Source organism: Pavona decussata, unplaced genomic scaffold (assembly GCF_977016875.1).
Source record: "Pavona decussata unplaced genomic scaffold, jaPavDecu1.1 SCAFFOLD_114, whole genome shotgun sequence".
Classification (NCBI taxonomy): domain Eukaryota; kingdom Metazoa; phylum Cnidaria; class Anthozoa; order Scleractinia; family Agariciidae; genus Pavona; species Pavona decussata.
The window spans coordinates 4147647-4285165 of record NW_028145528.1 but is presented as its reverse complement, the minus strand read 5'-3'; the positions used below and the strand labels follow the sequence as shown (position 1 = coordinate 4285165).

The following is a 137519-nucleotide window of genomic DNA, read 5'->3' as shown; positions in this document are numbered from 1 at the left end:
TTTGGGGCTATGGACACTGTTTAGCAACTTTATACCAAGCACCATTATTTATTTAGGTTTAATTTCATACACTGCACCTAAAAGTGAAAAAAATTTACGAGCTCCAACTTAAACTCAAACTCAAACTCAAACTCTCCCATGTAATCAATTGCCGTTAGCCAGCTCCCAGCACCAATTATTTCTTGTTTTTTGATCTGATAAGGCTAAAACCGATCTCGGTGGCCCTATATCCTATGGAGACGAAATTTATTTCAGGCTTCTGACGTGTGACAACGTATGACAATTACGGATAGACAGTAGAAAATTTCACGGGTACCACAATTAAAGCACGTTTGGCCCTTTGTTTTGCCTCACCTCATCTAAACGTTCACTGATGTTTGTGTGCAGGCTGACAGTCAACTGGATTTGTAGGTAAGACACCATGAAGACACTAAACGGCATACAGCTGTTCACAGGACTGGCAGGGATGTGTCTCAAAAATGAAGACGACGGCACTGTCTGAAATGTCCTGAAAATTCTGGTCAAAATTACAATTTGTAAAAAGGCAATTGTAGTAGTGAAACTACTAGAAACAGATTAAATTAATTCCCTGTTTTACTTATACTGCTTTTGTTGTCCTATATTTAACTGACGGAGACTATATATAAGGGTTACATGCAGGTTTGAATCCTGCCCCAGTTTTTCCAGTCGGAACTGCTAACCTCAGTGTAATTTCTAAGCACGCTGAACCTGTTTGCACAAGCTCGGTTTGAATCCATCAAGACCACAAACACTGTTAAATTTCAACACAACACTGTAAGTAGAAAGGTAAATTAGACCCACAAAGGTCAACTTGGTTTGAATCTCATTTGATTGAAGCCACGAAACTTGGTCTAGACTTTTCATCTTGTTAAACTATCTTACTTGTATCCGCCAGAACACAAATGGACGAAATGTGAACCAGTTACCATGATGATCACTTGGGAGTCAATCCAGTCTGATTGAGGCTTCACGGATCTTTCTCAAGCTGTCGTTTTACCTGCTTTCAGTTCAATGTCAAACGTAGCACAGCACAATTAGTAGAAAAAACGAACCACTACTAGAGGTCATTTGGGTTTGAATCCCACTCGACTGAAACCACAGCAATTGTTCTGAGCTTCCGAGCTGCGTTAAATGTCCAACATAAAATAATAACAAATTCAGGTGAATAAGTGATTCAGTACCACTGACTGAGGTCACTGACTGGGTTTGAATCCCATTATTAAGATACTGGTCGGTTTTTCTGACCTGCTTCAAATATCTCAGTTCAATAGCATTAACACGATTTATCAGTACCACAGAAGTCAATTGGGCTTGAACCCATTATACTGAAGCTACAGAAAATGATTTGAGCTTTCAAGCCAAACTCTTCTAATATCTTGCATGAAACACTGAACGTTATCACAGATCATTGGGTTGGAATCCATTAAGCCAGCTGGTTGTGGTCTTGAGATAACAGCTTCTTAGAGTTTTTATACAAAATACCAAGCAGTTGTTGAGGATACAAACTGGTTCGCAACACTGAGCCGGTCATTGGGCTTACATACACTAGGTTGCACGACTCATTATTATAGTAACGCCAGTCATCCATTCCGGTATAATGATCGAGTGTGAACACCACAAGTTTCAGTGCTTATGCCATACTCACGGTTCTGTGTACATGCTCCAAAGCCATCTGAGTAGCGATGAGCCTTCGGTTGATAACAAAAAAGTAAGCAAACATTCGTCGTACGGAATAGGAACTGAAAGAGTACAGAGTATCATTTGTTAAAACGACGATAAAAAATAAAGTGTGAATTCTCCGCCTTAGGTGACACGGTGGCATGTTGGCACGCATGGAAGACCTTCACCATTGGAGAGCTGTTACGTCTCAACTGTATTCTCTCGATGGAGGAACTCGAGGATCCTTCTGATCGCTGTTAGTGGACTTCATGCGTCTTGATTTCGCCTTCCAAAAAAAGTCACGCCGGATGGAGAAGAGAAAAAGGAAAATTCTCTGGCCGTCTTCCGAAGCTTCCATAGCTCAGTTGCAGCGTGTATGTCATGCTCAGCAAACTGCCAAAGACTGGCCAATTCTCCGCCTTACTGCAATCAGAAGTAAGGGTGGTGGTACGCATGGAAGACCTTCAAATGTGGACAGCAGGGACGTCTTGATCGCAATCTCCAGTCGGATTTCGCATTCCAAAAAAACCGTCACGACGGGTGGAGAAGAAAAAAGGAAATTGTAGACGTCTTGGGAAGCTTCACGAAGTGCAGACGAATCCGAAGTGCTTTGAAGTCTTCAAAATCCAGATGATTTGAATTTTCGACCTGAAACTAAAACGTTAGTTGCCTAATAAACCACACAAGGACACGAATTTAAACACGCATCCAGTCTTTTCTTTGTTTATTAGAGTTTTATTTTAAGACATAAAGCGCCATGTTATGGCTTTTACATTCATGCTACTTTTACTTAGAAACGTCGCAAATCAAAGTGCATCCATTGAATGTTGTAGCTGTTGTCGCCGAAAAAGATGTTGACTCTTTTGAAGAAAAAAAAATCGCCGTTTGTTTCCATAAACCGAATCAAATGCATCCATTGAATGTTGTAGCTGTTGTCGCCGAAAAAGACGTTGACTCTTTTGAAGAAAAAAAACTCGCCGTTTGTTTCCTGAAACCGAATGAAATGCATCCATTGAATGTTGTAGCTGTTGTCGCCGAAAAAGACATTGATTCTTTTGAAGAAAAAAAAATCGTCGTTTGTTTCCTGAAACCGAATAATTTGGTTAGTATTGTTCCTGAAAAAAAATAGCTGCGTTAGTACTGTTTAGTTTAGTAGCCGCAGTTTAAGAATAAAGACACAAGAGGCAGAATAAGGAGACAAGACACAGTATTTTTAGTTTTATTTCCCTAAGTGTATTAATTATATAATTATAAGAAAAAAATCGTCGTTTGTTTTCTGAAACCGAATCATGTGGTTAGTATTGTTCCTGAAATGAAATAGCTACGTTAGTACTGTCTAGTTAAGTAGTCGCCGGTTTAAAAATAAAGACACAAGACGCAGAATAAAGACACAAGACACAGTTTTTTAGTTTTATTTTCCTAAGTGTATTAATAACATAATTTAATTAACTTAATTAAGCCACAGGACCTAAATGAAATATAAGACGGGTGCGCACCTACATGAAAAATTTAGCGTCCAGTAAAACCAAAGAGTGCTCCTGTGCACGTAAAACGTGACACCTCGAGTAAATGGAACACTCCAGGGCCCCTGGACGTTACGCGGTGATCAGCTGCGGCCTGGTATAGTTGATACCAAGCTTGTGCGTGCAGCACAACAACTGTGCGCGAAGCCGAAAACCGAATTGAAGCGGAATCGTGACGAAAAGCCGAAAAATATGCCGAAGGCCGAATGAGAGCGAAAGTTCAAATCGAAATCCGGACCGATCTTTTATGGAAGATAACATCATTTCCAACCGATGCTTTCTACGACGATGCGTTTCGGGAGAACTGGTTAGTAACACGGACGATTCTTTTAGCAGTGATTGGGAACTGGTGTTATCTTCCAGCGTGATACAGCTTCGTGGCTGTATCACATGGTTAACCCACGTACCTCATATGCCAGGGTATAGCGCCTCTTTCTCCATACTAGAGATCCTCCATGATGATAGTGTTGCGATTTCCTGTCGTACTTGGAACGAAGGTGGGCGATGTTAGGCTTGAATGAACGACAAGTCTTACCTGGGACGGGTGCCGGCCGGCCAATAGCACGTTCTCACGGCGATGTTATTCGAATACAACTACTGGTGTCCAATTTATGTGGTTTGAAGTTGACTAAGGCCTTACCCCTCTTAGGCTGTGCAAATACGAAGGAAAACAGCGCTAAATCCTAATCGACTTATTGAAGTAATTTTCGGGTTAGAGATGAAATTGCAGTGGTCGTATCCAAATTACGTCATCGCGAAAACGCACTATTTGATATCACTTACAAAACAGCGGATTTAACATGCGTTGCTGGGAGGTAGCTTCAGTGAAGCGCCAAGCGAAAGATTGTAATCCTCCTAAAAACATTGATTAGCGCCAATACTATGAGAATCTTTTTAGTTCCCTTGAATGTAGTTTTACTCGCAAATTCTTGTGCCCCAATCTTGAACTTTGTCCTGCAACGCAAAGTTAAAACAGCTGTGATTAAGCTGAAATTATTACTGCTATGTGCTATCTGCAATGTCTACACTCCTCTTCCTAATTCGAGAAACAAACCATTTGCACAAGAAGGTAGTTTGATTACAGCTACTATAACCACTTCAGAATGGATGCGAGTACCTCTTTTTCATTTCCAGCAAAACAGTCATTGCTAGGCCAAAGGAAAATGTAATGCAGTGCGTGGCAGTCAAATACGTTCATAGTGCAAAAGATTGATATTACCTTCTTCGGGTTCGGATCACTGGCACATTATCTTCTTCCATCGCCGTCTTGGCAACTACCTCGTCTACTTTCACTGACTACCTTAGATACCTAAGCTTACCGTTGGCGCAAGATAATCTTTGGTCTTCTTTCTTCGACCGGCCGGCACCAAAGTAGTGCCAATACAGTGCCAATGTAGTACCAGTGCTGGACCAGTGAAGTCTTTGAGGGACGTTTCGCACTAAACCAGTCTCCATAGGTTGTTAAGACTACATACGCCTACGATTTGTAGACGATCTAAGCTCTCTCGCCCACAAGGTGCAATGTAGGCTTTTCTCGTTTGCAAAGAAGACTCCTCCCACAAGGCAAGATCAACAAAGAAACAGATATACGTGAATTCGCTTATGACGAATTGGCTTTCGTATTCGTCTCATTGTCCACGCTGTCATAGCAAGAAGAACCTTCTAAATACCTGTCACTTTATAATCCTGAAACTAGTGTGCTATCTAGACCTTTGTTAACTGTTGGGCTGCCTATGGTGCGGCTCCAGGTGCTGTGGTGATTCTCCGTCGTAGATTAGTCTCGAAGACTAAGTATGTAAACGATCTAAAGTAAGGTCTGTGCATTGTCCCATAATGCCCCACTAACTATTGTAACCCCATTCAGACCGGAGAAATGCAGGTGGGGGCGCATCCAATAGGTAAAAAACAAAAAAAACAAAAACAACAACAACAACAACAACAACAACAACAACTAAAACACTCAACAAGCAAAAAGCCGGTCTGAATAGTGTTATGAAGTCACGAGTTTCCTGAGATCTGATCTACGCTCACAAATTTGGCGCTAGGCTACCGTCTTTGTTCGTTATCTCCTGCGTGAACTTTCCTGCGTCCAATATCGATAATTTTCTTCGCAATTTCGAGGCGCCCTTGAAAGATAACTTGATAGCCGTCCAAAACTGCGAGCCTGGCTAACTATCTACCTGTAACTAGAGAAAACCATTAAACTTGTAAGGAGTGGCCAAATAAGGTCTCCCTACAACAGGTGAATGGCCTTGCGTCTCCAGTTTACTAAATTCTGCTTTTTAATTAAGTCTGATTGAACCTTACGATGAAAAGTCTTACTTTTCACAGCGCTTGGACTGTCAAGTGAAACGTGATAGATCAATTGAATTTCGCGCGACTAAGCGGGAGAACGCCACGGAGACGACGATCACGATGGCGAGGTGTTTCCGGAAATAGTCGACGTCGAAGCCGATGAACTCGAAGAAAAATTTGCCGATCGAAAAAACATCGAAAAAAATTACGACTGAATGAAATCCGGTAATTAGCCGAACAACCTGCCCACAGGGGAGGGGGTGGGGGAAAAAGCCAACCAAACCCAGGGGACCCACTAATTAATCTAATTACAGTTAAGTTAAATAAGCCGAATAAGAAGTCCGTGGACTTCTGGCCGAACGTGTGTGCATAAGTGTGTTTTGTAAGGTTCATCCAGAGCTCCTATTTAACCCCCATTCCCAACCCACAAGGAAAAGACTGACCAATGGGCTCCTGCCCATATTGAAGATGTTTTCTTTGCCTTGATTGGTTGAGGTGAGGCCGAAGGTAGTCTGAAGTGACTTGACGAACGACTGGCCAATGGGGAACTACGGTTTTGAAACTGGAACCTGGGTGTGGCGGCTGTGGGTCTGCAGCTGGCTATTGGGTTTACTGTGGTACCGTACTGAATGTGACCATTTGCGTGCAATGGGTTTGGAGCTGATCGTAAGCGTAAAGGTCATTGGGTGTGCTGTGACGCTGGATGCATTGGAGCCACTGATATTCAGGATATTTCGCTGTAATGTCGGAGCGGCAATGTAGTTTGTTTTGACATCAATTCAGGAGAAAACTAGAAATTAAGAGGAAAACATAATTTCAATATATCGTTACCACAACATCACCAAAGTGTCAACAGAAAATCCAAACCATTGTCCAGTTTATCTATTTAGGGTACCTTTATTTTGAAAATAAGATTTGAGAGTCATGAGTCTGCGCCTGCATTCACTTGCTATTCTTAAAACGTTTGGATAGGGTCCTATATTATTAATTATCATTATTATCGTTGTTTTCCAAGAAATAGAGGTGCCTGTTTTATCACATTTTGATACATTCTCAATACATTTTCAGTGAGCTAATGAGTCAGTAAGGAAGGTGGACAATGTCAAATGCCTCTGTTAAATTTGGGGACATACATATCCAAGAATTATATCAAACATTTTCTTAAACTTGGACGAATAAAGCCATTGAAACACGTCCTTTCATATCATTTCTGGATCAACGAAAACCTGATTTGATAATTTTCTTTTCGGAAAGGTTTCCACCCAGCCCCATACCTATACATTGATTATACATTCAACTAATCTTATTTATGCTATTCCCCAGCAATCACGAGTAGAGTTCAAGTCATTGAATGTACCTATAATTTATGCATGGGGCTCTGCAGGAATCTTGCCCCAGTTTGAGGTGCGTCTCTTCAACTTGTTCATTTTTATTTGCTTTATGTGCGAGGCACATGCACGGACACATGGGCCCAGTTGTTCAAAGTCCGATTAAACTAATCCTAGATTAACCTGAACTTTGATTCGAATTTAATTATTAACCAATAAAGATTTTTCGAAAAGATTTTCGTCCTTCAGTTTTGACTTAGCCTTTTCATTGTCTTAAGCTTAATATTTGCTCTCTAAGACATTTTTAACGAGCGAAATGAAAACCTCGGTTAACTTTTGATCGGGGATTAGCGTTAATCGGCTTTCGAACAACCGGACCATGGAGTTCAAAGCCAGTTTCAATACTTCCGCCTATATTTCGATTGCCTAGTTTAGAAGATGCTTTTATTAAATGTTAAAACGGACCGAGAGTAAAGTGATCTTTGTGGAATGAGACTCAGTCGAGCTTCACATGTCAACCAAGAATTGAAAAGAAAGAGGATAACAAATCTACAACCTAGACTGCAGAAATAAAAGTTCAGAAGCCTGATACTTGCGTCATCAAATATCGCGAAAACTGTACCCACCAGAGTTTTATTAGCCAAGTTCAAGGGATATTTTATGAATTTTAAGGCCCTCGGTAATAACAAACATTAATCATGACAGTAGGGACCTTAAGCAGAGACGACGACGACGCCGACAAGACGAAACTTAAAAAAATTACCTTCGCGTCTTCTGAATAAATTCGCGATGATTTATACTCTCTCAGTTTGTGCAATGTGGCCGAACTATCGAGGAGCTGACGTCGTAGAGGCACCTTTAAAGTTCAGAAAGAGAAAGGAAAATTAATCATCATGCGTTCACGTTCTCCATAAAACCTTAAATTTGGTCATTTCAAGTTGTTGTTTTGCAGAGGACGGCAAAGAAATGTACCAAGTTGTATAACGCACGTGCAGAGCCAGTGTTCTGCTAATTAAAACTATTGTTTTCTGACGTTCTCGTTGACGTCGTCGTCGTCGTCGCTGCTTAAGGTCCCTAGTATCATGGTCATGGACGTCGTCGCCGTCATCACCACCACCACCACCATCATCATCATCATCATCATCATCATCGTCATCATCATCATCATCATCATCGTCATCGTCATCGTCATCGTCATCGTCATCGTCATCGTCATCATCATCATCATCATCATCATCATCATCATCATCATCACCATCATCACCATCATCATCATCATAGAAATGAAAGTCAAAAGGACTACTGCAAGGACTGATCAAACAAAGTGAAAAGGCTAGAGTATACGATGTTTGGACTGGCCAGCACCAGTCTTCATCAGGTTTATCAGGACAACTCACGAATTCAAAGAATGTATATGATGTAAAACATTAACATACCTACAACATATATATTCTGTGAATTCGTGAGTTGTCCTAATAAACCTTATGAAGACTGGTGTTGGCCAGTCCAAATATCGTATACTCAAACCTTTTCACGTTATATGATCAGTCCTTGCAGTAGTCCTTTTGACTTTCATTTCTGTGTTTATCGATTTGTTTGATCACGACCCTATATGATCCAACGTTGAGCAAGATTGATCATTCACGGTTTTTTGAACCTTAATTTTCATCATCATCATCATCATCATCATCACGGTGAGGTTTTCAAATGAGTGTAGTAAAACCACAACCAAAGTACTCTGGCCATTCATAGCAGACGTAAACAGTGCAGAACCAATTAGAACTGGAAACAAATACATACAACAGGCGCCAAGCGCGGGAAAACGCCTGTTAGCAAGTAACGGTTGGTTTTGGTTTTGTCTCTCTTTGGTTGAGAGAGCGGCGCGAGTTTTGCTAACCGATGAGAGCGAGTATTAAAACAAAACCAAAACAAACGCGAATTACTTTCAATTGAAAATAGCCCTAAAAGAGGGCAGAAGTGTTGTAATTAACGGTGGGCTGATACCAGTTTTTTTCTTTTAGCATTTTTTTAAACCGATAGCAATACCGATATTGTGACGTCATCATTAAAGACGTTTCTGTGTTGTTATCACCTACACTCTAAAACCATCCTTCATAGTCTGTAAACATCAAACAAAAAACACACAGCCCCAGCAACAGTGTTTTAACTTTAATTTTGTGATACTTCCGGCTTGCGTTGAAGCTCAGTGCAACAGCACATACACAAACGGAAAAATATTGATTTTCGGCACTAAAATACCCTTAAAATATTCTATGAGGAGTCAAGTGAGCAGTATCGAAAGGGATCGAAACAGCCGATATTTCTTGCAAGTATCGATATTTTTAAAGGAAACCTCAGTATTTAAGGAGGCTCGCAGGAGCTTTTCTGGACTTAGGGTGGAAGTTACAATTATAATCTCGCATTGAAGATAAACATCCATCTTCATACTACATCATCATTTCAACATATGATCAAAGTTAATTTTTTCATTGGTTTCCAAGAAACAACTATTACCATAGCAACGGTAGCGCATAGCCTCTCTTTTTGAACATTGTCGATTATCTCGAAATCTAGTCAGACACTTTATGCAAAACTTTGGGGATTTAGACTATTCAATGTAGACAACTTGCAGGCGAAATTAGAAAAAAATATGTTAGAGAGCTTTCAAGTAAATAATGAATCAATTTTAACGGAGTGATTTTGTTTATTCCCCCATTTTTTACTAATATCTCTGGTAAAATAAAACTTGACACTTTCTCTTTTCTGTTAAAATGTCTTTCCTCATAGAGACACATTCTAAATGTATATTGAGCTTCATGGGTGGCTCTGATTTTAAGATAGTTATGTTTGAAAACAGTTAAAATGTAGCGCTGATCAGTGAAAAAATTCCTACTTTGCATAAATCGAGAAATCTTAAAAATGCCCCTGCAGATTTTTCTGTTGCTGCAAATTGCAAGCGGTTAGCGAAAGAGTTCTTTTCGATATTTGCGCAAGTTTTAGGCTCAAGAACCGAAACCGGTGTTAGATAAGAAGGCTGAATGTTCGTCAACTGTCAGTCGTTATTCGCTTTCTCCGAACAAGAGTTTTATTTTGTTTGTGCGGGTCTATTTCACTGCTATTCACGTGTTTTGAATAGTTATGATAACGTGAAGTCGTGCAAAACGTAACATTTTCACAAATATATGATCCTGCTTCTCAAGTCTTCTATTAAGGCCAATGTTTGGCTCTCAATTTCATCCCTTTGACACTGTTTCTCTACCTCTATGTACATGCAGTCACTGTTTGAAACGGGCGAAGTTTTGGCATCTTCTCTCCTCAATATCTCGATTTCTGTGACGCGGCTGTTACAATTTGCGCATGTATTTATTGAATCTATAGCAAACAAGACAATAACATGAAAAACGTTTTCGAAATCCTTTCCTAAATTGACGAAGGTTGAACGTTTGAACTTTCGAAAAATTTTGGATTGCTTGACATAAAGAACAAAAGAAATTAAGCAACAATTTGAACACTGAAACTGTTGAAGCGTGCAAGTACAGAACTATATACATCAATCTCGCTTCTTCGTTACAAAATAAATTGTTAAAAATATTTTAATTTCCATTTTTTATCTTACGAAATCGTGAAAGTGTCCTTTCACAAGTAGCCAAGTTTTTGAAGTAGTACACAGCAGCTGTACACAGTTTTGCTTCTGATCTTCACACGAACCGACAAGTGAAAAGCAAATTTGATGGACTAATCTATCAAAGGGCGGAAAAAGCTAAGTGTTTGTTTCTCGCGGTGCACCTTTCTCAATAAAACGCCATTTATTCACCTATTTTTTTTTATGTATTTTTAGTTACCGCACTGCACTTGCGTTTAACTTTCACCATTTCAATTTTAAAATGAAGTTATCGTTTTGATATCCACGAAAATTTCCAGGCGAATTCCCTATAACAAATCAGCTCAAATTAAACTTGGGCAAGATTTCCGTACAGCCCCATTCATTAATTATGAATACATTTTGCGACTCAACTATATTTGTGTTCGGTCTTTGTCTAAGAGGGCTAGTATGACATTGATGCATGTATAATTAACGTATGGGGCTGTGCGGAAATCTTTCCCAATTTTTGTGAGGACGTAAAGCAATGAAAACAAACATAATTTGCATTTTGGGTGTGGAACTAGAACAAGACTTACTTTTAAATTTCTCTAGCTACTGTTGTTGTTCGCAAGTGCCGACCTGACAACGTGCCCTGAACTTTTTCCTCTTGTTCTTGAAATTTGTGCAAAAAAATAAACAAGTAAGCTTAAATTTCAATGTACAATGGTTTACATTAAACCTTGCAATGAAAAACTGAAGTGAACAAACAGGCCGGAGAGAGTTACAAATTCACATCAGAAGCAAATCTGATGACATTTCTCTGACATGCCTGCATGTGTGAAAGAATATGCTGAAACGATGCATAATGTTTAAACGTGAAAACTGCAACTAACCTGCTACCGTCCTCTACACTAGTCTTCAAATGTACTGCTGAATTCACGGTGCTTTACTGCTATTTCCGTCGATATTCCGGCGAACGAATGTGGATGTGTTTATGTTCACTGCAGCCCGAATTGTGTGGCAAAAAAGTCAAATTTAAATAAATTTGAACCAGTTTCAACGACGAATTTGGAAAGCGCGCCACTCCATCCCACGTGCTCCATACTCTTTTCTAATTGGCTCATTGCATTGATTACTAGTAGCAACGCACGACATATCGCAACGCACTGCAATGGCTTTGCACGAACTGCAAATCACTTATTCACTGAAATCAGCGCCCTTTTTAGAAAAAATGTTCATTTGAATTAAAAAACTGATTCGAGTTATCGCTTCTTGGACGAACAGTTCCTGCAAAGTGTCTCGCAAAAAAATTTTGGAACAAATTCCAGGAACAAAATGCTTAGTGCAACATTTCCTGCAGACGATTTTTACCGCAGTTTTTTTATCGTTGCCACAAACAGGTGAAAGACAACTGAGTTAACATAACAGCGCAATTGAAATTGGGCCAGACCCCTTTCTACATAATACCGAAAACTACACAATGTTTGTCAGCAAAAATTTAATTTTTCTTGACTTTGAACGCTAAGTTTGGAAACGTAATAATATTATTATGCACTCATCGGACAAGTTTACACTAGCCATTTCCGTTTTGTTGGTTTCGTCAGTAATGTAAAAGATAAGTTAGTGCCCCTTTAAAATAATTTTTATACGATTTCGCGTAGCCTTATGAACCTTGTACTGTCGACATTCTTGATTCTTAACTACACACTTGACGATTTAACACGCTGATCGCGGCGAATTTGATCGCAAGTGATTTTCTCCACCGATTGATGCGGACACACCTGGCGATTTTTTTCGCCGATCGCGGCGAAGTGGCACTTCAACATTGTTCCCGAGCTCCATCGAGGGGAGTTTTGAAAAGTCATGTGACAAAATCGCCCAACCTGATTGGTTCACTTTACTGGCGATTCGCAGCGATGATCGTAGAAAATCGCGGGAACGGGCACACTTGGCGAATCTGACACGCCAGATACCGGCGATTTGATCGCGGCGATCGGCGAAAATCGCAATCGCTGCACCGCGAACACCTGGCAATTTTCGTCTGACGTGCCAGATATCGGCGATTTTAAACGCCGATCGAGCGATCGCGGAAACCGCGATCGCTGCACCGCTGCATCGCCGCGATCGGTATATAATCGCTTAATTTTTTTGAAGAAGAACGCCTATCCAGAACATCTGTTATCTCAGAGAGAACACATTTGCATTTAAATGTCGATGAGATTCCATACGCAGCATTTATTCAGTCCAAATCTAGGGGCTTCCTTAAAACTGTAAGAACTGGCTGTCAGAGACTTCGATTGAGATTCAGAACATAGCAACCTCACCCAGAACCGTTACTAGGCAATGCATTAAGTATTTTTAATCATGCATTGACATTTCAGAGATGTCCATTCGGTTTTGGTTATAAATCCAGAGTTTTTCTCTAAACTAAACTGTGCATTGCTTCTAAAGTTTGCACATTATAATAGTCTGTGTTGATGTTTTTTTGTTCCATGTTTACTTCTGAAAGCCGCCTTGACTAGCCGGATCGCTACCAACGGGTTTCAAGTGTTGTCCGAATGATTTGAATAAAGTTGTTGTTTTAAAACTGCAAAAATTGGTAGAGATTTCAACCGAGAATTTTGAACAACCATCCAGACCTTCTACCAAGTCATAACAACAGATAGTTGTATCAACACTGCTGATTCTTGCGTTGACAATCAAGGAGCCCCTAATACATTTTCTTTTTCTAACAATTCCAGGGGTCTTGCCTTTAGCTTTTGAATTAGTTGAGATTTCAATTGCGAATTTGAAACCCCCATCAATACCCTCTAGCTAGGCCATGGCAATAGAAAGTTGTATTAAAAATACTACCAATTGTTGCATTAGTAAATTCAGCAGTCTCAAGTTTTCTTATTCTGACAAATCCTGGGGGCTTCCCTATAACTGCCGAATTAGTTGAGATTTCAACTGTTATTGAAAAACGTCTTCCAGATTCTCTGCTGGCTCATAACACCAGATACGTTTGTTAATCGATAATCGTGAATTGACAATTCAACAGTCTTTAATACATTTTATTTTTCTGACAAATCCAGGGCGCTTCCCTGTAACTTCCGAGTTAGTTAAGGTTTTAACTACATGGAAATCGAGAAATCCCCTCCAGACTAGGCCACAACAACAAATAGCTGTATTAATACTAATAATCGTTCAATGTCCATTGAGCAGTCTATTGAGTCTTTTTTTTTTGCCAAATCCAGGGAACGTCCCTATAACAGCATGGGAAGTCTTGTCGAATGATTAGATTTTGAAAGTTTTTAGCATTTTATCGTTCATATCCCAGTCTTTCATGTTTTTACTATTGCCATTCGATGAGTCGATGGTGCGAAGCTTCACCTTCAGATTTAAAAAAGAGCGTTTCAGAATATTTAGAAAGAAAGCAAGAAAGGAAAAAAAGAATTCATAGTGTAGGAAGAAGAAATTGAGAAACACTAAGATTTTTGAGTAATTAATAATTAATGATTGAGGTCAATAGTCATTCGAGGACTGATATGCCGCTGGAAGCCTGCAGTGCTCTCGTACAGTGACGGTCCAAATCAGTGGTAACCTGGTGTGTTAAATCTCCTTTATTTCTTTTATACCTGCCGCGAGTTCACAAAAATTCAACCAGAATTCCCCCTCAATATTAAATTTTCCATTTTGGTGGTGGTAAATCTGTTTAGTTTTCGTGATAACCTGGGAGGCTTCTTCAATTACGGGGGCAACCAGCTTGCTGTTTTCTGTATTCCACGATTATCTTCGGATTTAGAAGGGTTATTTGTGCAATTTATATCAGTTTGAATTATTTGGCTAAATTTTTAAGTCGAAGAAAAATTTTGGTGAACAGATCCACTATCCCCCGCATTTATGAGCTGTTGGTTATCCGAAAATCCTAGCTGGTGTCATTTCGCTCTCTTAACAATATTTCTCGTCACTTCGAAAGCAAAACGAATTACATTTCCACTTTACTGAAGTTTTAGGTGCGAAGACACGAAAGAAAACGCTACTTCTTATCACAATTCAATACGAATTTAATTCTCAGGCGATTAATAAACCTTTGTCTGTCCCTGAAAACTGAAAATTTGGTTGGCGTCGCAAGTGTCCACAGGCTACGCCGGCGACAGCTGGAACATCGGAGAAAATATTTTTAAGAGCTGATTAAATGTATTACGATAAAAGCTGCTTCTGCGTCTTGGGCAACAGAAACTACAAATGCAAATTTTCACGTCATATTGGTTCAGTGACCTTTTCGAATGATCGGCGTCGCCCACGAAAAGAAAAAGGTCGCTCTTGTAAGGCACCCCATCAATACCCCCTAACAGCTCCTCCAGCAAATCGTTTCAAATGCAAATGAAGCAAGACTGCTCTTTCTTTGTAACTGCTACTGTGGCTAACATCGCCGCGAGAGAGAGAGCCACTTAGACTAATGACATTGTTCTGTTTCAGCCGCGAAATTATTGAAGATTTGACAGGCACTTAATATGAATCTGACTTTCTTGGAAGTACGCCTGACTTCGAAAAGAGCGTTTTGAATATATCAGTTGTGCTGATAACTAGCTTGCGGTTTACTGAAATACCCATTAACAACTGTTACTCCCACCTGGAAATGTTTTTAAATTTGATTACAGTTTGGACATACAGATGCGCCTTAAAATGGTGGTTGTTTACAAGATTTTTAATTAAAGTTTGGCTTATCAACGCCTTTTCAGAATCACATCAATAATAAATTTTGACACTAATGTGCCTTCTCGTTTAAAAGACATCAACAGCTTCTCGAAAAAATCTCACAACATTTACAAATGTTTACATTAATAAATCGTAAGTGCGGTCACGTCCTCTATAGGACCGCCTTTCGCCACAGAAATATGTTTCGCTCAAAGGAGACGGTCACCTCGGTATTTAGCAAGATAAATGATCAAATCCAAATAAACTTGGCGCAACAAAACGTACTGTTTAATTCTAACCACAGAGTTTACACAGTTATTTCGGAAGATATTTAATATTTAAAAGCTCAGAAAAAGTTGCTTTGTCCTACGAATATCATTACCCGTTTGTTGTGGTGATAATAATGTCATCTGGTGGTCTTGGGCTCATTGAATATTAAATCGCAGATAGCTTTTGTTGTGGCTCCCGATATGTCTGGCGCTGAGACTATTGGCATAAATTTATAGTCTTTTGCTAAAAGAATGACATAAGGCAATTATTGGGTGACTTGGATTTAAAATAACCATGAGACGACAAGTTTTATTCAACAGTCTGTGGTCGATTCCATGTGGATAGCGGCGGAAATGAATTGTCAAATAAAACTGCGTTTCGGATAAAGAGCACAATGACAGGATTATTTTCAAGTCATCGGAGTTGAAGGTAATATAAATTTTCACCTTATTAATGCAGAGATTTTATTTTGTGCACAATGTCTAATGTTTTTAAGGCAAGGTTGTCGATGCCTCTTCGAAACAGTGTTTTGACAGTTGAAAAAGGCGACACCAATCTGGTCGATGAAGCTCAAATCGTTGCTGATAAAAACAACATTACGATAATTTTTTAATAACAAATGACATAATTTCAATCCGAATGGTAACTTTTGTAAGAATTATCAGAATGAGAGGAAGTTTGCACTCAGAACTGTGGGAAAAAATCAAATGTGTAATTCATTTGAGGTCGAACGGCGCGTGACGGCCAGTTGTAGCAGACAATTTGAGTACAAGCTGCGCAATGACTTTGTAATCCTTGTTTTTAGGTCGTTCAAATCACCTGCCGGTGCTTTGTGTTCAAATTTCTTATCTCAGGCAAAAACAACTATTTAATTCCGGTCTTAGCAAAGGAATACATCTAAGTGTTATGGCGGAAATGTTTTCAGATGTGGTAAGCGGAGGCGTTGCTTACTGTTATTAAATACTTTTAACGTGTCTTCTGTTAATAAAACCACCTTCACCGCAAGAAGAAATGAGCCAAAAATAATAAGCTAACGGCTACGACCGAAATAATGTTGCAAACGCGCGTTTTTTTTTTATTTTGGTCGTTTTTAATGCGACTCTATACCACAATGTATTTGGTTTAGCAACAGAGTTGATAACTGATGGTAAATTGGCCATCGAGTGCTGACGTCTCGAGCGTTAGCCCTTCGTCAGAGCGAATCATTCGTTTCTACTCCCCACCGACCCAATACCGCAGTTTCCTTTAGAAACTCACCCCCTTATGCCACAACATATTTATTACTATCCTGGCGTACGCTTCTTTAAGCTCCCAAAGAGCTTTCGGAACCAAAAAGTACTGACTTTTTCGGTTGTTTTGGGTACATACTAACTCTTTGCGTTTCTTAACCTTGGAAAACCCTCTTGTCCATTAAAGTAATTAAAAGAATAAAAAAAAAAAAACAAATCTCTTTATCAGAGATCGAATTGGAATTTAGAAGTGTTGGTTTTCGGGGATTTCTTCACCCTCGCGCGACATGCAAACCTGACAAAACGCTATCACATAAGCTATGTTTTATTTTCGGTTTTCTCTTCATCTCCTTACTGATAAGATAAATTGGTAATTTGCGTTGTATTTTTTGAATGGAAGTGGCACGAATGCCCTCCTCCTTTATTCGATAGTTAATTATGTATAACGAACTCGGGGAATTGCATTTCAGTTCGAAATCCCTTTTGCATTGAAAAACAGCTTTTTTCATATCACTTTTGTACTGGAAGATAATTGACCAAATCTTTAATGACCGCGAATGCAGTAATTTGGTCAGAAATAAATAAATGTCTCTTTTTCGCAGTTGACCTGGCTGCCATCATTCCTGTCCGAAGAGTACGAAAGTTTGCCGGACAAATTTGATATGGACCAATGACCAAACATGGTTGTTACAATCTATTTCGCTTTCGCTGTCCTCTCAGCCGTCATCTGTGTGACAAGTGTGCTATTCAACGGTTTGGTATGCTTGGTCTTTTACAAGAAAAAACGGCTGTTAAACGCTCCAAATATTTTTATCGCCAGCGTGGCGCTCAGCGATTTTTTATACTCAGTGACATGTTTGCCCCTCCTGGTCATCACAAACGCACACGGAAAATGGATTTTCGGGGTCAGTGGTTGCAAGGCAACGGCGTTCATCGCTACCTGGAGTGGTTTGACTTCTTTGATGAATCTGGCCGTCGCCTCGTATGAAAGATATGCTGCGTTGGTTTTCCTTTACAAGAAGAATCGGACTTTTTCAAGAAGGAAAGCAGTTTGTTTGTCAGTGATCATGTGGCTGTACGCTTTGTTCTGGAGTGTGATGCCATTGTGCGGCTGGTCAGGTTTTGAGCTGGAAGGAATCGGTACGAGTTGTTCAGTGAGATGGAAGTCACACGACAAGATGGATTTATCGTACAACATTTGTTTGATATTGGCTTGTTATATACTGCCAGTCAGTGTTATGATCAGCTCTTACTACAGGTGTTGCCTCGAAATTATCAAAAGTACAAGGAGAGCAAAAAGAACGTGGGGTAAAAGATCTTCTTTCACTAGAAAAACACTTGAAATGGAACGAAAGATGGTTTTTTTGTTTGTTGTGATGACCGTTGCTTTTCTTGTGGCCTGGACACCATACGCTGTTGTGTCACTCATATCCATGATCGCGGGTTCTGGCGCCATCAGTGACGTCACAGCATCGATCCCAGCATACATTGCGAAGACGTCGACTTGTTACAATCCTATAATTTATGTTTTCCTATACAAGAAACTGCGGCAGCAGGTTAAGTTCGCGATGCGAAGTGAAACTCGCAGTAGTAGCTCTCGTAGACAGACGTCTATTGATTCCACAATGGGGCTTTATCCTGAAATAAAGAGACTACGTTACACCATTGAGAGGAGACGAAGCACAAGTTGCTAACACATGTCCGAGCATAGAAAAACGAACAAGCGTTGGTAAAAAGTTTGACTCCATAATGCAAATCTCTTGAAACACAACATACCAAGGCAACGTCTTACCCACTTTAGAAAATTATGAGGAATCTAGCTGTGATTTAAAAGAAACCAGCGGTGCGAAAGACGATCTCATGGAAAGGCTTTGGTCGGGACAGTTAGGTGATTAATACTTAGAACAAGTGTCACCTGCCTTTTGGGCAAATCTTGAAAGAAAGAAATAATAAATAATTATAACCACAGAAAACAAAGACACAATGCCGACTAGTTCTCACATATACTTCACTTTAAAGAAAAATTGAAACTTTTTTTATTAGATCGGAATTGAAAATGATGTAGTAAATTCATAGACTCACAAAAACGTATCATCTTTGTGTTCTCAAAATAAAAACCTTATCCTCAATGGACTTATCTTATCTGACCGCGGTTAATAACTAATTAAAATAGTAATAAACGGCAAATACCGTTGAGCTAATCTCGTACCCAGATCTTCTCCAAAGAGAGAGGCATCTGGGTTCGAGATTAGCCATGGAAACGATAGACCTCTTTCACAAAGGGCGGCCGTTTTCTTATATTCTTTTATATGTATGTTAATTAGCCCTACTAACCCAGACCTCTCAACCTCAAAACACCGAAAAATCTGGAGACTGAGGTAAAAAAAATCTGAAGATTGATCGACCGGCAGACAAAACCAAGTAAATACAGGTGGTAATCGAAAGAAAGTGCAATTTTCGCCATTTTGAAAATCTGAGTGACCAAAATGCGAGAGACTGGTAATGAAAACCTAATTTGGCACATGTCTTCTTTGTATGGTCATGGACTTTAATCGTGGACTGTGTTTCCAGCAAACAGACGGATGAACTTAGGGTTGTTTACTAACTTAATGATTTGCACAGAATTGGTGCAAGAATTTCACCTATTATAAGCAAGCCAAAAATGAAATTATAGAAAAAAATTGTATCCTTTCAGCTTGTGACTGTTTATAGTGATATCTTTGTGTCTCGTCGTGGGACCGTGAGACTGAACTGAAAACCGCGAGTGTCAAGGCAAAATCGTTAGACTTAAGAGGTCTGCTAACCTCATTTTAAAGTAATAATTCTATTGAATTTTGCACATGCAAACGAGGCTAGTAAGACGACTAATAATCACAAAAATAAAACAATAATTAAACGGCCGCCATTTATGAAAAAGGTCTATACCGCGATGGTTATGCTACCGACAGTCTATAGTTTTCCAAAATTTTGGATTCTGCATAAAAAGTCAACTCGTTTTGTTTTTTGGTGTGTGTTTTTCTTTACCAAGGAATTAGCGAGATCAGGAGTAAATATATTGGTCTATCTATTTTACACAGGTTAATCGTTTTTGTTAACTTTAGCCACACCTAAATTTAATAGGAGTAATAGGATGCCAGATCCCAAAGGCAGTTGTTGGATACATGTTCAACAAATAAATAAAGTAGTAAATAAAAAATAAAAACAAATAATAAATAAATAAATTCCGAATATAAGCTCAACAGAGTGGAAACCCAAAAGGCCTCCGATAATACGTTTCCCTCTCTGTCCCCTTACTTTCTCTTGAGTCAAGAGAAAATAAGGGGACAGAGTAGGATACTGGGGATGTTCGCTGGGATATGTGAATTTCACTTAATCTATTTTTAGACGTCTTCTAAACGGAAGTCGGTTTCCCCAGCCGTCCGCAAACGATCAGTGTGATGTTATAGGAAGTCATCGGAACGTGCCAACGTCGCATTGTATAATGGTGGGTGTTGAATATTCAGTATGACTTTCCTAAGTGGCATTTACAGGCGTCTAGATACGTTTGTGGACGTCTCGGGAACCAGACTTCCGCTTTCACTATGTCTAAAAATAGCTTATGTGAAATTCCCATATGCCAAGGGCTGTACTGGGGGTTTCCCTCTCTGTCCTCTTATTTTCTCTTGTCTGAATAGAACTCCCAGGGGGTTTATATACGGGAATTGTGCTCAAATACAAAATAAACCATAGATTTCACACGTTAGATTTCTATGAACTCTGAGCTATCGTATGAGGTACAGTGTAAACTACGATATAACTTATTAGCTGGTATGACTTTTATGGTATTCACGGTATTCCATTTTCAATAAAATTTATTGATGTTGTGCTTGACTTTGGCATGTTCAGAGGCCGTTACGTTGTCACGAATTTCTATTTAACGCGCCGATATTCTCATTTGAACATTGAAAAATTGCCGACCCAAATTTCCCTCCATTTATTAGCGCAGCCGATTTAAAAACGCAAATTTCGTTCCTATGACAAGCCGCTCAGAATATAAGCCCCCTCCGTATATAGGTCTTCTCTGATAAGCCCCTCAAAAACGTCCTTTGAAAAATGTAATTTGTAAGTATTAACCAACTGCTTTCCTTAAGTGGAAGGTGTGTGCCTGGGACATACAGGCGCTTTTCACTTTCTTTAATTTTTTTTTCGTTGTTGTTAACTTGCAATTGGTTTGATGAATTTAACTGCATTTAACCAACTGCCTCGCTTAAGTGGAAGGTTGGTATCTGTGGCCAGCTAGCCCGTGGATAGAATATCGCCCCATGGCTGGCAAATCCCCGCAAACCAGCTATGAGGTCCAACTCCAGGCCAAGGGACTCTCCGAGCTGAACGCAAGCTCAGATCGGAAAGAAGAACGCATGACAGGAGGAAACCATGATCATGATGAGCCCAAAAGTCCCGAGGCAACCGGACTAGTAAATAGAGAAAAAAAAAATATACCTGATAAGTATGCTGGCTTGACGCATTCACGATGTTGCCACTAGGAGTACATTCTGCTAAGCGTCGCTGGACGCGAAGCTGTGGCCTTTAAAATGGTCAGGAATTCTCGCCGATGAGAAAAGAAACTGGAGACTGGAGGGCAATCCAATGTGAGTGGCGAGGTGGAGGGGGGAGGGGGGAGTTCATCTGAATGGAGGAACAGGGTGGCCTCGGGTAGTATGAAGCGTTATTAGGGTCATTATTCAATTGCAAATCCTGTTATGATGCTCTATTGAATTATGTTATGGCATTCTGCATTACATTTTCGGTTCTCAAATTAATCTCCTGCAAGCTGCTAAATTATGCTCTGATATTCTGCATTATGTTTTCGACATTCGAATTATGATTTGACCTTTTTGATAATGCCTTGTCATTTTGCATTATATTCTGCAAGCTGCTAAATTATGTTTTGGTATTTTGCATTATGCTTTCGATATTCCAATTATGTTTTGAAATTTGACACAGTGTCTTGTCATTTTGCATTATATTCTTGATATTTGAATTATGTTTTGACATTTTACACCATGTCTTGTCATTTTCCATTACATTTTCGACTTTCGAATTATGTTCGGCTGTTGGACTGGTGCCTAGCAGCGGGAAAACTACGAGGAACCCTGGGACGAGTAAACAACCTTTTCAACATGACGACCCAGTCAATATCTAGCAAACTAAGCAAATGTGTGAGAGACCTCATCCTTTTGGTGGAACAAGGCAATTTTTGTGAGGATGATGTAGCACAATTTCGCCTTGATTGGTTGTATAGTGCAGTTGTTCGTTACGTTGACCACATTCCATCTGGAGAGGCAGTTATGAACCGCCTTCACCAAGTTGCAGTTCTGCTAGCGACGAATAAGGATGATTGTCGCAACTCGAGTGTTCCAATTCAAGCAGAGGTTATGCTCACTGGTCAACGGGGAAGACCTCGCTATTCTATTTCAAAGGATAAACTCGAGTTTCTTTTAGATATGAAGTTTACGTCCGTGGAAATTGCCTCGATGCTCTGTGTAAGTGAAAGTACGGTGAAACGGAGAATGCGTGAATATGAATCCTAAGTATGTCAGACAGAGGTATTCAGACTTTTCTGATAACGATCTAGATCTAATTGTCGAGAGGTTAATGAGAGAATTCCCTAACAGTGGGTACAAGAGGATGACTGGCCTGTTGCACAATGCTGGTTATAGAATTCAACAAAACCGCATCAGGGAGAGCATGAGAAGAGTTAATCCTGACGGTGTACTACTTAGAGCGCTTGAGCTACGAGCTGTACGCCGAAGGCGGTATCAAGTTCCTGGCCCTCTTGCCCTTTGGCACATAGATGGGAATCATAAATTGATAAGGTACAGCACCGTTTGTTGCATATTCTGAAGTCAGAACACCCTTGGAGTGTCTAGAAAACACAGACCTAATGATAGTACAAGCCTACTACTTTTAACTCCTACTGTTAACTACAAGCAGGATTTCTCATTTTAGTTAATTAAGTTAGATACTCGGCATTCCAGGTATGGTTTAGTGTAATTGTGAGTCGTATTTTTTAAGAGACTCTTTAGATATGTATTTATCATTATAAATATGGTTATGTTCTTTATACTTCATATGTAACAAAACCGTGATGAATTTTTACCGTGTTAAAATAAAGATTTGAGATTTCTTTTTTCGATTTTAATAAGTCTGTTTGCAGGATTTATTCCCTCAGGAAGTTTACATTAGAAAGAGAAGCAATGGCACAAGTTTCTTTGAGTTTCTCATAAATTCGAGTGGTTGTCAAGTAGGAATCCAAACATAATAATATTCATCTTGTCTCTCCTCAGAACATATCCCAGCACTGGGTGGAGATGTTCCAGTTTTAAATCTTTTGCTGAAGTTCACAACTACGCATCTTCATGTAACAAAACCCTGATGAATTTTTACCGTGTTAAAATAAAGATTTGAGATTTCTTTTTTCGATTTTAATAAGTCTGTTTGCAGGATTTATTCCCTCAGGAGGGGTTGGTTACACCCTTATAAGGGCTAAAAAAAATAGGGGGATGTATGGCAAGTCAGGGAATGTTTTTTCAGGATTTTTGTCTTCAACATAATAATTGATTTTATCACTTTGTCTTGAACAGTGTAGTCAGGGTATAGCTTTGGGTTCAATAAATTATTCTAAACAAGCCGGTATCAAAATCGGACAACAAAAGTTGTTTGATTTTTGTCTTAAACATCGTCAGGGTAATTCTCTTTTCCAAGTAGGGTAAGTATCTGTCCAATAAACGAAGAACCCCACTCCCAACCAATCCACCCCCTACTTTTTCCCACATTAAAAAGATTTTGATACACAGATACACAGCTATAAGGTTTTTAAGCCTGATTGTGAATGTTGTACTCAATTGTAGTTATTTTAAAATATTTTTAGCATGCAGATGGAGATTTGTCATCCACGGGGGTATTGATGGGTTCTCAAGGATGATTGTTTACTTGAGATGCAGCACAAACAATTTTTCAAGTACAGTTCATGACTATTTTCTCACTGCCGTTGGCAGTTTTGGTTTACCTTCGAGAGTAAGGTCAGACAAGGGTGGTGAGAATGTAGAAGTTGCACGCTATATGCTGAGTCACCCTCTCAGGGGGCCTAATAGAGGAAGTCACATCGCTGGCCGCAGCGTTCACAACCAGAGAATCGAACGTCTCTGGAGAGACCTGTTCTCTGGTTGTCTCCACATCTTTTATCACCTCTTCTATGACATGGAACAATGTGGAATGCTTGATCCCTCTAATGAGCTTCACTTGTTTGTCCTTCACTTTGCCTATGTTCCAAGAATTAACAGGAACCTGCAAATATTTGCTGGGGGACATAACAGGGCCCCCCTATCTACAGAGCGGGGAAAGTCTCCTTGGCAGTTGTGGATCTCTGGTACTGTTACCGCTTCAAACAGAGGAATTGATGATTTCTGGAATCAGGTGGGTTGCGTTTTGTCAGGATTGTGGTATACTTTCATTTAAAGTAGTGATGCTTGTATTGAAAGTGATGAGCCAAATACTGCTACAATAGTCTGCAACAAGCATGGTAGCCTAGAATAAACATTTGTTCTACATCCCAAACGCATTACCTATACCCACTTTTGACTTGTATATGTTAACATGTCCAGTTACACAGGGAGAAGGAGAGGGAGAGGGGGTCAAAAGGTTATTTTAGTAGATCTATTAGAACACCAATTAATGTTTGTGGATTCAATGAGCTGGTATATTTAATTACCTCGTCATGGTATATTTATTGACTTCTTTATCTATTAAAGGGGGATTACTATGGCGTTGATTGGGATGGTCCTGCACCACTCAACCCAACCGATGATCAAGAAGCAGTGGAAGTTCCTATCACAAGTAATCCTCTTCAGGCAGCTGATTATGAATCACTCAAAACTTTGATTGATCCATTGCGTGATAGTGAAGAGTACGGAGTAGACATATACCTTGAAGCACTGTCTTTCGTACATACAAAAACAGCAAACTATTGATAACTAGGTTAGGTTTTCAATGTCTCTTGTCTTAGGCCTAAAACAAAAAGGATGGCCCAATATACTTCAGGAGTGAACAGGTCTGTCTCTGTACACCTAGATTTTGAACTTTCAATTTTAAGTGCACCTAACCCAAAATATAAATAAAATTTCAACTTTGTACAGCTGTAGCCATCTGTCACAAGATGCACAAGGTGGTGAGGATCATGGCCCTTTTCTTGACTTGACAGCATGAATGCAAAGAAATTCTGCTCAAATCACGAAGATATTCACACACCCTTTGTGTACCAAGTGTACATTAAATGATGCTTTCTTCTTCTTTGGAAAAAAAGTACTTTAAGGCTAAATGGTTTTGGAATAGCTGTTGCAATAGGTAGCAGCCGGAAAATATTTTGGGTGAAGTGCGCTTGAAGTTGCTATGAACAGAACTTGAACTTTTTGTCTGGCATATGCCCTCTTGGCTTCCTCCCAAGGAAAATAACTAACACAACAACAAACTATTAGATAATAGTTTCAATAAACTAGACACCAGCAGCAAAGGGGCAAGAAGCATGGCACAGCGAAGTTAACATGGCTTTGCTGAATTCCTCTGTATTGCTGTGTATTGTTGGCAGTAACAAAATATTGAAACAAGCCTTTGCATCTGGTAAGCTCGCTTTAGGCTGCAAAAATTCTACAGAAATTTTTCTCTTGAGACCAGTTGGTGGAACATGAAGATGCGTAGTTGTGAACTTCAGCAAAAGATTTAAAACTGGAACATCTCCACCCAGTGCTGGGATATGTTCTGAGGAGAGACAAGATGAATATTATTATGTTTGGATTCCTACTTGACAACCACTCGAATTTATGAGAAACTCAAAGAAACTTGTGCCATTGCTTCTCTTTCTAATGTAAACTTCCTGAGGGAATAAATCCTGCAAACAGACTTATTAAAATCGAAAAAAGAAATCTCAAATCTTTATTTTAACACGGTAAAAATTCATCACGGTTTTGTTACATATGAAGTATAAAGAACATAACCATATTTATAATGATAAATACATATCTAAAGAGTCTCTTAAAAAATACGACTCACAATTACACTAAACCATACCTGGAATGCCGAGTATCTAACTTAATTAACTAAAATGAGAAATCCTGCTTGTAGTTAACAGTAGGAGTTAAAAGTAGTAGGCTTGTACTATCATTAGGTCTGTGTTTTCTAGACACTCCAAGGGTGTTCTGACTTCAGAATATGCAACAAACGGTGCTGTACCTTATCAATTTATGATTCCCATCTATGTGCCAAAGGGCAAGAGGGCCAGGAACTTGATACCGCCTTCGGCGTACAGCTCGTAGCTCAAGCGCTCTAAGTAGTACACCGTCAGGATTAACTCTTCTCATGCTCTCCCTGATGCGGTTTTGTTGAATTCTATAACCAGCATTGTGCAACAGGCCAGTCATCCTCTTGTACCCACTGTTAGGGAATTCTCTCATTAACCTCTCGACAATTAGATCTAGATCGTTATCAGAAAAGTCTGAATACCTCTGTCTGACATACTTAGGATTCATATTCACGCATTCTCCGTTTCACCGTACTTTCACTTACACAGAGCATCGAGGCAATTTCCACGGACGTAAACTTCATATCTAAAAGAAACTCGAGTTTATCCTTTGAAATAGAATAGCGAGGTCTTCCCCGTTGACCAGTGAGCATAACCTCTGCTTGAATTGGAACACTCGAGTTGCGACAATCATCCTTATTCGTCGCTAGCAGAACTGCAACTTGGTGAAGGCGGTTCATAACTGCCTCTCCAGATGGAATGTGGTCAACGTAACGAACAACTGCACTATACAACCAATCAAGGCGAAATTGTGCTACATCATCCTCACAAAAATTGCCTTGTTCCACCAAAAGGATGAGGTCTCTCACACATTTGCTTAGTTTGCTAGATATTGACTGGGTCGTCATGTTGAAAAGGTTGTTTACTCGTCCCAGGGTTCCTCGTAGTTTTCCCGCTGCTAGGCACCAGTCCAACAGCCGAACATAATTCGAAAGTCGAAAATGTAATGGAAAATGACAAGACATGGTGTAAAATGTCAAAACATAATTCAAATATCAAGAATATAATGCAAAATGACAAGACACTGTGTCAAATTTCAAAACATAATTGGAATATCGAAAGCATAATGCAAAATACCAAAACATAATTTAGCAGCTTGCAGAATATAATGCAAAATGACAAGGCATTATCAAAAAGGTCAAATCATAATTCGAATGTCGAAAACATAATGCAGAATATCAGAGCATAATTTAGCAGCTTGCAGGAGATTAATTTGAGAACCGAAAATGTAATGCAGAATGCCATAACATAATTCAATAGAGCATCATAACAGGATTTGCAATTGAATAATGACCCTAATAACGCTTCATAGGGTAGAACCTCGGAGATGCAAGCAGCTTGGCAGTGCTTTTCACAATTGCTATTTTCAGGTTCACACACAAAAACTACGAAAGAAAATTCCAAGACTTTTAATCCAATTCTATGATAAGAAGACTGGTGGAAGACAATGAGAGAAACCCCACTGGCTAAACGTTTTTATGCTTGACACAAAGTTTCCTAAATTTCTTTACTTTTCAACCATCAGCTCAATTCAATATTGGACTGACAGTCTGAAATTCCATGACTGTTTCAAGATTTTTCCAAGCCCGGAATGTGCTATCTATTGTTTGCTTTGACCACTCGCAATCTTCTGTGGCTTATAGTTAGTACCGCTTTGGGAAATATAATGGCAATGTTCATCATGTCACACTCGTAGGGCAACGCGAAAATCTGAGCAGTACCTAAAGGGAATCGAACCCAAGCCCTTTCGAATGTTCACCGGTCGGATGCTCTAAACTGAAAACTTCTGGAAGCTGGTCAGAGTGTTCGATACTTATTGGCAATCAACTTTTGTTATCAAATACGCCAAAATGTTGCTAAATGTTTGTCACTAGACCATTTTACAGTTGTTGCTGTGTTACCTGGCTTATGGCGGGAAGCGAGGCTGCCGGTGACCTTGTTTTGATACAAATCTCTTTACTTTTCTTATGCAAATGCAGGCTAGTTTGCATCACAACAACACAATTTACATGATAAAAACAGCGAGGTCTTTATCAATACAAGGTCACCGGCAGCCTCACTACCATTAATAGGCCTGGTCACTGAGTAAGCAACTGTAAAATGGCCTATTATACTCAGATTTTCTATAAACAATACCAAGCCATATCTTTGACGTGAATTAATTAACTTTGCAAAACGTACTCGGCGAAAAGATGGTACTCGTTATTTCTTTCTTCCTTCCTTTTTTTCTTTCTTTCTTTCTTTCTTTCTTTCTTTCTTTCTTTCTTTCTTTCTTTCTTTCTTTCTTTCTTTCTTTCTTTCGTTCTTTCTTTCTTTCTTTCTTTCTTTCTTTCTTTTAAAAAGGACAATCTTGTCACGTGACCAGATACAAAATTACCAATATTTTCAAACCAAAGCCAGTTTCTGAGGTGAAAATTTTTCGTTGCCAAAGCTATCACAACCGTTCATCTTAAGACAAAAAGAAGATCACGTGAACTTTTAATGCAAGTGACCTATTGCTACAAATTCCCTTCGTGAGTTCAAAACTTAGCATCTTTCTTTAGTCACCAACGATTTACAGTTTGATTTGATGTTTATTTTACAATAAAAATTCGCAGCCTAAAGTTACACCGTCAAAAACAACAATTTGAGAACAGCTTCAGTTCCCAGAAGAGCTATAAGTTGCCGGGCGAACTCAACTGAAAGTCAGGTTGTCACCAGGACAACATAGGGACGAGATCATTGACCACTGTGAAGGTGGAGCCCACTTGTCGTTTGGTCAGCAGTAAGGCCTTGGAGCTGATCAAAAGAAAGCGGGCACACAGGACGACATTGAGCTTTGAGCTTGAATGGTCAGAAAACGTAGACGAATGCTCAGTTCCTTCAGTATCCACGTTGGTCACCGACAGTTTTGCTGACATCAATTTCGCTTTGTTACTGTGTTTTCTGCAATTTTCTTGCACACATGTGAACGCATCAGTTATAGTAATAAAATATAGGAGGAAAAGGAAAAGTAGGTTCCGTTGAATGCTTGAATTTTACCGCCGTGTGCAGCACACTATCATGCCGATGCCAAAGGCATTTCCCGCGCGTGATCCACGAGATTCTTCTTTACCAACGACTGCTCCTCGAAAGCATACGAGAAAGTCTCTCCTATTTCTTGGAACGCAAAACCTCTGCTTAAATTTTTTCCCTCCAAAAATGAGATTGTGCCTTGAGCTAAAAAATGGTCGCTCAAACTGGCTGATCAAAGTACATAAGACAGCAAGTTTTTTAGTAATCCATTTTCCGGCACAAAAGCTCATTCAATTCTCGGTGATAAGCGCAAAGTTTTGGAGAACATCTTAACGTTGAAAGGAAGTTCTTACTGTTGAGAACAGATTCGCAGACTACACACTTCATTTGATCCTGATTTACAGACGTGGAAGGCCCTGTTGCAGTCGCAGCATCCTTTCGTATGGCTTTCTTCTTTGCGCTTGTTTCACTTGTCGACTGGTTGTTCCAAGACTTTGCTTGAGGTTTCAGCACCATAGTAGACAAACGTTTCCTTCGCTGCCGTGCCTCGCGAGTATTTTGAGACCTCTCCTGTATCGCTTCACCAGCTGGTGCACATATCTTGGGTTGCCTGTTGCTTTGTCCTGTGCAATCTGTCTGAGTTCCGTGGCTCTCCGTTTGAGTTTCAGCCTCTCGCGTGGGAACAGTTACCTACAATGCAGATATAACTGCGCATCAGTTAAGTTTGGATGAAAAGAGCGAGTAACTATAAAAGCCACAACGGTCGAGCCGATCAGTTAGTGGTCCATCAAGACCGTGTTTAAAGTTTTCGTTAGAAATTTGCGTTCCGCCCAAAATTAAACAATCGTAAATCGTAATTCTCGGAAAAATTAAAACCAGGAAACACATAAACAGGCGGACTAGCCTAAAACATAGATATGCAATTTTATCAAGACCGTGTTTAAAGTTTTCGTTAGAAATTTGCGTTCCGCCCAAAATTAAACAATCGTAAATCGTAATTCTCGGAAAAATTAAAACCAGGAAACACATAAACAGGTGGGCTAGCCTTAAACATAGATATGCAATTATATCGTTTGTCTCGCGATTTTGGCCTTTCGTGTAATCGCTAGGGTTTGATTGCGCTACTGCTGGTCTTCATCAGGTGATGGTGTCGACTGGCTTAACGCTTTGTGTCATTACAAGTGGCACCGTGGTTGTTGGTGCATTTTGATCCTCGCTGTGATGTTTAAGGTTGTCAAAAACTATAACGTGGTACCTTTACGGAGCACAGCACTGAAATACCATCACATCCATTACCATATACCTGACCTTCCTTGCATCGCTTCATCTGTTGGTTTACCTACCTTAGTGTGCCTGTTTCTCTGTTCTGTGCAGACCGTCTGAGTCTCACGGATGTCGTCAGTTTGGGTTTCAGCCTCTTTAGCCTCCCGAGTAGGAGAAGGAGCCTACGATGTAGAGATACCCAAGAATTGGTCAAGTTTGAATGAGAACAAAATACGCAAAATACAAAGTGCACTCGAATAACTATATCAGATGTAAAACGCCCGAAGGATTGATCCGTTATTGGTGGTTCATTAAGATCTTGTTCAAGGGTGTCGTTATCATTTTACATTCCATTCACACTAAAACAAATATGAATTCCAGCAAATGAAACGAGAAAACTTTTTAAAAGGTTATGCTTTCTTGAAAGGGGAAATAGCCTGAAAAAAACCATTCGAGTTAAAATAGAAGGCTGACCCCTAGAGAAAAAGGTCTAACGCCCGACGTCAAAATTACTTAACTGCTTGTTGCAAGAAAACAAAAAAATAAAAAAAACAAAAACAAAAACAAACAAACAAACAATAAAAAAACAAAAGAACAACAAAACAACCCCTCACCCCAACACACACAAATTCGTTGGCCATTTTCACGAAAGCTATCCGAAACCTTTAAAAAACATGTCAACACGGAACAAAGCACTGAAATACCATTAGTTTACAATCACTATTTTACTTTTACCTGGATAAAGACGTCTTGCTTATCAACCTGATTACAAGATTCCAGTTCTAGGTCTTCAAATATGTGATCAGACCTTTTTTCTTCTCCCATAAAAAACACACAGAAAACAAAGTTTCGTGTTATGGCCCACTTAAACAATACATGAGAAAATATTTTTGTCATGATAGGAATTGGATCCAATTGCCGCCATGTTGGTGGTAACAACAAAAGAAAATTTGCTCACATAGTTTGCATAAAAATGGAAGTTAACTCCCAGAGGAGAAAAATCTTATTGTTCTATACCACCAACATGGCCGCCATGACGTCACATGCAATCAACCTATTGCGAAAATAAATTTCTCTAACCTGTTCCAGACGGTCATATAGTGTGAACGGCACGAAGAAAAATGCTCAGCATGCAAGCGAGAATATATGATAATTATGAGGAAGACTTGGCCTAATTATACCTTGCATGTGCATACATTCAGAGAGCACACGCGATATCAAGTCACGTGACTTCAAGCTTAGCGCGAGTTTCGATTTCGAGCCGGGTCCCTTTGCATCTGTGTGGCTCCGTAAAATTCTGGTATCCCATTACTAGAAACCACGACTCATGGAGCAGAGCACAATAAGATGACCCAAAACAGGACCGATGCCGAACTCTTAGCCCTCGAGGATGACAAGAAGACCTTTAATGTCAACGGGACGACCTCTGATGTTGATCTCTTCATTACTGCAGATGTTAAGGTAGAATCTCAATCTAACTTCAACTTACAGGTAATTCTCGTTAATTATTCAATTTTCTTCGCCCCTTTTCTCACTTTTTGAACGACTGCAACAGGCTAAAACTTCCCCAAAGACACGTCTGCCTTCCAAAGCGGAGACGCAAACATCCTCATGGACTGTTAGGGGGGCCTGGTTTGAGGCTGTTTGAGACTGTTAGCTTGGAGATTCAAGCTGATTTTATCGTCGAACAGAATCCATTTGAAACGCAAAGTTCCTACTAGTAACAAGCTCCCCTCGAAACAAGCCCTTCCCGGAATTAAGCCCATAAAAAGTTCTTTAATTAAGCCTGGGCTTAACTTCGAAATTTCATATGTGGAGTTTTACCGCTGCTTACGACCAAGTGGTATCTTATTTTAGATGTACAGAAAGACTATACCTTGATAGTTTCCAGTGATACAATGAAGGACAAATATGGCGACTCTCCTGAATTCTTCAGACTAGGGAAAAAAGGAGGAGTTTACTGTTAACAACGATGAGCCTATTCTGGATACTATGCGGTTCACCTAAAACAGCAACTGACCCGTTAACTGCCATTCAGCATTCATAGCTTGTGCTTCATTAGAGATTGACCAGTTATTTAGAAGGATAGATGCCCATGTAACCATTTGTGGAGGGTTGGAGGGCGGTCAGTCTTGGACACGCCTGTCAGACCTTAAGGACGGTACCTCGTATCACAAAGGTATTTTTGCGCTGTTTATGGTGAAGCGTTAAAGGGAAAGTATCACGCAAATTTGCTGTCATTTCAAAACCCAAAATGTTTGTCTGTCAGGTAGAAACAAAGACATAAATGTCAAGTTTGTTATGAATTATCCCCCAGTGCAATAAAACTGTCGATTAGTGCTTCTGCTCAGAGACAGAGTAAGTCGGCACGGATTGAAACTTGAAAAATGTTAGGCTAATGTTTTTCAAGTTCTCGCATTTTTGTTTCCAAAATGCGCTAGAACAGATCACGAGTTGTTCCTTTCAAGAATTGAGTTGATTTCTTTCCTCTCGTCATTGTAGAATTATTTAGCAGTTGATTGACGGTCTTATTTCGCCATTTTTAACAAAATATACCAAAAACTCCATGATACTTAAAAGCAGATCTAAGCAAGGGTTATTGGAATCCAAAAACAAAATTGGGGGTGACCGTGCATTTTCAGGGATAATGAAGTAACAATAATTCCAAAAAGCGTTAAAACACGTAACAATGTATTACATGTTTTCAGAATTGAAGCTTAATTATGTGTGAAAAATGCTTAGTTATCCCCATTTTTTTTTTATTTCAATAGGCCTTGTTAAGATCTTTTTTCCCGCATCGCCATAAACCGCCCCAAAATACCTTTGAATTAGTAGACATCCTCCCTAAGAAATTAAAGCTTCTCGGACCATCCTGAGATGCGCACATCCTGTGCGCAGTAGCAAAACAAGGCACCGTCCTTAACTTTGACAAGAATCTTTGCGCCACATCGTCCCTCTCTCTTATGAGGGACCAGTATCCCACTTTTGAGACCTTACTCCTCTTTTACGAAAGAAGGCAAAACTTATTCGAAATTATTATACACATTTCTTGATTTAACAATGAATTAGTGGCGAACTGAAAAATTAACGCGCAAGCTGCTTAAGTCGCTTACATAACTGCGATGGTCTCTCATTTATTTTTGATATTGTTTTCATTTTTTGTGGTCTTCTCATGTTATTTTCTATTGCGTCTATTCCGCACTGCCGTACTCTGCAACAAACTACGTTCTACCAAAGTGCACAAAGGGTTACCGAAGAAGCTTTAGCGAATACTTTAGCGAATAAAAATGTAGGTAATGTAATATACCCAGTTTACCTAGTTGGTCTATGTTACAAAAAAACAAAAACAAAACAAAAACAAAACAAAACAATTTTAGATTCTTTGGTCTTCCAGGTGACTTGAGTGCTTTAATTTTACTCTACCTTTCACACACCTCTACATATTTCAAATTTAGTCGAGTACCTGCACGTGAGTAAGCAGTTCAACCAACAGCCCAACACCCCCTCTCTGCCTCAGCTGCTGTTTGTTCCGTTCTGAAAACAAAAGTTTCAGTACAACTCTAAAAAGTGTTCTATCCAAGGTTCGGACATTTGAATAATCAAATTCATACACATGTGGGCACCACCATAATAAGGGCGTTACGTCACGTTATGTCGGCATTGAAGCGGCTTGACTGTATTGTTAAGGACGGTGCCTACTAATACCGAAGTATTTTTGCGCGGCTTATTACTACGCGGGAAAAGCAGATCTTAGCAAGCGCTATATGAACCCAAAAAGAAAATTGGGGGTAACCACGCATTTTTTCAGAGATAAATAAGCAACAATTATTCTAAAAAGCAGTAAAATACAAAGCAATGTATGGCAAATTGAAGTTTTATTATCACTGAAAAATGCATGGTTGCCCTCAATTGTCTTTTTGGATACCAAAAGCACTTGCTAAGTTCTTCTTTCTCCTCATTGTTTTAAACCGCGCAAAAATATCACTGTATAAGTATTAGTAGGCACCACCCATGGGAAACCCGAGTATCTCGAGATGCGCAGAACGCATGCGCAGTAACAAAAGTAGGCGCCGTCGTTAATGCGGTGCACATGCAGTTTAACCTGGATTTATCTCTAAGGTAGCGTTTACACGAACGCGGTTTCATTTGTAACCGCATCGCTTTCGATGCGGTTACACCTTCTGTTTACACGACGCCGGTCGAGACCGTTACCGAAACCGGGTCGATTTAAAAACGCTGACAAAGTGGAGCGTTTTCAAAACGATACGGTTTCATCTGTCGTGTAAACGGCAAAACCGCATCTACTTGAATACGGTTTCTACTTTGGCGCGAAATTTCACTTGGCCGCGAAAATTCAAAATAGTGAACCTCCGCCGTTTTACTGACTTTGTACTCGTTAGTTACTTTCAAACTTTCAACAGGAGTTCTACTTCGTCATCAGTCCAAAATGGCGACGTAATAATCGAACCCAGATCCCCTTCCTCAATAATGAATGCCTGGGAACGAGATCGGCATAACGTAATCACTTGAAAACGGTGAGATTGGCACCGTGTAGACGCTTTGAAACCGTACCGTATCGTTTTCGATGTGGTTTCAAGGGCATGAAACCGTGACGATTTGAAACCGCGTTCACGTAAATGCTGCCTAAGGAACAGGGCAACACTTTTGATAGCCTGCGTGGCAGGCGCTAGAAAGGGGACGGGAAAAGGGGAATTGGGCGCGCGCACGCGCACGTAAGACTCACGAGGGGACACGCAGGCTACACTTTTGATGGTTCGTGAGAAGTGGCTCTTATGGGGCGATTTAAATTGAAAAAGTGCTACAATATCCTGTGATCAGGGGACATTTTAGCAGAGCCCTTTATTTAGTCTTAAGGGGATTACAGGCTTAACTTCTGACTGAATCACTTTTATCGAAAAGGTCGATCCTCAAAAAGTGTGCAGGTGGAAGTCTTGTTAGAGGTACTTTGTAGGTTTCGTGTTTTCTGCAGAAATAATATCCAAGCAACAAAGTTTAATGTTTAACACGCGTACTTTTATTCTGTATATATTTATACGAGGGCCACTAGTTTTTCAGTGATCACTGTTGTGTGCTACCCTCTATAAATAAAGTTAATTATTTACTATTTATAAAGCAACACGAAAATGAAGTCTGATCGCTAGTTCAAATTTCATATACAACTGTAAGATTCCAAAAATAATATCCCATAAAAGCGGTGAGCACCAATTAACGATGACATTTCAAATGGTTCCTGGCTTTGTTCTTTTCAGCTGATTAGTTGCGCACATAACTAAGACGGTCTTCCACACATTACAATATTTATTACAATAGAGCGACCCATATACCTTACATATTTCAGACGCAAAAATAACTGTAGCAAAAGGTCACACTATCGGTGTCTTTTGCCAAAGCCTCACAAAGCTGAAATCTCACATGACTGCTTACCACACTGGTCGACACAGATAGAAAGTGCTAAGATACATTTGGTCTTGAACTGTCTGGCAACTGCACAGCTCACACCTGAACTTTGACTCATGTCCAGACACTTAATCAGTAAAGACACGAGCCCAAGGTCTGCTGCACTCTCCTGGCAGATTCCTGAAAGTGTTGAACAACAAAATTTGTGGAACAGTTGAAATAAAATAAGGAAAAACGAAGAGAGCTAAGCGCTATGATGAGAAAGACGCCTCTAAGCCTGTCTTCAAACACCTTTTTACATCTCTCACTACGTGCGGTGTGATTGGTCAATTTTGCGGGCGTATTTCACTGTACGGCCCACTAAATTTGAAAGTTTCCTTTCCCACGCACCCGATTAACCTCAGAGATATAAATACATATCTTACTAACCTAGTTTCTCAGTCCGTAATGTAAGTTTTCTCCCGTTGATTTATGGCCAGCGGGCTTCACGCTTGGCCATAAATCAACGGGGAAAAACTCGGTCCGTAACTTACACCACGGACCTCGAACTCGGTTAGTAAGAGGTATTTAATCTTTCCGGCTATTCTTCTTTAACATGGTTCTTCATGATCTTTCTCTTTGCCAAGCCAATGTTAACTAAAATTCCCAAAATTTCAGAACGGAAATTGAATTCGTCTTTCAAATTGGTGTTTTGGCTCATTGACACTTCTTTTTAACTGATTTATCTATTCATATCTATTCCAGTGCTGTGCTTCCTCTGATAGCAAACCTCCCTACTCCCCTATATAAAAGACTAAAAACCCAACCTCCGGGCAATCTGATGAAATGATAATAGGTGTGAAGAATGGCAAGGACTTTACAGTCATTATAGAGAGGTATTTTTTACAGTTCTGTTGCCAATTCTCCACTCTAGAAAGTGTGTGTGACTGGTTAGAGATGTAGGAAATAGACTGGTCGAAAACAATCATCTGAATAACCTACAAATATTATAATAACACGAGTCTAGTGATTTTTAAAAGCCAGGTGTAACACAATAAGCTTTACATCATCCTTTGGATAAGCCCAAAAACATTATTGATTTTAAAATTTTGAGTTTCTGAAATTACATTACAAACCTTCTTGCAGGACTTGACCTTACTTTGGCCACAACATAAGAGAGGCCATTTGCTTTGAAGTCCAACTAAAACTAAAGTGTAATTTATGGAAAAATCTCCAGTTTGCACATGACCGAGGTTTGACTTTGTGAAAGGACTGGTGATCCTCAACAGATTGATTATTTACAAACAGACAATTTGGTGTAATTCATAATGGTAATAGGACTGAGTGGAGTCCAATTCGGTCTGTAATCATACGAGTGATTAATAAAATCAGCTGGAGCGGGAGTGTGATTTGTTTAATCACGAATTTGATTACAGAAAAAATTGGACGACACAAAGTCCTGTACCAATTAATCATAACTCTAACAAAATTTGAGGAAAAAAAAGCCAACAGTTTAACTTTTCGGTGAATAAATAGAGGACAACAGTTGAGTTAAGTTTCGAGATCGATTTAATCACAGCGTGCGTAAGTGATGTGTACTTTCCAACAATTACACCAGCCATGACATGTACACTGTCCTATTAATGCTCAAATCATATTGGCTGCTGATAGCCAATCAGATTCAAGAATTTTGCTATAGTTATGATTAAGTGTTTTATAGCCTACCATGCCCAGCTGTAGCAGATCCGATGGCATTAATAACATGCTCAATAAAGGACAAGTGTTCCTCAGTAACCTGCTTGCCATCAACATGCTGTTTCAAAACATTAATTAATGCGCGCAGGCCTCCCAGGAGTCGCACCTTGGACTGGCACTCATCTGAATTTGTACAAACACGGATTTTGAATCAACAAAAAAAAAAAACAACAACAACAACAAACAATAAATATTATGAAACTTTTATCTTTATTAATCTAATTTAACAAGAAAAGAAAGAATGAATTGCAAAATTGAAAAACTGTATCCGTCTCCTACCATTTCCAGAAACAATGGCTCCAAGGAGAGTGGTTGCTGGCAAAATGATATTCTTCTGTTTTGCTGCTAGCTGCAGCATATTCACTATCATAGGGAGAAGTCGACAACAGATTCGCTGATTTTGAGCTGTGAGTGCAAAAAAGGACATGAGTGAATGCTATTTCAACAGTGCAGGTCTTTAAAAAAAAAAAAAAAAAAGAATGTAAATTTATGTGAGCAAAGGAAAATTAGTGGAAAATGCTTGAGACCTATCAGTTTCCAAATTGGGTTATTCCAGAAAAAATCCTCACCTCCCCGACGGATGGGATTCTGGAAATTCTCACCGGAGGGGGGGTCAAAGACTCTGGAAATCCAGGTGGGAGGGGGGGTTGAACCTTAAAAAAGTCTTCTGCAGGAGTCATTTCGACCGACAGTTCACGCGTTTTGAACGTTTAGTTCGGTGACACTTCAGCGCTCTCAGACCCTGAAAATAATAGAAATATCTTGTTTACATATTTCTCATCTAATTTCTCATCTAACCTAAGTTCCTTCGCAGGTCCTTTTATAGCAGAAAACGCGAACAACAAGATAGTAAAGAACGAGCCATCGCAACATTGTTGCAACGAAGAGTTTGAAACGCCTGACACATTTCTACTCGTACCAGACCCAGCGCGCCACCGTTGTGTAATTTCACGTCCGCCATTGCATTCTTAGCGCAGATTCCACTGCGTCAGGCAGAAGAATTTTTTACTTGTGCAAGCAAGGATGCAGAGCTATCAGCTGAAGAAGATAATTCCAAATAATTTTGGTCCAAACATTCCCTCTTCGTCGAAAATACTCGAGAGGAACTTGTAGCCATCTGTACCTCGAAAAAACTTTTGGAAACGGAAGTTATTGCAAAAGCAACAGTATATTTCGAAGGAGAAAGTTCTTGGATGGGTTCCTGCAACATATACAGTGGTAACCTCTCTGAAGTCCCATCGTCCGTGGCACAGTTGAACAAGCAGCCAGCGCGTTTTTGGTTGTTGTCCATTGGGCACAAAGGATGAACTCGTTCGCTTTTTCGCATTGTTGCTCCTTTCTTTTTTTAGTTCCGCGCGATAGAATTTTTAATATTAGCCGAAGCTTTAGAAATTAAAAAAGAACATCTTCTAGACGTGATTGTGCATATTTAATAAGCCTAATATTTTTTTCCCGGAAATCCAGGCGGGAGGGGGGGTCTTTTGTTTTGGAAATCCAGACAGGAGGGGGGGTCTTGTGCTTATGGAAATCCAGGTGAGAGGGGGGGTTAAAAAACGACCCCATCCGTCGGGGGTGTGTGGATTTTTTCTGGAAATAACCCATTAGAGTATATTATGTTTTGCCTTTTGCTTTATAGAAATATTCTAACATCTTAAAAATAACGCAAAAAAAATACAGGCATTTTTCTTTAGGAATTTGGGAAATTTTAAAAGAGAGAGATATGCTATTCCTCCAAATCTAATGGGTTGTAGAATCAAGGCCCCAATCACACATGTTACAGGTTGCAAATAATATTGGGGGCCATATGGCAAATATAGACCCAAATAATTTCATCACTTTACTTACCATTTTGGGGATTTTGAAGCAGTGATTGTAACGCTGTCACCACAGCATTCCATAACTGAATACAATCTTCATCCATATTATTAAACCACTTTTCATCAGAATTATTAATGGAAGAAGGCATCTTGTACATTGGAAGACAGCTCCTAGCAACAAGATGAACAGGACTGATTGATTGTACTGTGTATTATGCTATATTTATTGCTTTAGAAGTTCTTTAATAATAATCATTAGTTAGCCTGTGAACAGTCTCCCAAGTGGCAGATAGGGTGAAGAGAAAAATTCTCTCCCCAAGTGAGATCAGGACGCACTCTCTGTGCCCCATACCCCACTTGGGAGCTAATCATTTAACTCTACAGATTCTGTGTTGGGTTATACTTATTCAATTAACCTTCAACTGCAGTTCACACAGTCATGTTACAAATTCATCTGATACTGAGGGTACTTACTTAAATAGGTCACACAAGCTGTGTAAACACTTTGTTTCTCTTGCAAAATTTTGTCCCTCACCTGGTGATATTGAACAAGAACAATGCAAAAGTCAATGTTTTTTTAGGTCACCCTTGTGGTTTGTGAATGGATGATCTTCTCCCATTTTTTTTAGTAAGGTATGTAATTGCTGAGATTTATAAATAGTAATGAGTATGCGTCATGTCAAGCTTGCTAAATTTATGCAAGTAACTGTATTCACTTTGTCATACAAGTGAAAACTTAAGATAAATTTTTGAGTCCTCAAAACGTCACACAATTTAGAAGTTCCATCTACCAAGCTTATTTAAAGTGCCCCTAACCCTTCAATTTGTTTTCTTTTGGTAGATTTCCATATCTTTCAAGAACTCATTTTCGAAAACATTTTTGAGAAATTTTGAATCCTTTTTTTCTCGAGCGCTAGAAGTGAAGACAGTCTTGTCGATATTTTCACCTATCGTTCGCATTAGTCCCCCACTCAGCCAAATATGGAGCGTGACGTAAGAAAAGGACATCGTGCAAAAATATCTGAAGATTCGCGGTAATGCTTCAATTTTAAACAGAGAAAATGGTTGAAAAATGTGTGGTTTTTGGATGCAGCAACTCTCAAAATGTAGAGAAAGGAATCAGCATGCATAAGATTCTTTTTGAATCCTTCTCAATCCTTCTGGTGTCCTTTTCTCATGTCACAGCTAAGAAAGTGTCAAATATCAGATGCTTCTCATTGGCTCGTTCCTAATGAGCCCACGAGACAAAAACTTTGTCCAGCAGGGCTTAAAGCGCGCAAAAATTTACAAATTTCAGTAACTTTTAGTGCTCGTAAAAAAAAAGTTTCAATATTTCTAAACATTTTTTTTTGAAAATGAGTTCTTCACAGATATGGAAATCTACCAAAAGAAAACAAATTGAAGGGTTAGGGGCACTTTAAGGAGACTCATGATGGGACATGTGCCCATGTACTGAACAAGTGAGGCAGGTCTGTACAAAAATTAAAAGCAATGTAAATTTGACACATGTTAAGCCTCAAGCCATTTTTCATGTTTTGCAATGTAATGTAATGACAGTGTAGAATTTTATTCGTAATACTAAGACACATCAAGCTCTTTTTGAACATGTCTCGATGTCTTACAGTTATCAGCACAAATTGTCAGCAGAAGGAAAGCTGATGTTGTAGCAGAACTGTTCTTAGCTTGTAAGTTAGATCGCAGTGTGTGAAACACACTCTTCTTCGTCAGGGCTCTCTGAGAAATATCTGCAAACAAAATCACAAATCATCAAATTGGAAAAAAGTGGTATCTCAACTGAAATCTGCTTTCGTAGAAGTTTAAATTTAAACAAAATCTTTAACTAGATCAAATATTAAGTTTTTATCCTTAGAAGTTAATTTAATAAACTTCACTTTTGGCAACAAAAGATGCCCTCCCTTTGCAAACACACTCTCAAATGTACTGGGTACCAGTTGTCATAGAATTACCCCAGCTGATTTACAACACAATGTTTTCATGTTTTGAAGACAGTTTGATAGGTCTCACATCATTACATTGGTTGACAAAAGAATTATAAAATTCACTTATTTATTAGTTGAGTCCTACATGAATTCACACCCAATGAGATGCCCATGACAAACTTCAATTGCAATAAATACATATATAACAGTTTAATTATAATAACTAATAATTAAATTTGTAATAAATGACAGATAGGAGACCTACCAAAACGGTCTTCAAAACCTAAAAATTAACATGTGTTCTTCCACTTCTTACTTGCTTTATCTTGGCTATTTGATATAAAGCTCCTTGGAACTGAATGACTGAATTTGATCAACATGTTTATTTACCATTTCCTTCTGTAGCCATGGCCAAAGTATACAAAGCTGCCTGTGATAAAGAAGAACTCTTTGTGGTTTTGGAAAGGCTGAGTACATATTCCAGACCATGTGTGGAGCAGAAATAGTCCTGAGCTCTTCCTAAACAAGAGTAAAATATTAAGAGCAGCTGCCTGTAAGAATCGAGAACTGCATTTCAGCGACCACTTGGTCGAATTTCTGATATTTCGTCTGAAGATACCCTTGGATTAACTATTTTCGAAAATCATATTTTAAAGTTCCAAGGTATTTTATTTTTTGAGAAAATTGCAAGAGTTTGAAATGCGGCCTAGGTGCGGTCACGGGCCGATGAAAACCGCGAAAATTTAGGTCAAAGGACGAAGCCCCGTTCACGGTGTAAAATAACCCAATGAACTTGAAACTTTACACAAACCTAGACCAACCATCTCGCAAGAGAATTAATACAACAAACATGCCAAACTCGCTGGCTGCTTTCTAAAGCATGCAGATTTGTGTACGCTACTCAAAATGACCTTGAAACTAATGCTTATTTTCATTGAAATAAAAGTGTTTCTGGTATGTCATTTGCTCTAAATTAAATCTCATATATCGAAAGACGAAGAAAAGAACTTTATTTGTACCAAGTTTCAAGCTCTGATTCAAACTCTTTCCCACTCAAGGAAGATCGAATATGCGTGCGATACTTGCGGCTCGCAATATTCACGTCACGAATTATGAGATCAGAACCGATTCACAAACACTTGGCATCTGGAGCCCGTGAATGTTTCCAAACATCACATATTGGGCCCTAAAACTAATTAGACGGACTGAAGACAGCCATTCAATGTTTTTCGATCTTTCCTACTCTGCTCTAAAATAATATAGTTATTCCGCTCAATTAGCCTACGAAACATGTGCAACAAATTTGCATACCATTTCGATGTCGCAGGAAAAAGTAGTGCAAATCATACTTTACAGCTCCTTTATATTCTTAAATGAAGAAGTCGATCAGTGAAATGGAGAAAAGCGAGTGACTTTGTTCCTGTCGTGTTGTTTTGAGTGTTCGTGTTCAGCAGCGACGGCTCAAATCAATAAGCCAGTGTGACACTGACCAACTGTAGCTCGATATTCCCTTCAGTGATGTGGGTAACGCGCACATGATCCTGGCCAGGCACTTGTGCGTTCAGGGCGCTTTTAGAAAAGTGGTGCCTACGACTACCCTGGTGATGATGACCTTGACGAGCTTAAGGACTGTTCAAGAGATCTGAGAGCCCACCTTTCCAGCCTTTGTTTTATCCGCGAAAAAAATCGACGTTCAAGTATTAGTGTCAGTTTTTGTTTTGTTTTTTTTTCCTTACAGTAATGCAGATACCGGAACGTGGATTTTTTTTTCGAAAAAACTCTATCCATAACCACCATCCCCACAACTAATAATATAGAATTTGAGGTTATCAGAGTAGTCTGAGGGTATCAACTTTGAGGGTATCAGAGTAGTGAATTCCCCACCGACCAACGCGACCTCCCCCACCCCCATCCCCTCTGGCGATAAGCGTCAATTGTGGTTATTGTTTACTTTCCCAAACCGGTTTTATCGCTGTTCCTGCCGGTTTCTCTCAATTTTCGAGAAGACAGGAATCTTGCCAGCCATGGTCTGTCTGGTGATGGCCACGAAAACTAACTTATTGCTAGTGCAAGCGGGTGAGGGCCGTTACTACCTTATTACTAGCACGTGCGGGTGAGGGCCGTATTTCGCCTAGTCATTTTCCAATTTCAGATTTCATGCCATTATTTTTTTCACAGAGTTGAAAGAAACTGGCAGGAACAGCGAGAAAACGGTCTAGGAAAGTAAACAATAACCACAATATTATTGACGCTTGTAGCTAGGGGGAAGGGGGGAGGCTCACTACTATGCTCTCAAATATACAGATTTCACACTTTTAATTGTAAGGATGGCGGTTATGGATGTTTCTTTCTTTCTTTTTTTTTTCGCGAAAAAATCGAGGTTCCAGGGTATGTATAATAATTTATTGAAGTTAAAAAACGAAATTACACTAATACTTGAATTTTTTTTCGCGAAAAAAAAAAATCAAAGCTGGCAAGATGGGCTCTCGCATCTGCTGTACAGTCTATTAGCTTGACAAGGTTTTCATCACCAGGGTAGTCGTAGCTTGGCCCACAATCAGTACTTTTCACTATTTACAGTTCATAAAAGCGCCCTAGCTTTTACGCGCAGGATTCCATACCGAAATGCCTGGCCAGGATCACGTGCGCGTTACCCACATCACCGAAGGGAATATCAAGTTACAGTTGATCAGTGTCACACTGGTTTATTGATTTGAGCCGTCGCTGCTAACGAACACTCAAAACAACACGACAGGAACAAAATCACACGCTTTTCTCCAGTTTACTGATCGACTACTTCATTTAAGAATATAAAGGAGCTGTAAAGTATGATTTGCACTACTTTTTCCTGCGACATCGAAATGGTATGCAAATTTGTTGCACATGTTTCGTAGGCTAATTGAGCGGAATAACCATTATTTTAGAGCAGAGTAGGAAAGAAATCTCGGATCGAAAAACATTGAATGGCTGTCTTCAGTCGGTATGATTAGTTTTAGGGCCCAATATGTGATGTTTGGAAGCATTCACGGGCTCCAGATGTCAAGTGTTTGTGAATCGGTTCTGATCTCATAATTCGTGACGTGAATTGCGAGCCGCAAGTATCGCACGCATATTCGATCTTCCTTGAGCGGGAAAGAGTTTGAATCAGAGCTTGAAACTTGGTACAAATAAAGTTCTTTTCTTCGTCTTTCGATATATGAGATTTAATTTAGAGCGAATGACATACCAGAAACACTTTTATTTCAATGAAAATAGGCATTAGTTTCAAGGCCATTTTGAGTAGCGTACACAAATCTGCATGCTTTAGAAAGCAGCCAGCGAATTTGGCATGTTTGTTGTATTAATTCTCTTCTGAGATGGTTGGTCTAGGTTTGTGTAAAGTTTCAAGTTCATTGGGTTATTTTACACCGTGAACGGGGCTTCGTCCTTTGACCTAAATTTTCGCGGTTTTCATCGGCCCGTGACCGCACCTAGGCCGCATTTCAAACTCTTGCAATTTTCTCAAAAAATAAAATACCTTGGAACTTTAAAATATGATTTTCGAAAATAGTTAATCCAAGGGTATCTTCAGACGAAATATCAGAAATTCGACCAAGTGGTCGCTGAAATGCAGTGCTCGATTCTTACAGGCAGCCGCTCTTAAATAGTCATTGATATGTGAAAACTACTGCAACTGTGATGCTAACCACAAAAATTTATACTTTGAATTCCTTCATTGTATTTGTTTCTTACAAAAATAAAATTCAGTATGAATTTGGGGACTAAACTGCAGTTGCTGAACAGTAAACGAATTATCAAATTTACAGTCTTCCTAAAGATGGCAAATTACGTAAGTTTAACTTATTATGCCGGCAGTAAATTAGCGATTAACTTGAAAAACCCCATTCAAAACTGCAAATTAAGCCTCTCTTAAACGCCTAACATCTTCCACACCCTCCTCACGCTATCTAAGTGGCAAGCTACTTTTAAGAGGAAGAAAAAACAGACTAAAAAGGTAAGACTAACTAAAAAGGTAAGCATAACTTACTATTCTGAGAGAGAACCTCGCCCAAAGCTCTCAAAGCCTGTTGCTGTTGGGAAGGGTCGTCTTCTTGATAGCGCAGCGACTCTTGCAAGAGCTTCACATCTTCAACCTCCTTCTCCAGTTCGGATTGACCGGAAACGTTCATTTTAAGCAAACAAATTTTCCCCAGCTGTTGGCCCTCAGGTTAAGTTCAGAGTGCTGTATGTTCATAAGGAAAGCGATTTCTTGAAAGGAAAGGATCAATTTCAATTCAAGGAGGAAAAGCGCCGAGAGCACTCCCCTTTGAATTGCCAATATATTAAAAAGAAAAATAGATTGCTTACCCCGTCTAGAACACCAAAAAATACATTGAGAAGAGAAGCTAATAGTTAAAACTTCAGGTTAGTAAACGTTTGTGCAAACTCAACATGGATACCCATCGATGTTTCATTAGGAGCGCTCCATTATCAATACCAGTCTCCCGCGAAAAGTTTCACAGGACAACCAATGCTTGCATTTGCACTAAGGTACCTATGGCAAAATAAACAGATACTCCTCAACCGCAAGTCAAAAACTGAGGATGCCTGGAAAACTGATTTTCAGAATTGATGACTTCCGCAATTCCACACAATATCGCGTACATTAGGTCAAAGTTGGTTTCCCACTCAGAACTGTTTTCGACAGAATTCAGAATAACTTTCTGAGTACCGTATTTACTCGAATAAACGCTGCGGCGCTTATTTAATTTTTCGTGTCTCCTGTGCGGCGCTTATTCGAGGGCGGCGCTTATTAGAAGGCTCATACCACAAAGCCAAAACATTTCCTTGCTGCAACAGTTACAGGGCAGAGAAACAGGGAGGTTGGGCTTGTCGTACCGGCGAAGTTTACAGCCTTCACCCAAGAACTGAAGAACGCGAACATTTTGAAGAGAGAACTGAATGAAAGAGCATCAAGATATACTCACTTCGAACTAAAAAACACCACTATTGATGAAAATAAATTCCCATTCCTGGCTTAGAACCGCATTGCAGCGATTACAGTGTATTTCTATCATCTTATGGAAATACACCAATAAGCGCCGCACCGGAGCTGCGGCGCTTTAACCATTCCCCTCCATGTGCGACGCTTAATCGAGGGCGGCGCTTATTCGAGTAAATACGGTAAACGAAAACGAACGAATTGACCGATGCCACACAGCAAACTACAGTCGTTGACAGTGCATGTTACAATGGACTCCGTTACGGCGACCTTCAGCATTTCGACTACGAGTTAAAAATACGTTCATGTAGTCCTTATTCCTCCGTGGTGAACAATAGGGAAAGAGGCACTAAACACAAATACTCGCTTGGAAATCGTACTTTTTTCTAAAACTAGTCCTCCTAGTGCTGCTTTCGGGGCTGCGCCTGGTTTTGGTTTAGGGACCGTTCATTTTTTATGAGCATGGGGGGGGGGGGGGCTGGTGGGATTTGGTTAATTGCCACTACGAAACTGTATGACCCCCCCTAGAATGCAATTTTTTTCCACATGCCCCCCCCCCCAAGCAGAAACTATTTTTTTCTGATGATCCCCCCCCCTCCCGCCCAACCAGAAACAAATCATACTCCTAACTTTAGCAAAACGCTTATGTACTGTTTATATCAAAGATAAACGTAATTGTTACTGTGATTTCTTTACAGTACTATTATAAAGTTACCGTTCTCTGCTTAGGTAAAGATTTCTCTTGTTAAAAAAAAAAAAAAAAACGTTTTATAGATAGCAACACGTTTACGGCAACGGCAAACCATAAATTTCCATTTAGATTCTTAGAGGAACTATAAAAATAATCAAGCAAATGTTTAACGTGTAATTACTCCCCTTCGAGGAAGAAACAATACACGTACAGATCTGACTAACAAAATACGGATCAAAGCATACCAATCTACGATTACGAGTCATATTAAACAGAAAAGAAAACGGGGGACACGCAGATATCAGGCGCGTAGGTAAGGGTTAGATAGGGATGTTTGTTGAGCGCTGGAGGCGCTCTTACTAGGGGTGTCCGGGGGCATGCTCCCCCGGAAATTTTTGAAAATCTAGGTTCCAAGAAACCTCATTTCCTGCATTTTGAGACCCATTTTAGGCAAATCACAAATTTGTTTTACAGCAGCTTTTTAAGCTATATACATCATTTCTGCGGCATAATTGTCTCAACTTAAACAAGAAAGTTCAATGTACATTCCGCGCCCTGTCAAGTTCTGATAGCTATTTGACATACACCAAGCTGGTAAACTGCATCATTCTCGGGTGTAGGCCTTCAAACAAATTGACTATCTCGTCAAGATTGACGGGCATATCATATTTGATATACATAAGAACCAGGGCGGACGTTCTATTCTCTCGCATGGTACACCTCATGTAGTTGTTCAACCTCCTTATTGTGCTTTTTCTTCCGCCATTATTGATCTTCAAAGGGGGTTCGTTCGAACCCCCCCTCTTACACGCCTGGATATTAAAGTACTGCTATTAAAAATGATAGTTACAAGCTTTTCTGAAGATGGCCTACGGCTCAGGTTTACCGTCAACGGAAGTCACAACAACAGTTCTATTACTAAAAACTAATCTGGATGTTCACACTAGGCATACTACTGAGTCTACTGATACTCCTGGGTTCAAATAATTTACTAATCAACAGTCTTTATAAAAGTGAGTACTATTAAACAGAACATTAAACAATCTATTGATATAGTTCTGAGTACAACCACTTAATAGAAAACTACTCCCCCACGGATGATTCAATAGTGAGACTGTTACGTTTTTATATTAATTTGAACTTGTACAAACATAGGTGTCTACTTCAGTTTATATTCATTATTGCTTTTCCAACAGATATGCTTCATTTCCTCAGTTGTTGTTAATATGAAATGCAGATTTCGACCTCAGTATGTAAAACAAATTAAAAGTGGTTAGGAAAATCGTACTAAATAAAATTGAAATAATATTCAATTTCTTCATCTGTTTTTGTGTTGAGCCACTTTCAATTTTCCCTACTAGCCAATTATTGCTGGTGACCCCCCCCCCCTCTTTCACTCAATTTTTTTTGGTAGGCCCCCCCCCTTTAGTGCCATTTTTTTCTCGTGGCCCCCCCCCCCCCCCCAAATCCCACCAGCCCCCCCATGCTCATAAAAAATGAACGGTCCCTTATTTGGTTAAAGTGTCGCAAAACAATTTCCAACCGTTTTCACTTTGAAGGGGTGATTATTTGTTTGTAACTTTCGATATGTCTTTTATCGATTGAATAAACGTCATCATCATCATCATCATCATCATCACCATTTGGTACCAAGCAATTTGTTCCATCGTTTCAGCCAAGATCAGCACCATTTGGAAACGTGGACCAATTAAAAACGATGCTTTCTCAAGAAAACAAAAAACCAACGACAACAAGAACAACCATGTTACCAACTAAATAAATGAATAATGGACAGAACAGCTCTTTCCAAAGGCAACTGCCTTAGGTTGATCCCTGTTTAAAGATGAAAAGAGGAAATTGGTAGGGCCTCAGATGATTTTTCACGATTTATTCTAGTAAAAACTAGGCAAAGTAAGCAAGCTTTTTTTTTTAAAAAAAAAAAAAAACATTAACTAAAGCAAGACATTACTAAGCCACATACCATTTGTTAAATGTCACGTCACTAAAAATGGATCTACATTTAAGAAGCGCTCGGGATTTAAAACAAAAAAGATCAGACAGTCTACAGGAACAATCAAGTATTTCTGTTGTGATCAGAAAATAAAAGAAACCTTACAGGTACATAAAATGGGATTAAATAGCTCTCTTCAAGTAATTAGCTGTCTCTGTTTTCAACCTTAGTTGCAAATTAATATTTGAGTCCAGTTTTTCCAAGAAACGACAAAACGTGAGAAATTAAAAATACACGAAGTGTTTCTTGCTTACAAATAACAGCGGCGCTCAAATTGTTCCTGAGGATTTAAAATATACAACTGCTATTCAATTGGTTCTTCCTAGACTACTGTCCTCTGTCAGTTTTTGCGCAGTCCGCCTTATCAATTCGTTTCTCGTCCATTCTTGTTTTCAACTTGTTTGCTTGGGCTCTTTCGTCGCGCGTTGAACGTCGACCGTGGTTTCTGATTCGCTGGAGCTCTCTGACGTCACTTAGTCACTAGGCAACTCTATTCTCTTTTGGGGACGTTGTTTGGTTCGTATTCGTTCGACTCAGTTTGTTCGTTTCATCTGAATAGGCGAGAAAAACGCTTTGAGGCTTTCCAGACAGCGTCTTGGTTTGGGGAACTGGAAAGTAAAAACAGAAGCAAATAGTGAGAGTGAATTGCTTCCCTTTCAACTAAATTCGCGTTTAATTTGGTTATGCTTTACTGTAATCTATCTCATAAACAAAAAGCAATCATAATGTCGTGTCCGCATGCGTTTTCCTTCAAATTCTGATTGGCTCATTGTGTCGTTCCACTTGGCCAGTATGATAACAGAGCACTCCCAAACTATTGCTGCGAGAATCCTTGCTGTGCACTAATGTAAATTATAAGGATTGGCATGGGAATTCAATAAGGGTATTTTGGATTCTGGAATATAGTGGAAAATACAATAAGGGTCATTTCTTGTGAATGCGAGGAGTTCGTAGCAATTGCAACCAGTGTTAGTTTCACAGTATTTTACACAAAGAAAAAAAAAAACAGTGAACGTAAAACTTGTTGGAATCGCTCGAAAGCGGTCCAACACACTAAGTATTCACAAGAAATGAGCTACCGAGGCAATTTAAACCATTTTAGTGTTCCAAGCTGTTTTGACCCGCTCGCATTGTCAAGCCAAACACACTTAAAACGAACAAGCCCTCTTCCCCCAGGACTTACCCCTCTCCTCCACCACTACCAAAACTTCCCAAGGGTGCTCCCCCGGGGTTCTATAAAAGAAGGTACTCACCTAATCAGCGCTTGATGAAACTCTTGTAGTTGCTGAGGAGTTGCTATCACACTGCCGGGCACAGTGTGGGTTTGTATGGTCTGCAGCGACACTTCTATCCATTTGGAAGTCTCCTGTATGCCAAGACATATGAGAAAGTAGGGAATGAATTACTCAGATAGAGCACTTTTCAATTGAGTGTCGAAAGTAATTTCGCGTTTGCTTTGGCGGTTTTGCTTTTCTGCGCTCTATGATTGGTTTGTAAAGTTCGCACTACTTTCTCAACCAATGGGAAGCCAAACCAAAACCAATCGTTCCTCGCTCGCAAGCATTTTCCCGCGCTTTGCACCGGTTACATGTATTCGCTTCGAATTCTGATTGATCCATTGTGATGTTTACGTCTGTTGTGATTGGCCAGAGTAATTACCTTGGTTTTGGTTTAACGAGACTAAATCGAAAATTGCTCTAACAGATGGAGTATATGGAATTGTATAACAATTTGACGGGAGTTTTCGTTAAACAACGCGAACGAGGAAATGATTCAGCGAGATAAGTACATCTGGTAAACCCCTGAACGACCGCTTATTTGCAAACTTTCAGTGCACGGTTTAATGTGACGTATGAGACAAAATATGACTTCAACGACTTCATCATTAATCAGCAGTCATCATCGTTATCGTCGTCGTCGTCGTCGACGTTATTACTAATCAGCATCAAAGACTTTATAAACTTAGCAATTTGAAGCTGGATCTTCGTGTAGATCGGGATCAGCAATGGACTAAATAAAACAACTTGAAAGATGCAAGAACAACTAACCTTCATCAGGGGCTAGGAAAGCTAAGTGAAAATGCAAACAAACGGTTACAATTTATCTGACTTTGTTATAAATATTGTAACCGTTTGTTTCCATTATCACTTAAAGGGGAAGTATCATGGGGTTTTGATATCTTCAATCACCTGCCAAATAATTCTAGAATGACGAGACGAACAAAATCAACTCAATTCTTGAAAGAAACAACTCGTGATCTCTTCTAGCGCATTTTGGAAACAAAAATGCGAGAACTTGAAAAACATTAGCCTAATATTTTTCAAGTTTCAATCCAAATCGGCCTACTCTGTCTCTGGCCAGAGGCGCTAATCGACAGTTTTATTGCACTGGGGTGATAATTTTTAACAAACTTGACAATTATTTCGTTGTTTCTGCTGACAGTCAAACATTTTTGGGTTTTGAAATGACAGCAAATTTTCGTGATACTTCCCCTTTTCTAGCCCCTGATGAAGGTTACTTTTGTCTAACCAAAATATTGGGCAATGTGTTATTAAAATACTAGCCGTTCCATCAGCCTTGCATCTTTCAAACAATCAACATCAGCATTGTTACGAAGACCGAAAAGAAAAACAAAAGAAAGCAAGAAAATAAGGAGCCAAATCTTCAAAGTACAGTCATTAAAACACTACCTCTCTGCAGAATGTGATAAATTCCCACAGCACTTCAGCTACATCCAACACCATGTACGATGGAAGCGCTCCTGCGCATGCCTGTATAAGAGCTGGAAACGGAAAGATTAAACACCAACGATGAAGAATTCGCGCCCACAAAATGGAAACATGGCAAGGAAAGAGCATGAAAGAATGAGATTTTTTTTTACCGGCGACTATGTTCTGACCATGGACAGCTAGGATTTGTTGCACAAGTGAAAGCCTCTCCGCACCATCGTCCTGCGACTAGGAAAAAAAATAATAATTCGTGTACCGCCACATTTTGCTTAAACTTGTCTCGGGGCGGGGTGGGGAGGGGGAGGGGGGTTGTAGAAGTTCAACGTGGTGGTTTGACAGTCGATAATCAGCATCTGTATAAGTTCCTTTCTGCATTCATTTCCACGGCTACATTTACATAAAACGAAAGCATTTGAACTGTAATTCTTTGTTACTTCGACGACTACCCAACGTTGGCTTTGCACATGAACTTTAGTTAATCTAATCGAAGGCTCATGTGAGCCAACTCGTGAATGCAGATGACACATCAGTAATTGAAATTAAGACGGCTACGGACACTACCTTGAAAGCTAAAAGAAATTATATCTTTGCCCGATCATGTAGCGAGAAATAACCATTCTTGTACCATAAAAATGATTGTAAACTTATTCCCTACTCATTGAATAAGGTTATTCTGATGCGCCGATTAAAAAATTTTCACGTGTTTTTTTATTCAAAGTTCATGCCGACACTTCACTAATTGAATTTAAGACACCGCACTTTGTGGAAAAACGAAAAAACTAATAACTTTGCTTAGATTTAACGAAAAAAATTTCCATTCTTGCACTAAAATGATTGTCAAATTATTCTCTACAGATTGAATAAGATTATTCTGATGCGTCGTGAAAAAACTTTTTCGTTTTTTTCCACTAATTGAATTTAAAACTCATTCACTGCGCATGCCCGAAAGTTGACAACCGAACCAACCAATCAACCAAGTAAAACCCCACCAACGCTATAACTCGTTCATTGCGCATGCGCGCATTCGCGAGTTAAAAATGAAGTACGTGGGAAATTCCCGGCCTCACTAAAACAGAAAGTTCTTGATAATAGATCATTTCCTTTTTCGAATCTTTACAGACAATAATACCACTGCACGAATTAACTGAACAATCAGGGCCCAGTTGCTTGAAAGCCGATCAACGTTAATCCACAATTAAAAGTTGACCGAGGTCTTCATCGCGCTCGTTAAAAATGGTTTAAAGGCTGATTTTAAGCTAATGGTAAAGAAACATTAACCCAGGATTAGCTTAATCGGGTTTTGAATACCTCGGCCCTACTCCATTCACTGGACGCTTAAGATGAAGTCAGCTAGCCACCCAGCCAACATTTTAATCAAAAAGTGCGGTAAATGACGAAGACAAAGTAAAGACCAATTTACCTCCACCGATTAGTAGTTTAGTCGCATGGGCCAAATTACACTTTACATTTTTTTTTTCGGACGATTTCTTTTGCTGTTATTTGATAATAACATGGTTAAAAATGCCAACTGGCAGGAGGCAGACCAGCTGGCTATTCAGTTACAAACGCGGCCGAGGGGTTGAACTCGGGGCTACCGAGAAACAACTCCATCTAGTGGTCAGAGCGGGACTTCAACTTGGAACCTCCGGATTTCAAGCCCGGCGCCCTCACCAATCGACCACGCTACCTGTTAGCACAGCGTTTCTTTTTGACAAGTCGTTCGCGTCTCTGTTATTTCGCATAGTTGCTTTGTTTAACTACGCGAAATACCAGAGACGCGAACGACAACACACATGCCAGAAAGGAACGATCTGCTGGCAGGGTAGTTCAGTTTGTTGGTGTAAAGCGGTGTGAAAAATATCTGTAGCATTGCCACAGAGTTTTATACATAAGGCCGATTTTGGTCCGCTTACACATTTTCTTTGTCAAATTGGGCCAAATCGTTCTGCCGATCAATGGGTACGTTTAAATTAGCCTTAGCAAAACAAATCAAACCTTTAAGTTCTCCGTGACACAACTGATGAGACATTTAAGGAACTTCATCACAGATAAGTTGGCGTCTCTGTGTTCAAGAGTACTGGCAACTACAGCACAGTGTACGGCTGGGATGGCGACCTCACACTTGAGAAAAGGGACTGGGAATTTCTGAAGACATCTAAAACGAATGGAGACAGAACACATTAACAATGGGTCGTCAAGGGAACTGGTCATAACGAGTTTGTTCGATGAGTACCCACCTTGCCTGGGGTAGGGGCTACCTATCCCATGAACATTACCGACGAAATTTACTGAATTGTATGAATAATCTTGTCTCAAGGTCTACAAATGTTGAAGAATTGAAGCTTTCGACTGTTTCTCACAGTCTTCATCAGCAAATACTGTCTTTAGTGCGTCACGTGACTTATATGCATTTAGTCACGTGACAACAAGTGATTGTTGATCCAAGGTTAAGAATGAGCATTCACAGTAAAATTTTATTGGCTTTAAAATTTGAGTTGATACAGGAATATTCAGCTAGCAAGAGTCAACATTGGTTAGGGTAGGAATGGGAGGGGGGGCAGAGACCACCATCTATTTTGTGGTTTGGTGGGTCCTGTTCGAGTAAAGTAGTTTTTTTGAACAGTTCCCTAATTACCGGTTCACGATGAAGACAAGGGTTGATTGTGACGATAATGACGATAAAGATGACAATGGTAGTAGTGTTAATGATGATGATGGTGTTAACGATATTCATGAACAAGGTTATGATGATTGCGGTGCTGACAGTGAGTAGAAATGATCATGGCACTTTGCATCTAATTATAGGGCTGAGATGAGACGCCCAAAATAATAATAAAAAAACCTCTATCGTGAGATGATGATCATCGCACGCACCCAACGTCCTAAGAGTTTCTGTTACGGACGAGTCTGATCACCCGAGCCACGTGAAAGCCAAACCACAAGCAGGCAGCACCTTTTCCTCAGTTACTCGAGGAACTTCAGGGCTGGTTTGGCTGGGAGTCCAACTCACACCGTCCGTCCACTCTACGGACTCACTGGCTTACTATTAGCCGAGCTAAAAATGTAGCAAGGGCTTAAAACAGCTTTACTCACCTGCTGCAGAGTCTAAACAAATCATCTATGGTGTCTGGATGCTCAATCATTCCTTTTTCTCGACTTAACAGCTGAAATGCTGGCCCAGAAAGAGCCTGAAACAAACAAAACCCAAGGAGATTTGGAACAAGAGAAGTACGAACATAAGGATTTATTACAAGTGTGTCGCTAGGGTTTCTGATTATACAAACGATGTCGTTCGTGTTTTTTTCCCGATGATGTCATAATTGAATAAAATTTAGTTTAAAAAGGGTACAGTGGAACCTCCACAACAATCATTTTCGGATATAATTAACAGATCGTTGAAGAAAGGTCCTGTTATGGGGAGGTTAAGAGTATCTAAGGCGCAAATGGCTCAGATTTTCGAATGAGCATAATGGGAGCAGACTTTTAATCACTTGTTGAAGAATATCTGTAAATACTGCGGTCGAACCTTAAATATTTCCGCTATTCTCCTCGTTTCACTGAAGGAGCCTCTACGGAGGAAATGGCGTCTCAATCGCCGATCCTTTCACTCAAATACTCGTGTATAACCTTCCCCGTAACGACCACCTCTCTTCAATGGCAAGATAGCCGCTTGAACAGCCTCGACAGTGCTTCAGTTTGTGATTTGAAAAAGCAAGAACACTCTTCCATGACCAATAACCTCTACTTTAGAGCGGTTTCCAATTCGGTGTCGTAAAACCAAAACCAAAGTAATTACTCTGACCAATCGCAACAGACGTAAACAACAACAACAACAACAACACAATGAACCAATCAGAATTCGAAGCAAATACGTGTAACCGGCGTCAAGCGCGGGAAAACGCGTGCGGCGAAAACACTATTGGTTTTGGTTTGAATTCCTATTGGTTGAGAAAGTGGCGCGAGTTTTGTTAACCAATCACAGAACGTAGTGATGCGAAACCAAAGCAATCGCGAAATTACTTTCGACACTCAATTGAAAACCGCTCTATGCCGTGTTATGAAGTTCAACATACCATTGTCATGCTAATTAATCCAGGTACACACCCCGTGTCTTCACCATACTCATCCACTAATATACTGCCCAGGTACAGAAAGCACGAGTGGGGATTGGTACCGTATACATTCACCATCTGTTGAGGGCACAAAGGTAGCGTTAATATTTCTTTTCTTAGTCTGCCAATACTGACCAACATTGATACCATATATTTGGATGTTGGGTATACAGCTGATCCGGCGTAACTCGATTATACCCTATTGGAAGACAGTCCGTCCCTAATTTCGATTTGGGTAATATGTGGATCACGGAGTTTGAAGGTCTTCGCTAGTAAAATTCATTGGTATTTTGGTTGTTTGGTGTTGGGAAATACTGAAAGAGTGTTTGGAGAAAACGAAAAACAGAAGCGTTACTTGGCCTCGTAGTCTAAGAGTAAGACACACTGCAGACCTTACATTGTTTAATTACTTGAAGAAGGTAGAAGCACTTTGTGGCCTGTAGTTACATAAAGCTGGTATCAACATCTCATAAAACCTGTTCTTATTCCAAATCTGTTCCACTTTACCTGTGACACCAGTGGGGAGAGCAAGTTTATTGCTGCTTTGCCAAGGCAGCGAATAGCAAATCTAATGCACCTGCAAAATAAAGCAAATGGGGTGAAGTAACACTTTGACTGACTGCAAGACCAAACCACTCCAATAGAAGTAATTGCACGAAAAGCAAAACACTCATAGATCGGATATAGCTTTCCTACCTGCAACATCTTTCAATGATCTTCAAGTCGGCCCGATATTTATCACATATACTGGAGAGAAGAGGCCAAACCTAAAACACCATAGATGTCGTTTCATGTACGGTCACAATTCAATTTATGACATAAAGAATTTAATTAGTGGATAAACGCCCATGATAAAAGGGCACAGTGAAAAGTCTATTCAAATACTAAACAGTGAATGAGCCTTCTTGATTCTAAATCAAGCGCCGGATAACTGGTAAAAATCGCATTAAACAACGATACACTTTGCTCTGAGAGGTGAATGGCGTAACAGTAGAACAAAGATCACTCCATTGACGGGGTGAAATGGAACGAACATATATGAATTAAGACTAAAAGTTTCAATCTTGTAATTAAACTTAGGAAAGAACAATATTTGTTTAAACTTCGAATCCGTTATTTGTTTTATTTTAAGAAACTGTACATTGGAATATAAGTACGAGTATGCATTTTTTAATTGAACCCAGGGCGCATGCTTATCACGTGTCAAGAAACTCGTTCCCAGAGCCTCTTCTCAAATAATGAGGAACAGGAACGAGTACGGGCGCTGGGAACAAGAGTGGTTTGAAATGGAATGCCTCAAACGGTCCATAGTCAGTTGCCATGCAACGATGAGCTCTCTGGAACTTTCTCAACATGTGTTCATGCATTTCTGGTTGAATGGGTATCTGGAAATGTTGGTTTTTGAAGAGAGGGAAAACCGGAGAACCTGGAGAAAAATATCTTGGAGCGACAACGTGAACCAAGAACAGATTCAACCCACGTATAATACCAGTACCGAGAACTAATCCCAGGCCACATCGGTGGGAGGCGAGTGCTCCCACAAAGAAGTAGTAATAATTAATAGGGTCTTCAGGTTTTAGGAAAAGAAAAAGAAGTTTTTCAAAGAGTAGATAAACTCACCTCCTCCACGACTGTAAGAGCAGGGTGAACCTTGCCATTGTCTACTTTAGGGTTTAAATATCTGCAACAGAGTGACATCAGTTGAGCTGCTAGCTTAATGGTCGCTCAACGCAGTTTTAAGCGTTCTTTTTTTAAAACAAGGGCCGGATTCTTAAAACCGAACTTAGGATTAGATATACCTTAAGTATTGTTTAAATGAAGAAAGGGAAAACCGGAGTACCCGGAGAAAAATCTCTCGGAGTGACAACAACAACCAAGAACTGATTCAACCCACGTATAACACCAGTACCAGCAATGCAAGACCTGTTATTCCATCTTTTAATAAAAGAGGATGATTATGTTGGCATTCCTACTCTTATCTCTGAGTTTTCAAAACTGAAAGTTACAACATGATCGTAATTAAATCAATCTATTTACAGTATAGCAATTTATATTTCTTTTCTTCATATGTTCACTTCTTTTCTTTTCTTTCTTCTTTTCAATGTTTGTATGGCTCACTGACAAATTGTATAAAGATTTCTGTAAACTGTAATTAATTCTTGTAAATTAGTCTTCTCACTACCCGCCTAGATTAGCTTTAGCTACTTGCGGGTTAGTGTTGTCTTTGTCTTTGAATTTTATGTTAAACATTTTTGAATAAACTTAACTTAAACTTAAACTTATGCAATTAAAAATACATCTGAACCTAGGGCGGCCTAATAAATCCAGTCCCAAAGTAGTCACTCTAGATACTAGTCTTGAATGCATTTCAATTAATTCAAAGAATGATAAATAGCAAAATGGTGCAGCGTAAAAAATGGTTATAAAATGAATTCACCCTCTCTTACCTAAATGTTGCTGCCAGTCTGTCTAGCCAGAGAGTGGGGTCTGGGTAAGAGTTCACAGGCGCTGACAAAATCTTGAAGGAAAAAAAAAAGAACAACAAAATCACCAAGCGGTAACCAAATGGCCACTGATGCAACTTGGAGGGTTGCATTTTCCAATTTTAACCATTTTATTTCCACAATAAAACTCGTAGTGCTATACAAACGGCTTCGGTAAACACAAAGTTTTGCAGCTCATACCGGAACGAAGGCGTAGCTGTATCAGGTAAACATGTCTTTATGTAGCAGTAGGCAGGAAGAGAGAATAGAGCCATAGAAAAAATAAGTGATAAGAGCAACGCTGCTAATAATCATGAATCGGAAGGGACCTTACAAAAGGACGACGGCAAATTCAACACGACGTCAGTTAGAAATAAATATTCACGTTTATCTGATCTACTTTGTGATTATTACAACCTGTTCAACGTGCACAATGTGGCCGAATTTTTCAGGTAGTAGGTAACGGCTTTCACGTCTAGAAAGAAAAACATTGACCGTTGCGTGCCCACGTTCTCGTTTTTCGGTTAAAACTTTAAATTGGTCGTTTCACGTCGTCGTCTTGCAGAGAACGTCAAAGTAATGTATTATTTTTTTAACGCACGCGCAGGGTCATGGTTTTGCTTATAAAATCTTTTGTGTTTCGACGTTCTCGTTGCCGTGGCCGTCGCTTTTTCGTAAGGTCCCTAATAACTTCATCTCGACGTACCTGTTTAAGCGACGTTACATGTATCCCACATATAGAATGCAAGCCTTCAGAGAGCTTGTCAGTACTAATTCCTTCTAAGACTTTACAAACTCCTAAAACAAACCAGAATGAAAACTTGTGAGCTGCATTTTATTCTGAAGTGCGTCATTGCGCGATTACTGCAGATAAAAATATATTTGCGCATAGAGCGGTTTCCAATAGAGTGTCGTAAAACCAAAACCAAAGTAATTACTCAGGCCAATCGCAACAGATGTGAACAACACAACGAGGCAATCCGAATTCGAAGCAAATGCATGTAACTTGCGTCAAGCGCGGGAAAACGCGTGCGGCCAAAATGCAAAACCAAAGCAAACGCGAAATTGCTTTCGACAGTCAAGTAAAAACCGCTCTAAAATCTGCACAATCGCGTCAAACACGGTTCATTTTTCCTAAAATTAAGCCGCTTAATAAGTAAACTCCGTAATATGGACACTTTTTCTGGTCCCCAAGGTGTCCGTATTAACGGGGTTTGACTGTATTACGAAGAGGTATGACATTTGAATACTCTGCAACCATGGCCATATTTGAAATTGTATCTCCATACACACCTGAACAAGCTACGCAACTAATTAATCCTGTCCTGTCCTATACTGTTCCAATTATTATTCTTGAGCATGGTCAGAACATCTTTTGAGTGAGAGGCGCTTGCAATGTGTGTTTCATTACCCAACTGGGATTCACAGGGACAATGTCACGGGCATTTTGCAGGTGTTTTGTCAAAATTATTTTAAAATTGTGAATATGTAGCCTTCCCCATGAGCAAAATCCCTTAATGACACCTAGAGGAAAGGAAGATTTCTAGTGAAATCTTGAAGAAAGAACATCCCTTAATTCAGCGAGTTTTCCATGGTACAACGGCAGAACTGGAAAACGTTGGTCCAACTTTTTCAAGTTACAATCTATTTCTGAATCAATCGTGACTATCCGTAACCAAAAACACTAATAGTTAGTTTCAGTAAACTGGTATAGTAAACCCGTAACAAACTCAACTATTAGATTTACGTTTCCATGGATGCAAGTGTGACTTTGGCTTTTCAAATTTCAATGTTTTATTAATAATAGAGAGATTTAAAACTACCCATACGGAAAACGGCAGAAATGACCACGTGACCACGTCTACCCCATATTTGCCGCTCCCTGTTTTCAGTTTCTCAGTAAAATTGAGTAGTTTTGCTTTGGCATCAAAGGTCAGAATTATTCTGCACTATTCTCATCTATGTACCACTTTTTTGACGTAAACGGGATTCTAACTCTCTCTATCAGCTGATAGAGCCTTTAATATAGCTGGTAAGCAACCAGTCTAAACAACTTGACTTCGTCTTCTTGAAGTTCCAATCAAACCCTGAATCACTGATGTAGAGCTGATCTTTCCCAAACAAAAGTAGCTACTGCAATTTGCACTGTAATAATTCAAAACTAACTCGTTTTTTTGGTACACATCAAAACACAGCTAACCTTTCAGCAGTCCAATGTAGGAGTCATGGGAGATTGACAGAGAATCTGCTGCAACCACCACCTGAGGTACATAAACAGAAATTGAGTTATATTTACCGTGGAAGGTTGTTCCAAAGTTCATTACATGTAAAGCAGTTGGTGGTTAGGAAGACAGAGTGAAAGATGGAACTTCTTACTGATTGTTTATTGCGATTAAGTGGAATAGGTAATTTAAAATGTTATTTTCAGTTTAGAATATTACAACTAGCAAAGCAGTGCAAAATACTTTGACACTTAAACAAAGTTGTTATATGTATTTTTTTTACTTGAAAATCTTTGTAGTGGAGAACAGTTTGTCAAAGTATACTTTACAGAATTAGTTTCGCTATAAAGCTTATACGTCAAATAAATGAATAAATACATTAATTAATTAATTAATTAATTAATTAATTAATTAATTAAGCGATCAATAAGAGGAGTAGCTTTTGCAATACTGGCTTGCTATTTTTATAGCGTTTTCACTGCACAGTCAGGAAGAGTAAACGCGGACTCTTGTTGGCACTTGTTTATTTCCTCTCTAAAGTACTAGTTGTCGTATTACACTACTACAGTTACTATTAATATCATCATTATGAAATAAAGTTGTTGTTACTTAGTAAATAAACCCCTTCAGGCGGCTGGTATGTCGGCTGATAATATCCGCGGCTGAGAGATTGTCCGAAAAATGAATATTTGGCCGAGAAGCGAAGCTTCGAGGGCAAATGTGAAATTTTGAGGACAATCTCTCAGCCAAGGACATTATCAGCCGACATACCAGCAAGCCAGAAAGGAGTTTATTTATTTTATAACCCTCCCATTAATTTTTATATCGTGCGAAAACCGCATGTTTGGTTGACATTTTTGTACTTTGAGGAACGGCATTTACGACCAGCTTTTTGCTGTAAACATGACCGGATATCTACAAAACGAGTTTGATTTTCTTCCATGTAAAATAATAAAGATGAAAAGGTGAAACTCTTGAACTGTCAGAGCTGGCTTTTTTCCGATGGCTTTGTTTCTTTTCAATGGAAATAATAGGAGGGCAAATATCGACGCAGGCGGGGGTTATTGCGTGATAACCGTCCTGTGAATTTGCACCACGTGACGTAAAGTAGCCAATAAAATCGCGCGAAAATTGATGGGTGGGTTATAAAAATAAATAAATACCGTGTAGCACGAAAATTTTGCGGCTTGGCGATTTTTTGTGGTTTACGGGAACAAATTTTTGCGGTTCGAGATGACTGAAATTTCTGCTGGGAACTAATTTTTGCGATGCTCTGTTCAAGCAACAGAACATTTAAGTAGAAGAAACCTTAATATTTTCAACTTTCATTGTACGGTATGTTGAGTCACAGTTCACTCTACTTATATATTAGAGAAATATCACTGTAATACCTTACTGTGCAAAGGGACTGAAAAACAACAAAACCAAACAAAAAAGCCTTCCCCTACCATGCACAACAAAACACTGTTTCATTAATACGGTTTAAAAATACAGACTAGATACAGACTACCATATGTATCTAAGCTCTGGTTGCTTTTTTCCAGTGGAAAATCATGTTAATGTTCTTGTTCAAGTCCAATGTATATCGCCCCTGCCCCCCGTGACAAGTCTGTTAAAAGCGGGGTTTTTAATTTGACTGAAGGGAGTTAATTTTTGCAGCGTTTTATTTTGCGGGGTTGTTTTGTGCGGGAACTAATTTTTGCGGATCGAGGTCAATCTGCAAAATCCGCAAAAATTAGAGCCCGCAAAATTTTCATGATACACGGTAAATAAATTTGAAACAAAAGCCAGCAAACATTTCTTGCCATAAAACGCACGTCATGGATTTCTTTACCTGAGCCAACAGATCAAAATAATTTGTCATCTGTGAAAAGCAGGACATACAAAGGCTTTCAATGGCCGATGCTGAAACTGACGATAGCTTGGGATCTTGGATATAAGCCAGCAAAAATTGAAGGACGGGGTCTAAAAAGAAAACAAAAACCAAAATAAGACAGTTGTGGCTTAGCGCAAGACAGTAGCGAAAGACAGTATAAAAGTATTAATGTTTAAGGGTTAAACATCAATATTTTTCGCAACCACAGGAAAACCAAGCGCCTATTCTTTTGTAACCTGGTTAGCAAGCGTTTCCAGCGATTCAAAGGGAAGTCTCTTGTTTTCTGGCTGTGCGAGAATAGGGCGAGTGCAAGCGATGAAGATAGGAGGAGGAAAGGGGAGGAGAGAGAAAAAAAAACTTTCTTCCGCCCCCCCCCCCCCCCCCCCATCCCAACTTCCTCTTTTTGCGCTTGTCCTATTCTCGCGCGGCCAGAAAACCGGAAACTAGCTTTTGATCACTGGAAAGCTTGCTACGCAGGCTAATATATTCTTTTAAGGCCATTCTGGCTAATCTCATACTGGTTAAGGAATAACAGAATAGACAGAAAATCAGTTCCCAAAAAGAGTGCATTTCCGCCTATTCCCATCAACCATCAAGATCTTCCCAAAAGAACGCAACCTATTCTGAGTAAACTGTATTCTGTTCGTTCTACCATAAGGGGTAGAATGAAAGGAATTTATCCCGAAAACAGACAGGATTGGTCTCAAAAGAACATAAATACTATTTTTTCCGGAACAGCTATAAAAGAATGCGCCCCAAGCAAACATACAGTCGGACCTCTATTAAGCGGCCACCATGGGGACTTTGAAAACTGGCCGCTTAATAGAGGTTGGCCGTTGGATAGAGGTATCGACTACAGCACTTTACTGACAAAATAATAATTCGGGACTTTGGAAAGTGGCCGCTTAATGGAAGGTGGCCGCTTAATAGAGGTCCGACTGTATATCAGTTTGCTGTTTGCTCTTGACGCACAAGGAAAAGCATTGAAGCTTCCTCATGTCAACATTGTTTGTTCAAGTGATACAATGTACTTACCAAGGTACTGTGGGTGCTTCTCTATCCACTCTGCCAGTTCACCAACAAGTTTAATACTGCTGTGTCTGACAGCAGCATGGCAGCTTGACGGCAAGTTAAGCATCACCGGTAGGAAATGACCAACTACTTCAGAATTACTATAAAAAGGATAGTAATATATGCTCTGGTATTCAGTGTGAATGGAACACAGTAGCCTGCGTGGCTGGTGGTTTTGTTGCGGTTTGACGGATTCTCGTGGCTTCCGCTCGTTTTCGTGGCTCCGCCGTGATCTACCAAAGCACAGCGAAACTACTAGCTACGCAGGCTACGAACACAGAGAAAGCCCCTGCTGTGGGACTAGTTTCTAGTGTGACAAAAAGCTGCATTCTGTGCATGTGTGTGGACACTATTCCAAGAAATTCTGGCCATGATGGTGTAAGTTGTTGGTAGAGGCATACTTTATAAGCCACGAATTTTCATATTCCTCTCCTTTCTTTAGTTAAGTAAAATATTGGCAATGGCTACTACAGTGATTTTAACAAACTGAACAGACTCAATTCCCATCCCCTGTGGACTAAGGCACCAAAGGGTTTTTCCTGCAATAGCTTATTATCTAATATTCAACTAGAAGGGATAGGTACTGTGTTTGTTGGGCCTCTCACTGGAGACTTTCCAGCTTAATGAAAAGTATTGGCCGTTGCTAAACAAATAAACCAACTTATACAGTTAACAGATATAATCTGAGAGACACATTAGTTATTGGCCAAACAAACTTACAGTGCCACATTCCTTGCAACTGTTGACATGACAAACAAGATTGCTTCTGATGTCTCCCACGGTATCTTGTCACCTTGTTGAACTAAACTGTTGTACATCTGACAAAGAGAATATTGGAAGTCAGTGGTAAATCCACATCCGTCGCTAAGGAGAGGGGGCTTGGGCACACACAGTCATAGTCACATCTTTCAATACTTTTCTCTGTGCCCCCACCCCCACCCCCTACAATGTACAAAACGACACTTACCAACCACAAAACGGTGTTTGACCCAGCATTGAGAAGAGGAGAGGGCCATTGCGACCTTCCATGGGAAAACGTACACTAACGATAATCCGTTAAACGTTAGAAAACTAACAGGTAGCTAACGGCTTTCAAGTCGTTCTGACGTTTGGCTCTTACGTTCTAACGCTTTCTACTAACTTTCTAACGCTTTAGACTGATGTTCTAACGTCAGCCCTGCCGGGGCGCTTGGGACTAACGCTCTAATGGCTCATAAGTTATTGCTAATGGATCACCAGAGCGTTTGAACGGTTTCATATTCCGTTCTAGCTAACGGATCGCTTAATCCATAAAGTGGTTGTTCGAAAACTTTAACGTATGCCGGAAAAGTGTTAAACGATTTTATGTACCCATTACAAAATATTCTTTGCTACGGTTACAACTTTAACAAGCATTTAGCGGAGAGCGTATGGCGATAAGCAGTCCACTGTGCACGCGCACATCAATTTAAACCAACGGAACAAGAATTCTCAAAGCCACATTAAGAGTTTAACTGGAAAGGAACAACTAGAATACACCTGTGCATAACATTATTATACACAAGTGTATTCTGATCTTTAGCCAAGAGTTCCAAGTAAATGTGGCAAGTACTGGATTTGAAAATTACTTCCTCATTTAGCCTCTCCTTTTGATTCACCACTGCAAAGCGATAAACCCTTTTCCTGGCTACAAATCTTGACACAAGAAATGTGTATGCACATTTTCATATACTGAGTACTATACATAATTTGTTCCTCCTGATTGATATCAACCAGTACTTTCCAGAACTGATTTTTTTCCATATTGAGAAATCAATCTAAAAAACTTGTTTCCTTACTCAGAAGTTTGTCGGGAGAGTTGTCCTACCTGACCAAAACAATTTCCTGATCCTACAACAAACACGCAATCCTTGATGAGATCTGCTACTCTGAGACGAAATTCCCCAAACTCATCTGAGTCGTCTGGAATGCCCTGCTGTAGATGAGCAACAACAGAACAACAACATTATTTCCACGCGCAAAATATAAGACCGTAAAACACGGTAGTGTAGTTTGCCTGGTTTACAACAGAGCGAATATGGACAGATCAAAGACATTTCACTCGCTTTCTGTGTTGTTTACGTCATTCACACGTGCCATATACTGATGGAGAGATACTACTAATGCCGGGTGTATTTCAACACTCTTACCAGAAAAGAGAAGCCAAAATAACAAAATCTTTTTTGTAGTGGAATAATAAATCTCTTACTCGATGATTTTGCATATAATACGCGGGGATATTTAACGAGTAAAAAACAAGGAATGAGGTATTTATATATGACATATTTATATTCTACTACTGCTTCATTTTACGATACAAGGACAGAAGAGAACTGCAAAATATAACAGCATAATATTACACTGTATGATCCTGTATTACTGACACTTTTAGTTATCAACTCTGTTGATAAACCAAACATTCGTTTCTGGTAAATAATTATTTTGTTCCTTCATCAGCAGGACAAACATGCATGTCCTTCCATGTACATCCTTCTGATAATTCTTGATAATTCTTGATAATACACATTACAAAACTAGCTGAGTTTCTGTCTGTCATCTTGTCCCCTCTCTCCCCCTCTCCCCCACTCCCCCGTCCCCTCCAAAAAAAAAAAAAAAAAAAAAAAAAAAAAAAAAAAAAAAAGAGCTCTGAAGTGATGGCATCACAAAAAAGTGATGTGAAAGTTGTGAAATTACGGGATTTGAAGAAATATTTTAAAAGAGCATGATGACAAATGCCCACTTGCAGAAAATAAACACTAACATGTTGCTGCAAAAATCCCTAAATAACTTACTGCGTCACTTTCCAGCCGACAATGGACACAGAGTGCTTCAATTAGAGTTTCAAAGTATGGTCTAAAAAGAGCTGTTTTAGCTTCATCTTCTGTCTTGAACAGAGCCTCTGATAAGCGATACCAAAAGTTGAAGGTTACCTCTGCAACCTGATGAAGTCAATGACAGTACATTTAGAACTCAGCTTTGAGAATAACAATATATGGGTGGACTACGACTGCAATTCCCTGTCTGACTCACATGTAGGTGACTTTTGATGTCATTTTAACTTTTGCAATAGTATTGTGATAGCTAGTTTAAATATCATTGTAATGCTGTGTCGATGTTAGTGATACCATTGAGACGTTATTGTGATAGTGTTACATTTTTGGTTTCACTCAATGTAAGAATGAAATCTATCGTCCAGAGCCACTACTTGTCCCTTCTTTGAATGCAGATAGGGCCCTGGCAATAAACTACATGATTGTACTATCAAACAAACATAGAGGAAAAGTTGTATTTTACTTTAAATGCTCCTGGTTTCACAGCAATGAACAACACTGGGAGTAAGAGATGTATTTTTCAAAAGAGATTATTTGACAACAATAATATTAAAACCAGTCATACAGAGAACTGTGATAGTGGTCAACAGTTGAAATTGCAATTGATGCACTGCTACTAGAACTCTCACTATTGAAATAAATAGATAGTTTGATGTACTGTTGCACCCGGGCTGGGTACAACCTATGTGTACATGTATAATTCATCTAATTACCTCATACTGATGGTGTTTAACACAAGTGAGGATAATGCTAAGTGTTCTTAAGTCTCCAAGACCCTGCAAGATGGAAAAATAAAAACATGAAATTCAACAAAATGAATTATTGACTGATTAGTTTGTTGAAGGAGAGGAGACAGAGAAGGAAAGAGGGAGGAAATGAATGAAAAATCCCAACATTTGAATGTACAGTACATGTAAACTTACTTTTCCAGGTGAGTCAACAATCACTTGCAAATATGATTCTCCCAGTTCAGTGAAAATTCTGCACAAATTCAGGGCCCTGATTAAATAAAACAATAAAATCAACAAATGGTTTCTAACTAGTAAAAGTTCTTGGTTCTTACATGTAAAACTAAGGCAATTTGCAGGAATTTTATCGGGTACAGAAATCATGCCAACATGTTCAATGCTATGCTCTATTTTCAGTGTTGGCTAGCGGTGAACCAGTACAGACTGCTAACTAACATTCAGGGGTAAACCTACAATAGCCAACTTTAAAGAAAATGTGAGAGGACTCCAGGGAGGATTGTTGGCTTGAAACGCTTCCTCACCAAGTTTTAGAATAAATGCTAGTTAGAAATGTTGAGGTGAAACAGCAGGCTTTTGAAAGCTACAAAATTTAAAGTGACTACAAACTCTTAACATTTTATCAAATGCATACACAATCCATGCAAGTTAAAATTAATCCTTTCAATCATTGTTCTCTTTCAACACATACTGTACTGTAGTCAAATAACTTTCAATCAAAAGGCCACAAAGAGAAATCATTAATGTAATGCATCTTGTACCTGTCAAAGTCCTCACTATTTATAGCTTTCTCATAAGCCGGAGGCAGCATCATGACGTATTTAAACAGTCCTTCAGCTAACACCTGCTGCTTGTCAAGGTTCTAAACACAAAACGAAAGAATCAAAAAACCAAATAAAACCAACAAATTGGACTTCAAGAAAAAAAAGGTCACTTCTCTTCAAGAAAGGTTTGCAATTTACCAAGACCTTAAACAGGATGAAGATTTTAGGAGGAAGTGCTGTGAACACAGTCAAGGTGCAGGGTGCTAACTTTCTTGCTTTAAGGTTGTCTAATAAATTAAATTTTTTCCTGTCTTGGTTTAAACAGCAAGCTGTTATTTTGTGTGGCAGGTGAGTATGCACATTTTAATGACATTACCTAATTGAAAATCTTGTGTAACATGCATATTTATTGGCCATTTTGAGGGTGAGCAAGGACTGGGTCACTCAAGTTGCAAATTTTATCAAATTGATAAATTGACCACCACAAGAAAGATTAGTCATTTTGACCAAGTTTAGTGCTGTTTAGTTGAATAGCAAGCACGTTTTGGGACCTTGAAACATGGTTCAAAATCCATCCGAAAAGTCTGGTAAATCTGAGCTAAAACAACAGTGACAAACAATCTGAAAATCACTTTAGTTTGCAGGGTTTGAGCCAGGCCGCGCCATTGTGCCAATCCCGCACTGCAATTGAAATTGTCCCTTAAAAAAACGGCTAAAGGGACAATTTGTCCCCTTCAAAATTTAGGGAAAAAACTCGAAAGGAAGCAGACACAAAGGTATCCCAGAAATTGCAAGCTAAACAGAACATGGGAAGTATATTTTATCACATGTTGTCCATTCAAAGTTCATTCTCAAGTCCCGTTTCACAACAAAAAGCTTTTTCGCTCCAAATCGAAGCCAGACTGAATCAGGGAAAAATGATACAGAAGAAGAACAGTGAATTAATCAGGAAGAAACGGATGAGGAGCAAAGGAAACCGAAACAATCACGAACTTTCCAGAAAACTTGGTTCCGAGATCACACATGGTTGCGCTATGAGAAGGAGGCAATGTTCTGCTATTTTTGTTGGAAATCTAAGAAGACAAACCCCTTTGCATCGGCAGAAGGGTGTACAAATTTTAGAACCTCAACTCTGCAAAGACATAAAGACTGTAAAGAACATGAAGATGCTGTTAATGAAGAAGCTATGAGGGATACGTTCAGCAACTCACAGGCCCGTGTTCTTAGAGAACAATCGCAAGCCATTCTCACAGCAATGAGAGCCGTCTACTGGCTGCCCAAAGAGGACATAGCCACAGTCAAGTATGACTCACTACTCAATTTTCTGGATGAAGTTGGCCTCCAAAGTGTTAAGAATCTTCCAGTGGGAGGAAATGCTACCTATCGTTCTCATCAAAGTGCGGAAGGTATGCAAGATGCTATTGCTACTGTTCTGAAGTCTAACACATTGACAAACTAGGGTTAGGGACTTTGACTTTTCTACAGCCCTTGATGTTTGGGCTAGAACCAACAGAAGAATTAGTACATGTACGTCTACCAGTAATTAAGAAAGGAATTGAAGTTTACAAGGGGATGCCAAGACGAGATTCTGCTGTGAAATGTTTTGAAGTATAAAGCATAGTCATTGATCCTCTGTTTAAATATGACGAGAAAAAAAAGTCTTGACACCAATAATAACTTTTCTTGTTTGTATTGATCAGTGTTCTAGTATTACAAGGATCAGCTAAAAAAATGTTTTTGTTGGCTTGCCTGTATCAATGTAAAAAAATGTTGAATAAAAATTAATGTCTGTCCCCCTAAAAATAAAAATATCCTTCAAAATTTTAGCCAAGGGGACAAATTGTCCCCCAGTGATCAAATCCTAGCTCAAACCCTGGTTTGGTTATGCCCCAATCCCTTAAATTCATTTATAAAAATATATTACATTCTAATTCAGCAACAGGATGAATGCAGATGACTTAGTTCATAGCTTGATCTACATGTACATGTATAAATAAGAAAACAATTTTATACACACCTCAGATGTATAAAGAGCATTGCAAACAAAATCAGCAGCTACTTCATGTAACATGTCACTGCAATCTAGCTCATGCTGCAAAAAAAAAAACAACAACAAAAAAACAAAACAAGAAACATTCTTCTTAGTAACTGCCTTGTACTTCTAACATGGGCACTAATTACTTCATGTCACAAATATTATTGTTGAGCACAATTGCAGGAAGCAATTCAATTTAATTTGAGTAACAGTACAAGTGCAATAAAAATTACTCTAAAATTAATATTAAATAATAATATAATTTGCTCACCAAAGTATTGAATGTCGCTTGAAGCAGCTCACTTTGGACAAATTCAGCAGGTTGAAAGGCACTAAGAGTCACCCAGCTACCAGCACAGCGGAACATCTACAGACAAAGAACCGTGATCAATGGACTGAAGTGACACCTAGATAACGTTGCACTCAAGCCTTAGTGATCCACACTGCAGGAGCTTAACCTGTTTTTTCTGTGGCATGAAGCAACTAAGAGTATTGGATTTTCCCCCTGGATGGGATGCTAGTCCATTGTAGGGTTACCCCCAGCAGTATGTCACCAGTACCCATTTATACACCTGGGTGAAGAGTGACAATGTGGAGCAAAGATTCTTGTCTTAGGACACAACACAGAAATGCAGAAACCAACATAGCCTTCAACCACTGCATGAAGCTCTGATCTTCCGATTGTCTTAAGTATCTAAAGTGCTACATGCTAACCACTGCACCTCCACGAAATGATAGCTAAGAACGCCAAACAAGACTTGATTCAGACTGATGATTTGACATCTTATAGCCTGGCTTACATGTGTAACATGCAGGCCTTTAGCTAGAAATGGAAAATTGACGTCCGAAAGGCACATCCCCAATAAACTATTTTGATAAGTTGGCAAGTTTTCAACAAACCTCAGGACTCTGGACTCTGGGAGTGGCGGCAATTGAGCCTACACAAAGTCAGTGTGACAGGTACCTGGGCAATTCTGGGGTTGTCAGAAATGGAGGGGTCTATCTGGGGACTGGCTGACACAGTAGAGCATTTTGCATATTCCAGGCCTCATATATTTCATCTAGAGCAGTTGGTTAACATTGATTTTATAAAAGAGGATTATTGACATCCACTTACCCTGATTTTCACATTCGAATCACCTGAAAATTGGCTGACACAAGCTGTCTGTATAAAACAAAGTATATTGAACTTTAGTTAACAATATTGGGTTTGACTGTGCAACTGGCTTGTATGAACATCAACAAACAACACAATCAGCACCTGACGGCTATAATTTTCATTGGAGAAAGTAAGGTAGGCACATGTAAGCTAAACGTTACTTAGGTTGGCTGGTCCATTCAGCCACTAGACTGAATTTACCCAGAAGGGCTCCGGTAAAACCATAATCTATAGAAAACATAAAAATATAGAAAATGCCACGTATGTTTGCCACTAATTATGTTTTTTGAATGCTGAAAAAACACCACTGCTTAACAACTATTTTAAAAGTTGAACTTATTTTGACATGTGCACGTGGTAGATATTATTTTTTAACCTTTCTCCTCAAAATTACTGTCACTGGTATTATTGAATTTGAGGTGGTTGAACACAGTTTAGTAGTACCTATGTCTCATTTGCAGTTACTTTCAAACTGTACATGTCTGAGTGTTCAAAATTAGCAATTGAGTGCATGATGACATGCACTATCAGCTTTCTCCTCAGAGCGCATGAAAAAATTGTATTCAGCCACCTTGAATATACATGTATTATGCAAAAATTGCATTATAATACATGTAGAGTAATTATTACTCTGTCCAGGTTTTCTACTTGGGTAAAGTTGGAATTTCACTGGACAGTTTGCTTGGCCATTGTTTTGTGACAAACAACTGGTCACAGAACAATGGCCAAGCACAATTTACAATGCTCCTACTTTAGAATACTTTACAACTTACAATACTGCTAGAAACCTTGTCGGTAAATCAAATCATTATGGAATACAAGAAGTCTGTGGATGATACATACAAGGAGCTTGAGAACTATGCCAGCTGATGCACGAAGTTCAGTGACCACCTCCTCTCTTCTGTTGGCACCTACTCTAAGATGATGACTTCCGACCTGTCAAGAAACCACAACATTACTGGTCAGCATTATTATGGGTTTGATGTTTGGCAATACTACCCGGCGTGTGACCCAGATACAGCTGTACTACCAGCTTTGCAGGTCTCCAAGATAACATTTTTCAAAGTGACCTTGTGATCAAAGGTCACCAGATATGAAATTTTGGTCAGTAATATTGAAAATACAAAATTTTTAATTTTCTTGGTGACACATTGTTTGGACATGAAATGGAAACCTGCTGACTACTCTGAGCTGGATAAAGTCAAGATTGCCATCCCACAGCTAATCCACTATTGTGTAGTTCCAGAAAATATCCATACCCCCACCACGGAGGGAATTTCACATAGGACCCCCCCACCCCCCAGGATTTTCCATTTTCGAGGTATTTTTTTGACCCCCCACCCCTTCGGAAATTCCTCAATACAGAATACACCCCCACCCTCCTCTGGAAAAGTTTTATTTCAGAAGAACGCCTCAAAAATCAGTTTGATGTGAACATTTTAGAAAATATATCAAGAACTGCCTACACGAGGAGAAAATATGCGTTATCGAAGAGCGCGCGCGCTGTTCAATTTCACCGGTAGAGTTTGCCAAAAAGCTCTTGATACTGAAATAATTGTTACCTGTGGTCATTGACATCAAACTTTACCATTCGCTTCGCTGAAGATTTTAAATCTAAATTGTTGGAATAAGTCCGGCAATGCAAAAATGTGTTTTCATTTAATTTGCATATGTCATGTTTACGTTCCTATGCAAATTTGCAAGAGATCAAAAGGATTATCGCTTTAGTTCTACTCAATCAATATTTCTCATGGTAATCAATCAGTCTAGTTATTTTACTAGATAATTTTCCTATTGAATCAGAATAGCTTGGACAAAATAAGCATTAGCCGGGCAGGAAGACAAATTGACCTTTCAGATCGTAACTTGAAACCGCAGATGAAATGGAGCCGCAAAACGAAATTAGCATGTTCACGTTCTTATGCAAATTTTGTGTGAGATCAATAACGCATTAAAAGAATGTTGAATTGGCTCTATTTTGCTGAATTTTGGCATAGAAATTAAGTTAATAGTTTTGGACTTTGAGTTGAAATACTTTGGACAAAATAAGTTTTAACACGGGTCAGTTTTGACAAACTGATAAATTGACCCCGGGAATTGACCTTTGCCGGTACCTTTATACAAAAATAACAAACGAAATATTTCAATGTTTTATGTAAAATTGGGGCTTTTACTTTATAGCCATACAAAAGTTTACCTTTTAAACATTGGTACAAATTCAATTGTAGCCAGTGAACAATATTTTTCTACGCAAGAAAGTTTCACAAACAATTAACTGAGTCACGCAACGCAGACAAAGATTTCTTGTCTCAGTTGGAGCACTTCGCTTACAAAGGCTTATCAGAGAAAGGAAACATGTTTTTCATGTCACAAGGGTTTCTTTAAAACAGTTAAACAAAGTTACGTCTTCAAGAAAGATCTACGAAGTTGCTAAGTTGGTAAGTTACAATTTTGAACAATTATGCCTGACGTGAACGTGAAGTTGACCCTCTGTAAACTTATCCAACCATTCACCCCTCCTCCCCTCTGGAATATCCTGGGCCATTGACCCCCCCACCCCTCTGGAATTTCCAATTCCCTCCGTGGTGGGGGTATGGATATTTTCTGGAACTACACATTGTGAAAAAATTATGCCTTTGCTGGATTACAAAGGAAATTGATGCTAAATTGATTACAAAGGAAATTGATGGTACACAGTGTCAAACTTTTGTCTTAGCACTACACCAAGTCACAACTAGACCACCAGCAAAATTGTTGTCCTTTGCAATCATTTCAGTGGCCATTTTTTCCTACTTGCCACAGCAACCAAAACGGTCAGAGCTAGGACCACTGAAGTGACTTTGCTTGTTTGCTTGATTGTATGTAGCAAGTTTACATGCTACACTGTATGTGCCAGCATACCTCTTCAGGAAGAACAGTTAAAATCTCTAGAAGAATTGGTAATCGTTCTACTGTTGTGCCCAATCTAAATAAAAATAGAGTAAAAACAAGTCAGATCTGTTCAATAATAATAATAATAATAATAATAATAATAATAATAATAATAATAATAATAATAATAATAATAATAACAGTCATTATGATAATTTAATAATGATGGTGCTGCCGATAAGAATGATGATGATGATGATATCAAATCTCCAAAAAAATGGAAATAACAGTCTGTTGTTTTATGTTGTAGATATTAGCCACAGACTGTCTAATCTGCTTTCCCTCGGTTAAAATGTTTGGTGTAATGGCTTTTAATAATTTGATGCCCAGGACATGAACATGACCAGTTTCAAACTGCCACTGACTGTAATATTACATGACTGTACATTGGAACATTTGGCAAGTTGCAAAACAAGAAAATTCTGTTTGGGTCTGAAAAATGCAAACTTAGTCATGAAAGTTTTATTAACTACTTATCACATAAGTTGTACAGATTAATTAATATGAAGGAAATTTAGGATTAAACTCATTGCCAAAAGATGAGCTTGGGGAAGGTGCCTAAGAGAAAGGTGGTGCCAGACGAGAAACGATCAAAGAACAGAGCATACAGGTGTCCATGGCAATCCTGAGAGTGACAACCACCCAGGCACCGTCACGCTGATAGAATCAGTGGAGATACTTACCAACCCACATACTTACCATGACCAACAGAAGGGAGGGGAGGGGGAGGGAGCAAAAGCATGCCACAAGGAGATTCAACGCTCAAAGCAACTGCACGTCCTATTATGCAACACACGTCAGCCCTGCAGAACCCTGTATGGACCCCAAATGCACATGGCTGCTCAAACGCCCTTGACCAGCATTGGCTTGAGTCTAACTTGGCCTAAATTACATTTAGTCACATTTAAGTAGACATACATAATACCTCTGAGAAAGATCACTGACTACTTCCTTCCACTGCGGCATTTGAACAGCAAGATCAGCAAGAGTGAGACACAACTGTAGACAAGATAGCAGAAAATTAAGCAACTGATAAAACCTTACACTGACAAAATAATTTAACTTCCTCTTTAGACGTGGTAGATAACATGGTCAAATGGTTAGCCCAACACACTATTGACCTCAAGGGTGAGGGAACAGTGCAGGGGGTGGGGGGAGTAAAGGGGGTGAGAACTGGAAAGGAATGGGGCAGAGCAGAGACCAGAGATAAAAAAAAAAAAACAGCATTTGTGAGGGGGTGACTAAAAGGAGAAGTACAAAAAATTTGCAACATTGCTTGACCAGGGCTGCCAGGAACCTCTCCCTGCTCTGTGGAGTAACCTCATCAACCTCGTCAAACAAGGCTGCACATCAGTAATCATATCACATTGCTAAAGGGCCTCAAAAGCCCTGACAAATTTTCTTTTTAATTGTTGGTTTTGAAGAATAACTTCTTCAATTAATAAAAAAATAAGGCTACTTATATTAAGTTTGCGTACCTGTGTAACAATTGCATGGGAGGCTCCATGAAGGGTGAACAGATGGTCCAGCAGAGAGTCTTTAAGCGACTGCAACAATAACAATGGAATAATAGAAATAAAGAAGCTTTCAACTGAAAACCAAAGCATTTTTTTTTGGCCAATCACAACAGATGTAAACAGCACAATCAGCTAATCAGAACTCGAGGCAAATGTATGTAACCTGAATCAAGCGCCGGAAAATGCATGTGACCAAGCACAATTGGTTTTGGTTTGGCTTCCCATTGGTTGAGAAAATTGTGCGAACTTTGCCAACCAATCAGAGTCTAGTAAAGCAAAACCAAAGCAAACGCCAAATTGCTTTTGACACTCATTGAAAATGGCTCTAACACCAAAATTAAATAGCAATCGTGCTGACCAGCCACAACAGATGCAAACAGTGCAACAAACCAATCAGAATTTGAAGCAAATGGGATGGGAAAATACAACTGAACAAGTCACTATTGGTTTTGCTTTTGCTTCTCACTGGTTGAGAAAGTGACACAATATTTGCTAACAAGTGAAAGCATAGAGTAGAGCAAAACCAAAGCAAATTTTATGCAAACTACTTTGGACCCTCAATTGAAAACTGCTCTAATAATACAATGTATTACTGTACAAGTATTATTACCAATAGGTTACATGTAACTGAAACATTTTAATTTTAAACATGGCAGATTCACCGGACAAGACAAAAAGTACATGGTGGGTACAGATACTTAATATATAAATGACTGTGTATAAACAATAAAATAGTTATTGAACTGCTGGATGCTGCAATAATTTCCCTTTTTTTAAAATATTTATTTAAGGACAGCATCTTCTTTTGCTTCTACGCATATGATCTGCACATCTTGGGATGGTCTGAGAAGCTCTGATTTCTTAATGTGGGAAAAAAATACCTTAGAAAGGGCTTTTGAAATGCAGAAAGAAAATTAGGGATAACCACACATGTATTTTGAAAGATGGAAAACAAAAATTCCATAAATTGTCATGTATTATTTTAAAAGCTTTTCAGAATTATTGTTGCTTCGTTATCTCAGAAAAATACATGGTTACCCCCAATTTACTTTTTGAATTTCAATAGCCCTTGCTAAGATCCATTTTTCCCACATATGTAATTATGTATAGTTATAAACTGCACAAAAATACCTCTGTGTTAGAAGGCACCATCCTTAAAATAAGTGATAAATGGTTTAAAAAATAAATAAATACTGTAATTTCTCAAAAATTATTGTACTGTCTATTAAATCTGACAATCACTTTATCTAACCTGATACTGTGCTGGTTGTAGTTCATGAAAGTAATATTGGACCTAAAGACAAGTTAAAATATTAATGTCATCAAACTGGAACTTTCACAAGTAACACAGCTAGGCTTAGTTTTTTAACCTAGCAATTTATTGTAAGGCAAATTTGTTCAATAATTGACTTGACCACAATGGAAGACAGGTTTATATGTGTAACACATTTTCCAAAATTTGCTCTGTTTTCTTATAATGCACTTTTTACATGTATGTTAATTCATAATTTCGAGGAATTGTGATATTCACCTTTGTCCGCATGGTCTGTGCACCAAAGTAACTTGTTTCAACATTGACATTTAACCTCAAAAGCTGGTCTGCTATTTCCCAAGCATACACCTACAAAGGATAAAAGTTTACAGACTCAGACGGAATTTAAAAAATTGCTCCCCTTTAAGAAAAGGGGAGCGGGGGGGGGGGGGGGTAGGGTAGGGAAGGTGCAGTGGTGAGAGCACTCTCCTCCCTCGCCTGTTCCTGGTGTTCAGATAGTGGGAAGCTGCAGAAAGAAATTGTCATGATAATGGACAATAAAAGCAAGGAGTCTTTTCTCCTTTTCTCCTACTTGCAAAAGTTTAACAATTGCACCACTTAGTGGAGGTTGGGTGCCTGGAATGTCCAAGGGCTTCCACTTTTGGCAACCAGCCCCTAGACTGAATAACGCCCCCATGGCTGACACAACACTGCAACCCAGCCATGAGCCCCCACGCACAAGAGACAAAAACAGGCACCCGTCACACTGAAAAATCAGTGGAAAGAAAGAAAAAAAAAAGGGGGGGGGGGGGGTAAGGGAGGGGGGGGGAGCTAGATGACGACTGCTCTTGGCCACGCTGGCTGAAAGAACTCCACGCACTGCCGGACCTGCGCCACACTAGTCAAACGCCACACTGTTGTGCATGCACTTCCAAACTGACCTCTGACCGTGGGTACTGTTGGCACTCTTTGTTGTTAACTCCTTTAAATTGCATTTAAATACAGTTTCCTTGTTGTTATTATTCACACACATCAATTGTGATTTTCTTCCTGCTGCTCCCCACCATTCAAAGTCTGGAGCAGGTCTCCCAGCCATGTGTTCTGGGATCGATTCCTGGGGCCCGTTTCTCAAAAGACCCAGTAACTTACCAGGCCCGATAAGTATATTTTAAAATGTTTTTTTTTCTTCGCCGATTACACAATGATTACAGACATGGTACTTCGCCAATGTTTTCATAGAATTATAAGATTATAAAATTCAGCATTCAAAGCTAGCAAAAATTGACCTCTGTTAAGAAACATTTGTTACCAAATTACTTAACGGGCCCGGTAAGTTACCAGGTCTTTCGAGAGACGGGCCCTTGGTCTCACATTGTTTGTGTATACAAAGAAATGTACAGCAAACAGTGAGTGGTAGCTCATGTAAGTCAAAATCGTAAAATTCAAACTTCAATCTAAAGTTCCTCAACTCTGAAGCATATCTTTACAAAATTTCACATTGTTTTAAATGGTTTTCTTTTGATGCTACGTTTAAAAATGTCATGCTGATTGTGATATTGTGCTATTGTCCAAACATTTGCAATATTAAATATTTTTTAAAAAAGACAATATATTGAGATACATGACACACATTGTATTAAACAGTTTTTACAAAACTATGAAGTGTGTGATCTCAAATGGCATGACCATTTTCAACTTTCCTTAGGTAAATCAAGTTGAGAATATATTGTAGCAAAATTTAAGATGGAGAAGTGTCACTGTACTGCGACTGTACCGGCAACGCAAAGGTCATGGGTTCAAATCCTGTTCAAGCCTGAATTTTTTCAAGCTTTCTTTTCACAACTACTTAAAGTGCCCATATTGGAATTTTTTTTATTTTCTTATCTGAATCTAAACATCACCCTAAGAACTTCAGTGAAAAAATTTTTCGATTTGCATAAAACGCGAATTTTTTATGAATTTTATAAGACGTTCAAATTTGCCGCCATTTTGGCCCACCATTCGCATTAGTCTTCTCTAGGTTTAGCAAGAGCTGTGACGTAGATTCAGGAACACGTGACTTCAGCCTTTCTCTGGATCTCACTGAAAACAAGTCGCAGCATTTCTGCACGTTTCTCGAAAATGTCGGAAAGATGTGTTGCAGCGAGATGTGGAAGCATCAAAGACGAAGCGAATGGAATAAGCATGCACAGGATTCCGTTCTTTGGCACCAAATGCCCGCAAAGACTGAGAAGGCGAAAGAAATGGATCGATTTTATGCTGGAGCAGAGGAAGATGTGGACGCGCGCCTGGAAAGACCTCGTCCTTGTGCTCGATGCACTTCAATGACGAGGATTTCACAAGGTTGATGAATTCAGGTTTAAACTTAAAACGTGAACTGAAGTAGGATGACATCGCATTTGTGTTTATCCTTTAAAACAGCTAAGCGAAAGGAAGACGAAGACCAAGAGCCACCTTCGAAGAGGAGCAGGGAAAAGCGAATGGTAAGCTTTCGATACTGAATATTCACACCCGCTTGTGACATTCTAAGCGTTGTAGCCTTCTGAGGTTTATAGGTTGACCTCACTGTTAACTCAGTCGCAAGTTTTATAAAATATGGCGTAATTGTTTTGGTATTTATTCTCATAGATCGTGAGATCCGCGAAGTTTCGCTGAGAGCACTGATGTAAATAGATCGATGCGAGAACAGTTGCACTCGGCGAACACAGAAAACATTGTAAACCACGATGTAGGTAAGGTAGATAAACTGCAGCAAGAATTCAACGAGCTCAAACAAATATTGTACACACATGTGTTGCAGAATTCTGCAAACAATAAAAATGTTGAAAAGTACAACAGCGTTATCTCTGAAAACCCAACCACCACAAAGGGAGTTCAAAATAAAAAAAGGGCACAAAACAAATAACAAGCGCAAAGAGCGCAGAAAAAAATTGGCTAAAAAACGGATTGAGACACAAAGAGAAAAACACGAGAAATTTATGAAGAATTTTTCAAACAAACAACTTAGCGACAGCCTGTTAGCGTTATTTCTAAAGGGCTCAAATTTGTCCCGACACCGGTGACAGACACGAATTACATTAGACGCCAAGACTTCGAACATTTCGCAAGACGTATGCGCCTAAAAGATACAATGGATTTGGTAAACTGTGGGACAGTGACAAAGAGGAAATTAACCTGTTCATTGGACAAGCTAACAACTTCCATCCTACAATTAAATTTACGGCCGAAATTTCAGAGAACGAGACAAGCTATTATTATCACAGTTCAACACGTGTCCTTCCTGTAGTTCCGCGAGAACAATGTCGCTAGTCAGCGCTTCCAAATTGCCTTCGTGTTCCTTGCAGCAGTAGCACTCGCTGATATTTGCTAGCAGATCACGGCTACGGTTACCACAAGTAAATCTACATGGAAAATAATTCGTTCGAATGTATGTGAGTACTTGGCCATAGTTTTGACAGATGATAATGAAGAGCGCGTATGCAAAATGCAAGGTGAGAAATTTACCATCCACTAATACGCACTCTATTTTTCAAGCGTTTCGTTAAATCTTCTTCGAGTCATCGCTTCTCCTCTTGTTCCTTGCGATATCTTTTTAGCCATTCTTCGTCTGCTATCGACTCGTCCGCGTACGGTTCGAGTGTATCATCATCTTCACTCGTATTACTTGTTTCGTGGACGCCATCTATCGCCTCGACTTCGACGCTTTCAAATTTGTCCTAGCTGCTTTCTTCAACGGTTTGCTCACTTTCCGTGTCAGATAAGTTTTCTGCCATGGAATATACTTATTTGGAGCTATGTTTTCCTTCCTACCGGTGAATCTGACGATTTTCTTTCTGCCGCGAATGTACTTTACTGAAGGTCAAGTGAGTGCATAGACTCGAGAGTTCCTGAATGTACGTCACAGACCATGTCACGTGGCCTTATTGTGAGCCCGCGGCATTCTCATCAGCAGGGCGGGTGGACCGCAATAAAATAAGATTTTAAAGATTTGTAAAATTCATAAAAAAATTCGCGTTTCATGCAAATCGAAAAATTTTTTTCGCGGACGTTCTTCTCGTGATGTAAAGATTCAGACGAGAAAATAAAAAAAATTCCGTTATGGGCACTTTAAGTTGCGTAAATAATGGTGACGGTCTTTCTTCTATTTAAGCAACTTAAGCAGTTGCGAAAAGAAATTCTAAAAAAAATAGGCTTGAACCGAATTCAAACCCCTGACCTTTGTGATGCGGGTGCAGTGCTCTACCAACTGAACTATCAAGCCAACTGGGAGCTGGTCATATTGTGAGTTCGTAATACACCCACGAAGGATGAATAAATGAATATGAATATATTAGGAACACACAATATTACCAGCTACCAGTTGACTTAATAGCTCAGTTGGTAGAGCCCTACACCGGCATCACAGAGGTCATGGGTTTGAATCCTGTTCAAGCTGGATTTAATTCAGGCTTTCTTTTGCAACTACTTAAGTAGCATAAATAACTGTGATGGTCTTTCTTCTATTTAATCTTTCATCTATAGTTCAAATATTTATGTTTCATATCATTCATATTCAATTAGCTTAGCTGTGTAAATAACTGCAAGGATCTTTACTTTTATATTAAAATAATTGCATTGCATGTAGATTTGGTTACTTCAAGCCACCCTCACTTGAGCTTAATATACAACACTAGTATGTGCACTGTAGCTTCTTATATCACAGCTTTTCTCCTTGGTGTCCAATCTTAAGAGTGACTGTTTAAAAATGACCCAACTGGTGAAAGCAATCATGCTTTATGAGGAAAGAAAGTTAAGGAATGTAAGGAAGGTCCCAGTTTTCCTTTGCCAAGCTCATTCTTTTTAACAATATTGACCTGTTCATAGGTTAGCAAAATGTACACATGACTTTGTGTTGAGGAAACATAACTTTAATTTGTCATTCCCTTAGAAATTCAACTAAAATAACCCAAGGACGAGAAAATGTGAAATGTAAGAAGCACTGTGTGAACTGATCAGTAACTACAGAACGTGAAAGAGACATATGGTTTGAATCAATTTAAACCTCAGCCATTTTAGAACAAGCTGATAAGACTGGACACTATCTGCTGTGGGACAAGGTTAAGTTTATTGACTCCAACCCACACGAGTAGGACTAAAGGGGCCATTCAAGCAAGACTTTATCTTGATAACATGAACAGGGAAAATTGAACAACAGCCAGTTGGTACAGTAGTAGACCACTGATGGAACAGTGTCTCGTCTGAACAATGAGGACCACCTAATCATTAATGACTAAAGCAAGGACTGAAATGCACCAATCACTAAGAACCAGGATATTACTTATAATGACACACAGCCATTCAACATCATCACCTGATGAAGACCAGCAGTATAGCAGACGAGACATGGCGATCCACCTCAAAGCGACTCACTCACAAGACAATTAACTAAGCCATTAATAACAAGTGTTTGGTTTTGTCAACAGCTCGTTGATAAAACCATTCATTTCCACTCCCTATCGACGCAGCACCACAGTTTCTTTAGAAACCGTAAGAGGTCAGCCATTATTAAGGCATTTTCTCAAATGAGTGCAATTATTGTTAAAAAAAACTTAACATTTGCTATCTGACTACGTGTTATCTTAGCGAAAAATTTTCAAAGCATTTTACACCATGATGCAATGTTAGCTTAAGCTAAGAAAGTGAGCATAACTTTCTAGCATAGCTAAAGCCGGCTCAATAAGCATGTGAATGGTTTGAATGAATATACTCATGAATACTATGGCAACTCCACGTTTTAAAACGAATTTTCATTGATTTTACTGAGAATAAAATTTAACGCAAAAGACTCATAACGACAGAAGACTAACGAGCACTCAAACGTTTATAATTCAACAAACTCGCGACCAAAAGGCACGATCTTTGCAAGCCACTCCAAAATTATACTCACCGACCGCTGGAGTTCTTGAAGCCATTCTGAGGCGTTTTCTTTGCCACCCGGATTTGAATCATCGTACAAGGCATTTATTACCGTTCGGACTTGATCTACTGATGGTCTGTTCATTGCGGTTCCGTTCGCTTCCATTTCTTCACGAGTTCCTGTATCATCTAGCCGCCATTTTGAGAAGTTCGAAGAATGGCGCTTCTCACTGCACTGAAAAAGACTGGGGCATAAGCGCCCCTGGTAAATTGCAACAGCGGCTGCAAACAGGTCATGTCATAAGACATGTAGTGTCCCCTATAATGTTGATAACAGAGTTTACAAAACCTGTATAAATCCAGGTAAAAGAATGAAATTGTCACCTTACCTTTTTAATTTAGCTACTTTCCAGAAGAAAGGATTATTTCTTCGTCACTTGTTAAAGTCAGAGTTTTTACCTCCAAAGACATTTCAGTTACTACTACATGACCAGGTTGGTGAAGTGTGGCGCCAAACTCGCGCATTTCAGTCCAAAGCATCATGCCGTCTAACGTGGAAATCAAAGCAAGAGTTAAAGATTTTGAGGCACTCAAGAAAAAGGCAAAAGGACTTAGCGATTCTGAAGGTAATGTATTCTGGTGTCAGGAGCGATTTCACAATACGGATCATTTACATGTAAAGAAGATATAAGGATGCTTGATCATTGAACGGACATCGTACGTTTCATCATCATAGTTGGCCATGGTACAAATGATCAGTATCGATCAAAGCCAGTGAGCTGATTGTCATCTACGAAAATTATTAAGAGCTCTATAAATTATAATTAATTGCTTTAAAAATCGGTAGCGAGTTATGTTTAAAACCCGGACCTGCGCTCGTGCTAGCACCAAAAAGTAAGCTGAAATCACTTTCATGAATGGCCCAAATTCTATTCAACAGAAATAGAAAGGAAGAAATGTGCTAGTTGTGTACCTTTTCTGTTTAGGCTGCATGATTTGACACAAAAGTTAAGGTGACCCATATGCATATAAATGCAAGATCAAAGAAAACAAGAGAATTCAGGTTCCCCCCCCCCCCCCCCCCAAACCCCACCCAACTCCTCCAGGAACTAGAGTGAAGTTAGCATTTGGGTCTATTTTGAAGGTAAGTGATCTAGGAAGCTAAACCTAAAGACCTTTATGGATCCCCTTGTTTAGTGATGATCTAAGTTTTTTTTTTTGTAATTGCTTCATTTTTTATCTTTTTATTTCTATAAATACATATTAATTGATACTTAATTTTTTTGTAGGAGAGGTTATTGAACAAAAGGATGTATTCTTTAATGTACCACAAGGAAGGCTGAAGGTATTTAGATGTAATTTTTAACTGTTGATCAAAATTGTTAGCTTCTCAGTGAAACAGCTTTATAGTATTATCAGTTTCAGTCAGTTTTATAGCTGAAATGTCTAGTGAAGGACGAAATGAAGAAACAGCCATGACAGAATTGTAGCCTTATTTCAGCTGACTGTTGACTATTTGACGTTCAGTATTTTTTTTTTCGATTATGATGCTGTGGAATGTGGGACACAATGCAGAGCATTTAGCATTTTGCTCAAAACCTGAATACACAACTAAGTTTCTCTGTGCCAAAATAGAGCTCATCTGGAGCAATATAGATTTTAATCCAAAAAAGTCATTACTGATAGCCTTGTGTAAAACCCTTGAATTGTTACCAGTATTGTGAACACAATGATACAATCAATATCATTTTCTACCTTAACCTTACTGAATTATTGGAAGTTTATCTACTGTAAAGAAACTTGTCCTTGCATATGTGTTTTAGTATTCTTTTTTCACATATAATTTATTGTAATCAGTTAGTGTGATGCCTGACTGGCTTTACTACTCAATAACCAGGCATAACTAATCGATGATCAATGACGTCAATTGGTAATCAATGATAAATCGATGGGTAATCAGTTGATTAGTCATTGATTATTGGCGATGATCAATGAGTAAATATCGATGAGTAATCGGAGCCCAAAAATTTTGTGATGTTATTGATTACTCGTCAATGACCCATCGATTACTCATCGACTATTATACTGCCTGACCCTGCTTTATTTAGACACAGCAGAACTTAGCCAAGAAGCACTGCGCTTTTTGCGAGTGAAAAAAATTCCCATCGTGCAGTTTGCTACCCACGTGTTGGAAAGGTCCCAGGGTAGAGGATCTGAAATTCTCAACAAACCTAAGAAGTTTGAACAATTGTCGGAGGAGGGAAGAGAGCCGTACCAAAGAATAATGAACTGACTACAGCAAGAAGATCCCATAACAGATCTGAGAGGAAAGATCAAAGGTACATGAATCACTTACGAATACGTGTAGGGTAATTAAATCGATTCGCAAGAACTATTTCCATTGCACAATCCTTATGCATTGTGTACTCTCATTATTTCACTTTTGTCTTTCCTGGAAATGTTTTTACCAGATGTTTATTAATCAGCTTTGCATGTCAATAGATAAATACATGTTTGCCTAAATTAATCTAATTTTATTTTGTTTTTGCTTTACAGGAAAAAGAAAACGAGCGGCTTCATCAACCACAAATTCTGAAACAAAATTTTCCCATTTACAAAAAATGGCCCTTGAGGCCCTGTATAAAGAGAGCAGATATCCATCTCAAGGTGTGATAGAAGAATTTGCCAAGTTGATAAACGACAACGAGATACGGGGGAACAAAATACAATGAAGGCCTTCTGAAGCTTAATTCACATGTACTGTAAGCTGGATGGAATAAAGCTGGAAACACCTGTTTACATTTAATAAGTTGTTTTTATTTTGCTCTTATAATCGCCCAACACGGTCGTCAGCCACGAGATGATATCGATGAATAATGAATAAAATCAATGACTAATCAATGCAATCAATGACTAATCGATGCAATCGATGACTAATCGATAACCAAAAATTTTGTGGCCTATCGATTAGTCATCGATTACTCATTGATCATCGGCAATAATTGATGACTTATCAACTGATTGCCTATCAATTACCTATTGATTACTCATTGATTTCATCAATTAGTTATCCCTGGATCAATAAAGATGATACTGATGATGACGATGAAGATGATGACAAAATTACTTCCAAAATTCTTTCTTCCAGTTACGATTCCTTCAAAACCGTCCATCTCAGCTTATTTTCTATGAGAGGGATGACAAGAGTGGTCCAAAGATGTCAGACTACCATATTGCTACAACTGAAAAACCAGATGATTTAGCAAATGTGCTTTCACGTTCACTGGGCACAAAAGGTAATTACACATACATTGTTGGGTGGAGACATTTTTTTCTTTTTTAAACAATTCTCTTATAGCTATAATAGTTATTGTGGTCAGTTGAAAACAGGTGTGGCAGATGGTCTTTAAAACATAATACACCTGTAATTATTGTGATTGTGCATCTTACAAAATTTTAGTCAAATTTCAGTAGTCTTTCAGTCTCAACTTTTTGCGTGAGGCTGTCCTGATTTCTTTTGCAAGACTAAGGAAGTCTGTGGCTTGTACAGAAAATGCTAGTCTTGCCTTAACTTGAAGTTCTTGTTTCATATTGTTAAAGGTATTGTCAAGAAAAAACGTCTTCTGTATCTTGTGGGTCAGACCCGAGTGCACTGTGATGAGGTTGATGGCTTGGGACATTTCATGGAATTAGAGGTTTGTTTTAATGCAGAGTTAGATAAATATACAATGGGTGATTAAAACGTTTGTAGCATTTTCAGAAAATCTCTGTAAGATGGTTTAGGAACGGCTCACCCACTTGAGAGTCAAGTTACACTTTATGATGGCTTGAATGAACAAAAAGAAGCAAGAAGCTTTTCCATCAAGCCATGTATTTACATAATCAGACTTGCAGGCACTACAAGCTGACTAACGAGTTCACTATAAGTAGTTTAATACAAAATAATATCTTATAACAATTTATTAATATCTATTTCTAATTTACCTGTAAATAGATTACTCAAGTGTGACGTCACAGATATTTGAATTTTTGAAATTATGGGATTTATTAAGGTGTTTGGAAAGAGCACAATGAAAAATGCCTACTAGCCAAATATCAAAATCTTATTGCAATTTGGAGATGAGAGAAAGAGCTGAGGCAGTGTTATAAGGATTTGTATGGAGTCATCAGAGTATGACAGTACCAATATCTCATCCCCAAATTGCAATAAAATGTTGATTTTTGGCAAGTAGGCATTTTTCATCATGCTCTTTCAGAATATCTCAGCAAAAGTGATCAGCTGGTCACTAATGGGGCTTACAGAATTAACTTGGTCTGCTAGGTTGTGATGAAAGAAAACCAGAGTGCAACTGAAGGCGAAGAGATTGCAAAAGACTTGATGTCAAAGCTAGGAGTTGAAGAAGCAGATCTCATCAAGGGGGCATACATAGACTTGCTTTCTTCACAAAAAGAATGAATAAGTTGGCACTCACTGGCGTTGGTAGGATAAATAAATTAATAGGTAGAGCATTCTTCATAGAAATTGTTTTAAAACATTGGTATGCACAAAACAGAAAGTACACCTTGTGCCTCCTGAGATGAGTTAAGAAAAACCTTAGCAGGTTCATTAACAAACCCAGCCAGCTCTCAAGGATGGTGCAGCTTTAAAATAAACTCAAATATTTGCATTCTGTTTAAATTTCGGCCAAGGATAAGAAATCTTTCAGATGGTGAAATTCCACTGGTAGTTGGCTGTTAGTAAAATACCTGTGCTTCATAATCAAACTGCAAGGAGTGTCCAAGACTGCATAGGAAAGAGATTTTGCTGCATTGTGCAAGGCATACAAACAATAATTATTATTGAGTACAGCAATGCCAATGTGAAAAAAGTAACAGGGTTGTGTAAAATAGCCGCTGCAGTCAGATGCATCATTTGCGTATTTCCCTAGTCAGTAAGTTTATGAAAAAGAAGGAAGGAAGAAAAACTTATTAAATTAAACAAACCATTGTATTCTTCAAACGTGATATGTTACACCTAGACATGGATTCTGTCCAATTAAGATGAGACTGTGGCTAATCATTAGTGTTCTCAGCTGGCAGGCTGAAGTCTGTTAAAAACAGTGTACGGTGCCTGTCATTTCTTAGCCCGCATAAACGTTTATAACGAGCACACAGTTATAAAAGAAAGCAAAAAATGTCTTTAACGCCTTCCCGTTTCTCTTTAATTGTTAATTTTATGTATGACCCTGTCAAAAGGTACTGTCACGTCACTAAAGCAGCCCTTCTGATTCTTAACAATTATCCTGCGAAATCGGGCGCAATGTCGCCTGATACTTGGCCGAGTTGGTTAAAATCAGGGGATCTTCCGCAATTTTTAAGCAGGAGAATTGTTTTATTATTCATCACATTGATAACAAAGTACAGTTTTATTGAAGAAAAGCTGGAGGTCTTCCAAGGTCGTTACTTTGCGTTTTTTCTCCCCCCCCCCCCCCCCCCACACACACGAAATTATGAAAATGATATTAGGGCAGTCGGTGTCACAATGTGCTGAATAATAAAAATGTATGCTCGAAGTTGTTCCGATTTTTTCTGTTACACTTGATCTAACTTCTCCCTGATGTCCTGATACAACCTGTTTAAAACGATCTTTTGAACAAAAGAGTAGAGCGACATTTTCATCGAGCCTCTCCAGTTTGATTGAATATTTGTAAGCACAAAAAAAAAAACAACAACAACAACAACAAAAACCAAAAAAACAGGCATCGTAGGCTCCTCGCAGGGAGGAAAGATTGCGTGACGAGCCAAAAGAGCATCTGTGAGGGAGGCCGAGTCAATCGCTTTCCTACTCACGAAAAAGTTTTGGCATTCACCCAATCCTAATTTTGAACGTGGAAAATCCAAACAGGACATAAATAATGTCATAAAACTGGAAGGAAAAAACCTTCTGACTGCTAAGAATACCAAGTGCACTTTTTTGCCGGAGGCTTTTTGTATGCAAGTTGTGAAATTCGCAAAAAGAGGTATAAAATTTTCAAGCCTTGACAAAATTCCGCATTTCAAAGAAAACTTGGAGAAATCATTAGTTAAGTACGCCGTGCAATTTTCGAATCTTTTCAACTCTTTTTCCCCCCAACCTTCCCTACTATTCCCGGGAAAAGAACAATCTGTTAAGGTGCCTAGCAACGGGACAGGGCATCACGCCTGCATAGCAACAACACAACACGAGCACAAAATGGCCGCTCGGACCTAATCACAGATTGGTAAAGTTTCTCAGCAAAACAATTTCACATTTTCAGTTATTTTTTACGGAGATCGTTGGCATACGATGGCAAAGGTTGTCATCGCTCCCGCAGTCCATAATTTTTCGGATCTTCGACCATCTTCGCGTGCGCTAACAATCACACCGAGACCAGCTTCTCGAAAATCAAATGTAGCATTTGATCGCGCGCCTTCGCGAAACAATTCCCGCGGAGGGAGCGATGTTGTTGTTTCCCCGCGTGGATCAAAAGGTTTTTCGTCGAGTATTTTGATCATTTCTCCCGGAAGGCGCAGTTCTGGTCTAAGTTTAGGTAAGTGACTTCCTGACATCTCTCTGTTACATTTTTTGCTCTTTTGATTCCTGATTGTACCAATTGAATATATTGTTTTTATTCGATTTTGTAATGATTTAAGCTTAACTATCCATTTTAATCAACTTTAAAACTCTTATTTTTGTTTCTTCCAAATGGTTCTTTCTCCTTGTGAATCATTTCGAATAACAGATTAGAATTTCAATTTAAAATATTAGAACAGCGAAATTTGATTTATACTTTGCTCGCGCGCAAGAGAAGAAAGCAGGTTACGTCGCTTGGAATCGAGCGCGCGCTTATCAGATTCGTAATTTTGTGTTTTCCTCTTTGTAAACGTGATTTAATGTAATAGCACGGGTAATATGCAATAATCGTGCTCGTGCCGGTCAAACATGTCTGCTCTTTTCACGTCAACCTTGGCTTTATTGAATGTTGCAGGATCGCCTAAATCTCCTGACGCGAATCTGAGCTTCATCGAAATAGAATCACGACTGAGAGAGAAGATAAGAGTCAACGCTGCCGAGTTACGTCAGGTACGCTATTTTCAATTGATAAGCTTGAAGCAATTGCTTCAGGAATCAGTTGTTTGGAAGGGGTACTTTTATCTTTATAGGCTAGGGCTCCAGGTGGGGCGTGGGGAGGATGACCGTCTTCCAAAAATTAACCTTCTCGATGCAAATATTAAATAAATCTGTTCAAATAACTTTGGGGCTCATTCTCTGTGGCATTTTACTGGCATTTATTTAAAATGCAACATTAGTATTTGCTTCAATAAATTTCTGAATGATGAGTTTCTTCAAGGGGGTGTTGATTATTAAATAATGATTCTCTTTAATTTTCGAAATACTAAACGAGTCTATATGATAAACCCCCTCATAAACTCAGTAATCAACAGAGATTGCCTCTCTTTTTAAAAACAAGTTGGCTGTCCTTAACATGCTGTCTCAAAAGGCAAATTATGTAACATCGACCAGGACAGTGAAAGAAAAGTTACAGAATACACTGTACATGTTACATATAATAAGTAAATTAAAAAAAATAAAAGATTAAGTTCGCTTTTCTCTACCACTCACAATTTTTCTTTGTGAGATACATGTAAGGTGTAAAGAGGGAGACGTTTGTCAATAACTCGTCTTGCAATACTGTATTGCACATTTGCAAATTGCCGTTACAAGTTACCTTTAATGTGCAACAGCAACTTATGATGGATCAATTAACTCTGCAGTGTATGATAAAGTGCTAAAGCAAACCCTTGAATTTCCCAGTCAACGTTAGCCCTAGTAAGTAAACAGGAGTTTACACGAGGCAACAATCCTGATCACTGATCATTTATTTATTTTCCATATTGGAAAATAAATAACTAAATAAATCCACCTTGTATCATCTCGCATTTCCTTACTAGGGCTAATGCCAAGTGAGAAATTCATGGGTTCCCTTTAGCACTTTAACATACACTACAGAGTTAATTCTCTGATTCATCATTTGCGTCCTTAGTGCTAGCAGCACAGCATTCATTCAACAGCAGCTTAGTTGGTTTCACATACAATTTGTCTTTTTTTTTTGCCAGGCTTTCCAAACATTTGATGCTGAGAAGACTCACACCATTACTCAAAGTGAATTTAAAAGAGCTCTAGAGTCCTTTTGTATTCCACTCACAGAAGACCAGTTTGAACAACTCTTAAGAAAGGTAAAATAATTAAATTAATATATAATTTTAGACCACCCTCTCAACTGCAGGTATATCAATATCTGCCCCAAGGAAGGTCATTAGAAGTCCCAAGGGGAGTGGTATCAAAAATCAAAATTTTTAAAGGAAAGCATGTAGTTGGACTTCCAATAATGTCAGGGGGGGGGGGGGGTGAGGGGTGGGGGTTGAAGAGGGGAAGGGGGCTTTAAACCAAAAGATTGGCGGGAGAGGTATGGCTATTTTCGGGAACAAGCGCATCTTAGGTCCCTTGCCAATTAGCAATTATTCCCCAAAAATCAGTCTTGTTTGAGCTCAATTAACCAATAAAGGATACAAACGACATTTGCTATGAGTTCAGCTAACGTGATATTGAGTGGAATAATAAATGTTATTTAATGACAAAGACAATTGAAGAAACACCAGCAAACAAATTCCCAACTTGTCGGCTTAGTCAATTGTCGTTGTGTTGTACTAGGTTGGAACAAACAGAGATGGAACTGTGTCATACTTGGAGTTCTTGGAAAAGTATCATCAGAGAGGAGGCACGCCAGATGGACTGCGATTACTTGGTGATTTACACAAGTAGGTTTATTAAATTGTCTTCCCTGATTGAAAATCTTTGTGGAACCCACACAAAAAAAGTTTGTTTTAAGAATCTGAACTCCTTCCATAATCTACAGGTATATATGTAATTTTTTTTATAATTTTATTAGCTTTGACAAAGCTTTGATGCAAGTTTTGTTTGCTAATTACGTATTCAGGTTTAACCAGACCAAATCACCAAGAGATGTTGCCATGGATGAGATTGAAGACCAATTAAGAAGAAAGGTACATTTAGCAATTATTCCACAAACACGCGTTGGATATGAGATGATAGACACATGCAGAGTTGGCCATAATCATCTCCGTCCAAGAAGCAGGAGTGGAATAATTGTTTTATTAAAAACAATCAAGAAATGTTGCTAGATCTTGCTGATTTCGCATTTCAAGAATAACCAGAAGACAATTTAATGGTCGCTTTTTCTTTCGGCATAGTATAATGGCTTGTATACCATGGCCGCTAAGCCAATCAAATATCTGTACAAGTGTCAGCAGGGTGTTTAACTGTATACATTCCCCAATTCCCAATGTATATATTCCCAAGGCATATCCTATCAACAATCGGGGGGTTTCTCAGGTTAACTACAAAGGTTAGGCTTTGCAAACAATCCCACGTAGCTGAATGTTTATTGTTTGCATTACAGATGGGAGGCCAGTTACAAAGTGTGCTGAAGGCCCTTAGGCTATTTGATTATAACAGGGATGGACAAATTCAGAAGCATGAATTGCGGCGGGTTATAGAGAACTTCTGCTTCAGGCTGTCAGACGAACAGTTCAACAAGTAAGCATTTTCTTTTAATCCTTAATATGTCAATTGTATCTCTTTTCCTACTGTTATTTTGCGACTTGATAATATTAACTTTTATTTTAATTGTATTGAAATTTGATTAATTGGATGTGTGGGGCCCCTCTGAATACCAGCCATTGAGCTGAATGGGCTACTGTGCTGAAGTAAAGCTTACTTCCCTTACCTTACCATACTTGGAAGAATTAATAATAATTATTGGAATGTTTATCTTTCATGAGAAAGTGTAGGATTACAAGATGGATTACTGTTATGTGCTTTTGGTTAATTTCATTTCTCTTTTGCTCTAGATTATGGTGTAAATATGACATGACACGTAATGGTCACACTCTGGAGTACATGGACTTTCTTAAACGACTTGGAGTGAATGCAAAGTCCAAGAACCAAGTAAATAAAGCAGGTACTGAAATTTCCTTGAAGAACGTCAAATTTCCACAGGGTAACTACACTGTATCAGCCAATAGGACAAGTTTCTACAACAAATTCTGAAATTGTGTAGAAATAAGCATATGTACATGTAGTAATAATGTGTAGAATAGATTATCGGTTATTCAATTTTAAAACTTGCTATAAAGTGAAACCTCTTCTTATGGACACCTCTTTAATACGGACACCTCTCTAAAATTACAGACAGTTCACTTGGTCCCTGAGAGACCGAAATCCTTATAAAGCCTGCCTCTCTAAAATGGACACCTCTATAATGCAGACACTTATCCTTGTCCCCTTGGTGTCCGTAATAAAGAGGTTTGACTGTATTTGACTAGTTCTGAACTCTGGTACCAAATACAGTAAATCACAGATGTTCAAATTGTACATGTATACATCTTTTGAACTCAAGAAAATTTTTTACTGTAAAATCCCAGCTATGATCTTTTCTCAGCCCAGCCAGAGAAGGTGACTAGTTAGTGAGGGCCTTACAATTTTATTGCAAATATAGAAAAGAAAAAAAAACTTTGCAAAGTGTGCTATGTCTTTGGACAAATTCTTCTTTCTATTAAAATTGATCTTATGAAATTGCTGTGAAAGCTTCACGCACATGCATGTACTGCAGACTGTCTCAAAGACAGTTTTGCAAAACACTTCCTCTCATTGTGCTCCTAGAATTTATTTATTATTCTCATTGACGTTCATACTGGATTTGCTCACCAGTCCAGCAACACAAAACACTGTGACATCATTGTAATGAGCTGCTATTTAAAACAATACATGTACTGTACTATTATAGTCAGTATTGTAATTTCATTTTCAGAAGTAAGGAGTCATAGAAAAACCATTATAAATAATGTCCAGGGGACAGGAGATTTACAGTACTACACTGTAGACATGATTTCTTTCTGTACATAGCTGTTAAATGTGTATGAACAACATGGCTGAATATGAGGCCCTGAGAGAGAAACTTATTAAAAGTGCTCTCTCTGATTCTCTCATATTCATTCATGTTCATATCTGCCTGACAGAGAAATATCCTAATTGACCATGGATTAAGTATATTTTTCAGTAATGTGTTTGGCATTGTTATAGCCAGCCAGATTGATTACTTCTGTTGCATCACTGAATTACATTATATGTACCATTAGTTAATGATGCTTGAAATCTCTCAAACTTAGTTTTAATTATACTTTCAGTCTATTACCTGTTTATTTAAAGTCTTTGAACTTCTGTGTCTTTGTCTTAATAACAATCAGTTTAAAATAATACAGCCTTTTCCCTAATGCTTGTTCTTCAGTGGTTTAGTTTCAACTGACACGAAATTACTACATTTTACTGGTTAAGATTATAGTAGATGGAAAGAAGGGTTTGTCATTAAATATTTAAATATGTTTGCATAAATTATTGGTCAACCACAACAGATAACAGTTTACAATCATTCTAAGAATTTCTTAAACAAAATGTGATTATCAATAACTAGTATGATGGAATCAGTAATTATGTACATTTTATTTGGATCCAAGCTACATCTGGACAGAAATTAGTGAATGTAGTATTCAGAATTGAATTTAGTAGTAGTGGCAGTAGTTCACTGTCAGAAATCCTGAAAGTTTGTTGTGAAAACAGGTTACCTCTCTGCCTATTAAAGTTAAGGTGAAAATTAAATATTAACTTCTTCTGATTTGTCACAAATCATAACAAAAATCAAAAGTAACAATTTAAATCTCCTTAGCAACAACATTGTGGGCCAGTACATAAACTTGCATACATATAATAACCTCAGAGAAGTTTACAACTGTACAGTAACAGAAAGAAGTGTTAATGTGTATACTTCAAATTAGGTTTCTTCGTTAATCTGTTTTCATGATCAAAGATGTTTTTGGCACAGGAAACTCCTTTTAAACTTGGATTACAGCTTAGAAGACCTAATCAAGGCTATGCTCTAGATAATTTTAAAAATAGTTTTACATTCTATATGCCTTTGAGGCATGTTGGCTTACAGAAGAAGAACCACACAAGGTCATGTACTTTCCCAAGCATCAAGAAGAATTTGCCTATCAGGCAAATTTTACTGCAAGATCATTTTGATGGAGAACAACCATTTGTGTACTCATTAGAAGGGAAGAAAATTTCTTATGAAAACAAGAGGAGAACTCTAGACATATCATTAAATCTCCACAACAGAACTTTGAGTATGTACAAGTAACTTTTAAGTGCGCTGTAAACATTGTAGAAACACAGTTAGAGTAAGTTTTGTAGAATGAGAATTAAACTTACAACCAGTCTGCTAAAATACAGTACAAAAATACTTTTTGTTATAAGAATCTCACATAAGTTTATGTTACCTATCACTAAAATTTATTATAATTGTTTGCCTTACTGTAACTAAGGGCAGAGTGTTATGGAGACTTTTTATACAATGTACGAGTGTGTACTTTAATGTTTTTCAGTTGAGTATTTTTAATTTAAATTCAATATTTGTAGATCATTTGTATTTACAGAATTTTGACCTAATTAAATATATTTCCCATCTATTTACTTTACTTACTTTTTGTGGATGATTTCTTTCAATGCTATCCAAGGTGAAGGCCAACAGATAGTGAAACTTGCCGCAGTTAACAGCAGACCAAGATCAAGTGGCAGTGGAAAGCAGACTCACCCTGTTCTCACGATAACCGATCTGGAGCAAAAACTCAGAAAGAAGGTATTGCACTGTCTTTGTAATCTTTGTGTGTCTTTTCCAAGAGATACTGTAAACACTAGTAGATAATTTGCATTTTTAGATAAGCTGCACCTGAGTTTAAATTGAAGCTCAGATATACGTATTTTGTAGGGGAAAGTTTCATCTGGATTGAATCTGTGTTGTTAAGTATTGAGTCTCTTTTAGCCATCTACCATTTTTCACATTCATGAGGATAACTTGGAACTAAATATAGTAAGAGTATTTTATATTAGATAATGTAGGCTAAGAAGTTGTGAATGCTTTGATTGAGCTTTGACATCTACAGTGTGTGTGATGATCTGTAGTAAGCCTTGTAAAAAAGAACTCAGACCCGTAGCAATTTGCACAGGGAATTAAAAATAAAAAAAAAAACAAAATTGTCAGCCACTTGCGATAATTATTGGCTGTCAAATGATTTCTCTTCTATTTTCTTTCATATTTTTTATTTTACAGTTCAATATAAAAGTGTTCACAGTTTTTGGATTCACACTGTAAAATGGCCTGCAGTCATTTTTATAATTATATTTGTATAGTTTGACATCTCAAATAATTTGCTTCTATTTCAGATGCTTGAAAATCATGGTAACATTAGCCGGGCATTTGTGGCATTTGACAAGCGTGGTGACGGATTTGTTACCCTGGATGAACTCAAACGAGTGCTGTTTAACTTTGCATTCCCCATGTCAGACAAGTTGTTTGTAGAGCTCATGGACAGGTAAATATTAGTTGGCTAGTAATAATCAAAGCTTAGGCAGTGCATTTGATGATGTTGATTCCAGGCTTGCCTTTTTGCCCCTGCAAAATCTGTGGGGGATGCCAGATACGTGTCCCAAGACCCATTCATTCGTTGATCGACTGCCCCACACAATCTTGACTCCAATCTGTATTAGGAGTGCGTTCTTTCTACGTTGAATGCAATAAACAACTACATATGCGAATAAATAACTAATTGAAGGTACTGGTAGGCAGGCAGCTTATTTTGAGAGAGTACAATTAATACTGCTTAGGTTCTAGGTATGCAACCAATATTACCATTAAAAAATAATAAACTGTAACAATAATTATTGTTTTCAGTTTATTTCTTCCTATATACTGCCTTTTACTTACAGTGTTGTAAGTGTAATTTCCAATTTTTTTTTTAATATTTGTCAAAGAAACAGAGGTTTAACTTGTCAAATGGATTGGTTCTTGTTATTGCACATTTCCCAGAGTGGACACTATACAGTTTGAGGGCTGAGTATGTTGTTGGCTCTCATTCCTGCTCCAAGGATTATTATCCATGCGGTTCTCAGGTTTTCCACCCTTAACCAGCATTGCCAGATTTCAATCAGGAAACAGTGGATGATGAGCCAATTACTCTGAGGATATCATACTGTAAACTTCCATTTATTTCCATCACCAGTGATTTATTTATTTATTTATTTATTCATTTATTTAATATTTGAGCATTATTGTTTATTTGATTGTTGATTTATTTGCAGGTGTGGGATTCGTGCAAATCACAAGATATCCTATCAGCAGTTCCTTGACAAGTTTCAAATGCCAGTTACCAAGGGAAACGGCCAAACGATCCCAATCAAACCAAATCACAAGTATGTTACATTGAATAATGTTTTCTACTCCTTACTTAGGGCATCAAATACGCCCCCCCCCCCCCCCCCCCGCCTCCTCCACAGAATTAAGGGACTAAGACAAAGCCAAGCCTTTTTACACTCTACTAGTATCATGAAGTCCTGTGACCCACTGTAACCTAAGTCAAAAAGGGTATACCAGTTGCCCCCTGCCCCACCCTTCCCTCGTGTACCCGCTTAAATGCACTCTGATTGGATGCATTGCCATTTGGAGCTGAGCTCATGTTAATATAATACAGGTTTTTCCGTAGACTTTACAAGTGTATTTAGCAAGTAATAAGATGAAAACAGAAAATGACTGCTTTGTGCTTGTGTTGCCTTTTGCAATAATTCCATTATTTATTGTAATAAAGTGTGGTCCCTTGCCTGTGGCTTGGGTTCATGTAACTTGTTGCGCTATTTAGACATGTCAGATGAACACAACTGTCCAAATGTGCAACAAGATGCAAGCTTCTCTCCCAGGTTACCCCCCCCCCCTCCCTCCTTCCCTCCCTCTCCTTACCGCAATATTGTTCAGGAAATTTGATTGATTGCAAAATGCTAGGCTTGACAGTAATAAATCTCTTCAGCATACTACAGTAATGTCAAGTCTCAAGAGTTCATGACATTGTCCCTTTATTTCTAGGTACAATCCAGTGCGTGAAGCAGAAGATACTGTAATGCCAACAACAGAGGATATATGGAAACAGCTTCATGACAAGATCATGAACAGTTTTTCATCTGTAAAGCAAGCATTTCTTGTTTTTGATGATGTAAGTGCTAACTAAATTTTGTTTAAAATAACACCGCTGATAAATAAGAGTATGTGAGTGAATTGTAGTGCTTGAGAGATCCACATCCCCCTTAATAACTTACAAGCATTAAAATTTATTTTGTCATGTGGCAATGCAGCTCATTTACTAATAGACAAAACATTATCAGGAAGCTTAATTAACAAAAGCTGGCCTGAAATAAACTCAAACGCAGTTTTCCATCCAGTCAATCTTCAGTATTTGTGACAAAGTTATTCATACAAAAAAATTCTTTTAAAATTTAATCTTGAAATTTTTTTGCATTGCAGAATAAAGATGGGCGTGTCACTAAACGAGACTTCAGACGTGTGCTTGAAAGCTTCTGTTTCCGAATGAGTCAACAACAATTCCATGAGCTCATGGCCAAGATTGATCCCTACAACAAAGGATACGTGTCCTACTTGGATTTCTTGGACAGATTTGAACAAAGAGAAACAGAGGTTTGCTGGATGACTTTTGTAAATGAAAACAAACATGTTGCATCCAGGCAGTCACAATACATGTAGATGCCATTGAAGTAAAAAAAAGTTGAATCAGTCACAAGTTGTAGCAAAAAGTCATATATGTATTAACTGTGTGGTAAAATATGTACCCTGGCCAAGTCATTGTATAGTCAGTGTTGAAACCAAATGCCAAATTCTTTTTATACATGATTAAAAACCTTGCTAATATATTGTTTATTTTAAAGTAATAGTAAGATTAGTTTACAAAACATGCATTGCAGTAAAATCCCTAAGAATTTAGTACAACTTAAAGAAAGTTCTAATGGAAGTGAGATGCAAGACTGGATTTTCATGTCAGATGCTCTAAATACGTCATAGAACAAAATGACCACTAAACATTTGGACCAGAAAACTTTAATGTCTCAATGAGGCATTGAACGTGTATTTTGTATTTTATTAGGAGCATTTAGAGTGTTTTAACTGCCACCATAATTTTTTTTTGTGCTCTATAGACTTCATCTGTGTTATGGCAGGGGGACTCCTTAGTGAATGTTATACAGTCTACTGCATACTTGAGGAGAAACAGGTGATGAAGTAACCATTGGTTTATTGCTGTCTCTCCCTTATCCTTTCAGGGTGCGCACCCTTGGTTGATGTCCGATCATTCACCAAAAAGTGTTTCTCCTCCTGCTGTCATGGCATGGTCCACTGTAAGTAGTTTATTAATTCCTTAATTTTGGGTCTTAATAAATGTTAATAGTGTGACATGAAGATACATATACAATGTACCTTGCATGTCACCTTGTCAACGAATGTTGCATACATGTCTTTGTGATCCGAGTAAGCTCTCAGTCCTGAATAGGTCAATGGAAAGACATTAGACAACCCTGGCCCTCCAGAGTAGACCTGGGGTTAGGTATGGTGCTAATTATCACTCAAACCTTTAAAATCCTCTCCTAAATGAAGAGTCCCCTAAATATGGCTGTTATGCACCTCATGACTTAATAAGGCCTTTAGAAAAAAGTATTCAAAGGAAAGTGATTAACTTGATGTTACATAGCTCTGTGCATACTCCACGCAAATTGCACAGAAAAAATTTACCCTAGATGTATCGTCCAATATGTTTTCAACCCTCAAGGAATACACACTGAAATGGTTTTAGTGGACATACATTGTACATTTACTTTTAAAAAGGTCTGCCACGACTCCTTTTAATAAGCATCTAACTTTAAGACTGACTAATGTTTGCCTAACGTTTCCCATCATTTGGTGATTAAAACTTAGTTTTGCTGTTGCTTGTACTACTCTAGGTAGAAGACATCTTGCGATCAAAGATCACAGATAACTGGAAGGCAATTGCATCAGCATACCTGGGTATTGATGGCGACAGAGACGGGTCTATTTCTCAGGATGAGCTGAAACAGCTTCTGGAGAGATACTGCCTCCCTGTTTCTGATGATCACTTTGATTTGTAAGTTCAAAAAAGGTTGATCTCAAATGTATTTAAAATATTTGTCAGTAATAATTACACATACTTGTAGTAAGTCTTGATTTCCGATTTTGATTCTTAGGATGTGGAGTCGCTGTGATGTGAATGCAGATGGAAGTGTTGATTTTCAAGAATTTCTTAGTAAATTGGTAGGTCAAAAATTTGAAGCACTACAATGATCTTTTGGTCCATACTCTGTAGCAAATTAAGTCAGCACCAAGCTACATGTACGTGTGTTTGTTTTTGCTTTCTTTTTTTTAAGATGAATGCATTCTTGCAGTCAAGATTTCTTTGCTTTTCCTTTTTAGGGTGTTGATATTATTGGAGGAGATATAAATGGTTTGAGCACAAGAATCCATGATGAAAATGAAGCAAAGGTTCAGTTCTTGAAAGAGGATCAAAATGCAAGGTACAGAGATCAACCTGGTTAAAAGTGTCTTACTCTCTCCACTTTTCTATCCCCAGTTTGGGATTTAAAAAAAATCCCACTGAACTGCAGAGAACATCGGTGAAAAGTCGCTTTTATCTGAGAGATTTGTTTTCCTGTATGGGAGGCACCTGGCTAATCCTGGAGAGTTGGTATTTATGATGATTCCATGGATGGCAACAAAAAAAGATATAAGAAATGAATAAATCATTTTATTTACCCTCAGTTTTTGAAGCTACATTGTTAGGCCTCTAGCATTAAACGCTAATGTTCTGAGCAATCAAATTGGAATTTGGAAATGTTGGTTTTTGAGGAGAGGGGAAATCTGGAGTACCTGGAAAGAAAAACCCTCGGAGCAGGGATGAGAACCAACAACAAACTCAACCCACATGATGCCAAGTCCGGGAATCGAACCCGGGCCACATTGGTGGGAGACAAGTGCTCTCACCACTGCACATGCCATCCCTGCTCCCCCAACAAGACAACAAAGTCATCAAAAGGTCTTTTAGTCCAGTTAACATACAGTAAAGAAATATACAGAGCTCAAAATGTCTTTCACTTTATTGTAATGGCATTCACCTTTTCACTTTCACTTTGTACTTTTAATTAATGTTTGAACAATGAGATAGCTAGTTTGGTCTATTTTTGCCTGATCTTTTTTTTTTCCCTATAGTCAAGTCAAAGTTAGAACTACAAATCAAACTCAAATGCACAATAGAAAGCGGTGAAGAATCCTAAACAGAAACCAAAAGGCTTATAGGATGAGGCTTCCTTGTTACAGTGGCTTGCAAACTAAGTTTTGCAATCTCCTTGACCACATAGCTTCTTGTATTTAACAGACAGGAGTTGGCAGAAGAAAGAGCTCTCAACTTAACAGGCCAAAAATCAGCCAATGAATGCATGGAAATCCTCAAGGTAACATTAAAATTTTGAATATCAGTATTTAGAGGTTTCTGCAGTGCTTTTTATCAAAACCTTTATTGAACTGAGATGTCTGTATAAATGCATTTAATTGTATGTGTTTCAGGAGTATATCTCTCAGAGGTCTCCAGACTTCAGGAAAACATTTGTCAAGTTTGATAGTGATGGAGATGGGAAAATTTCAAGAAAAGAATTTAGAATGGTATGTTTTCTTTGGACCAGTTTTCAACATATCTTTCAGTTCCTTACTAATGCATGGCTTAAAGCAAGGAGATGTCTTTTCTAGCGAACTCAAAGACAGGGTTCTATCATCTGCATAGATGTCAATATTGTATTAAGAAACACTGCTATGTCATCATTAGTAAGAGAAATGGTTAAGGATGGTCAAAGGATAGAGCCTTGTGGTAGCTCTTGCTCTTGCTGTAGTTTAATCTTCTTGTAATCTAATCTAGCTAATGTTGAATACAAATAAGTTTGTTGTATTTGTCGTTGCCTTGCTTAACGTAAAGCAGCTTGCTGGCTTGCTTGCAGGGGGTTAAAAAATGACCTGCTATTAGATCACCAAAATGTTTACGCAGTAGATTGTCTTTTCTCATCCTCTGATTTATTGTTGAAAACATGTTATTCTTTTTTCTTGTACATTTGCAGGTTTTAAATAGCCTTGGCTTATATATGACTGATGATCAATTTCGCATTCTAAGTGCCAGGTTAGTTTTCTTTAATATTTCTTTAACACACAAGTAAAAAGCTTGAATGGAAATCTGACGACTCGTTGGGTTAAACAAGGCACCCTTTTTTCCCATCTTTGGCCTGTAGACAGCTGCATTTACCGTAATCGTTAGATTTATGTGCAGGCTTATTGCTAATCTCATCTTTCGAGAATTAAAAACGTGATTTCTGGATTAAATTCTGGTGACCTAGTAATGACCAAAGCTCCAAGTTGCCAAGTAGTGATCTGAAATGATCGTATCACTGTTTCTTTTAAGGCTGGGATTTCACAAAGGAAAGCTCTCGTACATGGAATTCTTGGACAATTTCCAGGATCGCCGCTCATTTGGTGTGGGGGAGAAAGTGACTGAATACCCAAGTCACAGGTAAAGATTGCTTTGAATTTATAATTATCTGGCCATGTCTGTTGATTCAGACACGCCCTATCTACCTTCTAAACAACACCTCGCGGGAGGCAATTTCATTTTCTGTTACATTACACGGGTGCTACTTTGCTCACACACTTTGTTGTTAGCCCTGTTTGACAGGTCGTAACTTACATTTCTCACACTCATCTTGTTGTCTTTGCAGATACAACCTTCCAATGCCTCAGGAGGAGTCCATGACAGCGAATGCTGTCGAGGCAAGGCTGAGAACTAAACTCAGAGAGAGCTTTCAGGTAAGAAATGTCAACAACAGGTGATTGGGCAGTTCATAGATAGGTTGCAACAATGTGTTATGCGTATGTTTTCTGGTATTTCAACGAAGCATCTCTGCTCAAGGCGTTAACGTTATGTTGTACGCTTCGTTGTGCATTTTCGTCATGCAATATAAAAGGAAAATGAACTTATCCGTGGGTCTAAATAACTTTGAAAGAGGCAAATGGATAAGGGGGTTAGTTTCTAAAGAAACTGGGGTGTTGCTTCATTGGGTAGTAGAAACGAATGTTTGGTTTTTCAACAGAGTTGATTACTAAAGGTTAATTAGCCACCGTAGAGAGATTTGAGTGCTGACGTTTCGAGCGTTAGCCCTTTATCAGAGCGAATCCAATCTAACGAAGGGCTGACGCTCGAAACGTCAGCACTCGAATCACTTTACGGTGGCTAAATTACCTTTAGTTATCAACTTCGTTGATAAACCAAACATTAATTTTTAGTGACGTTTTGAAAGAGAAAAAAAATATAGACAGTTTTTTTTTTAAAACCTGGTAAATGAGAACCGAGCAGACTGTTAAAACTCTCCATCTAAGTTTTCGCTCAAACGACAAACTTGGGATAGATTACAAAATGCAAATTTTAAGTAGAGAAGAAAAATAACTTCAGAAAACGTCGTGCTTTACTAAACTAAGTATTTTTTTCTTTTCCATTTCCCTCGTTGTCAGTGAAAAATTAGTATAAATAATTTACGCAGATGTGTTGTTGTTATTGTTGTTTTTCAAGATGCTCAGACCTTTTCTCGATTTGTTTTCCTTTTTTCTCGTCTAGGATTTACGTGCAGCATTCCAGAAGATTGATTTTGACCGCAATGGCCTGGTAACTAGACCGGAATTTAGGCGGATATTGGACTCGTTCATGTTTATGTTGTCGGATGAGGAATTTGACAAACTCATGACAAACCTTAACATACAGAAAGGAGCTAAACTAAACTACAGAGAATTCCTCAAACGGTTTGAACACGTGGAGACTGTGGAGGAAGGCCATCCGTGGCTGTACTCCAATCACAGGTAATTAATGCGGCAAAGAAGACTTGCTTCTATTTTCTGTATTATAAAAAGTATCCGCACTGCAACTGCAATGATGGACGAAACTGTTAAGAAACTTTTAGCCGATTTTCAAATTCGACCGCTACAGTGATACTGATCGACAACTCAGCCCTGGCCCCCTCATCAATGTTGGTCCGCCGCTGAAATACAGGCCTGGGTCATCATCCGGCCTTCTCAAACTCATTAATAATTCAAAAGCCAAAGACAAAGAAAATCATGCACTGTGAAGTGATTGGATATCTGATGAAAAACTCCTCGTTTTTCTTAATTTCCCCTTCAAAATCAGTTTGTTTGAGGCGTAATATCAAACACTTGTCGCAGTGTTTCATGTAATATATCAAACACGAGACTCAGTGTTTCATCACATATCAAACACCGAGAAGAGAGTTGAAAATACCACTCGTAGCGGAGCATTTTTGACGAACTTCGAGGTTTTTGATATTGTGTTCTCAAACTCATTAATAATTCATGCAGTCAAAAGCCAATAAATGACCTCCATTTCGGTCAGGTGGATGAATCTTGATACCCCAATGAAACACCAGATGAAACACCACCAGGTTTTCATCTGAGATGAAACATGTTTTTCATCTGAGATCAAACATTTGCATTTTGATGAGATTAATTTCTTATTGTTTCATTTGAGAAGACATGTCAAAAACTCGGGCTTCGTGCTTTATCACGGGTTCCAAATACCTCGAAACAGATGAAAGCACTCGGCCTGCGGCCTCGTGCTTTCATCTGTTTCTCAGTATTTGGAACCCGTGATAAAGCACTCGCCCTCGTTTTTGACATATTACTTCAAAGCAACATTGAGTGAGGCGGAGGTGAGGGGAGAGTGAAGATTTGCTACCCTCAAGACAGTGTTTCCCTAAGGGAGATTGAAATATATGAACAAAAAATTCGCACCTTTCTTAACTAGTTTTGCCCACGATTGTAGAATGTCTAGAGAACATTTGGATAATTGAAATTTTCTCGCCGGAACCTGGAAAACCGCTGGAAAATTGTGTTCTTTCTTTGCACTCCTTGGATATGCCTTGCTGTTTTATCAGACGTTAGGTCAATAACAGAGCCGGTTTGCAGAAGAAGGGTTTTTTCGTCCGACTTCAAAGCTGCTACTGTTAGTTCAAGTCGTCTTAAAAATGAGCATTTTTGAGGTTCCAGGGTTGATAACCAGGGCGTGGTTGTTCGAAAGCCATTAACTAGGGATTTTGCCAAGGTCTCTGTTTCTCCTGTTCAAAAGCATATCTACCACCGTCAGAATACAGCGCAGAAGGAATCTCAAGGAACCGCAACGTTACGCTATAAGTAAAATTCAAAACTGATACAACAATCTGTCTCGTCTTATTTTCCGGCTAGCATGCGTATGTTATCTGCTTGCCAACATAAATGAATAGCGACCGAAATGCAAGCAAGCTAGCAATGGTAGGCAAAGCAGTTTTCCCTGAAATTTCCTGAGGGCGCCCCGCATAGAACTTTGCAGATGGACCGGTGATCGAATTTAACTTACCTTAATGATATTTAGCCACGAAGTGATTTGCTGTAACACGTTTCTTTAACTTTCTCATCCAGCTTCAACGAAACGCATGATCTGAACTACCTGACTGCGGAACAAGCGGACGATGTCATCAAACGAAAAGCTTGGGAACAAAACGAGGATGTAGCAAAAGCTTTCCTTGCTTTTGATAGCGATGGAAATGGAATTGTTACGAAGAAAGAACTCAGAAAAGTCCTGTATAAATTCCAGATCCCGCTCAACAAGGAGGAATTTAAGAAGTTATGGGACAAGTAAGTGATGAGCTCAGCTTCAAGGAGCTTCTCTAGTTTTCCTGTTCCGTTACTAAGAAAGAGAGTAGAGGATAACTTTTGAGATTGCTAACTGACGCCATGATTTGTGCATGTTGAAAGATAAGAGATTTGCTATATATAGGTAAATCGGCCACCGTAAAGAGATAAGCTGAGATACAAAAGTTGAGTTTTCGAGCGTTAGCCTTTTGTCAGACCTCATCCTCTCTTGCGAAGGGCAAACACCTAATCCAGTTTACCTTATCAACATGAATTTCAAACCAGCTATTAATTTTCTCTCCGCCATGCCCCTTAGTCTGTTTGGGAATTAAATTATCCGCATCATAGCGAAGTCGTCAACTTACCGTATAATTGCGTCACAATATGACATTTAGGTCCCATCTTATATTAGCTAAATCGCAGGTGAGCTAAGCCGTACCTTCGTATAAACAGTACATTTTCGTCTACTTCGCGGCTTAACTAAGCCGAAGCTTAATTTCTGTCGTAAAAAACCGCCCCATTATTAGAGAGATTTAGAATCACGTCGACAGCAAACGGCAGAGATGAACACGTGACCATGTTTACCCTGTATGTGCCGCTCGCTGTTTTCAGATTCTCACTGAAATTAAGTAGTTTTGCTTTAGCATCAAAGGGCAGAATTATTTTGTACCATTCTCATCCATGTACTGTTTTTTTAATTTTTATTTAACAAAACATAAACTCGAATCTCACGTTTGCCGTTTGCCGTAAACGAGATTGTAAATGTCTCTGTTATAGCAAAATAAAAGCGCCAAAGTTAAAGTTCAATATTTCTTTACGGTGAAGAAAATTTTATAAATTAAAAAGGGAAAAAACAACTACTTTTGATAGCAGGACTTTTTTGCATGGATTAATACAGGAGTTGAATCGCAAATTGTGTAATAATCTTTTGGTTTATTTCTTCTCTTTTTTTTTTTTTTTAGGTATGACACTGACGGTAATGGTTATGTGGATCACAAGGAGTTCCTGGCAAGATTAGGAGGAGAACTGGCGCCCGGTGACGTGCATGGACCCAGTACATTGATAGCAGAACAGAGTCAACAGGTTATGGAGAGCATGTACAGAAACCAACAGGTCTGTAATCTACTGCCACTGGTGCATTTACTTATAATTCTCAGCGTACGAAAACCCTAAAAACGCTCATAAAACACGTACAGAAACGTTCTAAGACCTTCTAACGTAGCATACACAATGCAATGACCAAATTCGCCAAAAGTATGGCTTTCTATCCCATTAGCATTGCCACAGAGTTTTTTACATCAGGCCGACTTTTGTCGGCTCACTCATCTTCTTTTTTTTAATTTGGCCAAATCGGCCAGATTAATCGGTACGTAAACACTTATTTATTCATTTATTATTTATTTATTTATTTATTTATTTATTTATTTATTTATTTATTCACCACGACATACATTCATTCATTCATTCTTAGTTGAGCTTAGAATTATTGTTGTAGAGACACGAGCTTAAAACTGTATTGGACATAATTATTACAGTGGCTCTGAATTCCCGATTGAAGGGATTTGTTGTGATCGTTCTGTGTATTCTTTGAATAAGGTCATTCCAATGCATTGTTATTGTTATGCAGTCGGATTACAAATAGAAGGGTCAGCTTATCTACTGGAAAAATGTTGTCTAACGGAATAACACCGAATTGCCAAACAAGTACCAAATAAATCGCAGAACGCTAATTGGGGAAACTTTCCAGGTCGAATTGGAATTTAGAAATGTTGGTTTTTGAGGAGAGGCGAAACCCGGAGTAACCGGAGAAAAACCTCTCAGAGCAAGGACGAGAACCAACAACAAACTAAACCCAGGTATGACACCGGGTCCAAGAATCGAACCCGAGCCGCATTGGTGGTAGGCGAGTGCTTTCACCAGTGCGCCATCCCTCCTCCCAATGCTATTCTCCTGAAGATTCACGAAGTTGGAAAACTGCTTTTGTAGAAGGCAGTGCTTACTAAGTACAGCTTGTCGATTCTAAGTAGTCAAGAATCATCAGGTTTATTTACTTCCTTGTTAGGACATGCACCTGGCTGCTACGTGGAATCAAGCTCATGCCGCTTCGTTCTTATCCGCACTCGAGGTTGAGCAGCGTTTGAGGTGAGTTTGGTTCACATGTGCACTTTTAAGCTGATAAAAATCTGCTTAGTAGCTCTCAGTGGTATTTAACAAGTCAAAAAACTAAAACTCAAGTAATTACAGCACCCATCACTAAGAAGTCAACTGTAAAGCCTTGTTTTGGCTTGATAGGCTGGCAGAAGCGTGCGCGCATGAGTTCATACAGATCCTCGCAAGCTCAAGGATTAAAATGTTTTGATTATCGTGCTTGCGCTCGCGGTTTAATCCCTTAAGCCCCATTTTCAAGATGCATATTCTCCTTACGTTCTATATATTTCTTATGGTGTCAGCTGGGAGAATTTCTCTCCGGTGTTCTCATTTGATTTCAGCTTCACTCATTTGCTCATTAATCTCCTCATCTCATTTTAGGGATCGTTTCCGTGATGGATATGAAAGTCTGAGGAAGGCATTTGAGACAGTTGACACCAACAGAGATGGCTACATATCCAGACAAGAACTTCAGAAAGTACTGTTTAATTTCCATTACTTCCTGGACGACGTACAGCTCAATATTCTCCTCGACAGGTCAGTATGAAACTTTGGTTAAGTCTACAAAATAGTAATGATTAATTCTGGAGGCGAGCCGCAATCAAGACTGCAGGGATAACGAGACGAGTAAGCAACGCAATAATCGGCAGCTAAAACAACCAATTTTTGTAGGTGGTTTGGTCAGTGTGCACACTTACGAAAACTTCTTTAGGAAAGTGAATCGCTCGTTGTACGTCTGAGAAATCTCGGCTGAACTTGTGAACTTTACTCTATTAAATTCAAAGAAAGGGTTCACCATCAAAAACAGAAATGGCTCTTTCTCGGTGTTACGATCACGAAGTTATGGGACGCATCCAAAACAGAACAGGTAATCAGGACTGATAAAAAAAGTTTCATGCATGCCTCTATAGTACATCATAGTAGTTTACAGTTTGTTTGTTTGTTGTTGTTGTTGATTTTTTTTTTATTATTTTACTGGCAAAATGGCAGTACAGGAAAACGCTTGAGTGCACTTTTGGCGCGAACATCGAAAAAAAGGCATCTAGTAGACAATTAAAATTGCTATTGCCAGCTATTTTAATAAATTCTCTACCTCAATTTATTGATAGAGTTTTAACAAACGATTTATTTCTATAAAAAATTAACAAGTTTAAATCGGAACGAACTTTTGAAACATCCTGTACAACTACAACTGTACATGTATTTTGCTTGACACTATCCTTGTTGTATTATCCAGGTGTGGTCTCTCCCATAAAAACAAGCTGTCGTACGAGAAATTTCTCAGTGCGTTCCAGGATCACAGGCATTCAGGATACGGCCGCGTCACTCTGGACACACCAGGCAAAGTTGTTACCCCTGTTGTGTTTGAGAGACGCGAGCATCTCTCCCCAGATGCAGCCATTAACAGGCTGAGAAACAAAATCATCGAGAATCCTGAAACCATTCAAAGGGTAAGCAATAATAGGCCGGACCTTCAGAGCAGAGTACAAGTATGACTTTCAAATTTCAATTCAGTGGCATCCCCAGAACTCTCGCTCCTTCCCGTTGTTTACCAGCAGGGATCTTTAGCAACGACGAGGGCAACGGCAATGAAGACGTCACCTGAAAATATATCTTTATTTCATTTGTGCTACTTCGCAATTATTTCAACTCGCTCAACTTTTACAAAAGTGGCAAACTATCCAGGAACCAAATTGGTAGGAGTGGCGTACAAACTGAGAAAGAAAATGAAAAATTCGCCGTCGTGCGTTTACGTTCTCCAAAAAACCTTAAATGTGGTCATTTCTCGATGTTGTTTTGTAAAGGACGGTAAAGAAATGTACCAAAATGTAAAACGCACGTGCAGAGCGATTGTTTTTGCTCATTAAACCTATTGTTTTGCGGCGTCGCAGTCGTCGTTGTTTAAGCTTCCTAATAAGACCCCTAGAAACAAGATTTGTATGACAAGCGGTTATCTAAACCACGCAAACCAGATTTGAAAGTCGTACTCGTGCTCAATCTCGTACTCGTAGCCTAAATCTGAAGGTTCGTAATATTATGTAATGAACTGAATACTCCAAGCTAAATGCTTCAGTGGTGGTCACCCTTCCTGTGTATAGGTTTTCCTGTACAACAAACGCTCCTCTGCATCGTCCCTCCCCACCCAGGTGAAAAACTGGCATCAGTTGAACGTGATAGACTTAATTGTCTGTTAGACTTGCGAGCAGTCTCTTTACATATGTAACCTTTATTTTACTTTGGAGTTAGGTTAGCGCGCTCGATGGGTTTGCATAATTTCTATATTTCCGTTCGCGTTGAGGATCTGATGAAGTTCTAAAAGAGTCTTACCAAACTGCGTTTACAGAAGGGTAATGGTGTGAAACGGAAATTTCTGGAGAAACCTTACGAGATCATCTCATGGTTTGGGAAGTCGGGGTAAAAAACCCAGAGAACTTCGTTTCATTCGTCCATTCCTACTTTGGCACAAGTTCTTCAGCCGTTGTTTGATGACGTTGTTTGGTTTGGGCGGAAAACTCTTGCGTGGAACGCGCTTGTTTTGCAGCAAAGAAAGGTTAACTGGAAAGTGCTATCCCATTTCCAACAAATTTTCTTAGAATTCCAAAGCGGGACGTTTGTCTAATGGAAGAGACCCAGGCTAGCAAGAAGGTGGTAGAATTGAGGAATCGTAGTACCACTCTGTGGTTTACGTTCACCAATTATAAACCCTGTAGCAGCTTAGCGAAATTTTGGTTTAAACATTTATACTGTTGCTTACATCTCCAGGCTTTTGCTGCGTTTGACCGCGAAGGAATGGGACTGGTTTCTAAAGAAGATTTGCATCAGATAATCAACGCGTTCTGCTTTGTGATGTCTGATAAACAGTTTCAGGTAAACCATTGCTTATAGTAGCTAACTATAGACGACGTTTGCCTTAAGGACGGGAGTTGGAGCCCAGTTAGAAGTTTAAAACAGAAGGAAAGACCAGCAAACACGGACGCGAACTATTTTTCGAAATTTTAATTATGGTTCCCTTTCTCACGAGAGAACCTCTCCAAGCAAACACACAAAATTACAGGAAGTATGATCGCCTAGGAGAGGTCTCAATTACGGTGCTGAAATTTGACTTAAAGGAGAAAATTTGGTGTTGTGGACAAGCAATTGCCTACCTGTTGTTTAAAAGCCGATTAACGCTAATCCACGATTAAAAGTTAACCGAGGTTTTCATCTCGCTCATTAAAAATGATTTTGGAAGCTAATTTTTAAAAGCTAATGATAAAGAAACGCCTAAGTCAAAACAGAGGGACAAAAATCTTACGAAAGAATCTTTACTTACTAGTAATTAAACTTGAATCAGAGTTCACGTTAATCCAGGATTAGCTTAATCGGGCTTTGAACACACAGGGCCCAGATCTCTTACCAGAGTTAGTCTATTAGGAGGTTTGACTGCACGCCTTCACGAAGCACAAGCACTAGGAAAACAGTTTTTTTCTTGTAATATTATCCCTACTAAAAATTTATGCGAGACAAGCATAAATAGCACGAGGTAATCAAACTTGTGCGTTTTTCTTGAGCGTAAACCTACGCTATGTTGCGTTAGGTAGGGTTACAAGAACCTGTCCTTTTGTTCTCCTTATGTGCCAGTGTTTATGGGTAGGCTTCTGTTTATGCTTGTGCTTAAAGGGTTACTGCCATAGCGATTTTGCTGTATTTTGGTCCAAGCTGCTCAAATATTTGACGAAAAGCCTTTTTGCTAACAAGAAATTGCTCTTAGAACACCAGGAAGAAATATTAGGGGATTTCTCCAAGGAAAACTAACTATGATGATCAGGTTTTAGTGACTTCTCTAAAATACACAAGAACAACTTGGAAAAATTGACCAATTTTTTTCAAGTTGCAATCCATTTTCATCCTAGCAATCCGCAGCCAAACATAATTAAAACGTGTTTCTGTGCACTAATAGGGTTATTGTTAATAAAACTGAACCATTATTTTAACGATTCCACCGATTCAACTATGTTTTTTGGCCATTCAAAGTGACAGTTAAATAGGTGACGCTGCCCTTTTAATTTGTTTAATCCTTATGTGACAACACTCGACAGTTCGATTGAAGTTTTTTACTCGCGTGTCCGTGCCGCTGTCATCTGTGTTTGCGTAAAGGCCAAACTGTTGATCTTGTCAGAATTTGAATAAACGCTTTGTTTTTTTCACAGGCACTGTTGAAGAAAGTAAACGTCGGCGAAGGAGGCTTGATATCCTGTGAAGATTTTTTAAAGAGCTTTCAAAAATCAGACGCTGAGGTAAAAAGCTTCAATTTCTCAGTTTTATTTGTAAAATTTTAAGACACTTTGGATGCCGTCAAGGCAAAACACTGTCCGAACGTGCCTGCTATGTTCTTTGTGAGTTTTGTTTATTTTTGGTTAAACGTTATTAATAATAATAATACGCGGTAAAGCGTTATAAATCTGGTAGGATTATTCGAGAAGAAAGCCTTCGCTCCACTCAACGAAATTCCCCTTGCTCTACCTTCCGTACCTTGAACTCCGCACTATGAAACCTTAAGAGAGCGGGCCGAGATCTTTGTGAAGTATTCTTACAGTGCCTTCTTCAAAGCAGTCGTAATTTGAAAGCCGGTCGTAATTCTTATTGTATTCGCACACGCAAAGGCGATAGATTTCTAGCCTGTCAACAGTCGCTTGTTTTTGGTCGTTAACAGCTCAAAGAGAAGCGAAACCTTAGTGTTCAAACGCGAGGTGTAAGGCTTTGCGCGGTTTTTCTATGACGTGCGGCACGTTACAACTGTCAATATTTTGGCTTGTCTCACCTGCGGGTTTAAGTCGCTTGAAAACAGCAAAGTAAACCATTCAAACTCATGTTGACAGTAACGAGTTGAACAGGAGTTCACGAACACGTAAGGTTACGCATCTGACCACAATAGAACTAGTCTCTAGTTCTTCACTGGGCCAGGGCTCGCCAACTGTTTGAGGTTGTGAAACTCACATTTGATGTGTGACGGTTAGGTAAACACGAGCTGTTTACTTCAAACGCGAAAGAGAAGTAGCATAGAAAGTATTGTCGTCAAACTCGAATTTAAGCGGTAGCTTAAAGGTTCTGAAAGTTTCTAGTGTGAAGGAACAGGTTTCCCAAGGGTCGTTGTTGTTGTTGTTTGAGTTTGACTTACCAACTTAATTTTACCATGTTAATATGCATTATAATATAAAGGCATCGTCACATGACATTTTAAAGTTTGCAAAGTCACGTTAGCAGAATACAAGCTGGTCTTCAGAAGAATAATTGGCAAACATTGAACCTCACAGCACGTTCTGTTTCGTTCCTAGGCCAGTCGCAAGTGGCTGGAGAGTTTGTATCCCTCATCCGATAAACGTCAAAGAACCGCTGATTACGTCAGTAAGCGAACGCGTGGAATGACTGACGCCGAGGTGCAAAAGAAAGTTCGAGAAGTTGTAGTGGCGAGGTTTTACAGCCTAGCAAAGGTGAATATATCTTCCATCTTTGTTGCATCCTAGTAATGTCACATCTTAGAGTGGATTTTCTTTGCAATCTGGTTTGTAGTCTGTCACCAGTGATGAGATTAACGTAAGTTACCTTGTCCTTACTGAAAGCTCAACGTAAACCGCAGTGAAACAAGAGAACATCACTTTAAACAAGGACCCGCACTATAAAAAGATAGCTTCTCCCTCCTTTGTCACACAGTCATCGCTTCAACGTCACATTAGGGATGACGAATATAGTGAGCAAGTAGGAAGTCAAAGTTGTGGAATCGGTATTTCAAGCAATAAAGCCAAACGTGTCTTGAAAAAATAACCTTAGCTGTTGAAAGAATATCTTGGACATAATATATTGCAGTTGAGCCGCAAAAACAAATTAGCAATTCTCTAGCTTTATTCACAAGGCAAATACGTATACGAATTTCAAATTTATTCTGTCAATATTCTATTGTATCTTGTCGCACCGAGTCTGCGATGTTCACAGCTCAGTGTCTACAATAAAATGACTGGCGGCTTGACCAGGTCGAGGTTCCTTTTATAGTGCGAGTCCGTGTTTAAGAGTTTTTAAAATAATATCTTGCTCATGCAACTACAAATTTATTATTGTTTGTTGTTCCCAGTCATTCACGGACAAAGACATTCATCATACTGGAACAATTAGCGCCAGTTCACTCCACGAAATACTCAACGAGCATGCGTTCCGTATGACCAGCGATCAGTTCAGCCTTATTTGGAATCAGCTTCCCAAGAATTCAGAAGGCAAAGTGGATTACAGGGATTTCCTTAAAATGTTTTCTTCGCGAGCTGATGTGTCGCGAGCCGCGTCAACAACACCACCTCAGTCACGCGACAGAGGGGTAAGGCAAATAATACCCTAAAGTCCCAAATAGGCACCCATTCTGTTGCGATACTTTTACGCTTCTACTACCACAAAAATGTGTTGAAGTTTTAGTATCAAATATCCCAGTAATTATAAGCCCTCTGCTCAGCTCAAGCATGCCTATGAGCCTTCGATTAAATTTAGATGGTGAAAATGGTCTATTTCCTATTATGTCCTGACTATTACCGGTTGCATGTTCCAATATCGTTTGTTTTTACTTTGACGTCCTTCAACGCGGAATAACTCGCACGGCACAGGCACACACAAAAAATAATAATTCTATCTCCATTTCTTCTTAAGATGATAAATCCTCCCCCTTCCCCCCAATAGTAAACCAATAGTAACCGTCAAAAAAATGTATCAAAGAGAAGTTTTTAATGCTCAGAAGAAAAGAAAGCGCCTTGGCATTTTACACAGTCCTTCGTTTGGTGAGACCGCTTCTCTGTTTCAGGCTTCATACGAGCCCGCAGTGTCGCCTGTACGCTTACCTGTCAGAATCCCATCAGCCGAGTTTGTGACTCCGCCTCCATCAGCCAGTGACGTGGAAAGAAAAATAAAAGATGGGGTGAGTTCTCATAATGAATATATATTTGTAGTTTGAGTAAGGTGTACCTAGACAGTTGTTTTCTGTTTTTTGTTTAATTGCCCCTGGGAATAGCCGTAGATCCGTAATTGTGCATTTTTTCCTGTTATTTAGATTTGTCGTCGCTGGCAGCACATCCAGAAATCCTTCAGAAACATCGACAGTAGAAACAAGGGAATAGTGAGTTTTGAACAACTCAAAGGTGAGTTGGGACGTCCTTTCAATCTTTTATCCAGCAAATGTGTTTGCTTGCTATGATTGGTTAAAATACGTCACGTGACGCAATATGCCTTAACTCAAACTGGGAAATTTCAGATGATATTCCTCAAGAAATTTCCCCCAATATCAACAGGCGTATTTCTCCTTGCTGTTCCCCGAATACATGTACCAGTATTTGTTATGTTTTATGTTGGGAAAATTTGTTGAAAAATCGATAAATTTCATCCTTGGTGACCGTTTCATTGATTCTCATGATCTGATTGTTTGACCAGGCCGTGATATTATAGAGAGAAATAAGATACTGATCACTATTGGGTTCGCTGTAGTGCGACAGAGGGCGTTATTTGACAACATCAATATGGCAGAACGTTTTGCTGTTGGAACGTGCCCTCTTTCGTTCCAACAGCAAAACGCTCTGCCATATTGATGTTGTCAAATAACGCCCTCTGTCGCACTACAGCGAACCCAATAGTGATCGGTATCTTATTTCTCCCTACAATATCACTGCCTGGTCAAACAATCTGGAACTGTTAAGGCTGATTTACACCTTCCAATTTATCGGCCTGATTAGTAGGTTCAATCGCATGCGCCAAATTACACAGTAATACAAACAATTAACAATTATTGGACGAGGTTGAGCAGAATATCGTGATTTGTCAGTGGCGAGCATTCACTGACAAATCACGATCTTTTGCGATAACCGAGTTCAATAATTGTCTCATCATTCGATCACCGAGTTTTTTAAATCACTCTCTGACAGCTCAGGGAAGCGATCTGCTATTTTCACACGAGCGTGATTTCAATTACGTATGAGTAGAATATTATTTGCAGCAGTTGTACAGTATTGCGCATGAGCAAGCCATTATTTGTAGGTAGTTATTTGCAGGTCACGTGGTTTGCTCTCGGCTAATGAGAAAGGAGAAAAAATACATCGAATGATAATAACCGTTGTTTGGCTGTGAGAATAATCATGAAATATCATTTTGTCCTAGCAGTTTGCAGGATGTTTGCCCCATGAACCTAGTTTAATGGCCTTAGTTGAGTCTCTTGTAGCTCAGTGGTAGAGCATCCGAACTAGTAATCGGAAGGTCTTAGGTTGGACTCCTGATAGGAGCACTCGGATTTCTTTTTTCCTAGTATGCCTGTGTCACTTTCTGGAATAATACATCATTCTCATTCATTTACCAGGCTGGAAATATACCATCACATTTATTTCATTTACCACACGTTCGACATTTAAATCCTAGCAGTATGCAGGATGTTTGTCCCACGAACCTAGTTTAATGGCCTTAGCTCCCATGAGTCTCCTGTAGCTCAGTGGTAGAGCATCCGAACTAGTAATCGGAAGGTCTTAGGTTCGACTCCTGATTGGAGCAATCGGATTTCCTTTATCCGAGTATGCCTGTGTCACTGACTGAATAACACATCATTCTCATTGTTTTGTCACTGGACATTATTTGCTCCTCAAGGCTCTCAGTTTTCCTCGAGCCTCCCTCTCTGAAAACGTCTTCGCTTCTCGGAACAGATATGTCTGCGGACAAAATCCGTGCATGTTTTAGCACCAGACGATAGTTATTGTTGATATATCATTATCTCAAATGTGCTGATATTTAGTGGTATTTAGTGGTGCTCTTGTCGAGTTGGACTTCCAGTTTATTTTAAAAGAACCTTTGCTTTGTTTTTCATCAGATATTTTGTGGAAGCATGATATTGAGCTCACCCCAAACGAGCTTTTGTCTTTGTGGAAGAAACACAGCAGTGAAGAAAAAGGAGGGTAAGGTTGAAGCATTCCATGTACGGTACTCTCACTATCGAGAACTTCACAGTGAATTTGAATAACTCACCGGTTCAATCCGTTTCTACAAGATATGTTTCTTACTTTCGAGTTCGAAAGAGTTAGTTGGTAAATGAGCATTTTTTTTTTTCTGGGAGGGGAGGGGGGTGTAATCTGTATAATGGACCATACGGGGAAGCTCCGCCCGAGGGTATACCTTTTTCAGGCTGTAGGGATATTAAAGGGTAAGGATTTCACGAACTGAGGTTTGGACAAGGGCAGGGAAAGCTGTCATTAGGGTATTTTTAAAAAGGCTCTTTCAAAATATCTCGAACAGACGAACCGAAAAGAGACGCAGTGTTTCTACTATAGGTATGTGAAAGGGCTACCTTTTCTGTCCAAAATGGTATATAAAAAGATGAGGGTTTGGACCGCGGGGTCAGTGGGGCCTCCCCATATAAACTTCTTTATATTGGCCTTCGTAAGGTTTCTAGATTAGTGAAATGCCTGGCTTTCATGTCTTTAAGAACAATCGCCTTGATGCTATTGTAACCTTGCGTGTTGCATTAAACAAGCATTTTTCTTTCTTCCTTTAGAGTTGTGTACAAAGATTTCATGCGGCACTTTGTGTTGAATATGAAGTCTCAAGATAGTAACTCTTTTGCGAGGCCCAAGCTACAGCCAACCAGAATGCCGGTAAGACGGAAATGACAAGTTTGAATTTCACTACACGCTGCCCGAAGGCATAATACCTAAACGTGTGTTTATATAGAGTATCGTTCTTATCTTTCTTATCCTTCTTGGGATAGTACAGGATAAAATTGCAATTCTTCATCTGACTGGAATGTAATTTGAATCCTTGTAGCGTCCTGCGAAGGGAACACGATCGACTCGTTTTGAATATGTTGATTACATTACATTTTTTATCTGTTCTTTGAACAACCGGGGCCTGTTCTCTAGAATCCATTCCCGCTGCTGAAAAATCCATACTCGTTTATCAGATTTTCAGACCAAAATGGTTAAAACTTCTGACCCAAAGCGGATCCGCACGTACCTAAAAGGGAGTATGCTCCCCCCCCCCCCCCCCCCGAAGGGGTTTTATTAGAAAAAAATCATAATTTATCACAATTTTCTTGGATGGCGACAAATATTTATATCGCCTTTTTTCGGGATCGCTGCTCCGAACTTTACGGTATAAATGACATTGGACTTTTGAGCGTGAGTGAAATTATAAGACGTATTGTTCTTACAACAGCTCCACAAATCAATGTCAACAGGATCCCCAGGTCTTAAATTTCAATATGATTGACTAGTTGCGTTTTGTTACAGACCAGCCCAGGGGTAATGAGTGATAGGCTGATTGAACTGATGGCCACTATCCGAGCCCCAGTGCGGCGCGACTGGAAGGAGATGAGGAGAGCATTCAGGGTAAGACAAGTCACATTATCGCCTGAAATTGTTCCCTTGGGAAACTTGAAATTTAGTTCTAATGGGCCATTTTACAATTGTGTGCTTAGTGACCTGGCCTTGGATTGGAAGCGAGGCTGGGTTGACCTTGCTTTGATAGAAACCTCACTGCTTTTCATATGTAGATGCAAACTAGTTAGCATAAGAACGGCATGATCTACATATGAGAAGCAGTGAGGTTTGTATCAAAACAAGGTCACTCCCAGCCTCACTTACAACCAAGGCCAGGTCACTAAGCACAAAACTAAAAAATGAGTTCTTGTAGGTGTTTGGTTTTGTTCAAAAATTTCCGTCTTAGGCTAGACTCCAAACTTGTGTAGTCAGTCTTTCAGTTCAGTTTTTCGTTTGTTCGTTCGTTCATTCATTGTTTTTTTTTTTCTGCAGGCCTTGGATAAAAGCGGCTCTGGTACTTGCTCGCTTATTGAGTTCAGGCAGATGATGAGGAAATTCAAGATTGACTTAAACGAAGAAGAGTTCTTCCACTTGTTTTCGTTTTACGATAAGAACATAACGGGAAAAATTTCTTACAACGATTTCCTCCGAGCCCATTTAGAGTGAAACTGTTTTCTCTTGTGGGGTGCTTTGCCTGATGCATGAACTTTGAATGCTTAGAGAAACATGTCCATGGATGGATGTAAAAATCGAAGGTCCTCTGCGGTATATTATCTCCCGTTATTTTTAAACGTTGTATATAAAAGTAAAAGAATCACTTGTAAAGGATACATAAGGCTCGTTTTGTTATTTTATTGGATTGATCTGTGGGTGATGAAAAGACACTGTAAATCTCTTTGAAGTAAGTGTTTGTAAATTAAAGGAAAATGCTGTAAATGTTTCTTGTTATGACCACAAGGATTACAAGCAAGGCTACAGTAATACGGATAATGTCACTGTACTACCGGGCTAAATGAATCTTTTAATGTACTGAAAAACCTGCTGATGCTATCGTCTTACAACTATTTCTGTCTTTCTGTCATGAAATCGGGTACAACTTTTCACTTGATTCAGAACTTAATAGGGTACTGCAGAGATAAAATGGGATCTGAGATTTGCCCGTTTTTCACAAGGAAAATGGGATTTGACGCACTGGCAATGAGATTTGGTCACATACTTCGGGATCTGGGGGCAAACTTTTGGCTGGAAGTGTAAACAGACACATGTAATGCGTCTTCAGGACGAAATCAAAGGCTCCTGTGAGCCAACTCGTGAATGCAGATGACACATAGTAATTGAAATTTAGACGGCTACGGAAACTTCCCCAAGAGCTAAAAGAAATTATATCTTTGCCCGATTATGTAACGAAAAATGACCATTCTTGTACTATTAAAATGATTGTCAAATTATTCTGTACAGATTGAATAAGCCGATTATTCTGATGCGCCGATTAAAAAAAATCACGTGTTTTTTTTTATTCAAAGTTCATAGGAGCACGCCATGTGCAGCTACGTCATGCAAATTCGTGTCCCCGATAGTCCGGGGCTACTGGATTTCGCGATCGGGCTAGTGGATTCTAACCATCACTTGCCCGATGGGCAAGTGAAGTTTTTTTGGGAATTAAAATTACAAAATTACTGTAGGGCAAGCCGATCTCACAAAGGGAAATATGTTCAACAAAGTATCGCATTACATTTCATGCCCGACATAAATGCGTGAAATTTTTCCTTTGGAGTTCAGTCCACGCAATCCTCAAGTAAAAATAATGAACTATGACAAGCTCTTGCTAAATAAGAATTATTTATCGACCGCGTCCTTTTGCTTTCCCATAAATTTCCAGTTGTAAATTTCGAAAATGAAACATTTTTTCCCTGTGAAACCTCCATGAAAGCTGACAAGATCTTAAAGTGTTCATTTCACCAGAAATTTGCATAATTTTGTTTACGACGTCAATGATGCGTGACATGGCACGTTCCGCTTTCGCGTGAAAACTGACAAATTAAATTATTTTTTAATTAAATTATTTCTAAATTAAATTATTTTTAATTCTTAAAAGAAACCGCACTTTGTAGAAAAAACGAAAAAAACCTAGAACTTTGCTCAGATTCAACGAAAAATCTCCATTCTTACACTGAAATGATTGTCAAATTATTCTCTACAGAATGAATGAGAGAATTCTGACGCGTCGTGAAAAAAAATTTTCACGTTTTTTTTTTTCACTAATTGAGTTTACGACCCCGGACTTTCTGAAAAACTGAAAAAACTTGCAACTTTGCTCAGATTGAACGAAAAATCTCCATTCTTGCACTAAATGATCGTCAAATTATTCTCTACATATTGAATAAGAATTTCCTGATGCGCCGTGAACAATAAATGTTCGCGTGTTTTCCCCACTAATTCAATCTCGTACCCAGAGCCTTCGTTACCCTTGTCCAGCGGAACGGGAAACGGACGCTCTGGCAATCTCGTACCCAGAGTCCTCAGGCTTTTTGGTCAGCGGAGCGGCGCCAGGAGAGACTCTGGGATAATGGAAAAATATAATTTTTTTGATTGGTCGTCTGCATAACAATGGAAGACCGACAGGAAGTCCGTTGGTCATTTGCGGAAGTTAACCAAACCGGAAACCCCCCGAACCAACTTCCCTGTTTTGGAGGGAGATTTGAAATGTCAAACTCGGAGCTTTGAAATTTTTGTGTGTGTGTCACGTTTTTTTTTCCTATCGCCTCCATTTACACCAAAAATTAGAAACACTCCAATTCAAAGACGGGTTTTGAATTATGTCATTGTCAGTGCAACAATTTCTAGCCGACGAAACATCAGTCGTTTTAGCGTGGGAAGTTGCACTACTGCCATACGATGGTAAAACACGGCAAAATGCAAGCAGCTACTTACCTTGTTGTGGATGAAAATTTGGAGATGAAGAGATCTGTTGTGGAGCGAAGTCCATCTCAGGTTGCCGTTTCCCCTTCGGTTTTGCCACAAGGGAAACGCTGAACACATCTCCACGATGATCAAACGCCGCACACGAGAGCAAACGTTTCACTTTTTTCAGTCACGGCCCATCTTGCCAAAGCTAGCTAACCACTCACAAAAAAAATCCCTTTTAGAGGCGGAGGTAATCTATTTTATTTTCAGCATTATAATGGCGTGTGGAACATTTTCTCCAATGTTGAGAGATTTTGTTTTGAGTGTAAACGTTTAAAAGTGTAAAAGGCCGTTGTTTTATAGGTTACCTTAAGATGAAAGTTAAATCTCAAATGTAATAGCCAGTACATGCAGATTTACAATAGAGGGGCAGTTGAGAATAAAGACTTGTTGTGAGTCTGCTACTTACAACCATCTTCTCTGCAAGAAAGTCAACACATTGTGACAGTGAAGTAGCCACCCAACTTGACCTGTCAAAGAACAGGTGTAGATAATACTGAAGAAAGCTGGTCTTCCAAATGCAGATATACTTTAAAAATATTTACATTTATTTATTTCCCAACGTACAGAGACAAACAAATAAAAGAAAAGTATAAGTGGAGAGGAGGCTAAGAAACCATGGGGCTTATGAATATTGAGTCTCCTCAATCTTAAAATACAAAAGTTATAATATTGCTTGGAGTTTTTATATAACCAAACATATAATGCACACTGAGTTTAAAATTAAGATGGCAAAAATTTAAAGGTAACGATGGTTTAATTGTACTCTGTTAAAGGCTGTATATTAATATGTAAGTAAAAATGATTTAACTTTTTTAAAATGTTACTTCTGATCACGAAAATGCAAAAACTCCATTGAAGAAGGATGAGACAAGAAAACTGTGGGTTCCCTTGCAGACAAATATTCCTGTTGAGATTTCCAAAGCAATTATGCTATTGCAAAGTGTGAAATCATGCCTAAATTAAAGTACCAGTTGTTGGAAAAAAATAGATGAGCAGTGCTGTGACCTTCTGTGTTATATGTCATAAGGAAGAACACCAAGTCTTCCCTTGAAGGGTTCAATTGGGACACAATTATTATTGAGGAGATACAGGAGAAGGTCTCTGCTCGATTTCATTCTACTGCAAGTGTACCTGTTGTACATGAACATGGGAGCGAAGTACCCCCCGTTTGTGTGACATGCGACCAGATGATGTTTGCACAGCCTTGTACAGAAAGTGACCACTTTCATCATATATCCTTGGTATCAAACACTCCACTTGTAATGGGGAGATTAACTAACGTAATTATTTTGGCAACCCTTCCTATCATTTCTTCATGTTATTATTAAAACAAGTTTAACACAAAGGACACTAAAATCAATTACCCACCTTAAAACGTTTCTCTTTTAATATTACTCATTTAAACAGCAAAAATATTAAATATTTTCCACAAATTATGATGATAATAATAACAATCATTATTATTATTATTATTATTATTATTATTAAGGAGAGAGCGCGGTCCGGCTGATTGGGGTTGGTGAAGTAATACGGAGGATAATTGGGAAGTGGGTGATGAGAGTAACAAAACCCAATGCCGTCAAAGCAAGCGGCTCACTGCAGGTGTGCGCAGGCCATAAAAGTGGGAGTGAGGCTGTTATTCATGCAAGGCACAATATTTTTGACGCCAATGAAACAGACGCTGTTCTTCTTGTTGAAGCCTCTAATGCCCTAAACAGAGCTGCTGCAGATCTTTGGTCAATGCAGCTCACTAGACTTGGCCCAGTCCCACCAAACATTATGCAATATGCTGGATGACCTAGATTGTGGCATGATAGACCATTACAGTCCAGGAAGGGCTTGAACTAAGAGTCAATAGTTGTTTTATTTTTAGGTCTTAGCTAACATTATTGTCAAGGGACAACAAATTCCCACAAGCACTGGATAATTTACACAGTTCATTACTTTTGACAGGGTGTCCAGCAAAGGTCTCAACAACACTGTGCCAATCATTCAGGATATTGGGGAGTTTGACAATAATAATTATCTGTTGTCAACACGAGAGCAGCAAGATCAGAGAAGAGATTATATTATACTATTCAGCAGAGTGTTGGTTGAGTACTTCCCTTGCCTGAAGTCAATAATTAAAAGTGTGATACCAAATCAGATCACCATCCAGTACTGGAAAGAAATGGCAAATCCTTCAGAAATTATCAATTTACCAGTTGTACCCTTTAATCAAAATAAATTAGGTAATGTGTGTCAGTACCTGAGCTATCTGACTCAGCTCTTAGTTAAAGAGTGCACTCCACAACCAAATGAAGTTGGGCCCCACCAATTTATGTAAATTAATAATATAAACACAAATTCCCCAATCTATTAACCCCTTCCCTGTGCTTCCTATAGTACACACCCAAAAATATGAGAACTCACATAAGATAGTTTTAATTTTACCTTGATTAAATATACAAGGACAGACTGAGGAGATTATATACATGGTATAGAAATTGACTAAGTGAAAATATATCATAGTCAGGATATCAACAGTCTCTCAACAATCACATTATAACTAATTTACTGATGAGAGGTGATGACCACTCTCTACACAGTTCTCATGTAAATACTCTGTGGTTAGGCAGAAAAGTTAACAAACCTCAACACAACTCACTGTCCTTAATTTCATAGCCTGTGCCAGGAAAAAGTTTGGTACTAGGTAGTATTGGGATTTGAATTGAATAAACCCAACATGCACTGGAATGCATTTAAAACACTGTTAAAAAATTATTACTACTTCATTTTATTTCTAGATATATAGTATACCTGGGAGCAACTCTACAGCACTAAAACCATGCAAGATGTGAGCACTCTCTATCAGATTCGTCAGAAGTTTAGTCTGAAATGTCAGCCGTCTCCTCTTCCTAACCCACAGGGGGCGCGTCCCCAGTGGGTTAGGGAGAGGAGACAGCTGACATTTCAGACTATCAGAAGCTTGGCAAAAGGAATGTCTATTCAGAAAGAAAAACTTCAAAGCTGCTCATGACATGTCATTCACGACAGATGTATAAAAATGTGCTGATGTTTAAATTGTACCAGCTTGCAATTGAACAGATATAACATTCTAATTATATTCACTTTAAGAAAAGCGTGCACACAATTCATTCTATTGCAATTAAAAAGGGGCAAAAACAGTTAATATCAAGAGGTGATTTAAATTGTCAAATGATAACTTACACTATGTGTTCATTGAAGCAATAACTAATAAACAGACATAACTTAAACAAATCCCATTTGGAAATAAACTGTAAAGGGCAGGGCGAAGGTAATTTAAACATAAATTCGACACACAGTCAGCTGCACAGTTCTGTGAGAGGAGAAGTGATGGTTCCTTTTTATTTGTAAGTATAAAAAATAATAAAGAAATAATTGTTATTTACTTGTCTGTATGTGTTGTAGCAATGTCGAATCAAGTCCACCGTTCGCTCGCTCTTACAGGATAAAAAATCCAGTTGCTTTGATCCGCTCTTACGGGAAAAAAATTCAGTTCCTTTGATCGCGTGTAAGAACCAACTTTGGCTTTCTCGAACACTTTCAAGGCCCGATAAAACCTTCAGGCCCGAAAACATCAACACGACTGCCATTTTGGGGCGTTTTACTTCCGTTTTAATCTTAAGCATGCGCACAAAGACCGGAATCCCACGTTTTCTGGGATAAGAAATTCCATTATCCCAGAGTCTCTCCTGGCGCCGCTCCGCTGACCAAAAAGCCTGAGGACTCTGGGTACGAGATTGACGCTCTGTCAGAATCCAAAACCGGAACCACCAAATCCTGGTTCCGGTTTGATTGCGCCTGCGTGAGGTTTGATGGAAAAAGAAAATGGCGGCTGCTATTGATCACTTTCATTGTGCTTTAGAGTTCGCTTTAGAGAAGTTGGGCAAAGCTGAGTTTTCTCTGAAAGAAGCGCAGTATGAAGCTTTAAAAAGTGTCGTGTTTGAAGGAAAGGATACCATTTGTATACTTCCTACAGGATATGGGAAATCACTCATATATCAGCTTCTACCGCATGTATTTGACTATTTTCTGTCAAGAGAAGATTCTTCATCGATTATCTTGGTATTGCCCCTGTATGCGTTGATGCAAGATCAAATAAATAGGCTCAGAGAACACTTAAATGTCTGGATTCTCAAGGATCATTGTAACTATTTTAAACAAAGACCGGAATGTTGGCTTATATAATATAAGCGCAATCCATAACACACGCGAGTCATGAAATAAAGGTTGTTATCAATTGGATTGGACAACAGAATGAAGAGATAAGTAACAAAATGACTTTCACGATAATCAACATTAATTATTTCTCTCCGTCGTTCGAATAAATGATTTCTTTCATATATGGTCATATATTCTCGTATCACCAGAATGAAGAGAATACAAAACTGATTGGATACAGTTCCTGCTTGGTAGTACATCTTATAACTGGTTATTTACCTGAGCCAACTGGAACGTGCTGTTTTGAAAGTTCTAATAACTTCATCGATTGGCATAAATATATTTCTTTTCCAGTGCGGCCTCTTTCCACAGCTGCTTCAGAGTGACCCGAAACAACCTCCGGGTGGTGCAAAAATTACTTTTATGCTGAACCTGGCACGATGAACAGGGCAGACAGCCATCTCCGATAAATTCGTTAACTTTTAAAAAAACGCATTCTTGCCAAAATCAATGCTACTTCTGTTTCAACTCCGGAAACTTTCAAGGACTTATTGTGATGCTTTGTATGCTTGTTACACTGCTTCGGAGTGGTTTGACGGAAGTTGAGAAGCTAGTGTATTCGTCTCCGCCGCAAATCCCACCGACAATAGTCAAAAAACATCGTTGTTCTGTATGTCTGTGAACTTGCCCAACAATCAACTCGGTTTAGATGTAATGTTTCAGAGATATGGACAAGTAGATTTGTTTATTTAGAGAACAATGCAATATTTGCTTCTCGTGGGAACAGTTACTTCCGATTGGCTATCGAAGGATTATAAAGCTTCTCATCCTTGATAGAATTAATGGCCGTTTTTATACTAGAGGACGCGTTATCCGTCTGGACGAACTTGGGCAAACATTTGTTGCTCGTCTGGTTATTCGTCTCTAGTATATTAAAAGACGGGCACAAGAAGCATTATCCGTCTGGACAAACTATTTTCCGTTGTGCGTCGTTCAAGACGAATAATTGTTCCAGGTTGTATTGCTATCAAGTTATTTTCTATTTCTTCAGCAAGTTAACCGGGAAATCTGGAACATCGTTAAGTAACATATTTTAAAATATGAATTTGTTATTGTAGCCAAGTCGCTCGTGCGTGACACAGATTAGGGAGCGAGTGAGATTTAATTTTATCTTTTGTTTGTTGTGGTGTTTGTTGGTTTGTTGTACCCGTGTAGAGAAAACAATATTTAACATCAATATATTTTTTAAAACGTTTTAAGCGTTGAAAATAGTTTAAAGCCTTTTTTAGACAAACTTTGGCCGAGGAGTTAATTTATTCTATTATGCCATGTTATGTAGAGTTGTAGATTTCAATGACGCTGAATTGTAATTTTCTCAAACTTTGATCGGCGTTCGCGCAAACGTTCTTCTAGATCCTAAAGATTAAAAACCATAAACCTAAAATTCAATGACTGTCCTGTCTTTTGTCAAAGTATAAGTTGATTTGAGTCACCACCGGTCAGCTTTTTTTCTCGCTGAATTTGGATTATTTTGGACTTTTGCGTGATAGAGAAAAGTGTTTCTACTTCATCCGAGCTCAGTTGCGTCTCAGTTCGCACACAAACGAGCAGAGATGAAAATAATTACTATGTTTTGACTGAGGAAGAATCAATGTATTAAATTGTACTAAAGAAAGATTCACAGCTATGTAAATGTCTGTGCAGCGAGAAGCTGGAAAGTGTAAAATTTCGGGTTCTCGCATGGTGAAATGCGAGCTTCCGGTAGAGTGACCGTTTTTCGCCTTTTTTTTTTTTGCCGTTATATAGAATATTTCAAAAACGTAACCTTATATCCTTTACATACTTACCTAGCTAAGGCCTTCAAACTAACAAAGTATGGGCGAAATGGATTTTTTTAACCGTGGCCACGATTTCTTTGATTTTTACCGACATTTACTCTTACCCGGTAAGCGCTATTAAAATTCCGTCTGATTTTGCTTTTACTCCGTATATATAAATGCGGTGAGTGTCAACCGCATTACAGCAACGATAGCAATTTTCTTTTCTTTTTTTTTTTCGCATTTTTCGTGGAAGTCGTGTCGGGAGTCGTAAACTCCGCTACTGCCTAATATTTCAATTTCGCGCCGAAAAATAGCTTCCGGTCCGTGAAATAGACATGCTTTTACCAGCCAATCAAAGGTGGCCTCATTTGGATTAGCCCAGAGGTCCGCGTTCTTGGTGCTGACCAAAAGAAAAGCGGGCTCTGGGGACGAGATTGACTAATTGAATTTGAAACTCACTCACTGCGCACGCCCGAAAGTTAACGACAAAACCGACCGACCGACTGATCGACCAAGTCAAAAGCCAGCTATCGCTATAACTCGTTCATTGCGCATGCGCGCATTCACGAGTTAAAAACATTACATATTCATCCGTGTTAGTATTACCAGTATTATTATGGAAAACCATGTCAGTAAGCTCCATTGTTTCCTGAAGATGTACACCGTAAAATTAATTTATTCAGGTATTCACGTGTGTAATAACATCACGATGGAAAGGCCTTTCATTTACCTGTATCCTTCAATTTATCTTCTCGTTGGACCAACCTGAAAAGATTTTCAACATATGTTCAACAGTAATAGCACACAACAACAATAACAAATACCTTTAAAAAAAAAAAACATACGGGTACAAACAGGATACATGTTTGTGGGAACACTTCAGGTAAGCAATATAAAAATGGCAAGATCATGCTGGGTACCAGGTTTTTAGATTACCAATAAACGCGCTGCACGCTGACAGCAAATCCGACTGATGCGCTTGTGCGTCTAACGGGGCTTAACCTTACATCAGAGTATCGTCAAAGACAACTGAGCAACAAAACCACTTTACTCTTCTAATGTAACTTTAATAACACTAAGCAACAGAAACGCCTTTAAAGGTGCCTTGAAGACAAGTCGATTCTATGGAAATTTTTCTATAGTTCGTGAATGCTATTATACTTCAAGTGAGTAACCTATCTAGATCTTTTCATTATCCACATGTGCATCATAAGCTTTTACTTTAGCGATCGGTCAGGGCAAGATACATTTGACCATTAACTTACTAAAATGATTTAATTAACCTAGGAAATTGATTATCAAGCACCATTAATGTTTTTTCACTTGGCAAAATAGTAAGATACAAAATAAGCACGCGACGGCTGTACAGCTCGCTTAGTTGTTGGAAGGCACTGATGCAAATTCTTCGATATTTAAAGCGGCGCTATTTACGATGATACGTAAGGAAATTGAAATTTAACGGAGATAAAGTTAGAAATTATCGCTTGAATGTCAAAAACGTCTTCAAACAGAAATCCGTTTGGGGGTCTTGTCAACAGTGTGACTTCTCGCGACGCCCCGAATCACTCCCTGATTACAGAAACGAGTGGTAATCACAACCGAACTTTGACTGATTATTTCAGAATTTTTTCCAACTAGTTTCCATTATTTCTCTTCCAACACAGCCACCTTCAAACTAAAAATCCTCTAAAAATGATACAATGAAAAGCATCTTCTCAAATAATTATTTAAAACTGTCAAATCCAACCTTGGATTAGTTGACCTACAAGCCCTAATATACTCAAGTAACTTTAATTAACTTTTCTTTTTTTCGGGTTCTAAAGTGCAAATGTGGGAAAAATTTCTTAACTGTCTATTGGTCGAAACGCCAAAAAATTAAGTGTGTCACAAGTAAGTATTTTAACACTTACACACAGTTTTCATGGTCGCTAGAACAGGAGTTCATTAATTAAGGTTCAAGAGTCAGAAAGAGGCTCCATTCTTGGAGTGAAGGTTTAACTAACGTATTGAAAGTAAAGATCTCTAGAATAGGCCCTATCACGGTTTTCGACGCCATTTTGACGAGTAGGCAACAGGCTTGAAGTAACAGTGTTTGTATGGAAATCCGATGTCAAATAATTTTCATAAAACATCGCTTCTGAAAAATTCATGAATTAGAAACTTTTGGCATTAGGAAAACGATTTTAGGAAAAAAAATTGGAGGGATATAGCTGTGCCAGAAAGCGTCCAGTCGTGTTTTGAACTTTCCATGCATTTCCCTGTATTTTTTTCCCGCGAACTATTTTTAGTAGCAGTTCACGGCTGGTCCGCTTTACAGACAAATGTATGGAAAGTTCAAAACACGACTGGACGCTTTCTGGCACAGCTACATCCCTCCAATTTTTTTCCTAAAATCCTTTTCCTAGCGCTTAAAGTTTCCAAATCATGAATTTTTCAGAAACGATGTTTTATGAAAGTAATTCGACATCTGATTTCCATACAAACACTGCTATTTCAAGTCTGTTTGCCTACCTTACTAAAAATAGCGTGTTATTGTCCCTTTAACGTTGCCTCCAACATCTGCCAGCCCGGCACCTCCTGAACTGCGTTTATAATGGGTTTTAATAGACACCTGAAGTTGATACAGCTTTTTTTGGATTTCATTGGCTCTTTCCCTGCAGCCTTTACTGCTATAATGGACTTTACTTTCAAGCCTTCTAAGCTGCCCGATGAAGGAATCAAATCTGTTGTTCGCTGTCTCCTCGACGTTTGCCAAGGCCTTGCGAGTTTTTGTTAAGAGGTCGGTTGTCAGTGGTAAGTCTTCCAGACCTTTGCCATCCCGACTGCATAAATGTATTGCGTGCTCCGTTACGATTACGTCTTCAGCCGGCGCAGGCGCCGGTCTAGACTGCGCCACTCGAGAAGACGGATGTGGGTACATTTCCGTCGGAGCCAGCGTGCCTTCTATTCCATAAATGAAGTTGTCCAGGATGTTTACCAGGTCAATGTTATCGCGAAGAAGTCTTTCAATATCGTTAAGTGATTTGACCAAACCAGATTGAAAATGATCAAGCATTGTGTCGACTGTGTTGAAATTGGAATCAAGAGTGTGTGACACGTTATTTGTAGCCTCTGTTATCGCTGCGATGTTCTTGGCTACAAGTTGAGGGCCATCACTGTTAGATGAAGACATCTAAACATTTGAAAAAGCCAAAAAATGGAAAAATAAGGGTACTATTCTGTTAGAAAGAAAATCAGAACAAAACCGCCGTGCTGCAAAGAGTATTTAAGACACTTCCTTTTAAGTTACCCCAGAACAATTTCAGCAATCACCTTTTTACACAAGATCGTGTATTAGTAATGTGAACTCGTTCGTTCTAGTTGTGGCGGAGATTGAAATTAAGTGTTCTCCATGTGACATTAAAACGCCTGGTGAATTGATGAGCTTCTCTTGGGCTGTGAATTTGCTGAATATAGTACCGTTGGGTCCCATAAAAATTAAAATAAAAATTAAAAGAGGAAATTTGTGTTAAAAAAAATAAAGGAAGTTAAGTTCTTTATAACAGTGTAAATTGAAAGAAGACTTTATGACAAAGCTCTTAATTTCTTATTAATAGAAAAATAAATAAATAAATAAATAAGTAAATAATCAGGGTCCTTTGTTTGTGTTTCTTAACTCTGATAAATGCAACCAGGGGCGGATCCAGAAATTTTGGATGGGGGGGGGGGGGGGTCTAAACTTTGATTCAGGTACACTGTTGAAACTTTTTTGCGGCAAATTACTTATCCCCTACACCTCCGAGTCCCCCCCGTACGTCCCGTCAGTATATTTTACACACTAGCTCCATAAGATTTCCCGGTAGTGGTAAATTTGGTGTGCGCTGTTTCCAAAAGTATTGCTATTCCTTTAACTCAGAAGTGCGGACGGTGTAGGTAAGTCCTGTTGCCAAAACTGAAGCTTTTCTGCAAGCCTGCAGAACAGGCGTTATTATTATTATTATTATTATTATTATTATTATTATTATTATTATTATTATTATCATCATCATCATCATCATCATCATCATCATCATTATTATTATTATTATTATTATTATTATTATTATTATTATTTATTTTTATTTTTTTTTTGCGTTTATTCAGGCGAGCGGGGGCAAGCAGGAAGCGAGCGCGGAGCGCGTGTCACGCGCGACGAGAGAGGCCCTCCCGTCGGCCGTCACTCGCGCCTCGCGCTCGCCTTGTGCGTGCCTCCGCTCGCCTGGAAAAAACGCAAAAAATAACGCCTACTATGCAAGATACTTTTCTGCTAAATAATGAAGACCGTCATGCTTCACCAGGGCAGATGGAATTGGTTGAAAGAAAGCAGCGAAGTGCATATGTTTCTGTGAATGCCGGTCGGGCCATACTGCTTTGTGAGCAGAGGCGAGCAGACCACTAGAGGGTACCCCCCAAAAATTACATTTTTGAATATGCCTGGAATTAAGTTTGATGGCAAAATGAGTTTTTAACAAATCAATCAATTGAATAGTAATATGCTATCCTGTCGATGCAAGAATTTTAGTGTCAACAAGTAGTAAAATAAAAGATAATAGCCTACTGGTCTAATGGGGGGGGGGGGGGGGGGTGGGTGGGATTTGGTATTCTCTCCCTGGATCCGCCACTGGCAACATAGATCTTCCAGCAATTATTTTCAGTCTAAACGAATTATCTACACAACAATTTGCCTTTTTATCTAGAGAATTAAAACTGAAAAACGCTCATTTCAGTTTGAAGCCAAACTGAAGCCACTCACAGCTATTTTTCGTCCTCCCAATCTTTAACTCTGTTCTTACGGTGCTGTACTGAATTATTTTGAAACTACGTGCGTGAAGGTTTTCTTGTACCTTTTCGCCAAAAAAAAGGTTAAAATCCCCGTTGCACTTTCCCTTTAAGCTGTTAACTTATGTAATCACCGTTTTTAATCACCAGTTGATTGACAGAATGTCTTACTGACAGTAAGGTTTACTGTAAAACTATAAATATATTGCCTTAGTGTTTCTTCCAGATATTAAACTACCTTCCGTTTTTCAAGGCAGTGAATTTACAAAGAAGAATTTCTGAGTCCTCGAAACGAGTCGCAGAGTTGACCTACAGACTCGCGATTATGATTTTCCTCTTTACACCTGTACGGAGAAGGTGTTTCTAATCAGGGTTTATGCTTACCTTGGCTAACACTGTCATTCCTGTGTATCCCATGCATATGTAGGGATAGAGTTTCATAGACGAGCTGTACATTGGACTGTACTCCGTGACGATCTTCTCTTGAGTGATCGGTTTCCCGTTCAAAGTGAACACGATTTGAAATTTTCCATCTGCATCCTGTTCGTCGCCGAACTTTACAGTACAACCAATTACATCGCCTCGGTACGCAATGGCCTCTGAGATAGAACAATACAATTTTCAAGACGTCAACTAAATGATCACCCAAATAGGAGAAGCTGATAATTTATCACGAAATTTACGTGAAAAACCTATTGAAAGTAAAAGTTGTAATGTGAGTGACTATAGGCCGCAGAAAAGACTTGTCATCAACACCTATGTTTGACAAAGTGATACGGAAGGGGGTTTCACTCAGATCCACAGTTGGAGCAAAACGCAACCACGAAATCAACGGCCGAACGTCAAACAAATAAGTTTGTTGAGCAAGAAATTGTCCCGTCATGAGTTACACGTTTAGATGAACTTTTTTGTAATTCGTTGCATAATCTGTACAACAAATGACCAAATTAATGATTAATGAAGAGCTTCGGTAACATAATACAAGGTGGATTAGTCCTTTTCTCGTTTGTAACCTTAACTCCGTGCTTTCGAGTTCAGGAATTGTAAGAATCATGAGGAATACCATAAACGAACGTAAATAACTGTCTTTGTGACGTTCCCTTTGGAATTTTCTTCCTGGTTGGTTTCGACGTTGTTTCTCGTGAGTTAATTCTAAATTGCTAGTTCACAAAAGGAACCTTTGCTTTGCCGACCAGCAGGAAATATGTCGACGTGTTTTTAAACAGTCCAGAGCTTATATTTTCACTATGTTTCAGCCATCAAAACTGCAGTGAAGTTAACATTTAGTTGAAAATATTGCTAGCCAATTACTCACTGTGAAGTTAACTCAAATATATGAGAGTAATTTAGAGTTCTTTTAGAGCTCACAAAGACACTAAATAAAGCCCGGGGGGGGGGGGGGACTCCCCTATATAAGGTATATAGGTATGTGCCGCCCCAAAGGGTATGGTTTTTGAGCCGTTTTTGGTCTGAAATAGGGTATAGATTTTGACAATTACGGTCTGAAATCGGGTCGGGTTTTTGGGGCGGGGAACATTTACGAAAGCTTACAAACATATTTTTCTTCTCAGTACGTAACTGGAACGACTAACTGATAGCGAGAAAGAGAAATAGATAAACTATGTCATTCCAGCTTACTTTTACTCCTTGCGTCAACTTCCGTTCGGCACTGATGCATAATTATTAGGTCTGAAAACGGGTATGAATTTTAGAGGTCAGGTCTGAAAACGGGTGGGGAAAATGGCATGTTTAGGTCTGAAATAGGGTCGGGATTTGAAGACCCGGGCGGCACACCCCCACCAAGAATTCCGAGGAGTACCCCCCCCCCCGGGAAATAAAGTAACCACACCGTCAGGGGTCAATTTAGCTTCACTTAAGAAGTTAGGTTTTACCCATTTGAAAATTACTATGTTCCCAAAATCCGACTGCCTTTTAAATTTTTTGAATGGTCAACTTAACTTTTGATCGGAGAAAGTTCCTAAACACTGACATAAAATGAGAAAATGAACTCACGGTCGTACTCTTTACCAACTGCAGGATCGACAGGCTGGCATGGACCGAATATCTTGCCTTCATCAACAAGATACCCAACAGTTCCCTGCTTCCATCCTGGCATCATATGACTGCCATAGTCCTGCCAAACCACACCCACCCCCATAAACCTCCTGTCCTCTGATTCTTGAATAAGCACCTGAAAACAGTTTAAACAAATATCTATCTCTTCCGTGTTGCTGGTGTCTCAACTATGTAAAATTTAACCTCATTTTGGCCTTAAATATATGCACGGATGTTCATTATCATTGGACATTTTCTGTTCTGCGAAAAATTTTACCAGAGCAAACCCTTCGGAGCTTCGAGGAACAGATAAAGTGTTATTAAAAAAATACATTTGACTAGTTTTTAGCCAAATAAAGGTTATTGTGCTTATTAAAAGATAGATTGGGTTTTAGGAGCAGGGACTTCGTGAAGTTTAATGACTTTTGTGACAAGTGGGCGAGCAAAGGCACTATTCAGCGCCTTGTAGGTGGATAATGCTGAATGTTCGGAGTTACCTGACCAACCAGTTTGCAAGGTCGCTATAGAAAAACAGGCAGGCAGAAAAGCACAACGTACGAAGACCTTCCAGTGTTAAGTAACGCGACGACCAATTGTCAGTTTGGAGCGTAGCTCCCTGTCTTTCTGGATCACAATGCAATTGATGAAAAATTCTTTGAACTTACCTTGAAATGAGGAAATTCTCGGGAAAAGGGAACGCGATATCTTGCACCATGGTACGCTGAAGGACCATATTTCTTACAAGTCTCACAACTTTCTTCTCCTTGGCAAGTCAAGCGACAGCCATCGACCGCTATTCCTTTCGCGTCCCAAGCCTAAAACAACGAGAAATTATCAAACGTAGAAAACATTATGAACTAAATTTTGAGAGATCATGGTGATGTCATAATGATGGCTAGCTTGGCTGGCGGGGGGAACTTGTAAAAGTTGAACTCTCACTTCTCAAACGAAAACCGCCCACAGGAAAATTGAAATATCTACCGCTTATAAACTGTTACAAACCATGATTTACAGCGAACGCTGCTTTAAAGAACCAAAAAGGTTGAACAAACTACTGTTTTCTGGGAAAAAATGTTGCAACAAAAAAGTTCTCAATGCTACGAAAAGACATGAAATGTTTCTTACCTCTTGTCCTAAAGGTAGAGTCCCTTGATCAAACGCATTGGTAATGAACGTCCTGTGGGCAATCTGATTAGACATTTGCTGGTTTCGTTTGGTTTCTTGTAATATTTGGTTCATCCTACTGTCATCTGAATCGAAACAAAAAGAAAACCCTTTTGATTGATTAAAGTGTTTTACTGTAGAGACCAGAAGACAAAGTGAGAACGTATTTACCCGTGTGTCAGTTGAATGCCATAATCAATATTATAAAGTAACCGGCCCTTTAAAATCTGTTCTTGCTTTGACGGCCTCAAACTTCAAAGGTACATCTTCATCAGTGGAAATTGTCGGAAAACTTAATGGTCCCGATAGTCTTATTAACAGTTACTTCTGTAATGCAACTATATGCAATGGGTTTTAAGTCATGAAGTGAAGCGACATTGGCTGCACGTGATTAGGATTTAAGTTAATAAGTAAGTCAAGTAGTGCTACTCTTGATTGGTAACTTTCGTCTACCAATAGGTTAGCTTGCAAACATTGTCGCCTCTCATCTCTATCAGCACTGAACAAAAACAGGGGTGGAGTAGGCTGGTGGATATTAACCAAAACAAGAGAAAACATCCCTACGTAGCCTCTTTAAGTGGCATTAAGTCTCGCATTGATCAATCATCCCAGATTATTACAATGTAAAGATATCCCATTATTTTTATGTGTTAAACAATCTTACCAGTAACTGGGAAAAAATGCCCATATGTTGCAAAGTATGTAACCTGCAGACGTTCCACAACAGCATCCAGGGATATCCTCTGCCGATTAACGCTTGTCTACGATTAAAAGTTAATCGAGGTTTTCATCTCGCTTTTTAAAACTGGTTTTAAAGCCTAATTACAAGCTAAACGTAAAGAAAAGTCTAAACTGAGTGGCAAAAATCTTTTCAAAAAATCTTTATTGAGTAGTAATTAAACTTGAATCAAAGTTCACGTTAACCCAGGATTAGCTTAATCTAGCTTTGAACAACTGGGCTCTGCTGACCTTTAAGTTATGAAACATCGTATTGTACAGTTAAGCCTAACGCATGTGTATGGAAAAGATGCCATTTTATTCGGGTAACTACGCCAAAGCCAAAGTGACCATCATAATTGGTCAAGAATGAGAAAATCTTGTTATAATCAAAATGAATTTTTTTAAAACTGAAGATCAGTTGAATAAGTAGTTCTATGTTCGTAACCAACGAGTAGCACATCAAAGAAAACAGTTACATTTAAGGACGGTGCCTACTAATACCGAAGTATTTTCGCGTGGTTTATGACTATGCGGGAAAAGCAGATATTAGCAAGGGCTATTGGAATCCACAAAGAATATTGGGGGTAGCCATGCATTCTTTAGAGATAAATAAGCAACAATGGCCTGCCATACGGTCCGCGCGTCTGAAATTTATATCAACCAATCAGATTTCAGCAACGGGTCAAAACTGAGTTTTCATACGTCATTGATATCTGCGCTCTGTGATTGGTTGTGCCAAGCAAGAGAAGTTACATGAAGTGCTTATTGAAAGCGCAAGAAAAATATTTAGCATGGCATGGCCTAAAGTGATGTTTTCTGTTTCGTCCTTTTGATTTTACCAAGTTCACGACGTAGCACGGCGACTATAAGTATTGATCGATTTACTGCGTCGTTTTGTTTTCGGTTGAATGACCAGTATATGTGATCTTCGCCGCGTGAGGTTCACAGTGAAGACTACGACGCTTTGGCCGACTGGACTCGTACAATTTATGGACAGCTTTTGTTTACATTCTGGTTGTGAAATATGCTTTTCAAGTTGTTCTTACATTTCGGAGAGACTGATCTCGCCGGGTAGGAATTGTAGTGTTTAGGGATACAAATTCCCGACCTGTTTCTCTGCTAGGCAACAACGAGTATAAATCTTTGAGAGTTTTCCACGTCCTCTGCTTGCAATCCTCCTGCAGCACTTGTATTTTAAAGCTCAAAAAGACACTTAAAGTGTGCGGCTATTGTCAGTGTCTGTAAAATGTTGAAACGCAGCCCAGCAATAGCTCGGAACGGAATAAGGAGGCTGTATCGATCAACTGTGGACTGGACTCTCCGCTCACCGACCAACATATGTGATTTCATTATAATTTAAATAATTTCATTAATTAACTTACTAACTTTATGGCTAGTTTTACTGTCATTTATTGTCCCTACATTTTTTGTTTTGGTAATAGGCCTTTCCGAATATCGGGAGAGACTGGTGATCAATTGTATGAAAACGAGGCTAAACCTGCATCTCGCGGGAAAATTTGTCAGACGAAAAGACTTACAGTTGTAGCAAAAATTTTGAACATTATAATCGGTAATAAAACAGCGAGAAATACAAATTATGAATGGGAATGAAGGACAAAAACAAACGAAAGATGATAAAGACCAGTCATGTGGAGGAAAAGAGGCTAGGTTTGCCGGTAAGTTTACATTTTTCGTTTCTTTGATCCTACTTTGTTTAATGAATAAAGCTCGATCGGCGTGTGATTTTCTATACTGTAAGTGATCGCATCTGAGCTTAAAAATTCATCTGTTTAATAACTTACAGACCTAAGCAGTGTTACACTGACGGTAGATGACATCAGGGAGCCATTTATCAACATAAACAGAAACAAACTTTTTGAGTACGATCGAGAAACTCTTGTCGAGTGGCTGAGATATCGTGGGGACTCCTTAAAGAACACTGGCACAGCAAAAGAATGTCGATTCAAGTAAGATTCTTTCAACTGTTGCCGATTGCTTTGTTGTATATTGCCCCTTTTCGATCGATCATCTTAAATAAGTTTTTATTCACAGGGTCCTTGAGTACTTTAAAAACGGTCAGGATGGTAAGGTTATCGATCCAACACCAACAAAGAAGTGGCTGCGCGCGAAGGCCCAGAACATCGATTTCAAAGTAATTGAAAACTGCAAACAATCTGGTGCCGATCCAGCGAACGAAAAAGAGATACCTAGGACTAATTTTCTTAAAGGAGATTATAGCAAAGATGCTAGTGCTGGTTGGACCAGATCACTAGAGCAAATGCCCGTGTTTACTTCCAAAGAAATATCGTCTTATTTTGAGGAATCAAACAAGTGTGTGTTCAAATCGTCTACGACTATCAGCAAAAACTTTGCAAGAGGAAGTCAGTTTATTGCCGAAAGTTTCATCGACGTTGACCAAATCGGTAC

The 137519-nt window shown here is 38.9% G+C and overlaps 8 protein-coding genes across 12 annotated transcripts in view; 5 read left to right on the top strand and 3 right to left on the bottom strand.

The window, feature by feature from the left end:
• Positions 1–17200: 17200 nt before the first annotated feature.
• LOC146470316 (melanopsin-A-like) lies at positions 17201–18500 on the top strand. Its single transcript, XM_085121982.1, has one exon. The coding sequence runs from the start codon at positions 17269–17271 to the stop codon at positions 18280–18282; it is 1014 nt and encodes a 337-aa protein (XP_084978108.1). The 5' UTR covers positions 17201–17268; the 3' UTR covers positions 18283–18500.
• A 3264-nt stretch (positions 18501–21764) lies between these two features.
• LOC146470315 (uncharacterized) lies at positions 21765–24883 on the top strand. Its single transcript, XM_085121981.1, has 3 exons — positions 21765–22443; positions 23506–24043; positions 24379–24883. The coding sequence occupies exons 1-3, from the start codon at positions 22148–22150 to the stop codon at positions 24595–24597; spliced, it is 1053 nt and encodes a 350-aa protein (XP_084978107.1). The 5' UTR covers positions 21765–22147; the 3' UTR covers positions 24598–24883.
• Positions 24884–28253: 3370 nt separating this feature from the next.
• Positions 28254–45344, bottom strand: LOC146470314 (telomere repeats-binding bouquet formation protein 1-like). Of its 2 annotated transcripts, XM_085122411.1 has the most exons (14): positions 45214–45344; positions 44894–45114; positions 41257–41385; positions 40549–40671; positions 39401–39461; positions 38955–39097; positions 37389–37514; positions 37080–37232; positions 35403–35555; positions 33421–33491; positions 31834–31894; positions 30693–30775; positions 30038–30139; positions 28254–29384 (listed from the first exon to the last, which is right to left on the bottom strand). In XM_085122411.1, exons 2-14 carry the CDS (start codon positions 45033–45035, stop codon positions 28953–28955), a joined length of 1779 nt encoding a protein of 592 aa, XP_084978537.1. In that variant the 5' UTR covers positions 45036–45114; positions 45214–45344; the 3' UTR covers positions 28254–28952. The 2 variants fall into 2 exon arrangements, with proteins under 2 accessions (XP_084978537.1, XP_084978538.1); XM_085122412.1 differs by having other exon boundaries at positions 30693–30772; positions 44894–45313.
• A 3067-nt stretch (positions 45345–48411) lies between these two features.
• On the bottom strand, positions 48412–82412 carry LOC146470313 (transportin-3-like). The gene is made up of 31 exons (XM_085122409.1): positions 82222–82412; positions 76575–76664; positions 76296–76337; positions 75005–75073; positions 74452–74525; positions 73497–73560; positions 71439–71531; positions 70554–70601; positions 69708–69803; positions 69419–69493; positions 67399–67499; positions 66815–66890; positions 66605–66667; positions 65853–65999; positions 64889–64996; positions 63763–63860; positions 63007–63143; positions 61930–62060; positions 60074–60134; positions 58580–58671; positions 57838–57908; positions 57011–57071; positions 56087–56157; positions 55898–55967; positions 55352–55468; positions 54372–54466; positions 53274–53433; positions 51431–51506; positions 51240–51331; positions 49803–49915; positions 48412–49157 (listed from the first exon to the last, which is right to left on the bottom strand). The coding sequence occupies exons 1-31, from the start codon at positions 82354–82356 to the stop codon at positions 49097–49099; spliced, it is 2787 nt and encodes a 928-aa protein (XP_084978535.1). The 5' UTR covers positions 82357–82412; the 3' UTR covers positions 48412–49096.
• A 144-nt stretch (positions 82413–82556) lies between these two features.
• On the top strand, positions 82557–88007 carry LOC146470312 (uncharacterized). The gene is made up of 5 exons (XM_085122406.1): positions 82557–82816; positions 83480–83535; positions 85339–85486; positions 85791–85885; positions 86512–88007. Exons 1-5 carry the CDS (start codon positions 82732–82734, stop codon positions 86644–86646), a joined length of 519 nt encoding a protein of 172 aa, XP_084978532.1. The 5' UTR covers positions 82557–82731; the 3' UTR covers positions 86647–88007.
• A 339-nt stretch (positions 88008–88346) lies between these two features.
• Positions 88347–118320, top strand: LOC146470311 (EF-hand calcium-binding domain-containing protein 6-like). Of its 2 annotated transcripts, XM_085122369.1 has the most exons (37): positions 88347–88738; positions 89177–89271; positions 90306–90425; positions 90901–91007; positions 91187–91253; positions 91670–91806; positions 92121–92230; positions 94842–94963; positions 95548–95696; positions 96463–96573; positions 97238–97364; positions 97673–97843; positions 98482–98556; positions 99157–99317; positions 99418–99484; positions 99644–99744; positions 100602–100677; positions 100790–100885; positions 101332–101390; positions 101670–101777; positions 101983–102070; positions 102876–103114; positions 104723–104938; positions 105898–106048; positions 106998–107077; positions 107465–107620; positions 108321–108534; positions 109847–109951; positions 111274–111360; positions 112399–112554; positions 113190–113426; positions 113901–114014; positions 114147–114234; positions 115941–116025; positions 116622–116721; positions 117355–117453; positions 117877–118320. In XM_085122369.1, exons 1-37 carry the CDS (start codon positions 88495–88497, stop codon positions 118048–118050), a joined length of 4692 nt encoding a protein of 1563 aa, XP_084978495.1. In that variant the 5' UTR covers positions 88347–88494; the 3' UTR covers positions 118051–118320. The 2 variants fall into 2 exon arrangements, with proteins under 2 accessions (XP_084978495.1, XP_084978496.1); XM_085122370.1 differs by lacking the exons at positions 88347–88738; positions 89177–89271; positions 90306–90425; ... (2 more) ...; positions 91670–91806; positions 92121–92230 and adding an exon at positions 94118–94451.
• Positions 118321–127386: 9066 nt separating this feature from the next.
• Positions 127387–137519, bottom strand: part of LOC146470308 (uncharacterized) — a 34454-nt gene continuing 24321 nt past the window's right edge. For 2 of the 3 annotated variants that reach the window (XM_085122371.1, XM_085122372.1), the window contains exons 16-21: positions 135037–135133; positions 134334–134458; positions 133874–134023; positions 133167–133344; positions 131538–131752; positions 127387–129528 (exon numbers count right to left, since the gene is read on the bottom strand). In XM_085122371.1, the coding sequence (XP_084978497.1) occupies positions 128872–129528; positions 131538–131752; positions 133167–133344; positions 133874–134023; positions 134334–134458; positions 135037–135133 (1422 nt within the window). In that variant the 3' untranslated portion in view covers positions 127387–128871. The remainder of the gene's footprint in view (positions 129529–131537; positions 131753–133166; positions 133345–133873; positions 134024–134333; positions 134459–135036; positions 135134–137519) is intronic. The other variant, XM_085122373.1, reaches the window with a different exon arrangement.
• Positions 137476–137519, top strand: part of LOC146470310 (uncharacterized) — a gene marked incomplete at its 5' end in the record, with an annotated part of 1498 nt that continues 1454 nt past the window's right edge. The window contains one exon of the mRNA XM_085121898.1: positions 137476–137519. This exon is cut by the window's right edge and continues 1454 nt beyond it. Within this exon, the coding sequence (XP_084978024.1) occupies positions 137476–137519 (44 nt within the window).

Excerpts from the sequence above, each read along its gene's own strand:
- LOC146470316 (XM_085121982.1), top strand. The coding sequence starts at position 17,269 with ATGGTTGTTACAATCTATTTCGCTTTCGCTGTCCTCTCAGCCGTCATC.
- LOC146470315 (XM_085121981.1), top strand. The coding sequence starts at position 22,148 with ATGAATCCTAAGTATGTCAGACAGAGGTATTCAGACTTTTCTGATAAC. Across the intron at positions 22,444-23,505 it reads GGGAATCATAAATTGATAAG|ATGGAGATTTGTCATCCACG; the intron begins GTACAGCACCGT and ends TTTAGCATGCAG. Across the intron at positions 24,044-24,378 it reads TTGATGATTTCTGGAATCAG|GGGGATTACTATGGCGTTGA; the intron begins GTGGGTTGCGTT and ends TATCTATTAAAG.
- LOC146470314 (XM_085122411.1), bottom strand. The coding sequence starts at position 45,035 with ATGAACGTTTCCGGTCAATCCGAACTGGAGAAGGAGGTTGAAGATGTG. Across the intron at positions 39,098-39,400 it reads AGCTTGTGTGACCTATTTAA|GAGCTGTCTTCCAATGTACA; the intron begins GTAAGTACCCTC and ends TCTTGTTGCTAG. Across the intron at positions 33,492-35,402 it reads TATCTGTGTCGACCAGTGTG|AACGGAACAAACAGCAGCTG; the intron begins GTAAGCAGTCAT and ends TTTTGTTTTCAG.
- LOC146470313 (XM_085122409.1), bottom strand. The coding sequence starts at position 82,356 with ATGGAAGCGAACGGAACCGCAATGAACAGACCATCAGTAGATCAAGTC. Across the intron at positions 62,061-63,006 it reads GAAGCACCCACAGTACCTTG|ACCCCGTCCTTCAATTTTTG; the intron begins GTAAGTACATTG and ends TTTTCTTTTTAG. Across the intron at positions 54,467-55,351 it reads GATTAATTAGCATGACAATG|GCTCTTTCTGGGCCAGCATT; the intron begins GTATGTTGAACT and ends TGTTTGTTTCAG.
- LOC146470312 (XM_085122406.1), top strand. The coding sequence starts at position 82,732 with ATGCCGTCTAACGTGGAAATCAAAGCAAGAGTTAAAGATTTTGAGGCA. Across the intron at positions 83,536-85,338 it reads TACCACAAGGAAGGCTGAAG|TTACGATTCCTTCAAAACCG; the intron begins GTATTTAGATGT and ends TCTTTCTTCCAG. Across the intron at positions 85,886-86,511 it reads GACATTTCATGGAATTAGAG|GTTGTGATGAAAGAAAACCA; the intron begins GTTTGTTTTAAT and ends TTGGTCTGCTAG.
- LOC146470311 (XM_085122369.1), top strand. The coding sequence starts at position 88,495 with ATGGCAAAGGTTGTCATCGCTCCCGCAGTCCATAATTTTTCGGATCTT. Across the intron at positions 102,071-102,875 it reads AACTCAGAGAGAGCTTTCAG|GATTTACGTGCAGCATTCCA; the intron begins GTAAGAAATGTC and ends TTTCTCGTCTAG. Across the intron at positions 113,427-113,900 it reads CTCAGTCACGCGACAGAGGG|GCTTCATACGAGCCCGCAGT; the intron begins GTAAGGCAAATA and ends TCTCTGTTTCAG.